This window comes from Xenopus laevis, chromosome 2L (genome assembly GCF_017654675.1).
Source record: "Xenopus laevis strain J_2021 chromosome 2L, Xenopus_laevis_v10.1, whole genome shotgun sequence".
Taxonomy (NCBI): Eukaryota; Metazoa; Chordata; class Amphibia; order Anura; family Pipidae; genus Xenopus; species Xenopus laevis.
In genome coordinates, this window is record NC_054373.1 from 83,708,737 (window position 1) to 83,852,915 (window position 144,179).

The 144,179-nt window shown below is 38.3% G+C and overlaps 4 protein-coding genes across 7 annotated transcripts; 2 read left to right on the forward strand and 2 right to left on the reverse strand.

Annotated features, from left to right (window-relative positions):
- The first annotated feature begins 12,396 nt into the window (after positions 1-12,396).
- On the forward strand, positions 12,397-24,671 carry ccdc181.L (coiled-coil domain containing 181 L homeolog). 3 transcript variants are annotated; one of them, XM_018246675.2, is made up of 6 exons: positions 12,397-12,514; positions 16,545-16,673; positions 17,635-18,456; positions 19,366-19,512; positions 22,167-22,318; positions 23,185-24,671. In XM_018246675.2, exons 2-6 carry the CDS (start codon positions 16,569-16,571, stop codon positions 23,345-23,347), a joined length of 1,389 nt encoding a protein of 462 aa, XP_018102164.1. In that variant the 5' UTR covers positions 12,397-12,514; positions 16,545-16,568; the 3' UTR covers positions 23,348-24,671. The 3 variants fall into 3 exon arrangements, with proteins under 3 accessions (XP_018102164.1, XP_018102162.1, XP_041438053.1); XM_018246673.2 differs by lacking the exon at positions 12,397-12,514 and adding an exon at positions 12,569-12,692; XM_041582119.1 differs by lacking the exon at positions 12,397-12,514 and adding an exon at positions 13,461-13,483.
- Positions 24,672-25,249: 578 nt separating this feature from the next.
- Positions 25,250-35,366, reverse strand: blzf1.L (basic leucine zipper nuclear factor 1 L homeolog). Its single transcript, NM_001094879.1, is given in 7 exon segments — positions 25,250-25,816; positions 26,565-26,784; positions 28,947-29,075; positions 31,194-31,393; positions 32,758-33,182; positions 33,689-33,743; positions 35,352-35,366. Coding segments are annotated over 6 exon segments (1,182 nt in total). The 5' UTR covers positions 33,717-33,743; positions 35,352-35,366; the 3' UTR covers positions 25,250-25,636.
- A 91-nt stretch (positions 35,367-35,457) lies between these two features.
- On the forward strand, positions 35,458-98,680 carry nme7.L (NME/NM23 family member 7 L homeolog). Of its 2 annotated transcripts, none has more exons than XM_018246677.2 (12): positions 35,458-35,593; positions 56,439-56,546; positions 59,752-59,918; positions 60,371-60,481; positions 61,357-61,407; positions 67,363-67,570; positions 76,188-76,293; positions 84,985-85,049; positions 86,196-86,264; positions 86,802-86,903; positions 96,768-96,875; positions 97,855-98,680. In XM_018246677.2, the coding sequence occupies exons 1-12, from the start codon at positions 35,591-35,593 to the stop codon at positions 97,885-97,887; spliced, it is 1,131 nt and encodes a 376-aa protein (XP_018102166.1). In that variant the 5' UTR covers positions 35,458-35,590; the 3' UTR covers positions 97,888-98,680. The 2 variants fall into 2 exon arrangements, with proteins under 2 accessions (XP_018102166.1, XP_018102167.1); XM_018246678.2 differs by lacking the exon at positions 35,458-35,593 and adding an exon at positions 58,989-59,067.
- On the reverse strand, positions 97,919-111,210 carry atp1b1.L (ATPase Na+/K+ transporting subunit beta 1 L homeolog). The gene is made up of 6 exons (XM_018246679.2): positions 110,846-111,210; positions 108,162-108,290; positions 104,105-104,257; positions 101,455-101,639; positions 100,563-100,643; positions 97,919-99,318 (listed from the first exon to the last, which is right to left on the reverse strand). Exons 1-6 carry the CDS (start codon positions 110,943-110,945, stop codon positions 99,052-99,054), a joined length of 915 nt encoding a protein of 304 aa, XP_018102168.1. The 5' UTR covers positions 110,946-111,210; the 3' UTR covers positions 97,919-99,051.
- Positions 111,211-144,179: the final 32,969 nt, after the last annotated feature.

Here is a 144,179-nt window from a genome sequence, read left to right on the forward strand (position 1 = left end):
ATAACACAAGTAAACACAAAATGCAGTTTTTAAATGAGGGTTTTTATTATTTAGGGAGAAAAGAAATCCAAACCTGTGTGAAAAAGTAATTGCCCCCTGAACCTAATAACTGGTTGGGCCACCCTTAGCAGCAATAACTGCAATCAAGCGTTTGCGATAACTTACTACGAGTCTTTTACAGCGCTCTGGAGGAATTTTGGCCCACTCATCTTTGCAGAATTGTTGTAATTCAGCTTTATTTGAGAGTTTTCTAGCATGAACCGCCTTTTTAAGGTCATGCCACAACATCTCAATAGGATTCAGGTCAGGACTTTGACTAGGCCACTCCAAAGTCTTCATTTTGTTTTTCTTCAGCCATTCAGAGGTGGTATGCTGGTGTGTTTTGTGTCATTGTCCTGCTGCAGCACCCAAGATCGCTTCAGCTTGAGTTGACTAACAGATGGCCGGACATTCTCCTTCAGGATTTTTTGGTAGACCGTAGAATTCATGGTTCCATCTATCACAGCAAGTCTTCCAGGTCCTGAAGCAGCAAAACAACCCCAGACCATCACACTACCACCACCATATTTTACTGTTGGTATGATGTTCTTTTTCTGAAATGCTGTGTTACTTTTACGCCAGATGTAACGGGACGCGCACCTTCCAAAAAGTTCAACTTTTGTCTCGTCCGTCCACAAGGTATTTTCCCAAAAGTCTTGGCAATCATTGAGATGTTTTTTAGCAAAATTGAGACGAGCCTTAATGTTCTTTTTGCTTAAAAGTGGTTTGCGCCTTGGAAGTCTGCCATGCAGGCCGTTTTTGCCCAGTCTCTTTCTTATGGTGGAGTCGTGAACACTGACCTTAATTGAGGCAAGTGAGGCCTGCAGTTCTTTAGATGTTGTCCTGGGGTCTTTTGTGGCCTCTCGGATGAGTTGTCTCTGTGCTCTTGGGGTAATTTTGGTCGGCCGGCCACTCCTGGGAAGGTTCACCACTGTTCCATGTTTTTGCCATTTGTGGATAATGGCTCTCACTGTGGTTCGCTGGAGTCCCAAAGCTTTAGAAATGGCTTTATAACCTTTGAAATTGAACTCAGGTGTGATAAACCACAGTTAAGTTATTTTTTAACAAGGGGGGCAATCACTTTTTCACACAGGTCCATGTAGATTTGGAGTTTTTTTTCTACCTTAACGTAAACCTTCATTTAAAAACTGCATTTTGTGTTCAATTATGTTATCTTTGACTAATAGTTAACGGTTTTTGATGAGCAGAAACATTTAAGTGTGACAAACATGCAAAAGAATAAGAAATCAGGAAGGGGGCAAATAGTTTTTCACACCACTGTATCTGTCTGCATTTGATTCTTAGCTTCATACTGAGGATCAATTGCAAACTCACTGAACAGTTATGTCCCATGTGCCCCCCCCCTTCAAGTCGCTAACTTAACTTGGTTAGAGAGCTGAAAAGCAGGAAGTTGTGTTCTGTTATATTTGACACATAGTCACTCCAGCCTTTATACATTACATATTTGGCTAACTATATTAGAAACATTTTTTATTTTGCACAGCCTATTTGTCCAATTTTTATTTTTACACTGAACCGTTCGTTTAATTCCTTGTATATTAAATATACTGACTAAATTGCACATGCCTTACAGTTAATCTGTGGCATTAAAAGCAAATTAACATCTGGATCTGTAATACAAATGTGGTGTTTTTTTTCTTGGAGAACTTTTAAAGCTTGGTTATTTTGCTACCTGCAAAAAGTTGATTAAAGTAGGGACTTGCATTTTAGGGAAACATACCCAACCCCTATATTGTGACACCTATGCAGATCATTAGGTAGAAGCATGTTTGAGGTTGGGGTAGGACATAAGCAGGACAGAGCTCTGTATTTAAAAAATGTGTCCATACGATTTGGGCTGATATGGTCCAATAAGGTCTCTCTTGTATACATATTGCAATGCGGGGATACATCTATAAATAAATTGTTTCTTAGTAATATAGCATAGTTGATATCTATTGTGTAAACTGTATATGTTTGTACATTAGCTTTTAATGGTCTTAAAAAATAAGGTACTACTTCATTATGGCTTCTGAACAAGCCTTTATTTTTAAATATACAATGATACATTTTTTCATTATTCCACAGACAAATGGCTTTAATTCAAATATATTTTTTACTTCTGTGTTGTGTCAATTTGAAAACGCCAGTAGGTGTAACCCTCATGTTGTACACTGTACATCCAAGTATTCATCTCTGTTGAAATGTATATCCTATTTGGAAATCATGTTCTCATATTCATTTCAAAAGCACTGAAAATATTTTAATATTCATAGAGCAACACTTCAGTAGTAACTACTTTACGTATTTTGGGGTAAGTACATACCAGCTGTGTGTACTGTTTGGGAGTGATTTTGGCCTATTGTTCTTGGCAGATACTGTCCCTGGGATGGAAACAAGGGCCATCATAGAACATCCACCTGTTTTGAGGCACACCATCATTCTTTGTGTTTGCGATAATTGTCTTGCTGCAAGAAACTCTTTCCCAAGATCGGTTTTGTAGCACTTTTAGGTTATTTTGCCATATTGTCTACACCTGTTTAATTAGATGCTAAGGCCCTGCTCATGAAAAGCAGCCCACAGCATGATCCTACCACACCTTACTTGTATGGGACAACCCTATCAACCCTTTGCATTGGCCTGTAACATATTGTGGCCCAAAAGAAGCAATTCCTGAAAAGAACCAGATAACATGACATCTGGAGTTTGCAAAAAAATAAAAAAAAACTTGAGAAAGACCTAGGTGCACAGTTTTGTTTTCAGATAAAATGAATACAAAGCTTCTTGGACAAAGTTCAAAGCAATATGGGTGGCAGATACCGATCACTGCACACATTCCTAAAAAAGCACATGATGCTTAAGACACTGTTGCACAGTACAAAACCAAAACCTGTAGAATTTCTAAACAAGTGAATTATATTAGTGCACACCGCCACACACCACGGGTGAAAGTGATTTCAAATATGTAAAGGTGATATTTGCCTCTCTGGGGACATTGCCTACTCACCAGATATATTAGTGCAAGACACGATGTAAAAAAAACTTCAAAACCAATCAATACAGAAAGGAAGTATGTCTTTTAATGCTGAATAAAAAAAAATCCAAATTGGGTATACTACCAAGCATAACAAACATAACAACAATGTGTTGTAGAAATAATTACTCGACGTTCAATTCAGATTAAGACTTCCTCTATGCATTTCATGTGGTCCACCATGCTTTCTCAGGAGGATACTACCCTTAGGGTGGTGGCAGACAAGGCTACTGGGTGCCATCATGCCGGCAATTTACATTCTAGCCAGCAGGAAGGCATTTAGGGGAGATTAATTGCCCGAAGAAGAGACTATTTGTCAATGGGCGACTAATCTCCCTCTGTAGCTTTGTCTGCCACCACCCTAAATTGGAGGGCTTAAACTTTGCTGTAAAGATCAGTACCTGTTTGGCCAATCTGCCAGTGGAACAGGGTGTTCTGGTTAATGAACAAACTCTGTAAGTTGATTTTACTTTTGTTACTCTGTTACAAGTGACCTCTCTTGAAAACTCTGTCAATAAAACAGACAGGTTTATTTTTAACTTACCTGGATGTTGCTGCCTTTTTGCTAGTTATTGCTAAGGTTAAAGGGATTCTGTCATGATTTTTATGGTGTCGTTTTTACTTCTAAAATACTGTTTTTACACTGCAAATAATTCACTTTATCATATACCGTTTTATTCCTGAACCAACAAGTGTAGAGTCCCAGTGTAACTCACTGCTATTCTCGTATCGACCAGCTTGTTACATTTCCATTTTTCTGCTGATAGGCCGCTGCTGGGGGGGGGGGGGGGGGGGCAGAGGGAGCAGGCAATATAGCAGTAAAGAGTGACATTTATCAGAGCACAGGGCACCTGGGAAACTTGACACCATGTCAGATTTCAAAATTAAATCTAAAGTAATCTGATTTTTTTTTTCTTTTGTTTGAAAAATGAATTTCGGTACAGAAATCTGCTACAGCAAAACTACTAACTTTTAAAAAAAAAAAAAATTTTTACTATGACAGAATTCCTTTAACTTAATAAGTGTAAGGTCAATTTAAAGGCAAACTTCCTATTAAAAACTTCTAAAGTGATCCATAAAAGTGAAAGTGTGAATTGAAATCCTAACAATTCGTTATATTCGTCACAACATAATGGAATTAAAAATAAACAAATGCAGGTGCACATTAAAGGAGGCCTATTGTGTAAAAACAAAAAAATGTGCCAGTAAATTATACTTTTAACTACAGACGTAATGTGCGTATAGAGTTGTGTTTTAGGCTAATTTATTGAAAAATTTCTCCAAAAACTTAGGCCTGCCCATGTGTTTGTGCTGCCTCCTTTACTTGGCTGTGCAGGGGAGCCAGCAGCACTCCGTGCTCTGCACTGTAGGATAGAACCAATCGGCAGCTAGGCTGACCTGATAGAGTCTGAAGCTTGTGTGACTGCAGGACTGTGTTTGGCTATCCCGCACCTACTAAAAATTTTAGTCAAATTCTGTGCTGGTTAAAGAAGTAGAGATAGAATGTAACAACTTATATTTTATGTAGTAAACATAGAGTAATTACATAGCTACCGACTACAGTGGTAAATCTGTGCACCTAAAGTCAAAACACAAAGGGGTAGATTGATCTGGTAATTGTTAGCCATTTAAACCAGTAACATAACTGGTGCAGCCGGGCCCCCCTCCGTACGCGATTCTCCTATTGGAAACAGTGGTGCACAATACATTTTCTTAGTGACGTTATTAAGTGTGGCGTGGCCCACAAAGTGGGACTGAACCCAAAAAGTCTGAAAGCCTATAATTTTTTTTTTTTAAATTCGGGTAGTTTATTGAGTAGAAAACATAAGTAGTGTACAAAACAAAATCAAAATAAGGAAGAACAGTACATCACAAGTTACATGTCTTAGACAAAACATAGTGCAGAAAGAATAACATGCAGCCAGTACTGCGTCATAGGCACAACAGTTCACAACATTATAATCACACATTTCACCTTCCCTGAACCCTGTCAGTCTAAACTGCTAGAAGTCGTCTTGGATGTTGGGGGTAAAGGTCGGCCCAGGGCCCCCAAATTTTATGAAATTTGGTGGGGACTCCCCTTTTCAGGTACATTAGGTATTCAGTGTTACAGGTATCCTGCATTATTGCTTCCCAGGAAGAGAAGGTAGGAGGAGCCACCGATCTCCAATTCTGAGTGATTAACCTCTTGGCTAGTAGCAAGGCCTCAAGAAGGAAAAATGACTGGTGATGGTTCAGCTTCAAATCTTGGATTATGGCCAGGATGCACACCTTTGGCGACCTGGTAATAGTCACCTGGAGCACCGCATCTAAGGTGTCTTTCCTCCAGTATGCAGAGAGCTTAGTACAGCTCCACAGCATGTGTATCAGAGTACCCTTGTCCAAAGCACATCTGGTGCAAACATCCGGGGTGCTGGCATTAATATAATGAAGTCTGACAGGGGTGTAATAAGCCCTATGGAGAATATACAGTTGAATTAGCCGTAATCTATGGTTGGGGGATACTAACTGAGGGGATTCCTGCGCTTTCTGCCATTCCTCATCCAGAATTGTGCCCACATCTACCTCCCATTTTGACCGTAGCCCATCTAGGTTGTTTTTGTGCACCTCCTGTAGCAACTTAGCATAAAGCATAGTGACCAGACCTTTCGTATGACCTCTCTTAATATATAGCAAGAGGGGATGCGTGGACAGTGATAAGTCATGGCTCTTGTGTGTGGCAGTGAGAGCACGGCTGAGCTTGTGAAAGGTCAGCCATTGGGTATGTGGGACTTGGAATTGGTCCTTTAATTGCGCGCTGAAAGCCTATAATTTACTTACAGGTTAGTTTTTTTTTTTAATCTTAGAACTGTTCTGCTTAATATAAAAAATAGTAATTCTTATTTAAAGGGGAAGGAAACCTAGTCGGCGCAAACCCCCACCCCCCCTCCCGTTTGTTGCCCATCCTCCCCCCTGGCCTACCCGTCCCGCTGGGCAAATGCCCCTAACTTGTTACTTACGCTTCTGCGCAGGTCCAGTCCAGGGAGTTCACCGAAGACATCTTCTTCCACGCGATCTTCCTGCTGTGCATGGCGCATGCGCAGTAGGATCATTTTGCCGGTACGATCTACTGCGCATGTGCGTAACTTTTGGCACATGCGCAGTAGATCCGTACCGGCGAAATGATCCTACTGCGCATGCGCCAAAACGCCGTTCACAGCAGGATGAAGATCGTGTGGAAGAAGATGTCGTCGGTGAACTCCCTGGACTGGACCTGCGCAGAAGGGTAAGTAACAAGTTAGGGGCATTTGCCCAGCGGGACGGGTAGGCCAGGGGGGAGGAGGGAGGGTGGCCAACAAATGGCAGGAGCGGTGGGGGGTTTGCGCCGACTAGGTTTCCTTCCCCTTTAAGGCGGCTGGACTACTGATGTGCCTAATTTCTTGACAGAGCAGGCAGCATAAGGGTAGGACTACACGGACATTTCCAGCGCAATCCAACGCACTGCGACAAATCGCATGCAACGGAAAAAAGGTAAGAGACAGAAATGTCGGATGAAGTCACATGGGTTGATCAACCCAGATGCATACACACAATGCTGTACTCACGCAGACGCACTCACACAGACGCATGTATGCGCGGAAAGCAGGTGAAATGCAACATGCTGCGTCCCAACCTGCATTTGGTGCTTACATGCATCTGTGTGAGTACAGCCCCCTTAAAAATAATTGATCAATACTCCTGCACGCCCCTACGGCTGAACGGAAGAAAGCGTAACACAGGGGAGCGCAAGTAAAAATGGCCATGTGTAAGAGCCCTTAGGCTTGTGCATAAAATTCAATAAAATATGGAATTTTAACCAAATCATTTTTAGGGTTTAGCACTTATTTATGACCAGAAACGGTCAACCCCAGGTGTATTGAATAGATCTTCTGTAGGGATGTGCGAATTTGACCAAAAATTCGTCGCCAAAATGTCGCCGATGTCCATTAAAGTCTATGGGCGTAAAAAAAATTTTTTTTTACGCGCGTCTTTTTATTTTGACGCACAACGCCATACAAGTCTGTGGGCGTCATTTTTTCGGCGAAAAAATTGGCCCATGCCTAATCTTCTGTCTACTAAAGTCTAGCACTTGTTAATTAGGCAGAGAGATGTTAACCATAAGCTGCTAATCAAACTAATTCATCCACCCACTATCGTGTCCATTGTTAACAGGTATGTGTTTTTACTAATGCACAAGAACCCACGCAGTCACACTGTATATATTGCTTTCTCACCAAATGTCTGTGTACTCATGTGTTCTTAAATTATGCAGCAATGTATCTACTTTCGCTGACTGTATAAGGCCTCATAAACAAAATGGAAAAAAAAATCAAAGTAACAATTACATTAAAAAGTAAACACCCCATGAAATCTAGACATGCTACGGCAATATACAATTACACTTGTGTTTTCTATCTGCATACAATTATCGGTCCCTGCACATTTTCTTGCTCCATGCTATGCAATGAACAAATATTGAAGTAAATTAATGTATGTGCTCTATACATGTTCAGCTTGTGTTAAAAGGAACTGACATCATTTTTTCACATAACGCCACTCTCTGTGGTGATATAAATTGTAAACAAATGTGTCTTTATTTGGCACAATTCTGGAACTAGTTTTTGTTAGATCTTGCAAAATTGCTTGTGTGAATGCGACAATCTGTATGTGAACAACTCTGCAACTACACTTTAATAGATCTGCTGTGGTTAGGGTTGCTACCTGGCCGGTATTTTACTTGCCTGGCCGGTAAAAATTATGGTTGATCCCAATGTTATTAATAAGGAAAAAAGATAAATATATAGGAAGGCCGGTATTTTTTTCCAGAAAAGGCGGCAACCAAAGCTGTGGTTCAAGTTATTATTGTCTATTGACTTCAAAAAATCTCCAAAGCGTGCTAATAAATTTAAAAAAGTACAAATTTATTACATCAAATAAACCCCTCATGGTGCCTAATGCATTTCATGCTTACCTAGCACTTAGTCATAGGCAATCCATAACAATTCAGTTAGTTTCTGATCATTAAATACTAGCTCTCATAGACCCTACCCACAATAAAACCAATCACAATATTCCACATGTGTTATATATATATCATCCATTAGTTCCAGGGCTATTGGCTCAGTTCTTTTAGTTAACCCTAGATAATCTAAATTTGAAATCCATGTTTCAGGGTATTCCAGATAAGTACAGTTTACACAATAAAAAAGTTAATAAATATAATATGTATAGTATAATAAATATAATTATGTATAGCAAGTTACATCAAAAGTAGTTGTGTCCCAGAAGGAATCTTATAGCCAAAAGAAGAAATTCTTTTAGTTCCTCAGTGTGATCACTATATTTGTCCAAATGATATTTGATGGCTTCCACGCCTCTATCGTGTGGGATAGATGAGTAGAGCAAGGCCACATCCAGTGTGGCCCAGCTATATTCCTCATGCCACACGATATGTTCCAGTCTACCTAGTACATCTGTAGTGTCCCTTACATAACTGTCGAGTCATAGTACTAGTGGTTGTAAGTGTGCGTCTACCCATTCAGACAAATGTTCGTTCAGTGAACCTATTCCAGAAATAATTGGCCTTCCAATAGGTGGTCTATGTGCTTTATGTACTTTTGGTAAGTGGTAAAAAGTAGGGGTAACTGGAAATTTAGGTATAAGGTAATTTTTTACTATATCATTAATAAGTTCTTTTGAGTAAGCTAAATCAACCAATGTCTCTAGTTTCTCCAAATAGTGGGATTTCTTTCCAATAGTAAGTAAGCTTCCCTGTCATTAAGTTGTCTAAGGGCTTCATCTTTGTACATTTTAGAATCTAGTACTACTACTAATCCGCCCTTATTTGCATTTTTTATTACAATAGAATTGTCATCCTGTAGTTCTTTTAGAGCAGTTCTTTCTTCTCCCACCAGAGAGGACCCCTGGGTTTTGTTACTTTCAGAGTATAAGTGCCAAAGTGCTTCTTCTACCTTCAGCTGATACATACTGTATCTGCCAGGGGTCCTCTAAGCTGAGTGGGATAAAATTCACTACGATTTTTGAATTTAGAGGTATCGATTATTTCCGGATTTCTTTCCTTTTGTGCAAAGTATTTTTTAAGTACATATATCAAAATTTCTGCTAGGAGAGAATGATAGACCTTTTGCTAATACTTTTAAATGAATAGGTGACAAATTCTTTGATGAAAGATTCAGTACTTTCTTGGTGTCTTCTTCCTCAGTGCATAGCTTTCTCGACCCTTCTCCCTTGGTATTTCTTGTTCTTTTATAGAGTTCTTGGTTTTTCAAATTGATCTGTTTGTCTTTTTCTGTGCCCATTGTCTGTTTTCTGTTCCCGATATGTCCCCTGTTCCTAACAAATCTCTTTGGGCCTTTTCAGTCCTATTAACCTGTGAAGAGACAGGAAAAGAGCCAGCAAAAGAGCCTTCTGAAAGGTCATCTCCCTCCACACTCAAAAAACAGACTTTTTTTGGGGGTACTAGTATGTTTCAAAATTGATCTTTGAGTGTGGCTATTCCCTTGTGTATATCTTGTTTCTCTCCTTCTCTGTGCCCAAGTGTAAACCTGGTCTCTACCATAATCTGTTGTATGCCTATTGAATTTTTTCTTTTTATTTTCCATAATCTCCAGTTCTATTCTATTAACTTTTTTCTTAGTAATGTCATGGATCTCTGCATACTGTGTATGTTCCTTGTAGGTCTCCAGTTCTTTTCCATTCTCTTCAAGTCTAATTTTAACTGTTCATGTGCTTTTCTCTTATATTCAATCATCAGCTCCCATTAATTTAAGTGAACAATCTGACCATATTTTGTTCCAGTTTGTAACAAATACCTCATCTTTTTCTACATAAGAGGGAAATTTTTTGATTTGTAAGCCTCGTGGGATCATTTGCCACCCCTCCTCCTGCTCCACTCTTCTAACTTCCAGCGTTGGAGCGGGTGGAGGAGGGGCCACATCGCTAGTGCAGTGAGCGCTATTTCAAATATAAAATAAGTCAAAAAATATAAGTGATGACAAAAATAAAGTAAGAATATATATTTTTTTTTTATGTGTAAGTTATATAAATTAAATGTGGGTACAAAACCAGTGTTTCATTAAGGAAAAGCTCAATGAGCATTTTACACTGCGTGAATAATACGTGTTCAAATATACACCCCAGGAGCCCACTCTCTAGGGCTAGTGATAACTATATAAACTTTGAACAAACCTCTAGTGGGTGTGCATTAAACTGATTTTGTTACAAGGTATACATACACATATAAATCCAGCTCAGAAGAATATATGTAGTAAATAGTATGGCACAGATATATCCAGCTCAAAAGGGATATACTGTATGTGGTTTGTAATAAAGCACAGGGTATATACACTCCTCTTCTAAACATGTCTGCAATTAGTAGTATGACATATAGTGTATATATCTTATGCTTTAACACAGGGAATATATATATATATATATATATATATATAATTCCACATATAACGGCACTCACCATATAAAGTATCACAGCTGGGTGCTAACCGTGATTCACATAAGCCCAATATGAAAGCACTCACAGCAGTTTTCATCAGTGTATAAAGAGGTTTATTCACCGCTCACATCTACGCGTTTCAACCCTCAATGGGTCGTCATTGATCCTATCCTGATGACGACCCATTGAGGGTTGAAACGCGTAGATGTGAGCGGTGAATAAACCTCTTTATACACTGATGAAATCTGCTGTGAGTGCTTTCATATTGGGCTTATATATATATATATATATATATATATATATATATATATATATATATATATATATATATATATATTTGACTTTTTTAGGAAAAATGGACCACAATATATTAGCAATGCACATCTTTCTTAACAATGCTCTCTTCACAACACATATTTTAGCAATTAGCACTAGCTTTATAATTGGGGGGCTTGGCTCACCCAATAATTGTAGCGTCCAGGTGCTAAATTAGCCCCGGACGTGGCACTTGGTGTGGGACATGCCCTCAAGGTTTAATGAATTAAATGCGGCGTACAGGTTACTACTAGTTGTGCTCACCGTGAACAGGTGGCGCCCGGGTGCTGTTAAGCCCCAGATGTTCCGCTTAGGGAGGGTATGTGCCCAAACTAATATCTGCTGGTGATTATTAGAAAAATGAAGAGGCAGTTCATGCTCACCGTGGAGGCTGGTGCGCCTAAGTGCTCTCGGCCTCAGGCGTTTTGCTTAGGGGAAAGGCTTCCACTGTCCAGGAAACCAGTCCTGGGAGGCTTCTAGCCCTTGTGCGTTGTGCTGCTCTGATGGCCATTCGTTACCCGCCACTAACCAGATAGCGGAGGTTGTCCCCTCCTTGTGGCGTCTGTGTGCAGTGTGAATAAAAATGGCTGCTACAGTGCGCCTCTGGTACATGGATGACGTTGTCTCTTCCCCCCTTTAGCTTTTAGTTATAGGAGCATCCACCCCATATGACACAGGCTGTTTCCGTCTAGTTTCACCTCCTATGCGTGTCACCATGTGTACCAATGGATGATATATATATATATATATATATATATATATATGTAACATGTGGAATATTGGGATTGGTTTTATTGTGGGGAGGGTCTGTGAGAGCTAGTATTTAAGGATCAGAAAAGAACTGATGTGTTAGAGATTGCCTATGACTAAGTGCTAGGTAAGCATGAAACTCGATAGGTGCCAAGAGGGGTTTATTTGATGTTTTATAATAATAAATTTGTACTTTTTTACATTTATTAGCATGCTTTGGAGATTTTCCAGTTTTGAATTATTGTCTATTGCACTTTGGTAAAAAGACACTGAGGCTCATTTATAAACAGTGGGCAAATTTGCACATGGGCAGTAGCCCATGGCAACCAATCAAATGATTGCTTTCAGTGCTCAAACTGCAACTGTTTTAAAAAAGCTAATCACTGATTGGTTGCTATGGGTTACTGCCCAGGTGCAAATTTGCCCACTGTTTATAAATGAGCCCCACTGTAGTAAGCACCTATTGAAGGTATAAGAGACCCAGCTGGTCATCAAATTCTAAGCAGAGTCAATATAAAATAATGAAATATCTTATTTTTCCCCATTGGATGTCCAACATCTATCCTAGGACTCAAGTATAAAAAGAAGCCCATCAGTCATACACATAAAAGCTACACACCAACAACTACAAGCTGCTACAATGGAACCATGAGCAAAGTGCATTAAGCTACTGCTGTCAATGTATTCAATCATTCACATAGAACCTAAGATAGCCCAGATCCCAGATATCGCGAGAGATTAGCGTCACCGTCTCCATAGTAACCACGGAGCTTTCCAGTGACCTGGATACCGGGTATTTACGGTAGGAAACTGGAGGCTAAGGCGGCTGGTGGAAGATAAATGAGCGCAAGGGTTGATGTGTGAGATCCTTCTCTTGGGTCTTAGCGGTAAGAAGAGAACAAGGTGTCTAACAGGGATCGTGAGGCGCATAAAGCATGGGCAATATAAAAGGGGCGGGGCAAGCGAAAGCAGCTTGGGCTGTTGCTATGGGAACTGTGATTACAGTAAGCTGAATACTGGAGGTGACAGGGCTTGAGGGGCTCGTACTGTAGGACAGGTTATGTGGTATGTATACTGTTCTAAATTGGTCTCTCTAATCATCCATTGTGGTGCTCCATATACTGTTCATGTCAGAGTTCCATGAGAAAACATTAACAATGATCTGTCCTTCACACTATCGACTGAATCAACGTGTTATTTCCACTGCAATAAGGGCTTGGATTGGATTGTAGAGAATTTTAATATACTGATATTTTCAGTCTTATTTTTGTTACCTGAAACGGTGGTTTTCTTTTATTTGCTTATTGTAATAGTGTGGCCAGACCAAGCCTCTTCTATTGTCTGTTATGTGCCATGTATATATCAGTATGTATTCGTATGGAATAATATTCTTCTGCAATGATTTTATATATCCCACTCTTCACTGTCGGAGCTCACAGATGTCCTCAATGCTTATCTCATTATTATTAATAATAATAATAATAATAATAATAATTATGACAAAATAAAGAAAAAAATTAACGAAAAGAACGAAAATGAAAAAAGTAGCAACTCCTTTTTGTTCTAATACATTTTTTCTTTATTTTGTCATAATCCCTGTGAGTCCTCGCCTTTTTTATGGATATCTACTTTTGATGCTGATAGCACCCAGGCACAGTATACCTGCTACACGAGAAGTGCTGGCCTCTAATGGACTTTTATATATATATAGATAGATATCTATCTCTATCTCTATATAAATATATATATTTGTAGCTCCCACCCTTCCCAGCTATAGTCAGGTGATCCCACTGGTGTCTAATAAAAGGGCAGCCAAGTTTGGGAGTTTTACTTTGAAAGCAGCAAGTAAGTTGCAGGTAAAACTTAGTCCCTTTGTAAATGTATAATTAAGCAATAGAATTCTTAATGAATCAGATGAAAATTAAGCGTAGAACTGGCCAGATATGGGATGACTTTGACGTAGTTGGCCAGCTTAAATATATTGCAATATATGGACAAACAATCCCTGTTTTGTTTAAAGGGTAAGGCATTTTTTAGTAGCAGTATGCACAAAATGTCTCTGTCTTAAATATATTGATAATGGGTTGAGTGCAGAGGAATCTTGTATTTGTCTATATATATATATATATATATATATATATAAATATAATATATATAATAAATAAATAAATATATATATATATATATATAAATGTTCAGAAAGTACCTGCACTCAATCCCTTCTGGTTCGTGGTGGGTGCTGGGTCAAGTTTATTACATATAATCTTCAAAAGCTTCAATTTTATATTCCCTGATTTTAAGTTTTTACTCATTTTTCACTGTTTTTATGTGGTCCCACCAATATATATGCCTAATACATTTCACAGATTTTACCTTTTTCCCTGATTTTACCACATTTATTTCTGGTCCTCTGAAAACTGTAAAACGGGGGTTTTGAGTTAATATTTTATGGCATTTTCTAAACAAGAAACCACAGCACATGCTATTCCCTCAGTTAAATATTGCCTAATTAATTATGCAAAAACTATGCAAAATAACACAAATGATTTTCACAAAACTCTCTTTTATCACTTAGGCTGGGTAATGGCATACAGAGGATTTTAATACAGGAGACAACATGTCCATAATCAGCCACTCCATTAATTTAGATACTAATCACATGAAGTGCAGAGATCACTTGCAGAGAGAACCAGGTGGTTCAGCCAGTTGCCTTTCAAATGAATTTTGAGCTTTTATCCATCACCCACTTGCAATAAAATGCTCAAAATTGCTCTTTGTTCTCATTTAAGAGAATGCTAATGAGGAAAGTTACAATGCCCACCTTGCTGGGCTGCATACTGTGTTTCAATCCATTATGAAGAGGAACTTACAGCACCAGCAAGGAGGCTGCAACAGGGCTAATATTATATGAATGTTATTGCGCAGTAGTTTAAAGGGACAGTAACATCAAAAAATTAAATTGTTTTAAAAGTAATACAAATATAATGCAGTGTTGACCTAAACTGGTAAAACTGCTGTGTTTGCTTCAGAAAAACAACTATTGTTTATATAAATAAGCTGCATAGCATGAGGGCAGCAATTCAAAGGCGAAAAGGCTCAAGTTAAACAGCAGATAGCAGATAAGCTCAGTAGAGCATAATGTTATGTGTTACCCACTATTTAACTTGTGCCATATAGCCTTTTTTTCAACTTCCGCCATTGCTATTCAGCAGCTTGTTGATATGAACTATAGTAGTGTTTCTGAAGCAAACACATCAGTTTTACCAGTGCGGGGCAACACCACATGATATTTTTATTACTTTAAAACACTCCTTTTTTTGGTGTTACTGTTCCTTTAATTTGGCATTGAGCAGACTTAATTGAAAAGGAAAGGTCCAATCCATGGGAGGGGGGCAAATGTTAGGGCAACCCCCAAGGATTGTCTTTACTTACCTGATACTCCAGGCTGGTGCTCCTGTTAGCAAAATATTGCACCAGCTTGGGATACTTGCAAGCCATCCTCTACCTTTCATCTTCTTCCTTCCAAACCCCATGGCCAACGCATGAGCAGTACAGTGAAAAGGTCAGCTTTTGTTTTTTAAGTTTGGCTTTTTACTCTACTGCTCATGCACACCCATGCAAATTATGAAGAAGCAGGAAGAGGATTGCTTTCTCACATATACCCTGCAGTTTTCTGCTAACCAGAGCACTGGTAAGGTGAATTATTACAATCCTTGGGGAGTGTCCTAATATCTGGCACCCCCCATTGACCATGGACCATTCCTTCTCCTTTAATAAAGTTGGGTGATAGGGTGTCCTTTTTAAAGAGATTCTGTCATGAGAAAACATGTTTTTTTCAAAATGCATCAGTTAATAATGCTTCTACACTGAAATCCATTTTCAAAAGAGCAAAGAGATTTTTATATATATTTAATTTTGAAATCTGATATGGGGATAGACATGTCAGTTTCTCAGGTGCCCTCAGTAATGTGACTTCTGCTGATAAACTTCATTCACTCTACTGCTGCATTGGAAGTTGGAGTGATGCCCCCCCTCAGCATAACAGTGGGAATGTAACAAGATAATAGCTCCATAGTATATATGAGAATAGCACTCTGTAGTAAAAATCCAAGTCCCACTGCGACTAATTCAGTTATATTGAGTTGAAGAAACAATAGCTTACCTGAATGCAGTTCCATCATGAAGTGCTGGCTGTTTCTGCACACGATGGCTGCCTACACACGAATATTACAGTGAAAAAAATACACTTGGTTCAGGAACAGAATTTTATATGGTAGAGTGAATTATTTGCAGTGTAAACAGTGTCATTTAGAAAAAAACTACACCCTAAAAATCCTGACAGAATCCCTTTAAGGAGGGTTCTACTTAGTTGGCCACCACCCTATGGGCCACATCAGCCAGAGTGCCAATAACCCAGACCCCCCTTAGCCACCCTGGCAAGTATTATGGAGCCCCATGACTGGTGGTAGTTCTTCCCCCATGGGACTAACTCTTTCTGTAAATATTCTTCTGATAGACTGGATACATGGCATTTGAACAGTGCAGTGTCAGAGTTAGGCCAGAGCTACAGGCAATGCAATATAATGCACCCAATACTCTGCTAAGCCTGACATCATGGAGAATTCAATGAAGAGAAACATTTAGGTAAATTATAGCTAACTTCTTATGTTAAAAATTTCCTAACCTTGGGATAATGTTATGCCAGTAGTATCATTAGTTCAGACATGTCAAGAGTTACTTTATGCTATAGAGTACAAACCCACTATCTGTGACACTGTTGCTATACATACCTATTGAACACCAAACTCATGTATTTTTGGGTATGTACTCTTACTACTTTTAGAAGATCATTATAGTCCATTATCCTTAAAATATGGTTTGGAATGTGTTATGCTAATTATGCATATTTGTTTATAGAAAACAGAAAAGTTCATCTTAAAAATGAGTGAAAAAAGAGAGGATACTGATTACGACTATGAAGATGATTTTGAGAAAGATCTTGACTGGTTAATAAATGAGGATGCACAGTCCAATGCAGATGTACAGGTATGAGTTCCATTCAGGATACAATCATGGTAACTCTGCAATGGCATAACCTAGAAAGTTTTTTTTTCATTTTATAAAAATTCTGCCTTTTGATTTATTACTGAGACATTATATATTTAATGTCCTTAAATATATATTTTTATTGTGGTGTTGCACAATTTAATTAAAATCAGACCGGTATATTCAAACAGACTATTTGGGTACAGATATGAGTCCTAGATGTTAAAGCTATTCCTTATTATGTCTGCATCACTAATCACACACTATGGGGCCCATTTATTAAATCTCGATTTTTTTTGTGGTTGAGGTTTTTAGGGGGAAAACTCTAATTTTTTGTTGAAAAATCTGATAAAGTCTGGGTATTTCTGGAAAGTCCAGATTTCACATTGACAATTTGATAAAATCTTCATTTTAGAGCATTTGTTCGAGAAAAATTATTGATAAATGAGTTTAATTCGTGGGAGTTTTAAAAAAAAATGTGATTAATTCAAGTGGTAGTAAATAGGCCCATATATATGTTAACAAATACCAGCTTATAAATGAATCCTAGGATCATGAAGGCATAATGCAGTCATGGACCTTTAGCAAGGTAAACATTATCTGTAATTTTTGGCACATCACAAACTTTTGTGTATCTCTAAAAAAGTATTAAATTAGAAACAAATAAAGAAAGAAAATGTTATTATTCTAATCCTAATGCTATTATTAAAGCCCATTGGGTCTCAAACTGTTTTAATGGTCTAATCCAAGCATATGCTGCAAAAGGGAGCCAAAACCTAAATCCTTAACAGCAAAACCGTTTAGTATGACCTCTCATCTGCAGAAAGCAGTGATGTCAATGGATATGATCTTTATATCAGAAAAATATCAGTTCAAAATGGTTTACAGGGTTATTTTTATATTTAAACTTTATGCTGTTCATTTTTAGAATTCTAATTTTGTCAAATTTATTGACTTTTAGAAAGAAATAAAGCAAGAAGAAAATGGGGATGAGCATTCAGAAAAGGAAAACATTGCTCCTATACCAGAGGTGGATACTGCTAATCCAAGATATGAATTGACTGCTAAAGATGAAGGAGAAGCTGAATATGAAGCGAATGACACTGAAGATGAAGAAGCAAGACGATACATTGCAGAGAAGATTGAAGAGGCCAACAAACTACTAGAGACAGAAATTATTGATGAAAACCGAGAGAGGAAACTTAAATTTAAAGATAATTTGGTAGATCTGGAAGTTCCCCCAGTGGAATATCATGAGAATGGAAGAAATGAAAGTGGTGATGAAAATATTGTTGATGGTTTGTCACAGCTACATCTTTCCAATACTGCATTGACAAATGAGCACCGTGATGACAATGGTCACGCCAGAGAACAGAAGGATGGAAAAATTCTCATAGAGAAAGATGGAAAGTTTGAGCTTGTCACTTTAAGCGATATTGAAAGTCAGAGTTTTCTTCCACCAATAAATAATTCATCTAGTGAGAAAGATATGCAAAAATCCCTACTTAATGCCCAGCAGCCAAGTACACTTGGTAAGGAAGGAACTGTTGGACAGAAGGGAATTGATGGTTATAATGATGTTTACCTACCTCAGCCACCTTCTACACCAAAGGCTCGCCCAAGTTCTGCTGCTCATTTAATGAAGTTCAGCCACAGAATGAATTCTCCCCGTAGAGTGCAATCTGCAGGACTACCAAGTAGGAACACAACATTTTGCCTTTCACCTGAGCAAAAAGAGCTTCAAAAAAGGACCCATGAAAGGCAGATGAAGCAGAAAAAAGAGGTACGTTTGCATAATTTTAATATAGGTTTGGACATGGAGGGTATTTCTCTTTGTGTAACCACCTCATCTCCTGATCTAACTGTAAAACTGTAGGAGTTATGTATAGTGTAGAATTTGGAATTCATTTGTGTCTCCTACCGTTATCCAGAATGCTCGGGACCTGGGGTTTTCCGGATAATGGATCTTTCCATAATTTGGATCTTCATACCTTAGGTCTACTAGAAATCCTGTAAACATAACCCAATAGGATGATTTTGGCTCCAATAAATATAAATCATATCTTAGTTGGGATCACGCACAAGGAATTGCTTTATTATTACAGTGAAAAAAATGTGGATAAAATGGAGTCTATGGGAGACAGACTTTCTGTAATTCAGATCTTTCTGGAAAACTGATCCCATATCTGTACTTGGATTTGTGCATTAATAATAGATAAACACAACTTAAACTAATATTACAACAACAATGTACCAGTACTGAACACATTGTTTAAATATTCACAGTCTAGGTTGGAAAGAGATATGTGAACCTCTAGCCTAATGACTTATCCAGATGCTTTTTGGAGTCAGGTGTTGTAATGAGTGAGAAGGGATTGGAGGTGTAGGTTTGAGATGCCCAGCTCTAGTAGAGATGCATAATGCTACAAAATAATTTCTATGGACCTGGGCATTCATTTATCTACAGAAAGACAAATAAGAGCTCAATGAAGAGCGGTATAAATTTTTTCTTAGTTAATTTGCAAGTCTGATTGGCAGAAAGGTTTTGGTGGTTATATGGAAAAGGTCAAGTACCAAGTATTTCAGATACTAGATAACAACCCTGTAGTTTATACCACTAAAATAATACCACCTAAAATTCATAGACTTTAAAACTTTGATCATGGCAATAATTATGGCTCTCTGCAAAAAGGAAGAAGAGCATAAGAAGGAAGAAGAAGAACAAAAAAGGAAAGAAAATGAAATTGCCTTCAAAGTCTGGATACACAAAAAAAAAGACCAATTTGCAGAGGAAAGGAGAATTCAGCAGGCCAAGCTGTTGGAAGTCATGTCTGTCACAGTAAGTAAAACCGGGGGAAGTTCACCTAAAAAAATATCTTTGGCATACTGTATGCTAGGGCTGTCAAACTGGTACCGCATTTGCAGTATCTGGCCACAAGCCAGTCCCATGTGATTTTTTGACTGTAAATTGTCAAGATAATCCCTTGCTTCTTTTCTTTTATTCGCTGTTTGCACTCATAGAATAGAGCAGGGGCCCCCAACCTCTTTAACCCATGAGCCACATTAAAATGTAAAAACAAGTTGGAGAGCAACACAAGCATGCAAAAAGTTCCAGGGGGTGCCAAATATGGGCTGTATTTGACTGATGGAAGCCCATATGTGGACTAGCAAATGAAAGGAGGATCTGTTTGGCAGTGCACCTGGTTTTTATGCAAAAACTTCCTTCCAAGCCTGGAATTCAAAAATAAGCACCTGCTTTGAGGCCACTGGGAGCAACATCCAAGGGGTTGAAGAGAAACATGTTGCTCACGAGCCACTGGTTGGAGATCACTGGAACAGAGTATGAAAAGTGTAATATTACTGATAATTTGTTATTCTATCTATAATACCTTACACCGATTTGTGCTTTAACCTTAACATCAGTTAAATTATTTTTCTATGGAGAAATTTCTGGTCTGTTGTTTTTCTGTGGAGCACACAAATGGCAAACGGTGAATATAACCTAAGTGAAATATAATATATTTTTAAAGGTGAAGTGGCCGTTGCTAGCGAAAATTTGCCAAAATCCAACCCGCAGGGACATCGCCAATTTATAACAGGTGCACAGGACAATTCTCTAGGGAAATAGACCATCGCTAGCGCAGTTTCATGCCCAATCGCCAGGCAAATTTTTGCTCAGGTGAACGAATGTTACTCCGCAAATTCACTAAAGTGCAAATTTTACAGAACATTACTTCTTTCACCAGAGTTTCCTTCGCCACCTTAGACCAGGCGAACTGATAAAATGAAATTTTCTTCTCAATCTTATGTCAGTGACATCATATCCTGGATGTCGGAAAGCCATAAAAGTTCTAACAAACGCTGGTGTTTTTTCATATTTTAAAGCAGGATTGCCTTCAAAAGTTGTAACTATTAAAGATTTTTGTGTTAACAATTTTTTTCCAACCATTTGAGGGACATCCCACATTTGTTTTAGGGTGGGCTCATGTCTAAGACATTAGAGGATCTCTTTTGCCTTTATTTTGCTTCCTTGGACATTTAATAAGTGGTCACTTCAAGCATTCGCAACAACATCTCTAATTAAGATGTCTATACAACCTACATGTACCCACCCTATGCAAATTGACCTAAACATAAGAGTACTAACGAAGTTTTGCTAGGCAGAATTGAATGCTAGCAAAAGTTTGCTATAAAATGCTCACTCTGACTAATTAACTATAGCGAAACTTCGACAGCATTTGGCTGCTGAGATGCAACTTCGCATTTTAGTGAATTATTTTAGTGAACATTTCATCTGACGAAATGGTACAAAGTGTGGCAGATAGTTCGCTGGCAAAAAGTCACCCTTTAGTAAATTTGCCCCATAGAGTATCTTCAATCTCTCTGCCTGCCCTGTTTAACGCAAGTCATAACAATATCCAAAGATTGTTTTGTTGTTAAAGGAAAACTATACCCCCCGAACAATGCAGGTCTCTAAAAATATATTAAATAAAACAGCTCTTATGTAAAACCCTGCTTAATGTAAATAAACCATTTTTCAAATAATACACTTTTTAGTAGTATGTGCCATTGGGTAATCTGAAATAGAAAACTGCCATTTTAAGAAAAAAGGGCCGTTTGTCTTTTGCTTCCACACTTCTTCCTGATACTGTTGGAGCTGTAGTATTCCAGGTCAGGTGATCTCTGAGGCAGCACACAGACTATCACAAAATGGTGGTTCAAGGCAAGAGATGTAAGGGCAATATTTACTTAAATATATATACCATTCTTTAATATGTCACTTAATTTGATATAAACTGTTGTTTAAATATTAATTTTGGGGGTAAAGTTTTCCTTTAAACAATAGGCAAAAGTAGGATCAGCACAATAGTGATGTGCGGGCCGATATCCGCGGGTTTGGTCGACCTCGCACTGCTCCTGCACCTTCAAATGCCGGCTTCCGACTTCTGGGTTCCAGTTTTATAGTCTTGCGTCTGCTCGCCCCATTGTTACGTCATCGGCGGGTCGGCACGGGTCTATAAAAGGACCCCGGAAGCGCGGCTGCGGGCGGGGGCTGGAGCAGGGCGGGTTAGGGTCGGGTGCTGGTCAGGAAAACCCTGACCTGCACATCATTACAGCACAAGGCTGGATAATGTCTCTTAACTGTCAGTATAAGATTAAGTATCCATTTGTTAAAGGGGTTATTCACCTTTTAATGTACTTTATTATGTAAAGAGTGATTTTCTAAAAATAAATTCCATTTGGTTTTCATTTTTTATTATTTGTGGCTTTTGAGTTATTTAGCATTTTATTCAGCAGCTAGTTGTTCAGTTTTTAGTTTCAGAAATTTGGTTGCTAGGATCCAAATTGCCCTAGCAACCATGCATTGATTTGAATAAGAGACTGAAATATGAATAGGAGAGGACCTGAATAGAAAGAGGAGTAATAGAAAAGTAACAATACATTTGTAGCCTTAAAGAGCACGGTAATATTGTTTAAAATATTTTACTGTAGGAAGAAGAAAGAGATCCACAGAAGGCCTTTAACCTCTGGCTCAAGAGAAAGCATAAAGAAAGGCTGAGAGAACAAAAGATAGATGACCTGAAAAAACAAGAAGCTATTGCCTACCTACAGGAAAGAGGAGAGGGTGAAAAAGCGTTCAAAAGGTAAGAAAAGTATTACTGGGTGACAGTGAACTGGGCCAAGACAAATCTCAATATGTATGTATGTGTGTGTAAATTATATATACTGTATATATCTATAGAGAGAGAGAGAGGGAGGTTTTTTTGGGGGGGGGAGAGGTAACCTTGAGAAACATCTTAATTCTAGACTGAGATGCTGTTATATATTAAAAGTCTGGAAGTACACTGGGTAATGTTTTTAATAAATGATCAAGGTTTCCGATTGTATCTGAGAACACTTCTAAATGTTGCTTTTCAAAAGAATGGAAACATATGCAGGATTTCTTACAGGCAAGCACAAAATCAATCAATTCCATTTTCCCCAACTTTTAGGGGGGGGGATTTATTTATCAGAATGTTAAAATCTCGAAAAATTCGTTTTTTTCACTACAAAACTTTCTAGAGGAAAAAATAACATTATTTTTCGAGATTTATTATACTGTGATGCTGCAAAAAGCCCAAATCTAAAAATCTGCCATCTCAGACCTATCGAGGTCCTGTTTAAGTCAATGGAAGAGAGCACCAATCTCAATTTACAGTTATAATAATAGCTGCATGTTTTTCTATGAAGAGCGGCTGCTCAAGGTTACATTTTTCCAGGCTTTCTTAGCATGAGATAACCAAAGCTGTTTAACTCCTTCTAAGATTATAACTAGGGTGAATATGTTTATATTTTTTATAAAACCACCACACCTTGCCAGCTCTACTACAGTTTACCAAACATAATACTTTGTTGAAACCAGCACCTCTCTAGGGACAACAGCTGACTTAAACTAGCTACTACATTGTACTTAAACTGGAATTATAACTCATTGAGATATTCTGATACATTCACAAATATGTTCATTTAGGTGGTTAAAAGAGAAGAGAATACAAAAACGAACAGAACAGCAAGCAGCACTGGAAAGATCAAGAAGACTTTTACTGGACGCCAGAAGAAAAAAGCAAATACAGACATTGCTGTACAGCATATCCGACTCTAGATCATTTCGTTATGTGGATAATTACACATAAATCTTCTCTCAGCATTCTTGATAAAAGTGCTCAATGTGCTGTTTACAAGATGGAAATCATTTCCCTTTGTTATTCATGTTGCGTGGTATTATGTGTTACGGATACTTGCCATATATACAGTATATATATATATATATTTTGGGGTTTCAAATCTAAGACTCTGGGCCAGATTTAATTCTTGTTTTCCACCCATTTGTTTTGATTATCCATCTGGCTATAAAATCTGTGTTTAACTATAAATCAAATTAGAAGCCTGTATAGGGCATACAAAATTATTGGGTGCAAAAAATTCTATTTTTATAAGCCTGTTTTGGGGCATCCAAAATCATCAGGTTCAAAAAATAGTCATGAGTCATATTTTTATATGTGAAAATAAGGACATGAATAAAAAGTATGGGGAGAAATTATAGGGAGAAGGGACACAATTTTAAATCCATCTGACTGGATATAAATGGATAGCCAAATAACATTGATCCACTGGTTTGGCTGATGGCTCAAGCAATGGGATTCGAACAGAAATTAGATTTAGATAAAATGGCAGGACAGTCCTTTGAGACGTTTAATGCAGAGTAGTTCGCTGTCTAGTGTAGTCTCTAGAGTGGGGGTCCCCAACCTTTTTTATCCCTAAGCCACATTCAAACATAAAAAGAGAGAGTTAGGGAGCAACACAAGCATCCTAAATGTTCATGGGGGTACCAAATAAGGGCTATTTGGTAGCCCCTATGCTGTCTGGTAGCCTACAGGAGGTTCTGTTTGGCATTACAAGGTTTTCATGCAACTAAAACTTCAGCCAGGAATTAAAAAATAAGCACCACTGAGATTAACATCCAAGGAGTTTGTGAGCAGCATGTTGCCCAGGGGCCACTGGCTGGGGATCACTGCACTAGACCATTCACTGGCCAACCCTTCAGTGTATACGATCAACTTTTCTACAGGCTGAATAGATGGATACTATACCACTGACCTGGCAGGTACTAAAGAGGCCTTGTTACTCCTTTCAATGGATGCCCTAAAACTGTTCCTGGGTCTGTCAGGAAGTTATAAGGAGCTGTGACTCCTCACACGTCCTCTTGTGCCAGTGCATCATACATCTGCTGAAATGGTACATTAAAAGTTAACATTTTCAGGAACAATATTTCTTTGCTGCCCTTTTGCAGATCGGTCTACAAAATTTCTGAGACAGATAGGAGCTGTAAAAGAGGGGCCAGGTTGAAATCATATTAGCCTAAAACTGCACTACTCATACATGCTCCTCTCTCAACTGCATTTGTTTTTAAATCTGGTTGTTTACTGAAAAATTCAATAAAGTTTTCTTCAAAATAAATAAAACTGCTTTACCAAAAAAAGTTTATGAGTAGTTATGATCAGTTTCTTAATCCAAACATCTACCATCCCTCCCCCACATGTAAGAATGGAACTGACCCCTTCAGGCTACAGATTTTTGTACTCATGAGGGGCCCCTGCCAGTTTTGTATTGAAGCCCTGAACCACCAAAGCAACAAGTTTGTGACTGAAAGGCTGAAGCATCTCTTACAATAATTAACCAAATAACTGCCTTACTGTCAGGCATAAAGGTCCATTTGTCAGTAAACTAGCTGTTCAGTTTTACATATTGAGATATATAGGGTTATGTAATAAAAAGGCATTCATTTGCCACATATAGTAACCAATCATTCACTGGTCACCTGTCTAAAAACAGGATTACTGCACCCGGGCAAACTTAGTGCCTTTTATTATATATAGAAGCAAGTCTTTTTTTTTTCTTTTTTTCCCAAGTAGTGATTGCAGACAACCACATTTAAATTAATTGGATGCACTTCTTAATCACCTACCAGGAATCCATTTGGTATTGCCCTTAAAGTTAGATTTACACCTACTGAACAATAAACAGTGCAGCACATGTATGTTTGTATGTGTTTTATTTTTTGAACATGTCATCGTAACAGAATCCAAAGTTAAGCTTAACCAAGCTTAGTAATTAACACTGTAACATGCTCCAGTATAGAAAAACACTCTCAGAGAATAAATAAACCTGCCCAAAGTTGACTATTGCACTGTTTGTAAACCTTTTATGGTTTATGTTATACCAGGATCATTATCAAATAATTTATTATAAAACATTATAGGATAGATCTCCGCTCTAAAATACATTTTCTTTTAATTATTCATTGAGGTCAAGTCTTTGGATTAAAAAATATTGCTCTGCTATGCATCTTAAGAATGGCATGTATAAGCCCACAGCATTCGGAATACTGCATTTGCAAATAGGGAGAGTAAGTACAAATGTTGTTATACAGCGATCAGTTCTCCTCTGCATTGATTACAGCAGTTGAATGTTATATTTTCGTATCTGGTGTACGGGTGAAACCTGCCAATATTTTTCTTTGCTAATAGAAAGGGTGAAGAATCTGATAATGAGATGTCTGATGAATTATCAGTGCAGGAAACTGGGTCCAAAGCTTTCAACACCTAAGGAGGAAAAAAAGAAAAAAAAAGCATTAATAGGCTTTTGGATGATTTGTGGTGAGGTGAGGAGCGGCATTTTAGCTTGTTTCATTTTAAAAAAAACTAGATTTTTTGGGGAGGTGGCTCTCTCCTTAAGTGCTCGCTCTCCCAACCGATGTTTTAGTAGACTTCAGGTATGGTGATCAAAATTACAGACAGATCCCTTATCTGGAAAACCCCAGGTCCCGAGCATTCTGGATAATAGGTCCTGTAACTGTATCCATCCAACATTGTTCCACAAAGAGACTATTGATTAGCTCTTGTACACTACAATTTCCTTCCACACTCTAGTTTAATCATTGAAACTGACACTTAAGTGAAGGAAGAGCTTCTAGCAGTAATCTCAGACTGCAAGGTGTTTGTTGAGGTAGTGGATAACACACTGCCTAAATACACTCATTACAGTGTAAGTGCTTTTTGAAATGTAACCGAGGGCAGTGCTGGAATGCAGCATGATTATTTTGCCAGGGGGATGTACAGGGAAACAGGAGTGCTGGAGAAATGCTGGTCTGACCCTTCAACAGAATGAAGGAAACCCGGGGGACAGAATCCTCTATAGGAAATGATGCCCTGGTTAGCCAATCTAGCATACAAGAAAGAAAAAGTAATCAACAAATGTTCTTACAACAGAACGTTACACTTATTTACTGTTTTAAATAAAGGTTTATATGCTCTTTAAATAGAAAAAAAAAATATCCAACACTGAATTTACCGTTTCAGCCATATTTTCTGCAGGAGTGCTGCAATACTCTATCGGCTTTGCGGCTGGTTTTTGGTGGTCGGATCCAGTATTTCCAATAAGGTGGGACTGTATAGATTTTGCCAGTTTGAGGTTTGCTGCAATAAGTTCTGTAGTTGTGTGAGGTTGAGGAATCGGTGCGTATGTTTTTTGTCTTCCCCACTGCAGAGAGACCAACAGCGCTTCCAAGGTTCTGAAAGAAATAAAAGTTTGTAGCTCCCTTTGTGGTTCGACAAAATGCATTACTTGCAAATACATTTCTGTAACGAAGACCTTTACTTCCACCACTACTACAAAAAACGATATCATCAAACATTATCGGGGGAATGTAATAAAAATCGCTAACGGAAAAACTATTCGCAATGCGAAAAGTTATGCCTTTGCGCGAACAAATTTTGCTTTGTGCGAATTTAATATAGCTTTTGCGAGCCCGGAAACTGTTTAGCGACCACTTCCGACAGTGAAAGACCATTTGCGAATTTTATAGTTTGCGCCAATGCGCAGTCAATGTAATAAAACTTCTTACTGAAAAAGTCGTTATGTTTGCTCCAAAAGATTACGACACCTTCAAGCACTTCTTATGAGTGCGCAATTAAAATTCGCAATGCGCAATTAAAATTCGCAATGCAATAACAGTTTAAGGAACAATATTACATTGCAAGATGTGGATTTTTAGTCTTATTGGTGCGAATTGTTTTGCTCTTTGCGACTTTTATTACATTCCCCTGTATATTAATTGTAATACTAAAAATGTGATCTATCTTCTTACCTGCGAAAAATGTAAAAAACAATACGTGGGTCAAACGAGTCGACAATTAAAAGAGAGAATTAGAGGACACATTCTTAATATTAACAACAAGGAATCTCGAACACCAGTTGCCAGACATTTTGAGGAGTGTAACAATAGGACTTCCTCGTACTTGAGTGTTACAGGTATAGATAGAGTAGTTCCTAATATAAGGGGTGGAAACATCTATTCTGAGTTATTGAAAATAGAGACCAAATTGATTTTTTATTTAGGTACGAGGCAGCCTCTAGGTCTAAACTTCAATTTTGACGTCTCCTGCTATGTATAATAGTCAGTCCTTTTTTCCTTTTCTCTTTTTCCCTATTTTTGACATAGTTACTTTGTACTTTATACTCTGTATTTCCTAATTAAGTTAACCGGTGTATTGTTTTGGACTATGATTTGAATGTTCTCTCCTGAGTGATACATCTGGTAGCACTGCCTACTTGGTTCCCATTGGCTATCTTTCTTTTAAATATCCTGTATGTAATGTTCAATGTTCAGCCTATGACTACGTGTCCCTGGTAGACACGAAACGCGTCAGGCCCTGGTTCTTAATTATGCAGAATAAAATGTATGCTTTTTTAACCTTTTACCATCTGACTCCGGTTTCACTACTTCATGGGTCCAGGCCTGTGCCAGACTCTTTTGAAGTTTCCTGGTATTTGCTCCCCTTGCTGAAAGTCTGGGACATGTGCACCCGGGCCCACCATGTATAGCGGTAAGCTCACTCAACAAATCTAAACACTGCACATACTGGTTTGTTTAGTTTGTACTTCTTCAAGAAACCCTGCTCATGAGTGCTATGCCCCCTTGTGAGAGGGAACTCCTTTTGTGAGCAACCATGTTGGGACACATGCATAAAGAGCAAGTTCCTAAGCCTGCTAACTATGCACATACATGAAATACAACAGCGCACTGACTTTTTTATAAACTAATTTCACAACTGCTTGTTCCACATATGGGAACAAAACATTAGCTGAAAAGTTATAGGTTTGTTTTTACTAAGACACCCAAGTACTGTGCATCCCGAAGACTCAGTGCTTTTATACAGGTCATGAAGCTCTGAGGTGACTTCTCATATCCTCTTATAGTACTACAGGGGGTTGCATAGTGTATTATAATACACAAGCTTCAGTGTGTCATGTGAGAAATGACATCACTAATTATAATGGATTACCTCAAAACGCACTGTTTGTAAGGATATGATTTAAGGATGTTCGTGACTGTGGAATTATAATATTATACGCAATTATAGAAAATATATATTTTACCAAATAAATTATATAGAGAATAAGGTACCAACTATTGTAAAAGCTGAAGGCAGGGTGCTTTTATAAAGTTCATGGAAAGCTGAGGAGACTTCTAATATTCTCATTTTACAGCAGGGGGTACTTTATTTATAAAAATACACAAGTTTAAGTGAGTCATGAGACAGAAATGACATCACTAAGCACCAATTATAATGGATGACATCACAAAGCACCGTTTGTAAGGTTATAATTTACAGCATATTCATGGCTCTTGTGTATTATATATAATTAGTACTCTTATCTGAAAAGACTTACTTTTGTGTTTCAGACATTTCATGGCGGAACTGTTCCCTTTCACTCAGCAAATCCTGGAGGGCACTTTGGGCATCTCTGTTTTGTCGCTGCAGATTTGTCCTTATGTTGGTTAGTTCATCCGCCATTACTCTGTAAAGACACAGACCCATCTAGTTTTAACATGCCGAATTTGAATACTATACACATTGACAGAAAATAAAAGGCAGTTTTAGCATCACAAGAAACAAGTGCATTTCTAATACATCAATGCAAAGCCCTTTAGCTGTCCTAATGTATTTTCAGTTTGGTTGTCATTAGTTCTGCCATATTAAATTCTAGTCCCATAAAATTGTGTGACACTGGCAGTATAGGTGGCATTTTAGCCTTCAGCTCACAATAATATTGTCTTAGAAATAGGACACTAATGTCCAGAATCAGGATTTCATATTTGTTTCTTTTTACAGATGTCATAACACACAGGGGCACATTTACTAATGGTCGAATATCGAGGGTTAATTAACCCTCGATATTCGATCGTCTAAGTAAAATCCTTCGAATATCGAAGTCGAAGGATTTACCGCATTTCCTACGATCGAAGGAAAAATCGTTCGATCAAACGATTAAATCCTTCGAATCGAACGATTCGAAGGATTTTAATCCATCGATCGAACGATTTTCCTTAGATCACAAATTTGTTAGGAAGCCTATGGGGACCTTCCCCACAGGCTAACATTGATGTTCGGTAGGTTTTAGGTGGCGAAGTAGTTTGTCGAAGTTTTTTTTAAAGAGACAGTACTTTGACTATCGAATTGTCGAATAGTCGAACGATTTTTAGTTCGAATCGTTCGATTCAAAGTCGAAGGTCGAAGTAGCCAATTCGATGGACAAAGTAGCCATAAAAAAACATTCGAAATTCAAAGTATTTTTTCTTCTATTCCTTAACTCAAGCTAAGTAAATGTGCCCCACAGTGTATTCCCAAATAAGTGAAACATATAAGAAAGCGCCATACAGTTAGCTGTATTTGTAAATGTTCCCCCCTAACAACAAGCTATAGTTGGGCACATTCATGCTAAATCAGGATAATTGCACTGCACTGATTCACAGGGTGGCCATTAAAGGGGTGGTTCACCTTTAAGGAAACTTTTATTATGTTATAGAATGGCCAATTCTAAGCAACTTTTCAATTGGTTTTCAATATTTATTTTTTTATAGTTGTATAGTTATTTGCCTTTTTCTTCTGACTTTTTGCAGCTTTCAAATGGGCGTCGCCGACTCCCTTCTAAAAAAAACAAATGTTCTGTAAGGCTACAAATGTATTGTTACTTTTTATTACTGATCCTTCTATTCAGGCCCTCTCCTATTCCAGTCTCTTATTCAAATCAATTCATGGTTGCTAGGGTAATTTGGACCCTAGTTACCAGATTGCTTAAGATGCAAATTGAAGAGCATTTAAGAGCTGCTGAATTGAAAGCTAAATAACTCAAAAACCACAAATAATAAAAAATGAAAACCAACTGCAAATTGTCTTAGAATGTCACCCTCTACGTTATACTAAAAGTTATCTCAAAGATGAACAACCCCTTTAAAGAAATCTTTAATCTCTGCTCTATATAGCATATTGTTTGATGGATTAATTTGATATGCAATTAGTATTATTTGCCAAGACCTGGAAGGATTCATATTTATTAACACAATGTTGCAGTCAAGTGACATCATTTTGAAATCCCCACTAAGTTATCCTTTCCTTGTCTTTTTATGCACCTTCTGGTCCAAGATAAAATCCTATCTGAATGTGTGTATGTTTTGTAGAAGAATTTAAGCAGAGACAGGCATCCTGAGAAACTCGATTACTGACAGAGTTCAAACTGGATGAAGATAAAGAACAATACAATCTTTAAATGTTTATATTTCAAAGAATATCGACTATTTATACTGCTAAATGATGCCCCGAAATACACTCTGTTTTCAAGCTAATACACACCAAATGGGTTTAATAAAGATCAATGGCAAACAATGTGTATTGATCCTGTAGCCCTCTCGGTACAAACTGCAGAGTCAGGGGCATAACTATGGTCCCCCTGCAAACCACACCTGTGGCCTCCATGCCCTCACGGAGATCAATAGATTCCAACTAGACTCACTCAAGACAGAGGTCAAGAGTCCCTTAAATGCTAGAAGTGGTTTCCTATTCTATTATGGTGCTTGGCACATAACTTAATGCTGCAGAAATACCTTTCCCACCCAAAGAAAAAAAAATGCTGACGTACCGACTTGCAAGGAACTTGCTGCGCCACACGTCACACTGTATAGACATGCGTTCAAGCTGCTCTGAGAGTTGAGCAGTATTCTGGCTCAAAACCTCATTTTCTAAGATAAGCTGGTTCTTCTCGCGAGCCATACGCTCAAAGTGATACTGCAGATCATCTCCTACAGAGGCCACAAGCAATTTTTTCAATTCCCGATTTACCTAAAAATCATAAACGAATAAAAACAGAAAAAGCATATTTAGTAAAATGTCTACATAATATACCAGTTAACAAAAGAATAACAGTACTAATGATTACACTAAGAGAATATCAGTTTAAGTTGTTAAAGGAAAAGGAAAGGTTGAAATTAAGTTTATTTAATGTTTTTTAACTGCATCTTCATAAAGTTTTCGTAGAATTTACTGCTTCTCCTATCAGTGTTTTCCTTCCCTCTATATGCTGCTCCATTCAAAACCTGCCGGCAGCACTAGGGCGACGTCACCAAATTCTTTGCATTCCATCCTAACACTGCCCGAGGCAGCAGACCTACGGCTTTTTCCATTCTAAAACTACGCACAGGTGCATTCCACTTATGAGCGCTGCTTTGCTTCCTTGATTGACGTCGCTCTAAGGAGTCACGGTTGGAAGAATTTTCCTGCATGCGCAACAGGTTACCCTGATGTCAGCCTTATGATAAATAGAACTGAGACATTTAGAAGTGTAGATTTTAACTCTGCAAATGGGTTTAATTAAGTTAATTCTGCCTGTAACACAGAATTAACTTAGCAATTCAGTACAATATGTTGTGAGCTTTTATTCCTGCAAAGAATATGGGGTAAGCTTTCATTCTCCTTAAACTACTAACCCTTTGCCAGCAGTTAAAATATATGAATGGCCAAGAATGCTTGTTTGTTTGTTTCTTGGCCAATCATAGAAGGCAAATCAGTGGCGGCTAGAGCTGTTGTTGAAGCTCATTCTACTTGCACAGGGGTGTCTACAGAATAAACAATCATTCCTGGGACATATTCATTTGACTCTTTCCCTTTAGCCCTTTGAACCGTCCCTAATATTTTGAACTGTGAAGACTCTGCATTGTGATCCTCCACTTGCCAGCAACCCTTCAGGTAACAACAAACACGTACATACAGCTATGCAAACTACACTTCCTTTTATACTATGGAGACAGTTTGGCCCAAGGAATTATACATTCAATGATAAAAAAAAAAGAGAGACCTGTGGCAGCATTATAGTTAAGACGGAGGGGGAAGAGGCATGTTGGAAACCTCATAGCCCCATAACTTGCATGTCATTCAGACAGCATAGGCCACAACAGGGTCTGTGCTTCCCTCGTGCTTTATAGAAAGGCAGACTCACTTGCACCCTATGACACTACATACCTCAAAGCAATTCCTCCAAGCAGAAGTGCATGAGCACTCTTGGGTGTTAGCCTAATGTTACTCAGATATTTTTAGCCTTGAAGCCTCATTTTCAAAAAAATCAAACTTAGCTTAAAGTACTGAACTTTAAAATGTCGCAAGATGTTTCCATAAAATAACAACTGTAAAAGAAAAAGTGTGAAGTATACCTCAGTCTGCACTTTTAGCTGGTTGGCAAGACCTTCTTTGTCTTGCAATAATCTCCTCTCTGAATTCTTTAACTTTTCTAGGGTGCTTTTAAGTTCAGACAGTTGTTTCCATGGATCAGTGACGCTCTCTGCTAGTTCTGTTGAGCTGTGTCCATTTGATTCTAGGTGTTTAGAATTCTTGGTCGTTGCTGTATGTGTAATAGCTGCTTTTGGTATTAGAATCCGAATAGCTTCGATTTCAACAGCTTTGTCGCTTTGCATTTTTCCCAGCTGAAGCACCCCTGGGCTTAGTGATGGTGAAACCGTGCTTTTCTTTCTTGGGCTCTGAGTTGCCTTAGTGTGAGGTGAATTAACCTCAGATTTCAAAGGTGCTTCTGTTTCCATCCCATCACCTGTTCCTCGTAAAGGAGTAGAGGTCGCCAAAGCTGAAATGAAAAATAATAGGGGCCTGTTATTGAAGAGCCGTTCATTTATAGTAGAGAGAGAGTAGAGCATTTTCTAAATGCTTATATTTGGAGGAAAATGCAGGACAACACTGGTTCAAGATAGCCAAGAAAAGACCTGAAACATGTTAACTCTTTTCTTTCTAGACAGAGTCATAGATTTTTGTAGACAATAAAATCTCAAATAAGACTTATAGCTGTGCAGACTCCCAGAGGATGTAACACATTCTGTTATATTGTATGACAATGGTTCTAAAGTGATAGTTAATAGAAATACTTGATGATATGAAAGAATAACATGATTTTATTGTATGCAACCAGTCTTTGTGGCCCTTTAACACAAATAATCCCTGCAAATTGATATGCTATTAACAATATGTGTTATTTTATCTGTATTACAATTACAAATGAACAAGTGTTTCATATAATATATCCATCTAAATGTATAGAGGAAGCAATAGTCTGCATAAAAGTATAGATATACTTACTTTTCAAGGTCTCCATGGTGGCTGCCATTACTGAGCTGTGGTATTTTGATAGTAGCTGTGGCGGTAGATGGACATAAAGAAATAGATTTAGGAAATCATATGCAGAGCCTGAGAACTACTTACAATATATTGGTGTCACCTATGCACAAAAATGTAAAAAGCATATGCTGGCAACCATCCTACATACATTTAATGAGAAAATAAATCCCCAAGGGTATTTTGTTGCTGGCACCATACAGGAATCACATTAAGTGGACATCTATCTACCCTAAATATAGGGGAATGCCATTCAAAAACAGTTTTTGCAAAATGGAAAAAAAATGTTTAAATTAAACAATATATAATTAATATACATTAAATCAAACCACGCAATGGTTCTTTAGTGATTTATAAATGTAATTGTCTGCTTGTGTACTCAGCACTGCTTATTCCATCTCCTGAAACAATGTGGCAGAAGCCGGGATACGGTCATGGGAAAACATGTTTCATGTCAGTCTTGAGTGATATCACCCCCCCTCCCGCAGCAGCCTAACAACAGAACAATGGGAAGGTAACCAGATAGCAGCTCCCTAACACAAGATAACAGCTGCCTGGTAGATCTAAGAACAGCACTCAACAGTAAAATCCAGGTCCCACTGTGACACCTTCAGTTACATTGAGTAGGAGAAACAACAGCCTGCCAGAAAGCAGTTCCACAAGTGCTGGCTCTTTCTGAAAGCACATGACCAGGCAAAATTATCTGAGATGGCTGCCTACACACCAATATTACAACTGAAAAAAAATACACTTGTTGGGTCAGGAATTAAATGTTATGGTAGAGTAAATTATCTGTAGTGTAAACAGTGTAATTTAGAAATAAAAACCAAACCACAAAAATCATGACAGAATCCCTTTAAGGAGACATAGGATAAACGAAAAAAACATAATTTTGTAGGCAATTATGAATATACGGTGTTGCTTTTACATGGTGCTACAAACTAATATTATCTTTAAAAATAGCCCCTTTATTGGAGCTCCCTATAGATGTTCTCTGGTCCCTGCCCCTGTTTCAAATAAGGGGTGGGAGTGTCCTAACGGTCCCTGCCAGAAGAACAGTAGGAAGGGGACAGCCAATCACAGCCCTGCAGTCACACAAGCACAGACCGGCTTCAGTTCCCTATCAGGTCTTGCTAGCTGCTGATTGGTTCCTGTCCTACAGTGCAGTGAGCTGAGAGCCACGGCCCCCTGCACAGCCTGGGAATTCAGGCAGCAATAAATGGAAGAGAAGGGAGGGATTATTAGGGGTTTTGCAGAAATATTTAATAAATCAGCCTGAAACACTACTTTTTAAGCACAATTCTTCTATAACTAAATGAGTGTAACGCACTGGTACATTCTTGTTTTTACACAAAATGTCTCCTTTAAAGAAGAAGGAAAGCTTAAAGCACTGGGGGTGCCAAATGTTAGGCTTCTCTCACTCACGGCAGTAAAGCACAGAGCTATAAAGTGCCAAATCCCACTAAGCCACTTGTTTTCATGGAAATTGCCTTTGTTCAGATTCCCGTATTATAACAGTACACTGCAACGACAACATGGTATACTTCTAGTTTAAAATCTAAAGCCACAAAACTGTGGGCTGAGAATCGTGTAGCGTTCAAAAATAATTGCTCTCCGTGATACTCACCTCCTCTGCACCCACCATAGGCAACTATTTAAAACCGGAAGTAAAACAAGAGGAAACGCTTGAGACTGTCGAAAGGGAACTGGAAGACGCGAACTCCGTGCGTCACTTCCGTACACTATTGCGTAGAGAAGCGAAAGCTTCCGCTTCTATCCTGTTGCCTGGGAGACAACAGAGAGGGACGCTTAGGAGAGAAGCAGGGTTATTGACAACACCGTAGGGGCTCAGGCAGTTGTTATATAATGGTGAGTAGCCCTTATGGGATTCTTTTCTAGCTATTTTTCAGTAATGCATGATCTCTGCAAATGCCTGCTGGCTGGGAAATGTTGTTGCTAAAATCCACGTGTAAAGCTGCTCCTGAACTTGTGCTTCTAATTAAGACGAAGAGGAGAGACTTTTAAAGGAAAAGGAAAGGGTTAATATCTGGGAACCCCCAGTTACTATAATCACTTACCTCAGATTTCAGGCTGGTGCTCCTCTTTGCTGAAAAACTCTCCTGCCAAGGGTATTATACTAGTAAGGACCACGACGCCATCTTTTTTCCTGTTCCCATGATAATTACTGTAGAGAGTATAGCCCATTGGCTGTGCACGTCTTATAACGTATTTATGCTACTGTACACAGACCAGATCAGCACAGGATCCCTGGAACAGAAGATGGTGGTGTGCCTCTCACTAGAAAAGTAACCCTGGCCTGGCTCTGTTTTCAAAAAGCACTGGAGATGCTATAAAAGAAGAAGACCCCATGGTAGTGGGGCAGACTGGGGGCTGGTACTATGCGGCAATTTCCTCTATAGTTATAGGAATCCCTTTCCCAAGGTGCTCTCCTACCTGAAATGGTGGTAGTGGGCTGCAGTGTGCACCAACCTCCTAAGAATTTTTTTTTTGGCATTGTGCATGGTAGGTCCACATTATTATAATCAGCAATTGCCCTGCTGGGTAATGTAGTGTTGGCTGATTCTGTTAATATAGTCTTTCGTTTGTAGGAAGAAAACCAGCGCTATAAGCTCAGGTATAGACAGAGTTAAACCTCTTTGTGCAATTACTAGGGGGCGTGTTATTTTTCTTCCACCAGAGGGTTTAGTTGCCCTTTAACTTTGTGGTTTTTTTTTGTTGTTTTTTTTATAGAAATATATGTGACCACCTCCTATGTGTAAGTAATGGATACTCACAAATGTTTAATTGCATCACTAGCATAAAAGTGCAGTTGCTCCTCCAATGTAATGCATCACTCGGTTTCTAAAAAATGATGTGCTAAAATCGTGTAAAAACTTCTTTGATAAATACTTAATAAAATACAAATTGCACTCACATATGTGTGCTTAAACTCTACAAAAACTTCCAATGGGAACCAGAAATGATATTGGCAACCTTGGATGTTAAATCTTTATATACATCTATAAGACATAACCAAGGAATAGAGATGTCGCGAACTGTTCGCCGGCGAACTTGTTCGCGCGAACATCGGGTGTTCGCGCTCGCCGGAAGTTCGCGAACGTCGCGCGACGTTCGCCATTTTGGGTTCGCCATTGTTGGCGCTTTTTTTGCCCTCTCACCCCAGACCAGCAGGTACATGGCAGCCAATCAGGAAGCTCTCCCCTGGACCACTCCCCTTCCCTATAAAAACCGAAGCCCTGCAGCGTTTTTTCACTCTGCCTGTGTGTGCTGAAGAGATAGTGTAGGGAGAGAGCTGCTGCCTGTTAGTGATTTCAGGGACAGTTGAAAGTTTGCTGGCTAGTAATCGTTTTGATACTGCTCTGTTATTGGAGGGACAGAAGTCTGCAGGGGTTTGAGGGACATTTTAGCTTAGGTAGCTTTGCTGGCTAGTAATCTACCTTCTACTGCAGTGCTCTGTATGTAGCTGCAGTGGGCAGCTGTCCTGCTTCTGATCTCATCTGCTGACTGCTGCAATAACAGTAGTCCTTGTAAGGACTGCTTTTATTTATTTTTTTGTTGTTTTACTACTACTACTACTACTACTACTATAAGAGCCCAGTGCTATTAGTCTAGCAGTGTTGGGGAGTGGGACTGGTGTGCTAATCTGCTGCTCCTAGTAGTTCAGCAGCACCAACTTTAATTTTTTTTTTTTAATATTCATTTTTTTTTATTTTACTTTTTTTTATTTTACTACCGCTGTAGTAGTGTATAAGTTGACCTTTTAGGCATTATTTGCCCTGTAGGCATTATTTGCACACTGTTTTCTTCAACCCGCCATCGAGCTGTGTGACCTTGTTCCCATTCTGTCTAAATATCCATAATATTACCGTCTCCAGAAAAAACACCGGAGTCACTTTTTTCAAGCAGCATTCATATATTTTACGTAATCCGTATCCACCGCTGTAGTAGTGTATACGTTGACCTTGTAGGCATTGTTTGCCCAGTTTTTTTGGCCACAGCCACTGAAGCACAGAGGCCAGAAAAAATATGCCATATAAATGCTGAAAATAGTCATTTTTTGCCATACGTTGACTCAACGTATATGGCAAAAAATGACTATTTTCAGCATTTATGTGGCATATTTTTTCTGGCAACTGTGCTTCAGTGGCTGCAACCAAAAAAACTGGGCAAACAATGTCTACAAGGTCAACGTATGGCGAAAAATTACTATTTTCAGCATTTATATGGCATATTTTTTCTGGCAACTGTGCTTCAGTGGCTGCGTCCAAAAAAACTGGGCAAACAATGTCTACAAGGTCAACGTATGGCGAAAAATGACTATTTTCAGCATTTATATGGCATATTTTTTCTGGCAACTGTGCTTCAGTGGCTGCGTCCAAAAAAACTGGGCAAACAATGCCTACAAGGTCAACGTATGGCAGTTGTTTAAAGAGAACAGTAGATTACTAGCCAGCAAAGCTACCTAAGCTAAAATGTCCCTCAAATCCCTGCAGACTTCTGTCCCTCCAATACAGAGCAGTATCAAGCAGATTACTAGCCAGCAAACTTACTATCATCTGTCCCTGAAATCACTAACAGCTCTCCCCCTACACTATCTCTTCCAAGCACACACAGGCAGATTTTTCAGATACATTTTTGCCCTTGATCCCCCTCTGGCATGCCACTGTCCAGGTCGTTGCACCCTTTAAACAACTTTAAAATCATTTTTCTGGCCAGAAATGTCTTTTCTAGATGTTAAAGTTCGCCTTCCCATTGAAGTCTATGGGGTTCGCGAACCGTTCGCGAACCGCTCGCATTTTTGCGCAAGTTCGCGAATATGTTCGCGAACTTTTTTTCCGACGTTCGCTACATCCCTACCAAGGAATGAAAGCTACAGCACATTTTTTAGAAGGTGATAAATCAATACCTGATATTCAGAAAGAATTTATCCTTAAGGGAAGTGAATTTATATTAGGACACAATTTCTTTTGGTTCCAGGATAAATATTACCTTCAAACTTGCGGGACAGCCATGGTAACGAGGTTCGCCCCCAGGTATGCCAATATACACCTGGGGTATTGGGAAGAGCAACATATTACCCCTCATATAGGGCAGGGTGCGAACCAGTTCCTATGGCGCCGCTATATAGACGATATTATCCTAATTTGGAAAGGTTCTGAGGAAACCTAAGTAGAATTCATATGTCTATCCCTGAGCTTATAGCGCTGGTTTTCTTCCTACAAACGAAAGACTATATTGCGATTCATCTGAAGGAGAACAGATTTTAATACCGCCGGCAAAGGTATTAAAGAGTCTCTGGACTTTATTTTGCGCAACTGATTCTGTTAATGCCTGTAAAATGGGCTTGGATGATATTTTGGACAAACATAATATAATAGGCTATTTTGATACTAAAATCTACAATAAGTATAGATATTGGTATATAACGCACAAAAGCCATGATTATCTTGTAAATTATATCTTTATAAACGGTGAGTACTGATGTCATTTGTCACAAGACTTACTGAAACTTGTGTATTATAATAAATAAATTACCAACTATTGCAAAATATGAAGATATGATAAGTTACCTTCGGCCTAGTGCTTTTATATGGTCATGAAACTCCTCGGTAACTTATCATATCCTTATAATTTACAAGCGGGGCTACATTATTTACTAAAACTTTAACTGTATAACCACTTTGGGGGATCATTGGTTCATGTCTATTCTAGTTTAAAGTCATTATAAACCATAGTACAGGTAGTATAGTTGCAACATGGCACAAAATGCACTGTACAAAGCAGCTCTAAAATATTGCTTATTTTTATTAGCCATAACCTGTTTGCTATCTGTCTAGATAATAGAAAATCTATAAAGTCGTTAGGCTCACTGCCCTCAGCAACAAAACAACAGACTGACTACAAAGCTTCATTTTTATGTTATTGCTTTTTTTTTTGTTCAGGCTCTTTCCTGTTATCATAATTTCTCTTATCATAAATAATCTTTATTACTATAATCCTTTATTTTTGGTGTGGTCAGTATTTTATAGATTTCTATTGCATCTGTGCTATTGATCCATTACTGGATCTGGCTAATGTTTAAACATGTTCCCCTCCAGTTATATTTTACCAAAATTACAACTAGGTGGCACTATTGCACTTGACATAACCTCCTAATTAAGTTATTTGCAAACAACCTATTAAATATGTGATCAGAGTTTTTTTCACATTTATAGTAGGGGGGTGTATTTATCAAAGTAATTTGTGTCTGTTTTCTGTTTTTTCCCAGCTCTAATTATGGTTTCCTTGTCTTATGGCAAAAATAAAAACAAAATTCTCAAATTGATGCATATTGTTAAAAGGGGGGCTTCATAAAAACAAAAGGGTAATTTACAACTACAAGACTTTATTCTTGAGGGCTCGGGAGTCACATATAGGTGTTCCTCTTTCCACCCCATCCCGTCCCTTAACTTGCAAGTCATGCAGACATGCAAGCAAGGTTGCTACAGAAGACACTGGCCACAACAGGGCCCTGTCAAGGTCATGCCTGGCCTACACCCTCTGATGTTGACTCTGTGCACCTCAAGCTGTGGGCAAAAGTGCTGCCTAAATAAGTCCTCTTGCACATCTGCCCAGGGGAGGAGTAAATCTAAAAAAATTCACAATTCTTCAAACATTTTATAAACAGCCCTAGTACTTGCTATAGTAGCAATACTGTGTATTAAAATTTGTATATGTGCTTTATATAATGTATAATTATATACAACAGTTACCTTGTAGTGCTTGAGTCCTGCATTTGATTCCAGCCATGACACATTGCAAGTTTCTCTCTGTGAATCTGGTTTCCTCCCACACTCCAAAACCAATAAGGCAGGTTAGTTAGGTTCTAAAATTTGACCATAGTGAAATATGTAAACTGTAAAAATAAAATAATAATAATAATGATGCTGCTTAAAGGAAAAGTAAAGGTAAAGTCACTGGGGGGGAGGTTGGTAGCTAATTGGTTAGGCTTCTTATGGGGATGAGTAATCTGTTCAAGGTTAGGCTTGGCACATGTGCAGACTGGAACCTTTCCAAAGATTACATACATGAACTCATAATGTAGAAAAGTGCTGTCCAACAGGCAGCCTACGGACTGCATCCAGCCTGCGACCAGGGGTGCTCCACCAATGAGGCGAGTTGATCCACTCGCCTCAGGCGGCAGTGCCCCCCTGGTTGCCAGGGGCGGCAAAAATGCCGCTCCTGGTAACTAAGAGGTGAATTTCCGGTTTTCAACCCGGAAATTCGGCTCTTCTAGTGCAGAGAGCACTATTGCGCTCTCTGCACTAAGCCACGTGGATCGCCCCTACCCTCTCTGGCACTGTAAAGGTGAGTGCCATGGGGGCGATAAAAGTAGGCTGCCTCAGGCGGCATAATGGCAAGAATCGCCTCTGCCTGTGACCCCCCCCCCCCTTGTGTGTGCCCTACATGAAAGTCTGCCTGCTGTCACTGCTTACCTTGTGTAAGCTTTAAAAAGTATCCATTCTGACTGGCCTCTGAATAGTTTACACCTAAAAGACAGCAAGCTCCTGCATTGTTCACATCTTCAACCTCCCCTGCATTATTCACACATGTGACAGCTCTATTGTTCACACTCCCAAAGCTGTGTACTATTCACAGCTCAGAAACAGACTGAGAGTGCCCACATTGTTCTCCTGATCACACTTCAGACAAACTGCTGAAGGGGCTCCAGCATTGTGTCACTGTATGTAGCACAGTATGAAATGTTCATCTTAGTGGTTCTGATAAGTTTCCCTCCTGCTGTATTCTGCCTTCCCTATGCTCTATGTGTGCGCCATACTCTGCCTGCCCTATGCTCCCCCTATGTTCCATACTCTGCCTTCCATATGATCCCTGTGTGCCATACTCTGCATGCCCTATGCTCCTTGTGTGTGCCATACTCTACCTACCCTATACTCCTGCCTTGTGTGAGCCATACTCTGCCTGCCCTATGCTCCCTGTGTGTGCCATACTCTGCCTTCCATATGATCCCTGTGTGCCATACTCTGCCTTCCATATGATCCCTGTGTGCCATACTCTGCCTTCCATATGATCCCTGTTTGCCATACTCTGCCTGCCCTTTGCTCCCTGTGTGAGCCATACTGTACCTGACCCTATGCTCTCTGTGTTCCATACTCTGTCTGCCTTATGCTCCTTGTGTGTGCCATACTCTGCCTACCCTATACTCCTGCCTTGTGTGAGCAATACTCTGCCTGCCCTATGCTTTTTGTGTGAACCATACTCTGCCTGCCCTATGCTGCCTGTGTGTGACATACTCTGCCTGCCCTATGCTCCTTGTGTCTGCCATAGTCTGCCTGTCCCATGCTCTGAAGCAAATTGCTATGTCCCAGTGACTTTATCTCTCCATGTCCTTTAAATGTGAGAGTTTACTAAGGATTTGGCTACATTATTTTCATTAACGTAAGGTGCCTGCACTTCATTACTAAAGTGATTATACATGGGCCAATATAAATTGCTGGCTTAGCCCCTTCATACCGAATCAGCAGCTTATTGGTCTGTTTATGGATCTAGTTAGATGTCCTGCTTGACCAATACCTGGCCAGAAACCAGCCAGATATACATTGGGAAGCTTAAAAGTGAGATCCACATCTACTATAGATGCAGTTATCTATCCACATACCTTAGTAGGTTTGCATTATGATTTAGTTCAGATTTCCCTCTTTGGCTCTCCTAGGCTGCATGCTCCTGCCCAAACGCCTTCTCACAAGCACCAAAAGCCCACGCGAGCACCAGAGCACTAGGGAGCTGCATGTTCCCTGTGCTCCTTATAATGCTGCTGGCAGGCATGCTGTCCTAGGTCCCAGGCCTTTGTGGCCTAGCCACAAACCCGAGTCTGCTGATTAGGACCAGTACATAGGTGGTCTTTTTGAGCAAAGGTCTTCACTTGTATAACCAGCTTTACTTGCTACCAAGTAACCTTTGGTTACATAAGGGAGTTCACATTTTATTCCTCCCTTAGGGCAAAGAACATCTAGAGGCTTGTGAGATAATGGGTCACAGAACTGAGACAAACTGAGATTCCACAAGATATAGTAAATAATTAATAAGGTTCTTCTCCTTCAACTTTGTGCTTGTTCATTCTTCACTTCTTTGCTAGGTTCATATTGAAACCTTCATATTATTGTCCTCCTCTTTTTCATTGTCTCTTCTTATTTCATATGGTATATTTGTAGGGATGCACCGAATCTCAGATTTAGCCACATTCAAGAGCCTGGCTGAACTGTGAATTTCCGACGCTGGTGTGGATACTGATTCAATTTGGTATTTGGCAGAATCCATTCCCAAGGATTTCGGGGGTTCAGCCTAACCCCAGACTACAGGGTTTGCAGCATTCCTAATTTTTGTAAACAAGGACATTGACCAGCAATTTAGACCATTATTTTGCTTAAGAAGAATGCACGTTTTTATATCATGCTGTACATATTAGGGGAAATGTAATTTTTTTTAATATAGATTTAACAGACAATAAAATATTTATTTAGGTTTGATAACCCCGTTAAAAAACATACACGCTATGGACAATAAATCTGTGGTATAGCTTACCAAAGCCTGTCGTAGCTGCAGTGTTATTGGAGCATACTTGAGAATCTTGGTGTATGATTACCAATCAGTAACTACTTTTAGTGTTTAGTACAGTGTGAGCAAGAGAAAGCAAATCTTCCATTATTTGCCATAAACTACATGGGGCAATTTTTGCTACTTTTAACTGCAAAATCACATGTTGTGTGGCACTTATTACATTTTGTAGTATGGCTCAGTGTCTAACTGAAATCACAGTTTCACTGAGATGGCATGTGTATTTAAATGGGGCAAAGTGAGCTGTTGTATTGCTGTTGTATTGCTTAGGATATGACAGGCACATAAAATTGCTCCAGAGGTTGCTTTGGACACAAAGAAAATGAAACAACTAAGTACACAGGTAACTTGAAGGTATAGTTGCCTCAAGAATTTTCGCTTTACCACAAAATATAGTCTTTAGGAGTGATCCCTCTTGTAATGTTGGAGGCAGGTGTTTTAGACATATATTTCTCAGGTACAGACAATAGAATGGGCATCAGGGGTTTTAAAAAATAAACAATAATGTCTATTGGGATTGTACACAAGTCTCTTGAGAAATAGGTACAGATAATACAACAGTTGTTCCATATATATTCACACCTACAACTCGAACTTTCAGAAGTCCTTTACCTTTCAGGGGACAGCAATCAATCACCATCGAAATGCCCAACCACAGCTTTCAAGCCCTCCAAGTGGGACCTAGGCAGGACAGCATCTACTCCTAAGACTGTACACATGAATACCACACTATTCTGGCATGGTAAACCCAAGAATCCAATCCTTCTGCTTTCCTCATACGAGCATCAGGCTGCTCTTTAAAGCAATTCTGTCATGATTTTTATGGTTTACCTTTTATTTCTAAATGTATTACTGCAATGAAAATTGCAAATAATTCACTCTACTATTTAAAATATTATTCTTGAACCAACAATTTTTTTTAGCTGTAATATTGACATGGAGGCAGCCACAGGCCCGAACTGGCAATCTGTCAGTTCGGGCAAATGCCAGAGGGGCCGTTATATATGTAGTTAAAGTGGGCCCCTCCCTGCATAATTAAGAGTGCTGTAGCTGTGAGAAATGATCCCTTCACCGAGCCCTGGAGCACCTGCAGCGCCACAACACTGATTATAGTTCTACGGTGCAGTCACTGCGCGCATTGTATTTGCTTCCGCCATGCTGTGATAGCGATGCGTGACATAATTCCGGCTAGTTTTGCCAGTACTTCCGCATGGCCAGTGAGCAGCTCACGGTTTCCCAGGTGAGAGGGGCAGTGTCTGCACTTTATGAAGGTTTCTCACTCAACCGGCCATGTCTCGTTCTCACGTATGAGATTTCTCCTCAGTCAGGAGTGCGTTCTACACTTTAACAAGTGTAATGTACTGCTCATCCTGGACGCACTGCCGTCTGAGGCCTCTCATTGCTGTTGCCCGGGTAACCAGTGAGGTGCTGCTGCTTGAGTAATTAGCGGTAAGTGCTGTTGTGTAACTGTCAGCTGATGACGTGTCTCCTCTGTGGTTGGATTGTGCCCATCAGTTAGTGCAGGACTTCCTATGGGAGGGATAAGGGGTTTCCACCCCCTGATCTGAGGTACAATTTTATGCACTGCCTACAGCTGCCCCTCAGCAACAGGTAGCGTATATATGTGCCAATCTCTGCCCATAGCACTGCCAGTCTCTCTACCCTCCTTAGTCTCTCTCTACCCACCCTAGTCTCTCTATCCTCCCTAGTCTCTCCAAGACCATTGTTGAAGGGCTTTGCAATTACAAATATATAAAGTCAATTATTTTAATTTATCATACAGCAAGAAAATAATATATTTATTGAATGATGCATTCTTTACTGCCCTGATAAAAATCAATTCTCATGCACACTACAATCACTATACTCTGTCTACTGGCACTTTACCCTCTGCATACCATCCACACTGTTTATTAACTCACTCAGAGGGGAGAGCTTTCATGCTGAGATACTACTGCAGCTTACACTAGTTCTAATCACTGCAATATACAGCATTACTGATCCCTATAGAGGACACTTACTTTTACTGAGGAGATGTCAGCGGGAGGTTCTGTGACCATATAAAGGCTATCACTCATGTATTATAAGGGAAAATGTACCCCCTACTGTAAATGATAAGGATATTAGAAGTCACTGAGGGGTTGTTCTGTGACCATATAAAGGTACAAGGCTGCAGGCTGAGTTATACAGGAAACTTTGACTATCACTCATGTATTATAAGGGATAATGTACCCTCCTACTGTAAATGATAAGGATATTAGAAGTCACTGAGGGGTTGTTCTGTGACCATTTAAAGGCACAAGGCTGCAGGCTGAGTTATACAGGGAACTCTGAGTACTACTCATGTATTATAAGAGATAATGTACCCCCTACTGTAAATGATAAGGATATTAGAAGTCACTAAGGGGTTCTGTGACCATATAAAGGCTCAGGCTGCAGAACCTTAAACATATTTTACATTAATTACACAAGTGAGAAAGGCAGCTGTTTATTCCCCTTCCTTTTTTACAGTTTTACCCCAATATATGAGTGGATGAGTACAAGACCATTGCTTGTTTACATGTGGGCTGTTTTGATATTTTTGCCTGGGCTGCTTTTTACTCCCAGTCCGGCCCTGGGCATCCATCTCTGTACTTTGTGCCTGATCCTAAGCATTGAGAAGGAGCCAACACTTCAAGATGGAACTGCTTTAAAACAGCTATTGTTTCTCTCCTTCCCACTGTAATATACCACGACATGGGTCCTTCTGCCCCCACCTAGTGGTAGATGTGAGAATAGCACCAAAGCAGGAAAAAAGCAGTGTTTTTTTTTTAGCAATGCAAACAAATCATTATGATAACACAATTGTAGGGCGCGCACTTTCAGTGGTCCAGTGATCTAAAGTCATGTGATAAAGTGTTCACAGTCAGTTAGGCAAAATCCTTTAAAAGGGCTCAGATGTAAATTAATTCTGAACTTATTCCATGATTTGGTACATCCGTATTTCATATAAATCGAATTTGTAATTTATTAATATATAATTCTGTATTGGACTTATCATCCAGAACGATTGGGACCTGGGGCTTTCCGATAATGGATATTCATACCTAAGCCTACTATAAAATGATGTAAACATTAAATAAACCTAATAGACTGGTTTTGCTTCTAGGGATTAATTATATTTTAATTAAATCAAGTACAAGGCACTGTTTTATTATTACACAGTACATTTTGGATTATTTGGATAAAATGGAGCCAATAGGAGATGTGGAGGAATTATTTAGAAACAAATGTTACAATAGCTCATGTGTGCACTAGACTTTTGTCCAGCAGTCTAAATATAAGAACTTAATTCTTATGGATAATTTGGTAATAGTTGGCATGTCCAGGACACAGCCACTGTGCTGCATTTTGTAATATTCTGTTGTATCCTGTGCATAGCTACAGCCATATCCTGGTTAAAGCTGCTCCTAGCTGTTTAGTCCATTACATGGTCTGTCAAATAACTTATGTTAGTGACTTACCAGCAGGATTCAAAAGAAATAATACCTGATGCTGTAGGGTTTAGTCTTTGCCCCAACATCCAAAAGACTGAGCTATCCCAGAGGGAGAAAACATTTATTTCCAAAAACAAGATTGTCATGTAGTTGGTGATACATGGTACTTTTTGCAACGTAAATGTCGTCAAGTAAGTTTCCCATTCTACAATGGCTAAAGTTCCCTTTTTTTCAGGATCAGAATGATAATCAATAATCCCTTTCAAAAAGAACATTTTAAGTTTGAAGACACGGCCAGGGTTAACATTGCATGTTTTTTCCTTTTACCTAAAGAAGGATGAAAAAGATGACCTTGCAACTGGCATGCCATTCTTATTTCCTTGCTTCAGTACCCCTGTTGTTAAAGCAATAAATCAGTATAGTTATGCAAGTACAGGTCAGCTCTGCGTTTCATGTTGCACTGCAAGTTATTAGTTCTATTAGTAGTTATCTTCCTTTATGTATTGTTACATAGTAGTTTAGGTTGACAAATTGCAAGTCAATCGAGTTCAGCATTGTACCATAAATTACTTAGAATTGTACTCTGCAGTCTGGGTTGTGAATCAGAAGTTTTTATTGCCTCCAGGCCTCCATATCAGTTAGCTCTGACATCATAATTTTAACATTATCTGTGAATATTGTTAAAGTTATAGGGACACTTTTTAAAAACACATTAGTATGTCATTCATAGGACCTGATTTCCTGACAAATAAAAATCAGGAAAAATCTCAGTGGGCACCTCTGGACGTCTGTGGTGTTGGGTGGCTGGGTTGGCAGCAGATGCAGAACTGTACCTTGGCACCTCATGCTTAGGCACCCCTCCTTCTCCTACAGGTGCCTGCCAGATGGTACTATGGGTGAAAAGAGAATAAGTTGGTTGGTGAGAGAATGAGACATGCTTTTGAGGAAAAACAAAAGGGAAGCAACAGCCAAGGGAAAAAGTACGAAAGTAGGATAAAAGAGGAAGGCTTAAGGCATAGAGAGAAAGAATGTTAATCATAATGAAAAGTATCAGAGAAGGATTATAGAAATGTGAAAATTAAAAAATGACAAGAAAAGCAGAAGAAAGGATTTTCAGCTTTTAACATGATAAAACCATATTAGAAAACGTGTGTGTGTGTGTTGCAGCTTTGCCTATGTGCCAGAACAGCTAACGTGAAGCCACACCCCCTCCAGTGACATCCAAGATTGGGTGGGTATTTGCATCAGAACAGTGGCTGTGTCAGGTTGGTTAAGATCACTCATGAAATAACAAATTTAGTGTGCACTGTGGGTCACCCACAATTTCATGTAAAGGGTGGCCAAATAACTTTTTTTTTTGTCCAAGTTATGTGGCTGACCCTTCTGCACTTACGTGGGAAGAGACTACAGGATGTGTATGGTGTCCCGGACAGCAATGGTTCTTCAAAAAAGTTCACATCAATCAAAACACTATAAGCAGGCAGGAGAGACCCAACAGACAACAGATGTGTTTGCCTTGGGCTAGTAAGGAAACCCAAAACATTTACAAACACAGTGCAGTGTGCAGTTTTCATATGCAAATCTCCATGTTTTTACCCACAGAATTGCAGCATCATTTCAGCATTATGGAAAGTGGTTCCTAGTCACAACAACAGGGAACGGGTAGGAAACAGTTGGACGTAGATATAAACATATTTAAAAAATATCTCCAATGAACTGAAAAACTCAATCCATTAACCATTAACAAAACATTATATTTGATAAGCAAAGCTAAGGAATATCACACATTTAACTTGAATCATAGATAAAGGAAGATCAAATTCCACTGCTTTTTCTAGAAGTTAACCAATAAGTGCTATGCCTGTATCTCAATCAATTTTAATCAGAAGAATACATAAAACATGTAAATGTGCAAATAGAACATTAGTAGAGTAAAGCAGAAGTGGATTGCATTACTATTTCTTCGCCATCTTAAAAGGTATACTGCTGTCAGAATCAAAAAAAGATTATTTGCAATGTAAAGCGTAATAACATGCAAAATGGTGTCATTTTGGGTGTGGGGGGGAAGATATTTGTTTTCATTGTTCCATTAAAACATTAAAAAGCACAAGATATATGGGAGGCATGTGTTTAACACTAGCCATTGACCAGGATGTAAGAACATTCAGCTTATGCATATCTAAGTGTGTAACAGAATGGCTATGCCTTGCATGTGTGATATTTAAAATAACACGGACCGAACTCGTATGGCATTTGTAAACAGCTTTATGTGGTGCAAGAACAACTTTAATGCAGTTCAACCAACATGGTAATGGGCACACGTACATCAAGTTCAACTTTTTATGTCACTATACATAACCTGCATATTTGCTACTTGATCCAGAGGAAGGCATTATAATAAGAGATTATTATATGACCCATTTATATATTTAAACATAGTTATCAATCACCCCTCTAAGTGCCTCTTTTCCAGTGTAACCAAAACCAACTTGGCTAGTCTTTCTTCATAACTGAGACTTTCCCTACCATTTTAGTTTTAAATCCAATAAGGAACTATGAGGGACCCCAACTTACTCCAGGTAGAGAATGTACCATTAACAACCACCAAGATGAAAGAGAGTCTGTTACACAGGAATGTATGAAATACATGCTCCATTGTGGGGGGGGGGGTGGAGTAAATTGCACAGTCATTTTGCAATTTGCCTGATTAGTAAATGAGACCCTAGAATGGAGGCTGAAAAAAATCTTTGAATTCCAAACGCCTAAATTACAGGTTTCAGACCTTTTGGGTAAATGTCAACTTCATGTTTCAGCACTTGGACAGACGCTGCTGATGGTACACTCCAAATGTGAGAGAAACATGTGTAGACAATTTTAGCAAATTCTTGTATTTACTGGCCCTCAAATCTGCATATTGGCTGGCAACAGTTGTTTACTGTGATTTCTTCTCTATACAAATACATCACTTTTAAATTGAAACAGTATATACCAGAGAGCATTATTTAATACATAAAAAACACTTAAGCAGTCCAGACAAATTATTTATGAAAAGTGTTTGTAGGAAGGAAAGAAAAAAGGAATATCTGTAATACATAAAGAGTTATCCACAAATAAAGTAGTTTCACATCCAAATTGCTTTATCATATTACAACAAACTACCTAAGCACACAAGATACCCAAGCTCTGGTGTTACTCTTGGGCAGCTTCTTCTTTAAATAATGCTAATATTATATATAAAAGGATGTATTCATGCATTTCCATAATTTTTTTGAAAACTGACCAGCTCTTCTTCTTTGTGGAAGCCTTTCAGGTAGCATACCTTTGGTATATTTATCTTTACAGTTGGAAGGTTCAACACATAATTACATAGCATAATGCCTTTACCTGCGTCAGACAGAAGCAGACAAAAGAAAGCTGTTTTCTCAGGTACTCAATCAAATGTAGTTAAGTTGAAGTATCTGCTGCACATTTAATGCATAAAAAAATGCAGCACAGCTTACAAAATTTCTTACAAAGTATGAAAAAGTTTCAGCATCCTCTTGTGCTTATATAGACACACTTTTGCTTCTGTGTGTCCAGCAGTTGTAGCAGGGCCTGTTTCCTCTATAGTTACACTGCTGAATAGTTACACTGCTGAATAGTTACACTGCTAGTATTCAGTATGATTGGTGGGTTTGTATCACAGTAAACTGTAGTTGTGAAAAAAAAAAAAATACATCCAACAAGTTCAACATTTTGTCCTAACAAAACCTACCTACTGCTTGTTGATCATTAGATTAGAAAACACAAGGGAGTGACCAAAAATATTGGTACTGCATGCTTGTGGTCATGGGGGGCCCCATATAAATAACTTGCACAGAGCCCCAAAGTTTCTGATGGCAGCCCTGTGGATTACACATGGAACATTGGCACCTCTTCCATTTGATGTGCTCTGCATCTTGCTCAGGTAAAGAATCTGACCAAAAGGAGCCCTGTACTCATCTGTTGCTATAAGGAGGCACTCTATATCTGTGCTTTGAGTTCCTCATTGTTTTCCTACATTACGTGTGCTGGTTCCAGTGATTATCATGTAGGGCTGCCCACCTCTCTTGTATTGCTGCCATACTCAACGTAATTTTTGTTTTAACATGCCTTTAGAACATTAAACAATGCATATGAAAACATCATCTATTAAAGTGAAACTATGCCCCCAAACATTGCCAGGCTCTATAAAAAATATGTTGCATGCAAAAACCCAGATTCTTTCTGGTACAGTTAGAGCTTCATAATTTCCCGTCTGTGAGGGCGCACACAGACCATCACTAAATGGTGGATTACAGTAACATGTAAAAAAAGGGCTACATTTACTAACTAGCCATTCACCAACTTGTTAAAGGGGTGGTTACAGTAACAGTAACATCAAAAAATGAAAGTGTTTTAAAATAATAAAAATATAATGCACTGGTAAAACTGCAGTGTTGGCTTCAGAAACTTACTATTGTTTATATAAATAAGCTGCTGTGTAGCAATGGGGGCAGCCATTCAAATGAAAAAATGCTCAGGTTACACAGCAGACAAGCTCTGTAGAACATAATAGTGTTATGTTATCCACTATTTAACCTGTGCCATATAGCTTTTTTTCAGTATCTGCCAATGCTACACAGCAGTTTGTTTATATGAACTATAGTAGTATTTCTGAAGAAAACAGATCAGTTTTACCAGTGCAGGGCAACAGTACATGATATTTTCATTAACTAGTGTGTTATAGAATGGCTAATTCTAGTTTTAGCTGACCCCCATCTCAAAAATAAATGCTCGGTTAAGGCTACAAATGTACTGTTACTTGTAATTTTCATTACTTATCTTTCTGTTCAGACCCTCTCATACTCATATTCCACTCTATTATTCAAATCAATGCATGGTTGCTAGGGTGATTTGGACCCTGGCCACCAGGTTGCTGAAACTGGAGAGCTGCTGAATAAAAAGCTAAATAACCCAAAACCACAAATAATAAAAATGAAAAACAGTTGCAGATTGTCTTAGAATATCACTTTCTATATTATACTACTGTAGAACCCCCATTTTACATTTTTCAGGGGACCAGGTAAAAATTATGTAAAATACAGGGAAAATGTAAAATCAGGGAAATGTGTTAAAGTAACTTTCTCTTCAAGTACTGAAAGGATATAAGCACAGGAGTCCATATTACTTTAAGATACAATATTTACTGTGTTAATAACAAGGGTTAAGATGGCCATATACATAGAGATCCGCTCGTTTGGCGATGTGCCCACATTAATGTTGGTTATATTGGGCTGATCCAATCGTGGTCCCTAGGGCCCAACAATCGGATCATAATGCATCCAATATGGGTGGTCAGATCGCGGGACTGCATAAAGGCACAGATATAGATTTTTAAACCTGCCCGACCTGACAGGATTTTTTAACCTGCCCGATCGAGATCTGGCTAACTTTTGTCCAGATATCTATAGGAGAAGCTCATCGGATAGCCCACACACAGGCCAATAAGCTGCCGGCTCGGCAGCTTTTATCGCCCCGTTTATGGGGGCCTTTAAGCATTGAAGCATTAATGTTACACTATGGGGGGCATGTGCAAGACTCTCTGTCAGTCACATACACAACCTAATACAATACATGATTGGTGCAGGACTGTATAAGGGACAGACTCATTGGAATTGACCATTTACAGGCAGAACCATGGCAAAATATACATCTGGTTAGTATTTTAAACCTCTTTATTTCACAAATAAAATTCGTAGTGGAAAAAAGCAGTTTTTGGGTACATCAGGACAAAATTTTGATATAAAATCTGGCAAACATTACTTAAAATCAGGGAAATGCACCCATTGAAATGCATTATAAATTGGTGGGACCACAAATAAAAATCGAGGTTTCACTGTAAAATATAACTCAAAGATAAACAACCTCTTTTAAGTATTTCCCTGTTTTATTCAGCTACCAATCCAATCTTCTTGAATTTACAGTGAGTCAAGAGGTATCACGGATGTCAGCATATTGTGGTGCTCCACTATAAAGCCATTGTTTCCTATCCCTTGACAGGGTCCTATAACTAGGCAGATGGCAATTCCAGTGTTCCCCATGAGGGTAGCAAATGGTACACCCTCTCATACCACCCAGCAGTATAAACGTCAATGCACGATGAGAGAGGCAGTACTGTGTTAGCAGCCAAGCTACTAATGTAGAGTTTAAAGCTTAGTTCTTAAATTACCCTAAGGATGGCGTCACTGATCATTGTTCATTTTAGTTTCAACCAGTATTGCATTAAAAAATAACTTTTAGTCGGTTTAAATCCCACATAATGTTAAAAACTCATGAAGTAGTAAGTAACCTTCAGCCGGTTGATACCGGGAAGCATCAGACCTAAGTAGCTTGCATAAATGTTCCAAAGTGCACAGAACTCATTTTCCACTTACTGCTCGTTGTGAGCCCATAATGAACTTCATAATTTATTATCTTTTCTACTTCAGTATAAAGGTTGCCACTTGTGTTACAATCAGAAAAATAAAGCACACAGTTGTAAATGTTAGTAACATTTCTAGATTTTTTAAGATCAGAATGTGCCAGACTGAACAGATTTGCTCCAAGAACTTGTTAAACATTAACAAAAGATTAAGCAGACATTCTTGGGATAACTAGTTCTACTGTATAATTTGCAGGCAGGACTCTAGTCAAGGCGGTTGAGACCGCACAGTGATGCTACTTTAGAAAGTTCCCCATGGCCTGTGTTTCCAAATTGAAGCACTGTAATATGGGGGGGAAAAGCAATGATTTAATTCATTGGTGCGTGTCTAACATTTGGACAACCCCTAGTAAATTAGGGTTTCCTTATCCTTTAAAGACGGTTACATCCATATGTGTATGGCAAATCTCCAGATGGATTAACCAAAGGACATATAAAACTTGTCTGGTACATGTATGGGACCAATTTATGCAGAATTCTTGGGGCCTTCAGGATAAGAGATCTTTCTGTAATTTGGATCTGTATGTGATGTATGTCTACTAAAATATAATTTAAACAGTAAACACACCCAATTGTATGATTTTGCCTACATAAGGATTAAAGGGGTGGTTTACCTACTGTATAAGTTAATGTTTACTATTTTATAGAATGGCTAATTGTAAGCAACTTTTCAATTGGTCTTCATAATTTATATTTATAGATTTTTAATAATTTGCCATCTTCTTCTGACTCTGACTTCTTATGGGGGTTACTGACCCCATCTTAAAAACAAATGCTCTGTAAGGCTTCACATTTACTGTTATTGTCACTTTGCATTCCTCATCTTTCTATTCAGGCCCTCCGCTATACATATTCCAGTCTCTTATGCAAGTCAATACATGGTTGCTAGGGTAATTTGGACCCTAGCAACCAGATTGCTGAAACTGCAAACTGAGAGAAATGCTGAAAAAAAGCTAAATAACTGAAAAACCACAAATAATAATAAAACCAATTGCAAATTGTCTCAGAATTTCACCTCTTCATACTAAAAGTTAGCTCAAAGGTGAACAACCCCCTTAATTATATCTTATCTATATTCACTTCTGTTTATAAAACTAAAATCACGGAGGGGACTTAAGCAACGTGATTAGTTCTTTTACATAAAAGCAGATCTGTGGGGGGGGGGGGCACTTTCCTAGTGCAGAGAATGCAGGTTCTCGCCTTGCCTTAAAGCAGGAGTAGTCATGCTCCCCAGTAATTCTAGTTAATTACCCACAACCCCAGCCAAAACTGGGCCGCCCACCCCAGTAATCCTAGCTGATTCACAGCAATAGACTGCAGTAATGCTGTTGAAAAGGTAATCAGTTGTGCCTCTAGCCAATGCAGACTTCATTGTATGCATGCCTGGCTATGCCTTATATATTAAAACTAAAAAATGAATAGCGCTTAAAATCACATGTAAACACTTTAACACTTACCCCTGTAAAAGTGGTAATTGAGCCCCTATAAGCAGCAAATAAGTGCATACTGCTGAATAGAAAAAAACACTGCAGACTCTTTAGAGAAGACGAAACATGTTGGAAAACGCTGCAGTGTATTAACAGTAATTACACTAGCTTACCTTGTCACATGAATAGGATTAAGAATAAATTAAGCATGCTCCTGAAACATGCAAATTAAAAAAGGACTTATTCCCTACAATTACAAAGCATCACTTCTGAATATGTGCCCCTTTTTGTTCTTGGGTAGCTAAGCAACTTTTAAGCAACTATATTTTGACACAGTATAAATAACGCCTAGGAAAGTGACTGAGGTTTGGTTACAATCTTGCTGCTTTAATATTATGTAGTGTGTATAGGGGTCTATCCTAGTTTGATTTACCTGCCAGTGCCATACCTACACAGTTGGAGTAATTTTGCCACAAAGGATGTTGAGATTGTTTTGCATTTGATTGTTGTTGTCTAGTGATCTCATATAAGGTAGATGGACTAAAATACGAACGTGACAAAATATCATATACATTGATCTCCCATAGACTGCAATGTGCTCATTCTAGCTGAGAGTACAAAGCCAAGGATCCAAGAATAATCTGAATTACTCCCTCAAGTGGAATAAAATTGAACACAAATTTGCTGGTTGTTTCATATATTTCCAACATCATGCATGGATTTCCAAATGTTTAAACTGTAGATAAAAGCAGCATAAAAACATGTGGCATTTCAGGACTCCAGTCCCTTTATTGTGTGTGTGTGTGTGTGTATATATTAGGGATGCACCGAATCCACTATTTTGGATTTGGCCAAACCCCCGAATCCTTTGCGAAAGATTCAGCCGAATACCGAACCGAATCCACATTTGCATATGCAAATTAGAGGTGGGAAAACATTTTTTACTTCCTTGTTTTGTGACAAAAAGTCACGCAATTTCCCTCCCTGCCCCTAATTTGCATATCTAATTTAGTATTTTTTTTTTTACAATATGATACGATAGAGTTGTCTGGTTATTAATGCATTGTTAAAGAACTGTGATCATTAAGACACCTGTTTCTGTCTGTAGCTGTTTTCTGTTTATTTTAATGGGAAAGGCACTATGCTATAGTGCTATTTTGTATCTTCCAGGGCATTTCATATTTAACAAAATTAGAAGTGGTTGCTGACCCTATCCTGCACAGAGCATGGGGTCCCTAAGGTCCACAGGAGTACTTGATCTTCAAGACCCTCCAACCTGGCCTGCCACAGCTCACTGCAAACCCGTGGTCACCAACAATCAGTGCAGAAACTAGTGGGCTGGGAACAGTTAGAGAGGCCTGTAGGGGCAGTTGGTCAGCCCAAACTCGTCCGACCCATGGGCCTACCACAGCGTTAGTAGTGTTTTCATTCCATGGTTCTCCCTGAGAACACCGCAAATGCCATAGTGCTAATGAAACCATATTTTATGGTTTTAGATGTGTCTGTGTGCACTGAAAGAACAGTGTTTTAGTGTGACATATTTCTTTGCACATATGATTTTATATTTGCTTAGGTTTTTGTCCAGAAAGCCAATTCCAATTGGAGGCCATAAGATCTGAACTGAAAATTCAGATCTTTCTTAATGTTTCCTGTTTTCTGCAGTGATTAATGTTTATATCTCCATTACAATTTAGAGTGAAGAGGACAGATACGCATTTATTGCTGAATGGTATGATCCAAATGCAGCGATACAAAGACAATACCAGCTCAACTATTACACTAAGGATGGATCTGTTGAAATGGTAAGATATAGATGTGCACAAGAGAAGTTTATTATTTAACTAATGCTTCTCTTTAGTACTAATACACAACTACTTTGAAAAAAAAAAAGAACACATACGAGGGGCTATTTACTAATACAAGTGCAAAGTACACAAAATTTGATAAAGCTTGATATTTTTGTCAGTATACAGTCCACCATACCTTTGCCTTGCATCAAAATGCTGATTGCTTTTACTTCGAAATGACATCATTGATTTAACCAAAACATTGACGCTGGCATTGTCATATCTACTGATTTCCTGTCTAGAGCGACCATTTTTATTTTATTTTTAAACAAGGCCTAACAGATTTATCATAGTCCGATTGAAAGGTTTACCCATTTGAATCATCCCTTCTAAAATAACAAATATAGTTAATTGTGTGGTCTCCTTGGCATTTTAGCAAATATAGAAATACAAGTAAAAGAACACCAATCACAGTAATTATAGAATTAGACAGGAGAAGGCACAACATTTGTCCAGGTACAGTAAACAATAGAAAACAATGTCATTTCCTTGTTGCTTGCTGTTGCTTAAAGAGCATTTGTTTCCTTTTCATGTTCCATCTCTCTAAACTCCGTAATATTTTACATTAAAACGAAAATGCCTACATTGCCTCTGCAAAAATAATAAAGAAATAACCAGTTTTTAATGCAGCTTTGGCTCCATGAGCAAGTAGCAGCAACTCCTGCTAGTAGCTTCCCAGCCTGTTATGCATTCTGTAGAAATGAGTGCCTTTAGCAAAGCAAGAAATGTGACTTATCCAGTTCCTATGCAAAAGAGTAAAATAAACAATTATGCAAATAAATAATGCACACACGTCCTGATATGATTGTATTTCACAGAGCAGTTACCGGTAACTCTGTTCAGCGGCATTTCCCTCTATATATTTTACACTAGATACAATAAGCTTATTATTTGTTAATTAGCATAGGAAACATTCCTTCTCGCTCTGCATGTATACCTCTAGTGGGATATTTTGGTTGCCCAGGTAGCAAAATATCTGAAAATTCTTTTTAGGCAACCACAAGAATAGGATCATCTATTTATAACTTTTAGTGACAATGTTTCTTTGGTTTCCTGTGGAGAATTTTGAAGCTTGGATGTTCAGTTTCATAAAACTGAATAAACCTGTGTTATGGTTATAATAAGCAAGATTTCTAAGTATTCTAAATGTTATAGTAAATTATTATTTAAATAATTATATTAAATTATATAATAAACAATAATTTTCTCTCCAAATTCTGCATTTCAGGCTTTGCTCCATGTAGCAACACTCAGGCCAATGCTGTGCTGAGTGCTGAGCAGGTCTGCTTCTCTTTGCCTGCATACTAAATTCTGGTGGAGAGAAGTGGGTCATATGCCCTTGGTGCCCTCAGCCTTAATGTAGTAAATAAATAAATAATTTGGTAAACATATACAGGGTTATGTAAAGGGGGGATTATTTATCAAAATCTGAAAATTTCTGGTAATTTTCGGTAAAATAGTCAGACCAAATCTGCACAGGAATTTTTACCCTTATTTATCAATACATTTTTCCAAAAATTTCCTTTGCGGGGAAAATACTCAAATCATGAAAAAATTTGAATCATACAAGTTTTCGGATTTGATGCCAGAATACCACTAAATCTTCAGATTATTGCAGAAAACTCAGTGCAGTTCAGGATATTTTCAGGACTTCTCCCATTTACTTCTACACGAACTCTGCAGATCTGAGTAAGAATACTTTTTTATTCGGACCTTTAACGCTCTCTGGGTTTAATAAATTCCGAAAAATTCAAATTTTTTTTCCCAATAAAAATTTGGATTTTCTAGTAAAAAAACTCGGATTTTTTGAGTTTTTGGCATACGGACTTTAATAAATATCCCCCTTAAGTTTGCCCAAGTGCTGTAACCTATAGCACACAATCAGCTGGCAGCATTTATTGGTCACCTGTTTAAAAGCAAAAATCTCATTTACAAACTTACTGTAGTTCATTTTATTACATATGGGGGCTTAAGTCTAACTGCATACTGCTGCTATGTAATGTGATTTACCCTGCTTGGTAACCCAGTACAAAAAATAGAGAAAAGATCATATCTGGTTGATTATCAGCTGGTTGCTGTTAAATAGAATTGTGGGTGGCACCTAAATTGCAGATAGAGTTTGTGATTAGTGTTGTTGTCCAGATTAGCGATTTACCACAAAAATGATGGCCATAGACTCCAGTGGGTGAAAAAATTGTCGTGCGACAAAAATAGTTTGTCGCGTTGCCTCACACAACAAAAAAAATTGTGGCTGATAAATGGGTCAGATTCGTCCATCACTAGTCCAGATTAGTAAAGCATCAAACCATAGTAAGTTATAAGTTATCTTTATTTTACAAATGTAACATACTGTAACTTTTTGCTAATAATAATCTTTTACTCTATTTCTTATTTAAGTAACATGCACCAATCCCGAGAAAACTGTGCCAGAGCAGGACCGAGGGTGAAAGATGTAGGGCCTACCTAGATAAGAAAGGTGTGAGCTTTGGGAAAAGTTCTAGATGCATCTTCTTGATCTTTTACACAGTCCCTCATTATTTATGTATTTTCCTTAAACAAATATGTTTTCTTTAAATGTTATAATAATTTCACCTTCATAGAAAAGATCTTTATAAATGTAACTTTTCCCTACCATCTTTAACCACATTGTTAAAAAGTTGATAGCTTGTACAGGTATGGGATTCGGCATCCTGTTATCCAGAATGCTCTGAATTACAGAAAGTCCATCTCCCATAGACTCCATTTTATCCAAATAATCAAACATTTTCTAAATTATTTCTTTTTTCTCTGTAATAATAAAACATTACCTTGTACTTGATCCAAACTAGGATATAATCTATTCTTATTGGAAGCAAAATCCGCCTATTTGGGTTTATTTAATATTTACACAATTTTCTCATTATGGAAAAATCGGTTATCCAGAAAACCCCAGGTCCCGAGCATTCTGGAGAACAGGCCCATACTTGTACAAAATTACCTGTATATTAATCTTTTTTTATAAATAAGTGCATCTTAGAAAATTCATCATGAAAAAGAAAAACACTCCTAATCCTCAACAGACGCTGCAATGGTTTCTGTTTAAAATAATGTTTGTTAAATGACAACAAAAATTTCATTTTCTGTGTTAATGATTTGGCTATGTCCATTTCTCCCTTTCCAGTATGACATAAAAAACCATAGAGTGTTTTTAAGACGAACAAAATATGATGAAATTCATAAAGAAGATTTATTTGTGGGCAACAAAATGAATGTGTTTTCAAGGCACCTTCACTTAATTGACTATGCAGATCAGTATACCTCTCGTAAGGTTGGCAGTAAAAAGGAAAAGTAAGTGGAACTTGTATGTATAATTTGCTGTGAATATACTATGCAAATTGTTTTCCAGTCAGTCCTAGCACGTCATATGATGCACGATAGTAGGGAAAAAGATAAATATATAGGTGGCAACCCTACATAGGAGGAATACCTATGCTGGCTCAAATATATAGTATCTTTTAATACAGCTAGAGAGAGTTGTCCCTGTTATAGAGAGCTCTGATGCCATATTACCTTTCTCCAAGACCATGCTCCTTGCTTCTTGTAAATGGATAGTAATACAATGGATGCCAGTAAATGGGAAAGGAAAGCTTGTGACCTGCTACCCAGAGAGGCAGTGGCTTATTTGGCAAGGCAGCCGATTCAGTAATACTTTTCCAAAAACCTGTAGAAAAAATTCAAAATAGAAAATACCAGTGCATTGTTTTACCTAAAGCAAATAATTCATATATTTTTCATTGCAGAACATTAGCTTTGATAAAACCAGATGCTGTAACAAAAATGGGTTCAATTATTGAAGCCATACTGGATTCAGGATTCGTAATCTCAAAGGCTAAAATGATGTTACTCTCCAGGTAAATATATTTTTAGAAAATGTAAACAATTGTGTTTTAACTTATTTTGATACTTTGAAGGTAATATGTGGGCACTTTTATTTAAATACAGTATAACAATAAGAAGAAGATGCAACAATAAGGAGCTGATAAATCTAAAATGCTAAGGCAACTGAGATGCACAAGTGGGGATTAGTTAAAAGGGGACCAGATTTGGGTAAAATGTAGAAGTTGATTGCTAAAAATGTCCATATTTTCATAAATTTTTCCTCTGAAGTTCAAGATAATAACACAGGGGGCAATGTCCTGGACAGTGTATTTACACTGGTGGAAAAAGACCTAAATCTGGACAGCATGGAAATTTTAAGTAAGAAACCAGTATATAGTGAATTAACCTATGCACTGTGGACTCTACATATTTTAAATTATATTTTCTTACATTATTATAAGGACTTTTATTTACAAGAACATTTCATATAATAGTCAAAGATTCTCAAATTAGAACATTATAAATTTCGGAATATTTTTTTTTTTTACAACTTTATTCTTGGAAAAATAATTACAGCCACAATGTTACCAACCAGTGTTTGTTTTTTCCACCTTAATCAGCATTTCTACCTCTCTTTGATGTGCTTTACTTTAATGGTGTCATTAAGCTCTGGTAAATTATATTAGCTTGCGGTTATTTCTCAGTGTGGTTCATATCAATTCTGCAAATCCACCCCCATTATATTAGCTGCCTAGAACTGGAAAATGGCTGAAAGAGGCTGTCAAAAGCACACAACTCTGGGGTGGACAAAGTGAAGAAACTGTGCGGATGACTTTAATGTTTATATGATCATGATAAATATTATGAAAGGAAAGGCAACTATAACATTTTTTTTTTTTTATTACAGAACTGAGGCAATGGACTTTTATAATGAACATCATTCAAAATCATTTTTTAGGTAAGGTATAAAGTAGTTATTTAACAGAAGTGAATTAAAGGGGGATTACAATTCACTAGCAGTACACTGTGCACTGCCACTGAACTGCCACATTTTTTTACCCACAAGAACAGAGTAATTGCGGCAGAGAACAGCATTGCAACTGCAATAGCCTCTGATACAACACAATTGAAGCAGTTGCACACATGTTCGTTAACTGCCTGAATGTTGTAGCTAATATTTTCATAATGGGAATGCATCACTTAAAATTATTGGCATTAATGCCAATGTGTTGCACCTATTGCAGCTTGCTATGGGAACCCTGGAATCACTGCAACGCACAGGCTGGCTGAAGTTCCAGTGTTCCCTTGTGTGGGTAGGCTCAACTGTGCATGATGTTGTAACAAAACAAATGTTCTTAGCCATCTAACTGTGAAAGAATGAAAAATCAGGTTTTTTATTTTGACTGGTTTTATTCAAGGATGTGAGGACACAATTTTATTCTTTATTTTACTTAATATTAGAAAATTATATTTTCTTTGACATAGTTTTAGGGCATGTAAAAATTTATTAAAACTTGTAATGTATTTATGTACAAAGAGAGGGAGCCTTATATTAACACATAGTCATAGACTCTTGATCTTTCCACTCCCTCGGGTACAGTGCAAATCCAACTTTGGCACACTATTGGTTGTTGCCCAATATATCCTAATAAATATTTTGTATTTTTTTACTTGCTGGCTTATTATTTTTTGGAGGAACTCACATCTATTGGTATGACACTATTTGGACATGCTACATCTAAACATGACTGAAGATGATTTGCTGCTGCTATATTATGACAACTCTTCTGAATACACTTTCCTCCCTCCATTCTTCCTTTCCTCACTCACTTCTTCCTTCCCTCACACACTTCTTTCTTCACTTTTTAAACCTTCATACACACATACTACTTTCTCATATTCTCCAAAATCCCTGAAATGATCCCATTTCAAGCTCTATGTAGCTTATAACAGCTACTTCATTTTGCCTGCACTTGTATGCACTTCCAGGTACACTCCATTCTTTACCATCTGCAGTATTGCTTCCAAAATGCTTAACTTAAACTGCTACTGAGTTTGTGACTTCCCTTCTTTAAGCAAAATCTTAAAAGAGATGTAAATACCAACAATAAAAAGTTACCAAGTGGAATTCATTGTAATTCTAAGCAACTTTCCAATATACATTAATTATACATTTTTAGTTGTTTAACTGCTATTGAATCTCCTCTGGTAGTCCACTGTAGCAGAAGTCAGTCAAATAAGCATACTGTCACGTTCGGCACCCTATATCCAGAACCCAATCTAAGTTCCCTGGTTTCGGCTCTCACTTCTGCCTATAACCGCCACCTTTCACCTCAGGAGGAGCCCTTGGCTAATTGGATGCCGCCAGGTCTTAACAGAGAGAGGAGCAAAGCTAACGGTTCTGGTCTAGCAAAGGGGCACGATCGTCTCACCAGGATACTGGAAGGAAGAACACCAGGCCAGGCCAGCACAAGCAGTTAGAATAGTCAGACAGGCCAGAATCAGGATTAGAGATCGTAGAATAGTCGGAGGACAGACAAAGGTTCAGGATAGGAGAGATCAGCGTAGTCACAGACAGGCAAGGTCAGGATTGGAGAGGTCAGAGTAGTAAGCAGGCAGGCAAGGGTCAAACACAGTAGAATCAGTCAGGAATCGCTCAGGATAACACCCAGAAACTTGCTAATAGAACCTAACAACGGGCAGTGTGCTGAAATCTAAATTCCCCTTTTAAACTATTTTAATTTGGCCATTATGCGCTGATGTCACACATCACACGCACTGCGCCTTTAAAAGACGGACGTGCACGCGGCGCGCGCCTTAGAGGAAGCCGTCACAGGAGAGAAGGGAGCAGCGCTGCGGGCGTCCACGGCGAGGACACGGTGGTGGACCCCGCTGCCCATTAGACCACCAGGGTGAGGCTTCCTTACACATACAAAAGTTGACTTCTGCTACAATACTTTAAAGTGACAAAACCAGCACTGTGCAAAGGTAAAGAAAAATAAATAAAAATTTGGAATTTTTATTTAATTAAGAAAAATTCTGTTTTTGAATTTACATCCCCTATAACAAAAACTATGTAAATAAATATAATTATAATAATGACAGGTAGGCTATTGGAAGGAATAAGGTTTCAAATAACATTTTATGATAAAAGCTAAAGTGAAGCTAAATTCACTGCCTAATTTTATTTTGTTTTAATTTGAGCCTATTTGTCCAGTATTTATTTGAGTATGCTTGAAATAATCAACAACTATACCCGTTTTAAGAAATATTTGCCAAAAGGACAGATCATTATACACTTTCTTTTGAAACATTGTAACCAGTATAACACATTTCAATGCAAAAATAGCTTTCACCTTTGAGTTAACTTTTAGTATGTTATAAAATGGCCATTTCTAAATAACTTCTAAGTTGGTATTTATTTATTTTTTTATCATCTTTTTAATTATTTGCCTTTTTTTCTTTTTCCTTCTCTCAAATGGGGTTCACTGAACTCATCTAAAAATAAATGCTTTGTAAGGCTTCAAATGTATTGTTGTTGCTTTTTATTACTAATCTTTATATTCGGGCCCTTTCCTGTTCACATTCCACATACATTTTTAATGTAATTAAAATTGTCAGCAAATCTTTTTGCCAAAGTTTAGAATCAATCGCTGGTGAATATTACATCTCTAACTATCACTAAGCAAGAGTTGTGTTAACACCAGCTCTGGAGTTTCACTTAATAATGTGTCGGGAAAAAAATATTTGCGGTTCAAAATTTTTATTACAATATGCATGTTTGCAAAAACAGTCGTTGAGGTCTAAAAACAGTCAAAATGGATGCAAACAATGAAATCTTGCTTGCTAACATTCACAGTGGTCTTTGAGAACGTTTTTTTTTTTGCGCTAACAAATCATATTACATTCCCCCTCTTATATTTGTCTACTTCTTGTGAGTATAATCTTGTAATCACTAACAAATAGCCAAAGTAAGCAATTGAGTCCATCTGCATTTGCCCTAAGGATAATCAATGAGTTGGATTTCGGACTGCGGAGAAACACAGTCCGAAAATCTACTCCGCTGCTGCCCTTTTACCTATCGGCCACCCAGATTTTTGGCTCATGTTTCTTTGCAGGCCAAGATCTGACTCATCTGGCTGTAGCTTAACATTTACATTGAAATAAATATATATAAAAGGAAATAATCTACTTTTATGACGATTACAGAAAAGCTGCAAACGTTATCTAAGCAGGGTATAGCACACTGAAAGCAAATATTGTATTTGTTCTTTCAACAAAGTACATATCTCTATACTGCATCAAATAATCTAGAGTCAATTTTAACATGATAAACTTTGTGATCAAATACTGCTAGCTTGTATTTTTTATCTGGGATCAAGAACTAAAACTATACATGCACACATTCTTTTTTTTTTTGTGGTGCATCAAAGTCAGGGCTAGATTCTTATTAGGAAGCTGGAATTGTTTAATTTATTGCCAAGGGATTTTAGTTGCTGTATTAAGCTGTAAAATCCATAAAAGTGCATCAGTCACAGACTAAAGACAAAAGGACCTATTTATCATGCTGTGAAAAATTATTTACCCTGGAAAAAAACCTTAGCAAACAATAACAAATTGCTTTTTATATGTTATATTTATGGTGTAAACCACTCAAAGTCAATTGACAAGATTTAAACAGCAAGTAAAAAAACGGGGGTTTCCACTGGAGGATTGTTGTTTTTTTACACAGCATTTTCAAGTAGCTGTTGATTTTGACACTGGAATTTTATGATGAATATTTATACACAGATTGATTAATATGATGTGTTTTACACAGTGATCAGATGGTGATGTTAGGTGTATTTAGACACTTGGGGGGTTATTTATAAGAGGTGGAATTTATAAGAGGTTTTTTTTATGCCTCGAATGAACTCAACTCAAATGGAAAAAACTTGAATCAGTCAATTCAAGGTGAACAACCGGAAATCTTGAGTTCCACAGGAAAAAAAATCAAATCACTCAAATTCGAATTTTCGAGCGAAACCCATCGGAAAAAAATAGAACATCGTGAAGGCTATTAACATCTTCAAATGGTTCAAGTCATTGACTTTTACATGACCTCGACAGGTTTTAGCTGAAGTATATTCGGATTCAAGCTATTTCCAGCTTCAGGCTAATTGAAAAATGTGAGTGTTTTTTTTAACCCTGAAAAAATAAATCAAGTTTTTTTTTTACTGAAAAATACCCTCAAAAAATAGGCTTCATAGATGCATTTTTACGGCACTATTTGTCTTTTTGTGGATTTTGTTGACCTTATAACATAAATAGACTTTTTCATATACTGTTTAAGTATGCTTTACATTAACTTAATATTAAACATAATATTAAACATATTGGCATATGCCATTTAGAAAATCCTACTGGTCAGTTATAGTATGACAAGGTAACCATATCCCAAAAGTTTATACATAGTAGTCTCTTTGGGAAAAGTTTTAGAAAAATGGTGGAATGCATGCTAGCTTATGCAAAGTGATTATTTGTAAAGAAATCATTTCAGACATGGGTCAGCAAGAAAAGCCCTGAAAAACATGCATTACATGTTAAGTTAATCTTTAACTGGCCAGTATTGTATGATTTATTTTGAGCTAAATCAACTAGTATGTCTTTGGGTATGATTAAGGGAAGTGTCCAGTACAGTACACTAGAATAGTGGTGTTTTAGCTTGTTAATCCTCATTGGAGACAAATCAATACTTTTAGATTTAATTAATGTTTACCGGTACATGATTTTTCTGGTATACTGAAAGCATGGTAGTCCAATTTAGGGAAAACCCCCCTTATCCGGAAAACCCCAGTTCCCGTGCATTTTGGATTAAAGGTCCCCTACCTGTAACTAAGTTATCGATGTTGTATTATCAAAGAAATAAAAACAAATCCGTAAATATAAACTGGGGTGATTGTAGAAACTATGTGGTATCGCTGTGTAGTACACCCAGATAAAATGATCAGCAGGTATTTTCTTATTTTATTAAAATCGTTCTTTTTGCTACCCATCCTTCACACCTTGCTTTTCCTTGGCCTTTAGGGGAACTTAAAATGTTTCTGGCAAATTTTAAGTATTATTTAAGATCTAAGATGATTTGATGATCCCAGTGTCTCATTCCTTTTCTACTCCCAAACCCTTCTGTCAATTGTTAAAATCTAATAACCTTATTGCTAATTAGCTTTGCCTACTGATCAGGGTTATATAGAAACCCTCAAATATTTCCTAGGTTTGTTCATATCCTACTAGTAATGAGATTTTATTAAACCATGTTTTAAAGAAGTATCTGTATGTGCTGTTAAAGGAGTGCTAAAGATTAACAAAGAAGTTGGCTAGACATTCTGTACATGTTTTTTCTGTCCTGTTACAGCCCAAGTCGACAACAGCTCTTTCTCTATAAAGATCTGTGAATCCGAAGATGCCCCAAGTAGTTGTATAACTTACCTGAGCTTAGGGACCTACTCACAATATACGGCATATACAGACTATAAAAATCACAATACAAGGCTGATTCGTAATTAATTCAGATTCTCATTACATGGCAACTCTGAAACCAGTGTAATTCGCAATCAGCCTTGTAGCATGAGCAAATATGACAGGCAAACATATTCTTCTGCTTATAGTTTGTGACAACCTCTGTAAACTTAGCCTCCCAACAGCTGCCCAAACCACATTGAGTATGAGTCACTGACTCTCCCAAAAATTCAAAAAAAAAACAAATAGATTCTGAAACTTTAGGCTGCAGTAAGTTCACTATATAAATACAACTTTTATAGCCATATTTGTTTTTTAGGATTTAGTTCTCCTTTAAGCAAAATGTAAATATTCAATTCTATAAATACACCTTTTTTATGTGCAAGTAAACTGTACAATAAAATGTTTTTTTCAGCGATCTTGTCAGTTTTATGACAAGTGGGCCCATTGTAGCAATGGAAGTAGTTGGAGACGAAGCTGTGTCTTCATGGAGAAAATTATTAGGACCAACAAATTCCAGCATTGCAAGGAGTGAACTTCCTCAGAGTATAAGGGCAAGGTTTGGAACTGATGGCACAAAAAATGCAGCTCATGGTTCAGATTCTATTTCATCAGCCGCTCGTGTAAGTATGGAAGACCTATACATTTTAATTAAAATGGAAATATTTTATCAGTCAGGATTTTTAGTCAACGCTATATCACATCTGAATTGTAGCAAGAAAGTAGCAGTTTCTGAAAGCAATAAGTGAAGTAATAATAAATAATACGTGAAGTAATAATAATAAGTGAACATTTCCTACTTGTTCTTTAATGAATGCCTCATGCATAGCTGTAAAGGAATTGTTCAGTGTAAAAATAAAAACTGGGTAAATAGGCTGTGCAAAATAAAAAATGTTTCTAATATAGTTAGTTAGCCAAAAATGTAATGTATAAAGGCTGGAGTGATTTGATGCATAACAAGTCAGTCAGGACACTACTTCCTGCTTTTCAGCTCTCTTGTTTTACACTGACTGGTTACCAGGCAGTAACCAATCAGAGACTTGAGGGGGGGGGGCACATGGGTCATATCTGCTGCTTTTGAATCTGAGCTGAATGCTGAGGGTCAATTGCAAACTCACTGAACAGAAATGTACCATGTACATACCCTTCAAGTTTTATTAGACATCTGTTCACTCCAGCCTTTATATATAAAATGTTTGGCCAACTTACTATATTAGAGACATTTTTTATTTTGCACGGCCTATCTATTTACCCAGTTTTTATTTTCACACTGAACTATTTCTTTAATCCTGCCTCTGAGAATGATTTTACCACAGATTTTTGTGACCCAGAATGCACATGCTTTTGGAGCACAACAGGCCAAAAATAAAAGGTCACTGGTTTATCCAAAATGTCTCTGGGCATCAGAGGAGGGGATCTGGATTCGTCTCTTTTGGCTAAGGAAAGTGAATGGATTTTCAATATGGATGCTATGGGTCCTGATGGCCTGAATGAAAGTATCACTATGAATATTTTCATTTGAAACATCCATAATCCATACATAATCACTAGAATATAGCCTGAATGGACCATGTATTTTTGGCAGCAGTATAACTTACAGCAGCCTGACTTGAATGTTAACAAATGAGGCATATACTCTGTTACTATATTTAGATCATCTGATACTTTTTCAGGTCAACTTAAGGAGCATGTCTAATAAGTTACAATGTCACCAATTTAATTTTTCCCAAGCAGTATCGTTGTCACAGCTACATATTTAGTATTGGTACCAATACAGTAGCTGCGAGTAATGGGACACTTGATGACACGCCTTCGCTCCTCCCCGCATACTGTCAGATGTTTGCGCATTGGCTAAGTGGGTTGACACGCATTTGTTCCTCCCCACATGATGTTAGACGTTTGCGCATTGGTTCAGGAGCCTCAGACGCCTGCACATTGGCGCATTCAAATAATAACGGCTATTCCTCATCTATATATAGACGCACTGTTCTATGCGCCACAGATTGCCTTTGACAAAGCTCGCTGAGCGAGCGAAACGCGCGTCAGGCGCATCTTTCTAACTTTTAAACTCGCAATAGGCAGGGAGCTCATTTGCTGTAATTTTGAATACACTTCACCGCCGACCACACAGTCCCACGGGGGGTGTGTCAAGGGTGGGATGGGCGTTTGGCAACATAGTAGCTAATAACGAAAATATGCTATGCCGTGAATAGAATCGCTACTGACAGGCCTTTGAAACTCATGATTACCTGTCACATTAGGGTATTTTCGGCAATAGCTGTGGGTTAACACGAGGGATACCTACGGCTTATCCTCAATCGACCTACTACGTGTATATATAGATTTTAAATCGTTTGGCACTCATAAGCAGTTTAACCCTTTGGGGAATTGAGTGCCAGCACTATTGCCATTTCGCTATAATTCTAGGAACTGCATCTAGATTAACCCCACGGTTATGCTTCTGATATGATCTTACTAAGCTGGTATACGATCAATTATCAAGCATTTGGGGCAAACTATTTAACTCAGCAAAATATGAGTTCCCCCTTATTGTAATTTTAAATCACTTTTTGATTTTTCACCCTTGGTCTATTTTTAGTACATACCAATAAAGGTTAAGTTTTACTTTCCTGGTTCATGGGATTCATGATGTAATGAATGGGGTGGTGCAAATCTTTTTGGGTCATTCTTTACTCTCTACTTAATATTTGCCTTTAATCCTTGACCCTGCACACCATTTATGTGTTCTTGATCGGTGGAAGGTGCTTTATACTCCTCTCTTTTGATATTACTATATGATATTTTTCTCCTCTATTGGAGTATTTCGGAGTAGCACACACCGTTTCACTTGATCTTTTGTTATGGCTAACCCAATTCCCACACTACAATCTCGCTTTGATAAATGGTCATCACAGCTTTCTGATGTATTTTCAAGCCACAAGACAGCCTCTACTGGTAATTCAGGGAAGGAGGGTAATTGGAAGGGGCTGTTGAGAAATTATCAACAGCAACAGGTTAAACTGTCTAAAGCCTGGTGGACAGTGTCTACATATAATAAATATATTGAGAACAACATTATCCCCAGGGGTCTGCGGATCAAAATCCTTCCAACTTTTGTTGTTGACGATGAGCGATTTAAAAAGAGGTGGGAGGAGGTATTACATAAATGTTCCATGCAACTTTTATCTTTAGCTTGCGAATACGAGAACCGCAATGTTAAGGACTTGACAGGCAAGATCAATGAACTTGAACAACAGATTTCAGAATTTTCCCAGAATGAACAATTTATTTTACGTATGTCCAGGGTTAATTCAGAGATTGATAGAGCAGTGCAAGAAACTATTGATAAAAAGAAACAAAAGTACATGAGGGATATGACTGATTACTCCATAGGTACAATCTATAAATGGAGTCGCAAAAATACGAATACCAGACAAACCTCGCAGAGTGATCTTTCAGCCTCTGAAAAATCAGCTGATGATCAAACCAACCCCACCAATAGTAATAGAATTGACGAACCTTTTTTAGGGTTGGGCAACAGAAGAGAATCAGGAGAGGGGGGCAGAGAACTAAGGAATCGAGACAGATGGGCTTATCCGAGACAGAACCACTGGGAAAGGGGACAGAACAGGAGGTACAGGGCTCAGAGACACTGAATGTCATTAATCTGAGCGACCATGTTCTTACGGCTACCCAAAATATGATTCTCAGTAAGGGTCTATCTTTCTCGCCAAGTCTCGATATTAGTCCCTTCTCTCTATATAAGGATCTCTTTCTCTTCTGCCGCAAACTCTTATTGAAAAAGTACTTTAATAAAGATGCTAATGCAAAAAATAATATTGTACTCAATCCACTATCTCTTAATTCGGATCCTATGAACCCACATGATTTGACTAGCCCATCTCCTCACTCGGCCAGTGCTAATGAATTATTTGACTTGGCAGTTCTTGATTTGGAAGATCTAATTTCTGAACAAACTGAACCAGTACAGATCATGAAACCTAAAAGCCGATTCATGCCACCGAGAAATATTTGCCCAGCGATAAATATCTTTGGTGAATTGGTTATGAGAGACTTCATGAATCTGCCCAAGTCTTGCCAGGACAATTTGACACAAGCTGAACGTTCAGCTATAAAACAAATCAGGGAGTGGGATGATGTTATAATCAAACCTTCTGATAAGGGGGGGAATGTGGTCATCTGGCCAAGAGTTATGTATCTGACAGAGGCATTGAAACAGCTAAACGACACTCAATGTTATCACAAACTACATCGTGACCCGACCATCACATTCAGAGCACTGTACAATACTCTTATCACTGATAGCTATCAGACAGGTCTAATTAGCAAAAGTGAACATAAAGCTTTGCTTAATGCATCCTCCACCACCCCCACATTCTACATGCTACCAAAAGTGCATAAAAATATCTCAAAACCACCAGGCCGCCCGATTGTATCGGGCAATGGGAATATGTGTGAGAAGGCTAGCCAATACATAGATTCCAAAATGAGGAGATTTGTTGTGAATCTCCCCTCCTATATTCAAGATACAGGGGAAATCCCCTGTATCTTGAATATAGACTTCAATATGTCAAGGCAGAGCCAGGCACTCTCTTGGTTAGCTGTGATGTAGAGTCACTATATTCTTCCATCTCACACAAAAACGGTCTTCGTGCAGCAAGATTTTTCATGGAAACTGAAAGTGATTGGGACAGCCAATATATTGACTTTATATCTGACTTGATAGAATTCTGCCTCAATCACAACTTTTTTGTCTTTCATGAGAGATTCTATCTGCAAGTAAGAGGGGTTGCGATGGGGGCTGCATTTGCAACCACCTATGCGAACCTTTTTATGGGTTGGTGGGAGGCCTTCTGGGTTTTTGGCGATACGATGTCCCGCTTTACACCATTTATTTCATCTTGGTATCGCTACATTGATGATTTGGTGTTTTTATGGACGGGTGACCATGAATTGCTTAATGAATTCCTGCGAGCACTGAATGACAACAATCTTAATGTCAGATTAACACATACCATCAGCAGTCGCAGTATAGATTTCTTGGACATTACCCTCACTCTCAATGATGATGGTACCATCTCTACCGATTTATTTCGGAAAACCACGGCCACGAATTCCATTTTACACTTTCAAAGTCATCATTCAGTGTCTACTAAAAGGGGTATTCCCATTGGTGAATTTATCCGTCTGAGACGTAACTGTTCGGATGTGACCACTTTCAAAAAACGGTCCAATGAACTGACTACACGTCTCACTTCAAGGGGTTACTCCCAAACGTTGATTCGGAAAGCCTATTCTAGGGCCCTCAGGACCCCAAGGGATAGTCTATTCAATAAATCTAAGGTGCCGACAAATCAAGACTCACAGTCAGTACGCTTTATAAGCACTTACTGCAAACAATGGCCACATATTAATTCCATACTTAAGAAGCATTGGCATATCTTATTGACAGATCCAGCCCTATCTAGTATACTTGGACCCCGACCACTGACCTGTTGCCGCAGAGCACCTAACCTACGGGATCGATTGGTCAAGAGCCATTTTTGTAGACAAAACAAAAGAACTACAAGGGCTGGCACATTTCCATGTGGTAAATGTAGAGCTTGCCGTTATATGCATAACAAACCCATGGTCGTTGATAGATTTGGCAAACGACATGATATCACTTATGGCTTTACATGTAACACTGATTGTGTAGTCTACATGCTGACCTGTCCCTGTGGGAAAATATATATCGGCAAAACGAATCGGGCCCTAAAGAAAAGGGTATTAGAACACGTGTCAAGTATCGATAATGCACCTGAATGGATCAGATTGGAGAGGAAATTGCCTCCAGTTAGTAGACATTTTTTGGAATACCACAATCACACCAGTACAGGTCTCTTGGTCACTGGTTTATCCAAAATGTCTCTGGGCATCAGAGGAGGGGATCTGGATTCGTCTCTTTTGGCTAAGGAAAGTGAATGGATTTTCAATATGGATGCTATGGGTCCTGATGGCCTGAATGAAAGTATCACTATGAATATTTTCATTTGAAACATCCATAATCCATACATAATCACTAGAATATAGCCTGAATGGACCATGTATTTTTGGCAGCAGTATAACTTACAGCAGCCTGACTTGAATGTTAACAAATGAGGCATATACTCTGTTACTATATTTAGATCATCTGATACTTTTTCAGGTCAACTTAAGGAGCATGTCTAATAAGTTACAATGTCACCAATTGAATTTTTCCCAAGCAGTATCGTTGTCACAGCTACATATTTAGTATTGGTACCAATACAGTAGCTGCGAGTAATGGGACACTTGATGACACGCCTTCGCTCCTCCCCGCATACTGTCAGATGTTTGCGCATTGGCTAAGTGGGTTGACACGCATTTGTTCCTCCCCACATGATGTTAGACGTTTGCGCATTGGTTCAGGAGCCTCAGACGCCTGCACATTGGCGCATTCAAATAATAACGGCTATTCCTCATCTATATATAGACGCACTGTTCTATGCGCCACAGATTGCCTTTGACAAAGCTCGCTGAGCGAGCGAAACGCGCGTCAGGCGCATCTTTCTAACTTTTAAACTCGCAATAGGCAGGGAGCTCATTTGCTGTAATTTTGAATACACTTCACCGCCGACCACACAGTCCCACGGGGGTGTGTCAAGGGTGGGATGGGCGTTTGGCAACATAGTAGCTAATAACGAAAATATGCTATGCCGTGAATAGAATCGCTACTGACAGGCCTTTGAAACTCATGATTACCTGTCACATTAGGGTATTTTCGGCAATAGCTGTGGGTTAACACGAGGGATACCTACGGCTTATCCTCAATCGACCTACTACGTGTATATATAGATTTTAAATCGTTTGGCACTCATAAGCAGTTTAACCCTTTGGGGAATTGAGTGCCAGCACTATTGCCATTTCGCTATAATTCTAGGAACTGCATCTAGATTAACCCCACGGTTATGCTTCTGATATGATCTTACTAAGCTGGTATACGATCAATTATCAAGCATTTGGGGCAAACTATTTAACTCAGCAAAATATGAGTTCCCCCTTATTGTAATTTTAAATCACTTTTTGATTTTTCACCCTTGGTCTATTTTTAGTACATACCAATAAAGGTTAAGTTTTACTTTCCTGGTTCATGGGATTCATGATGTAATGAATGGGGTGGTGCAAATCTTTTTGGGTCATTCTTTACTCTCTACTTAATATTTGCCAAAAATAAAAGGTGAATAACTAGCTAGTGTTGTCTAGGTATAGGTAAATTAAATATGGTCCTGCACAAGCACGATACATGTAGATGTGAAACATTACCAGTAATGTTGCTTATAGCAACCAATCAGCTATTAGATTTCAACAGTTAGAAAAGAAAAGCAAAGAATCTGTTACTATGAGCAACATCACTGGTAATATTTCACTCCACTTTTACACAGCATGATAAATAAGCCCATTAGTGTGGTCTTATTCCATTTTGAGTTGGCAGATGACTGCTAATATTGGGTAGGTAGGGTCATCAGCCAGGGTGATTTTTTGTATTGTCATTTAATATGCTGTTCAAGTTTCCCTTTACAAGGACTTAAGGAGTCATTTACAAGCAAGAATGCAATGTGCAAAGTACAACAACTGGTGCAGGTATGGGACCTGTTATCCAGAATGGTTGGGACCTGGGGTATTCCAGACAACGGATCTTTTTGTGATTTGGATCTTCATACCTACATTTTACTAGAAAATCATGTAAACATTAAATAAACCCAATAGGCTGGTTTTTGCTTCCAATAAGGATTAGTTATATCTTAGTTGGGATCAAGCACAAGGTACTGTTTCATTATTACAGAGAAAAAGGAAATCATTTCAAAATTTGGATTATTTGGATAAAATGGAGTCTATGTTATACTTTCCATAATTTTGAGCTTTTGGGATAATGGATCCAATACAAATCTTTTTTTTTGCACTTTGCACACTGCCATCCTGCATTGTATTAATGAGGGGATGGTACAAACGGCCTTTGTTTTCTACACTAGCTTTTAATACAATGCAGACTGCAACCAGACCTGGGGAAGTGCTCTCAGCACTCTTGTGCCCCTTAGCAACAAAGCACTTCTTTCCCAAATAGAATAAACTACCCCTTTAGCGGGTGTGCAACAGTTACAGTATGATAGGTGATCATTTGTCTCCATTTTCTGTTTTCTCTGTTTCTGTTGCCGATAATAGACTCTTCATGATCCTCCTTAATCAGCTGGCTGGTTACTTAAAAGAACTGTGTTTAACTCCTAATACTGCACACATTCTTTACCAGCTTATTTCTGTCTGCCTGACCTAAGCACTGATTGGCTCTGTTAAAACATATCTGCATAAATCCTTGGCACACATTATGAAGCCCCTTTCTGGTATTTATTAAACCTGCTAACCCATTGTGAATCAAATGAAACACAAACCCAGGCAGAATATAGAAAAAACGTACAAGAACTGACCTTATTTGAGTGCCGATTCACTCTGGAAAGGGTTTTAATGCAGATTATAAGGATTGAGTCTGAACTGGAGGAGGGTTTATTATTGTTATAGAATGCTTGTTATTTATAAGCAATAGAGTTTTGTTTCCATCTCTTCACATAGCCTAACTTGAACAAGAGTTCTGGCACACCATCTCAGACAAAAAAAATGGTATGATAACCTGGAAGAAACTACATGTTTTTTTGTGCCTAGCTTTTAAGATTTGCACACCCTAATTATTTCTCTGCATGGCTTATCTGTGTTGTAGTTCTGTATATTAGCAAGGATATACCAATAGTTTCCAGACCAGCACTTGCTTTAGTGAAAAAATTTAATTTTTATTGTTGCATAATATCAGTTTCCAATGTTTCGGTCCCCATTGGGACCTTTTTCAAGGATGATACCATCCTTGAAAAGAAGGAAGGATATATATATATATATATATATATATATATATATATATATATATATATATATATATATATGTATATATATATATGTATGTATGTGGCTATTGATAGACAAGCTTCCAAACTCCTGCAACTGCTACTAGAACTCCTAATATCATTAGTAGAGGGATATTGGGAGTTTTAATTGTACTGCAGACCATGCTGTCCCTTTGCCAAACGTGTTACACATGTTATTTCTTGTAAAAGGTATGCTAGCCTTGTGAGTCTTAACAAAATGTAAATGCTTTTTTTTTTTCTAACTTGTTACTAGGAATTAGAATTTTTCTTTCCATCAAGTGGAGGACGTGCTCCAAAAAATACTGCAAAGTTTACAGACTGTACTTGCTGTATTATTAAGCCCCATGCTGTTTCTGAAGGTGGGTATAACATGGTACTTTTCTATTGTTCACATATATTAAAGAAAATAAAAAACTGTGACATTTTCACAGGAGGGGCTGTTAAAAGGCATACAATAACATATACTGCAAAAGAAAAAGTCCTTTTATAGAACTACGGCTTGATAAGCCCACTGTATTCTTGTTCATCTCCTTCATGTACAGAACAAATGGATATACTGTAGCAAACAGATCCTATTATATAATGCATGATGATGCAGAATGCGGTTTATCATGTTCTGCAAAACTACCCTCAAACTGGGAAAACCTGATGGATTCCTAGCGGTTTCATAACAAATTTGGCAGATTTATTTTTAAACATTTTCTGTTTATATAAATATGTCAGTTTCACAGAATATGTTAGACTTCATTGAGCATTTAAACTCCATTCTTTGCTGCTATGGGATATTGAAGCTCCGTGCACCCTACTGAATTGTTATGCTCCTGGAAATTAACAAGAATTGCATTATAATTATCTTATTGCAAACAAATCGAAGGCTTACTATTTTAGAAAAAACGCTCTTTCCTGCACGGTTACAAATTATTAAAGCATTGAAAAGCACTTTGTAATTTAAATTGTCGGTGTATATATAACAACTCAGCCCCTATGTAGTGGCTGTTTTGGAGAAAGGAAATACTGCAGGAAAAGTCCTTTGTTTACTATATCGCTGTTCTCCACAAAAAAACCCCAAAAAACAAAGAACATTTATACATTTATTAGCCTTAAATCAATATGGTGTGTCCTATGTACATACTAAATGAAATTGCAGTAATTGCAATTCTATATACAGTCCTTGTCTGTTTCACACAGTATTTGCAGTCCAATATCTTTCTTAACCATTTAGCCTCATATGTGGGCAAGCACATAAATGCTCAAGTGAAGCCTTTCCCAGCACCTTGATAATTGATCCTTACCATGGAATCACCAGTAATATTATGGAGGCTTGTTTTGCAGACTGATACTTCCATATTCTTAAGGTTGCTCTTATCAGGCTGTGTTATTGGTGTAGCAGGTTGAACTCGATGGATGTCTTTTTTCAAAATGTTACTTTGGTGTACCCAAAAGACCTAAAATGGAGTAACTGTTCCATTATTGGTTAAAGTACACAATACGCATTATTGCAATACACAAATTTATGTAGTTCAGTATTATAATCGTAGAAACCTATTGTATACACTTTGATACTTGGGCTATCCAGCCAATTAGCCATTGGGCTAACTGCTTTATATATGCAAAATGGTACTAATTTAAACCTGATTGGGCGGGTTTGACACATGTCTGATGTTCCATGTGGGAGAAGGCTGTTCGCTGAACAAGCTTGTAGTCTCATTAAAAACAAACTATACTAGTACAAACTACCCTCAAGCCCTATTTGGGACTGATATAGAAAAGTGGCACATCCCTGTGGACACATTATTGCAATAGAATGAAACTATATCTAGTATTTATGTCTGTAATGAGCCGCTGCCTTTATGTCAAGAAGAGTTCAAATTTGTTTTCAGAAGTTGGGAGCTCTGTGTGGTTTTTATCCTTGTACCTTCTCCAGTAAATAAAGCAACTGGTATTATGGACTAAGTTAATATTTTTACTAATATCTTTGGTATGTTTATTCACAATATTGATTTACATAATCCCAGGCTTCTTCAATATTGTTATGTTCTTCCATTATATTTTTACTGTGTGCTGCCAAGTTCAGGATTGTTTTAGCTTTATTTGAAGATGTACAGTATGTATTATTTTATCCAGCAGCTCTACAAAATAAACTGCATGTTTTGGTTCAAGCAATAGACTTTTAACATTGTGTGCTTACTTCTGTTAAAGTAGGATAGAGCACTTTTTACATAAAGTTAGTACAGGTATGGGATCCATTATCTGGAAACCTGTTATCCAGAAAGCTCAGATATTACCGGTATGGGTAGGCCATCTCTTATAGACTCAATTTTAATCAAGTAATTCCAAACTGTAAAAAAATTATTTTGTTTTTCTCTACAATAATAAAACAATAACTTGTACTTAATCCCTTCTAAAATATACTTAATCCTTATTGGCGGCAGAGCAATCCTATTGGATTTATTTAATGTGTAAATAATTTTTTACTAGACTTAAGGTATGGAGATCCAAATAATGGAAAGATCCCTTTTCCAGAAAACCCCAGGTCCCAAGCATTCTGGATAATAGATACCTGTACTGCAATTTAGTCTATGTATGTAATATTTATCAGTATATGGGAAAATGATCTTTTGCATTTTCTTTATACTATGGATCCTAAATATACCCTTTCTCCAAAGGAACATGAAAGAGTTTGTGTGTAAATGTAGGAAATGTATTTACATTTAAGCATTAAAAAACACAATTTAGCTACTGTTGTTGGGCTGATTGCATGGTATGCAGGTATTGTTCCCACGAGGCCTGAATTTTAACATTCAGTACCCTTAGCAACCCTGTTTACGCTGCTTTATGGGCATTCTTGATTATAAGTAGTTGTTATCAAGACCCTTCACTTATTGTCTTTTACACTACAATGTTAATTCATATTTAAGCCTCCTGGTGTACTGTATATAATAATAGTAATGCAGGAATAGTAATGCAGTCATAATGTCCAGTCGTTGTATGAATAAAGGATGATACACTTCATGATTTTGTGTTCTGTTTTAGATGTCACAGGGGGAAAAGTAATTACATTTTCATGCCAATGTGCCTTCAATTTTATAAAATCATGTGTAATTTCTTTAACTGATTTATGTATTAATGAAAGCCATTCTTTATTTATTACCTAGGTGCAAGTTGAAACACATGTTTAACACAGCTGTGCTTATGCTATTCTGAAATCCAATTGGTAATACAAACATATGTTTATAGACAATTTTGAGAATTATTTTTTAAAAAAAAGTGGGGAAAGCATAAATTACTGTTATAGGGCATTTCTCAACACAGGTATGGGACCGATTATCCAGAATGCTTGGGACATGGGGTTTTCTGGATAAAGGATCTTTCCGTAAAAACATTTAATCCAATAGGAGTGCTTTGCCTACAGTAAGGAGTAATGATATCTAAGCTAAGACCAAATACAAAACACTGTTTTAATCATTTTAAAAAATTTTAATTATTTGAATAAAATGGAGTCTGTGGGAGATGGCCTTCCTGTAATTCTGAGTTTTCTAGATAACGGGTTCTTGGATAATGGATCCCATACCTGTACAGGGCAACTAAAAAGTTCTGGTTGCTTTAAACTAGGGATGCACCAAATCCACTATTTTATGATTCGGCTGAATCCCGAATACTTTGTGAAAGATTCGGCCGAATACCGATTCCAAACCCTAATTTGCATATGTAAATTAAAAAAACGAGGGTGAAAGATAGTAAAAAAAAAAGTCTAAAAAATGTTTGAATTCCATATTTGTGTGATGATGGCCAAATCTGAAACCTGCTGAAAACGGCAGAATCTTGGCCAAATCCTGAACCGAATCCTGGATTCGATGCGTCCCTGCTTTAAAAAAAGATAGGTACGGTAGCATGTACAGATCTATAAAACTGATCTGTCATTTTCTTCCTTCCTTCTTAGTACAGGTATGGGATCTGTTATCCAGAAACTCGTTATCCAGAATTACGCAAAGGCCGTCTCCCATAGACTCCATTTTAGCCAAATAATCCAAATTTTTAAAAAAAGTATTTCCTTTTTCTCTGTAATAATAACACAGTAACTTGTACTTGATTCAAACTAAGATATAATTAATCCTAGTTGGAAGCAAAACCAGCCTATTGTTTTATATATTTACATGATTTTCTAGTACACTTAAGGTATAAAGATCCAAATTAAGGAATGATCAGTTATCCGGAAAACCCCAGGTTTCAAGCATTCTGGATAATGGGTCCCATACCTGTACAGGTGTAGTTTTTGTTGTCCAGAAATCTCCAAATTACAGAAAGGCCATCTCCCATAGACTCAATTTTATCCAAATAATCCTGATTTTTAAAATGGATTTCCTTTTTCTCTTGAATAATAAAATATTACCTTGTACTTAAACCAAACTAAGATATAATTAATCCTTATTGGAAGCAAAAACAGCCTATTGGGTTTATTTAATATTTACATGATTTTCTAGTAGACTTAAGGTATGAAGATCCAAGTTATGGAGAGACCAATTATCTGGAAAGCCCCACGTCCCTAGCATTCTGGATAACAGATCTCATACCTGGGTATTTGTTTTCATCTCTCCGTTATTCTACATGGCTCATTTAGTGGTAAATATAGAGTGCCACTACTTTTAACTATCCCAGTTAAAAGAGCTCCATTGCTAACTCCAGTCCCCATATATATACTATATGGGGACTGGAGACAGAACTTAAACTAGAAAGACAAGATAGATCAGTGTTTGCATTTTTAAGGATATATAAGACCCATGGGTTGTGAGCAAACAAGAAATGAAGAGCCAGAGCTAGAATTGAGTGTTGAGGAAAAGAGAAGTATGGTGACTGCTGACTCGGTTACAGGAGAAAAGGTATCGCATAAAGATGATGGCTAGGAGGACACGAAAGTAACAAAAAAGGAAGGGGCATGTTTGAATGAACTCTATCTTGTGTAATAAATACTGAGTGCGTGTAACAAAATAGGAAGTGGCCCAATAGTTTAACATTACTACCGCTAAGTTTACACTATATACACCAATTTGTATAGTGAAGCCTTCAGAATGAATGGAAACAATATGACATGCACATGTTTATAACGGAGAGTCATGTGCTAAGCATAAAGATTCATTCTATTCAGAAAAAGTTGGTAGTGTAATAATTTTAACTTAAAAGAAATGAAGCTTCAAAATTATTTTGGATAAGGGTGTCCCCTATTAAAACACTAGCCCCCATATATAATAAAAGGCACTAAGTTTACCCAGGAGCAGTAACCAATAGCAACCAATAAGATGTTTGCTTTTAAACAGGTAACCAGTAAATGCTGCCTGCTGATTGGTTGCTATGGGTTACTGCACCTGGGCAAACTTCATGCTTTTTATAACGTTACCACAAAATTGTGCTCATTAGTGTATAATTCACATAGTGGACCAGCTGGATACTATCAAAGGCCCCACACAAGGCAGTAAGACAAAACTCCCACTGTGCCCTCATTCCATAGTGTTTTGTAATGAATAGCACTCTAAGAATGCACCTACATGTAGATGCCCATGAGCTGTTAACCTTATATAGTGGACACAAGTATAGCAGGCTTCTGCACTGCAATGAGATGTTTAGGTTGATAGAGAATATTTTGGAATTACAGCCAAAAATCATGTTATAGAAGTGAAATGACAAACAGGTTTAGAACATATAGGTTGTTCTGAAAAAAAACCCCAATACTTATGGCTTATTTACAAAGTCTAAGTCAGGATATATAGTGCAAAAAACTTTGTATGGGCATACATATCCTTTTTACATCACGTTTTGAAAGGCGTAGGTACTGGCATAAACACACACACACAAGAGTCGCACTAAGACAATCTTGTGTGTTTTTCAGCCAGATGTTTTTATTTCCCCACAATGCAATTCACATTTCGCCTGTCATATTCCCGTCTCCCATAATACCCACCAAGGGAAGACCCTAGCATGCGTCATTACATACAGACATCATCACGTAGTATAATAATGACGCCACTCCACTGTCATGTAAACAAGATGCCACTCGAGTTTTGACACCATAGTTTAAAAATGCAGCGTATTTCAGCCTAGTGTACTTGTTACCCAGTGGTTCATAGTATGTTTTATGGGTAAGGAATTTTAATGGCGTATTGGCGCTAGGCCAAAAAGTGCAATTGAAGGCATTTGCTGGCGGACATTGCCCTGTAATGCATGCATTATGGGAAATAATGTCTTGGATGGATGAAAGCTGACTACTCTAAAACTCGTTTGGTGTAGTCAGGACCAGTACTGAAAAGAACGGCAAGGGACAGACAGACATACCTCCCAACTGTCCCTTTTTTGGAGGGACAGTCCCTCTTTTGACAGCTCAACTCGCTGTCCCTCATTTGTACTGGAAAGTCCCTCTTTTCTCTGCATTGAACAGCCAGAAAAAGAAACTCAACAGCCAGAAAAAGAAAAAGTTTCTTACTTAATTGGCTTTTAGCAGAGAGCCCAGAACAGCCACAGGTGCAAATAAGATACTTTGTAACAATTTTGAGACACAAAAACACAGTTTAGATAAGGAGAAATATTTTCAAACTTTCATAACCTGCCAAATTTTGCAAAACAAACATGGTAATTAGGGGGTGTGGCCACAGAAAGGGGTGTGGTCAAAAAATTGCTGCGCTACATGCGGAAAAAAAATTTTTGTCCCTCTTTTTACTTCCAAAATGTTGGGAGGTATGAGACAGATGCTGATTTTAATAACAATTATGTTTACAGCAAGTAGCTTTGATCAATTTTATTTTTTGCCTTGAACACTTTACATGCCACATATGATATGAATTAGGGATGCACCAAATCCAGTATTTGGGATTCATCTGAATCCTTTGTGAAAGATTCAGCCGAATGCATATGCATATGCATATGCAAATTAGCCCAAATCCGTGTGCCTGGGCAACCGTAATCCAAATTAGGGGCAGGAAAGGAAAAAGTGGAAAAACGTTTTTACTTCCTTGTTTTAGGATGAAAAGTCATGTGATTTACCCTCCTGCCCCTAATTTACTTATGCAAATTAGGATTTTGTTCTCCAGGCACAAGGATTCGCCGAATCAATATCTTACTGAAAAAGACAGAATCCTGGATTCGGTGCATCCCTAATACAAATCTGCCATGCTGATAAGAAAGTACCAGGGTGCCAGCACCTGTCTACACAGAAGTCTACATGTCTGTGTTTCTTTCTGATTTATATAATGTTTACTAGCAACAAGTCGAGCAGCCCCAGCATAGAAAGGGTTAACCTTACATTGTGTGTTTGGGAATTGATTGTCTAGTTGAGACCTAGACATACTGTACAAGTGTCTGGGATAGAAGAAGTAAGCTTGCTTTCTGAAAGCTGCTACTAGAACAATTGTATAGGTCTTGCTGGAACAAGGAGTGATCCAGCAGGCACTGAACTCACACATAGCTATTAACCTAGCCATGTTCTTTTACTGCTAGAGGGCCCTTCAGTGAGAGAAAAAATATGCTGTACTAAGCAAAGCATTTATAATCATTGCTGCAGTATTATTGCTTTGGGTTGACCCTTATGCTTGATTGTAACTTCCTATAGTCATTCAATATCTAATCACAATAATCAAACATTTTATCATTGAAACCAATTTAGGTCAGTGAGTTTACTATCATAAAGAAAATGGATAATGTATTCTACTCATTTGTATTTTGCACATGACCCTATTGCTTTTAAAAGGAAAACATGCACTCCATGCAAATGCTACAAAAACAGCTATCCTACCCGTATATTTTTTTTGGACTGGAGGAAGAAAACAGAGCACCTGAAGGAAACCAATAAAAACCCAGGAAGGACTTACAAACTCATTGCCTGTAGTGCCCTGGTCAGGATCACATCCTAGACCCTAGAACTTGCAGTTAGGAGCTGTCATATTGGTTTCCTTAGCTATGACAATATTGATTAAGTGATTACATAAAAAACCCTTAAAAACCAAAAATTATATTGCATGGTTTCCAAGAAGCCTTCGTACAAATGCATTAGTTTAGCTTAAAGATTGTTGTATACTATTAGCACTTTAAAGAGCCACTCTTTTTGACATGAGCTCATTCAGGTTGGCTTTTGTAGAAAAGGTGCATAAAAGAGGTACATATTATATATCAACATATAGGTAACACAGGTGATAAATACTGTACCAATGTTATATTGCCGAACTTAAAATTTCATTTTATCTTTCTCTATTGTGCTATTGTAAATTATCTGAGCAGGGAGAAATATGTTTAAATTTACACTATTTTCTTTAATCTTCTCTATATTTTGCAAGTTTTTATTAAGCATGTCCATTATTTGTCAGATTTGATCTGATTTGTTTTTACACAGACATATCTAATTCCACAGAGTGACATGAAACCATGATCGCCTATCTCTGTTTCCACACATATGCGCCTTCCTCCTCATAAGCTTACCATGTAATGGAACCGATTCTTCACCTTGTTCCATTGTGATGTGATAGATTCGGGGACTTCAAATATATAAACTTTCCAGAGAACTTGCGCACAACGAACCATGGAAGGCAGAGGGACCAAAATCGATCATTTTACAATGTTATACAGTGAGATAGGAGTTGCGTTACACCGTGAACCTCCCCTACCTGGCAATATTGATTCCTATTTATATTAGGGATGCACCGAATCCACTATTTTGGATTTGGCCGAACCCCTGAATCCTTTGCGGAAGATTCGGCCAAATACCGAACTAAATCCGAATCCTAATTTGCATATGCAAATTAGGATTCGGTTAGGCTGAGCAGAAGGATTCAGCCAATCCTGCTGAAAAAGGCTGAAATCCTGGCCGAACCCCAAACCGAATCCTGGATTCGGTGCATCCCTTATTTATATGAATGAGAAGAGCCAGTGACCATGAACTTGCCAGACAAAGATTCAGTCTGACTTTGGCTGCCACTACAGGTGGTTCCTGCAGGTTGTTTGGAACCATACAGTTATTTGAATACCTTAATATACAAATATATTTTCAATGTGCTTTATTTTCTCTTACTCAGGTTTAACAGGAAAAATCCTTAATGCAATATTGGATGCAGGCTTTGAGATCTCAGCAATGCAAATGGTAATTTAGGATCTAAAAGGGAAAGTATACTTTGTAAATTTATATGCAACAAAATCATTCTGAATCTAGCATGTTCCCGTTATATGCTCTTCATGATTATATCTAAGATATTTCTCTGTAGAACAAAATAAGTGTTACTGGTCATTTCCCGTCCTTGAATTTGGAATTCACTTTTGTAACATATCAAGAAAACCACACAGAATGGGGCATATAACAGAGTCAGCCTTTAGTAGAAAGGTATACAAACAAAGACAAGAGGTCCTGTGCACACAACTCGTTATCAATATATTAAGGATACTGAAACATTTTAGGGTTATGTAATAAAAGGCACTGTGTTTGCCCAGTAGCCATAGTAACCAATCAGCAAGCAGAATTTGCTGGTCACCTGTTATAAAGAAAACACATTATTGGTTGATATGGGTTACTGCTCCTGGGCAAACTTTTTTTATATAACCCCCATAGGGTATTTGCCTTAAGCAACTAAAAATTCCCTTTCCCTTTAAGCAAAACAGGGATTGTTTGTCCATATACAAGAAGTCCACTGCTTTTAGCCAATTATCAGTATATACAGGACATTAATACATTTTGTGCATTAAACTACTAAAAATTTTTGTCCATATAGTACAATATATTTAAGCTGGCCAACTATATCAAAATCATCCCTGATCTGTTCAGTCCTACACTCACTTTCATCTGATTCATTAAGAATTCTACTACTTCATTATACATTTTACACAGGGACAACGTTTTACCTGCAACTTGCTTGTTTTCAAGGTTAAAACTCTTGAATGGTTGCTCTTTTATTGGCCATCACTGGGATCATGTGACTGTAGCTGCAGCTGTAACATTGAAAGCGAGCAAGCAAGTTGTAGATAAAACTTAGTCCCTATATTTGTAATTTGTAAAAGCTTTGAATAATGAAGAGGAGGAATAGATTTAAAGGAAATAAGCAATTTTTATGGGGCCATTTCTGATCATTCCAGCACCATTGCTAAAACAATAGCAACCAATGAATAAAAATTGTAGCAATGACATTTTGGCGTAAATCAGACAGAATTGTGCTGAAAATGTGAAAGTTGTCATAATTATTTACACAGTGCAAGGCAGTTTATATATGTTTTAATATTTTGTTTGTTGGTGTTTTAGTTTTCCATCGAGAGAGCCAACGCTGAGGAGTTCTATGAGATATACAAAGGTGTGGTAGCTGAATTCAGTGTAAGTACAAGTCACAAGTCAATTGCCGCACTCACTGAAATATGACTATGAGGGCACTGTACTTTCATTGGAAAATTTGCTGAATCAAACAATGCTTTGCCTTAGTACTGTGAGCTCAGTTGAAGTGATGGAGAAAGTGCGTGCGTGTATGAGTAATTACACATTTATCTTTGCTATCAGTAGCACTTATTGTATAAAATCAGAATTTAATGACAGCAGCATTGTTACTTTTTCCATAGAACTAAGGGTAAAAGCTCAAGGAAAATTTCATTTTTTCCACAGTTTTTTGCCTTTGCTAAAAAAAACACGGCAGGTAAACCAGCTGAAATTGCTCTCTGCATGTAGCAGGGATTTAATATGTCTGTATGAACAGACATATGGATACTTGTAGAGACATATATACTGTGCATTTGCTGGCACATGCATACTTCCAAGTACTTATGTTGTGGGCCAAAAGCATTTCTTTTTCTTATTCATGACCAAAACCTGTTGAAGATAATTCATTTAAATTACCGGTTGTGAAATCTTGTTTTATAGGATATGATTGTGGAATTGTGTTCTGGTCCATGTATTGCTTTAGAGATACGGAATGCCGAAGCTCCAAAACGTTTCAGAGACTTCTGTGGTCCTGCTGATCCTGTAAGTGTATTTAATTTTATAACACGTTTTGTACCCCTGTATATTAGTTCTTCATGGGTGCATCTGATACCAGTGGGTTGGGTGGCTTCAGGTTACAAAGGGCATTTCTGGATTTCAGATAACTAAAATTCTGTATAGGCTTGAAAGAAGCCTATACTCTATTTGCCACTATTTGTAGGAAATAGTGGCAAATAGAGACCACACTCTGGTTTGAGGAAACTATACTATCTGAGCCACAGAAAATACTTCAAACTCCAGTTTGGGGGGAAACAATACTATTTTACCCAAGAAAATGTTCATCATAAAGGAGCTTTCTGTGTGGGCAGCCATGTTTGCTGACACACACATATGTATACTGAGGGAGTTCTTTGGCTTGTTCATAATGAGTATGTATGTGATAAGTAAGGGCTGAGACTGGATGAGAGAATGAGTTTGGGCTTTGTCTACATTGGGAGCTCCCTTCCGGTACAGGCATTTTTTGGTAAAATAGTACTATTTCCCTTTTAGCCTCCACTTCTGACAGGGGAAACAATTTCCCTAGCATATATGCCCTTTGCAATTTTAGTTGACCAAGGCTTTCTGAAATGCATTCTGTTGATAAAACAGCGTCCCTAGTTTTCAGAGATTTGGTTTAAGCTTTCAGCTTCAATAGATAAGCTTGTATTTATTATATACGTTACCAAGTATATAATATGGATGTTATATGCTATGTTATAATTATATTATAGTGCAGTTAAAGTGGCCATACATTCCAATAAGAGGAACTTGAGTTAGTGGCTTATTCACCCAGATATGGAAACTGTCGGGACTGCCTGACCAATATCTGGCTGAAAATCAGGCAGATATCTATTTGGCAGTTTTGAACATTCTGTTGGACAGGGAACACAGAGCATTAATGTGGTCCTCCATAGGCCCCGGTGTATGATCTGATTGCTGCTTCAATTGGATAAGCCCATTTGGCACTGCATGTGGGTGGCCAACTGAAGTCCAGATCTGCTCTTTTGGAAATCTCTCCAGTTAAATAGTAGTTTGAGTCATAAAAGTAATCATGAACGACATTAACCATTTGTTGCTTGGAGAGATTACCCAGAGGACCCATTATTAGAGGTGGAGTAATATGCATGAATACATTTATGAAATGTATTCATTACATATTTATTAAATTCAGACTAGATTAAATGTGTCTGATTTTAATTTCATTTCTGTATCAGCCAACTGTGACAAGTCTTCACTTCTTATTTTCCCTTTGTGGCCTGTCAAGCACAATACTTATTTGAGCTGGAGTGTTAAGACCTAAGTTACTATCGCTGAAACTGCCAATAAGAAAGTATTTGAGTTAATACTCCAAGAATAAAAATACAATCACTTGATACATTTGATAATTTCATACTTTCAGCAGAATAGTGTTTACATACATTTAATATTGTATAAGGTGGAGAAAATAGTTTCCTTTAATCCTTGCTGTTATACCAATTTCTAATTATTTCCTTACTGTTTAAATACAGCAGTCATGTATTGTTTTCTGGAAACAGCAGTAGATACTCATCATAAGAGATAGGCAGCATAATGGCACAGTGGGTAGCGATTCTGCTTTGCGATGCTGGCCTCCTTAGTTCAATCCCACTACGGGCAATGTTTGTATGTTCTCCTTGTGTCTGTTTGGGTTTTCTCTCACACTACAAAAAAAAATCTGGTTGAAAAGAAGACAAAGTCCATCAAGTTCAACCCCTCCAAATGAAAACCCAGCATCCATACACACACCCTGTCACATAAATTAGATATACCCATGTCTATATTAACTATAGAGTTTAGTATCACAATAGCCTTTGATATTATGTCTGTCCAAGAAATCATCCAAGCCACTCTTAAAGGCATTAACAGATTCAGCCATCACAACATCACCCGGCAGTGCATTCCACAACTTCACTGTCCTCACTGTGAAGAACCACCTATGTTGCTTCAAATGAAAGTTCTTTTCTTCTAGTCTAAAGGGGTGGCCTCTGGTACCGTGATCCTCTTTATTGGTAAAAAAAGTCCCCTGCTATTTGTCTATAATGTGTCCAGAGAAAACAACCCCAACCGTGACAGTCTACCCTCATTATTTAAAGGGGAAGGAAACCTAGTCGGCGCAAACCGCCCACCCCTCCACCCGTTTGTTGCCCACCCTCCCTCCTCCCCCCTGGCCTACCCATCCCGCTGGGCAAATGCCCCTAACTTGTTACTTACCAGTCCAGGGAGTTCACCAACGACATCTTCTTCCACGAGATCTTCTTCCTGCTGTGAACGGCCCATGCGCAGTAGGATCATTTCGCCGATACGATCTACTGCGCATGCGCGTGACTTTTGGCGCATGCGCAGTTGATCCGTACCAGCAAAATGATCCTACTGCGCATGCGCCAAAACGCCGTTCACAGCAGGAAGAAGATCGCGTGGAAGAAGATGTCTTCGGTGAACTCCCTGGACTGGACCTGCGCAGAAGGGTAAGTAACAAGTTAGGGGCATTTGCCCAGCGGGACGGGTAGACCAGGGGGGAGGAGGGAGGGCAACAAACGGGAGGGGGGGTGGGGGGTTTGCGCCGACTAGGTTTCCTTCCCCTTTAAGTCTTCCATCCCTCTAACCAGTTTAATTGCACGTATCTGCACTCTCTCCAGCTCATTTATATCCCTCTTAAGGACTGGAGTCCAAAACTGCACTGCATACTCCAGATACCAGGGGCCTATAAAGAGGCATAATTAGGTTTTAATCCCTTGAGTTAATGCCCTTTTTTATGCAAGACAGAACTTTATTTGCTTTAGTAGCCACAGAATGACACTGCCCAGAATTAAACAACTTGTTATCTACAAAAACCCATAGATCCTTCTCATTTAAGGAAACTCCCAACACATTGCCATTTAGTGTATAACTTGCATTTATATTATTTTTGCCAAAGTGCATAACCTTGCATTTATCAACATTGAACTTAGATTCTGGGGCAGGGACTGATGTGAATGATGTATAATCTCTGTAAAGCACTGCAGAAATGTGTTGGCGCTATATAAATTGGAGGACTGATCCAGGGAAAAAAACTGATTAAGTCATGGGGGGGGGGGGTTAATACATGGGGCATCCTTGTCCTTTAAACTGGAGCACAATCCAACAATTTCAGCATGCTGTTCTTTGTGACCCTGCAAAAAAGGTTTCACTGTGAAAGCCTTATGCAGGATTAGTGATTAGTGCAAGATACAGGAGTGAAAACTTTTGTCCTAAAGCAGGGGTCTCCAAGCCTGGAATCGAACAATAAGCAGCTGCTTTGAGGCCACCGGGAGCCACATCCAAGGGGTTAGTGAACATTATGTTGCTCACGAGCCACTCAGTATCCTATACTGATGTTGCACTCGCAGTGCTCGTTTTGTAGTGAATGAAGAGCTGCAGAGTTTAAACAGCAGTATGAGGCAACAGGTTTGATGTCACCTTGCCCCACAAAATCCACCACTTATGATCATGCTTCTGAGGCAGATGCCTCCTCTTCCTGCCCCTAATTACAACTTTGGATTGTAGGATTTCTCAATTTCCACAGTCCATTTGATGCAGTCTCTCTAACTGTGATCTATTTATATGGATTGCATGAGAACTTAGCAGGTTGTGTGCGTAACTATTAGTGCCAAGGGGCAGAGGGTGGTTGTGAGAGTTCAGAGGGTAACATTGTAAGATCTTACATGAATGGTTTACTATAAGATAATGAAACTTTGCGGCCCTATAACTGATTTCTAAGTACACATGCAAGCTTGATAAAAGAATATGCACTGTACCTCATGACTTCCTTTGTAAATTATTTATTTTGCTGAACAAAAGTCTTAAGTCTCCTGATTAATCCAGACCTTCTCAAAGGTGTACCGCCTCATTATAATGGCAACCTTTCATTGCATCAAAATTTTGAAACTTAGGGTAATATCAACAAGCAGAGACAATATCAGATTTAAACAAACTAAGGAGTTTCTGCTGCTGATCACCCATCAAACAGGGCTTTGGCTCAAGGGCTTCTTTAATATACTGTGGTTTGTCAAGTTATTACTTGCACAGGAACCTTTGGGATGCTTATATTGGTCGAATGCGGTCAGCTTGTAGTCAGTAGGCAGCAACCTACTTAGATTTCCTGTATTTTGATTACCACTAGAAAGCAAATCTAACAAAAAAAGCCTTAAAGGAGAAGGAAAGCTACCGAAGCAGTGTATTGCCAATAGATTAGCCACAAATAGTGCAAGCTATAACACTATATTTATTCTTTAGAATGCTTTTCCATACCTGAGTAAATTGCTCTAGACACTGTCCCTGTTTATTTAGAATAGCAGCTGCCATATTAGCTTGGTGTGACATCACTTCCTGCCTAAATCTCTCCCTGCTCACTCATAGCTCTGAGCTCAGATTACAGCAGGGAGCGGGAGAGAGGAGCAAACTGAGCATGCTCAAGCCCTCGTCCTGGAGTTTTATGCTGAAAGAAGGAAGTCTGATACAGAAGAATGTATGTACACAATACAAGGAAAGAAATGCAGTGTTTCTTTTGATGGAGGACTCAGAGCAGCATTACTTTGAAGGTTTACTGGTGTATTTATATAGACCTTTCTGATCAAGGTTACTTAATTTTAAAGGCTTTCCTTCTCATTTAAAGTTTCATTACAATCACGTAATTATTTCATGTCTGTTAAGACATACAGGGGCTCATTTATCAACACTGGGCAAATTTGCCCGTGGGCAGTTATCTATAGCAACCAATCAGTGAGTTTTTTTCAAACAACTCAAGTTTTTCCTTTTAACCCAAAAATATGATTTTTCGAAAACCTCAAAAACTCGAATTTTCATGGAAAACACAATTCGAAGCTTACTAAATAACCCCCTAGATGTAGTTCATTATCCATTGCTTTACTACCATTGCAACAGCTAAAATATAATAATGTGAATGTAGAGAGGGGCAGCAGCCATTAGTTCTTTACCACCATTATTGTGATATTTCTGGTACAGCAGTGTTTTCATATACTGTAGACATGTTTTATAAAGGGAGCCCTGACAAATATTAAGCCTCTAAAGAAGGTCTTGTGAAAAGAGCTTGTGCTTCAACTGTAGTACACAGGTCACATAACAAATAAAATATATCTAGGGTTTATTTTCTGTCTGCAATAGACTGTAAAGAATGAGGACCAAAGAACTTACCTTTGACTATTTTAGTTATGAATAAATAAATGCTTCTTGACTTAGCAGAGGCATGTTATTATTGATATCATCTATTTATATATATAGCATCAGCATGTCCTTTTATTTATATATAGCACTGACATGTTTATGTAGAGAGTTCTCATCATTCACATCAGTCACTGCCCCAGTGGAGCTTGCAATCTACGGTCCCTATGGCATTCACACAATGGGTAGTTTCATCAGGGGCCAATTAATTTTCTTGCTTGTTTATAGGAAACAATATAGTAGCAGGATTTGGTTATGGCTATTAGATGGTGGTGTTATATTGAGCCTACTAAAAATACTTCAGGCAAGGCAAGGGCTATACCTTTCTCTCATATAAGCTGAAATAGGATGTTCTTTGCATTTAAGAGAAGCATTCACGGTTTACTATGATTATAAATGAAAATATTGTCTCATTAATTATATGAGGTTCACCTTTAAGGGGACGTTTAGTATGTTATAGAATGTCTAATTCTAATTTACTTTTCAATTGGTCTTCATTTTTTCCTTTTTACAGTTTTTGAATATTTGCCTTCTTCTTTTGACTCTTTCCAGTTTTCAAATGGGGAGTCACTGACCCCATCTAAAAAACAAATGCTCTGTATGGTTACAAATGTCTTGTTATTGCTACATCATAGTGAATATGGAACGTAAAAGGAAACGTTCCAACAAGTCATTCAATTTATATTATTGGTTCATTTGGTAGACAAATTATTTTGCAAAACAGAATCAAACATTAGACACCATATGTATTCCATAATCACGAGAACAGAAATGCAGAATGCAAAGCCTTGCATAAATGAATATGTGGTTTTAACAATCCATACGGCTTTAAACCTAGTTAATGAATCAGAGATTAACTCAGTGGAATGTTGAAAACATTGAATGAAAAATCCTGTGCCAAGAATCAGTGCATGCTGTAGAATTTCTGCTCAGTATGTTAGCAAACCCACAGGGACCTTTGTCGTTAGTCAAACTGTTTGACTCCAGGTGAAGGGGACCTAAATGTTAAGCAAAATAAATCTTTAAATTCAGAAAATCCTGTGAGTGCCATTCTTCTGCATTGGTTATGTTGTTTGTCAGCTTGGGCACCCAGGTAAGGGAACTGTTTACAGTGTGCACTATACATCTCGCTCTCGGGCGCCATCTTCTTCTCTTCGGTAATCTTCGGGAAGAGATCGGCATGTTGGCGCAATCTGCCGGTCCCGAACAACTGCGCATGCGCTGAAAGCCACAGAAATTGGCGAAGCACCAAAAAAGACCTGGATATTACATAAGAGAACAACATGGCGCCCGTGAACTCCGATGCCCTGAATCTGAAATGAGGGGGTAAGTAAAGAGTTAGGGGCATTTACCCAGGGTAACACCTAGGCTGGGGGAGAGCAGGAATGGGGGTCTATGTAGGGTAGGGGATTTTAATAAAAAGGAGTTAGTTTTCCTTTAAGGGATACTGTCGCGGGAAAACATGTTTTTTTTTTTTAAATCGCACCAGTTAATTGTGCTGCTCCAGCAGAATTCTGCACTGAAATTCTTTATTTAAAGGCAAGCAAATTTTATATATTTGATTTTGAAATTTGGCATGGGGCTAGACATATTGTAAGTTTCCCAGGAGCCCTCAGGTCATGTGACTTGTGGTCTGATAAACTTCAGTCATTCATTACTGCTGTACTGTAAGTTGGAGTGATATCATCCCTCTTCCCTCCACAGCAGCCTAACAATGTGCAGATAGCAGCTTCCTGACACCTCTGCTGAACGATTTGTTTGCATTGCTAAAATTTCACCTGGTGGTAGCCATGAGAATAGCACCAAAACAGGAAAACCCCTGCTTATTCCTGCATGAAAAGCATTGCAAACATAACCAATTTTGTGATAAAATACAATGGGAAGGAGAGAAACAATAGCTGTCTCAAAGCAGTTCCATTCTTAATGTGCTGGCTCCTTATCAAAACTCAGAATCAGGCACAATACACTGAGATGGCTGCCACCACACCAATATTACAGCTAAAAAAATACAGTTGTTGGTTCAAGAATAACATTTTACATAGTAGAGTGAATTATTTACAATGTAAACAGTGTAATTTAGAAATAAAAAGTATAACATCATGATAAAAATCATGGCAGAATTCCTTTAACTCTGGGCTCTAAATCTCTGTGAGTTAATTTAATCCCATTCTGCCTCCCGGCCCATTGACTACTGTAAGATTAGCTCCTCACCACTGCTATGCCTGAAGAATATGGAAAACACAATTCATTTATACATCAAAAGGCAATTGAGGGTGGGAAAAAGTCATCATTGATCTCCTTCAGTTATTCTACAAAGTCTTTTGGAATGGGGTATTAGATTAACAGATGATTTTAATAATATTCCTGTTACAGATTCTATTAACTCTGTTTATGGATGCTTTATGTTCATTTACCCATTCAATGTCACATTGTTTCTTGTTTTGCTGGTTTAGCTTGATCATATGCAAGTTGCACTAAATGAGTGAATGGCTTGCTGATCCCCCATAGTGACTCTGGATGCTGTGCAAGCTGTACAAATGTAAAGGAGGGACACACACAGAGAGACGCTTTTAGGGAGACTAACTGGTGGCACAGGAAGGGCGCGATGGATTGGGAGCCTGGGGTTTCATTCTTCAGCTCCAGAAATTTACACCATTATTTGTACCACCTCAAACTTGGAAAAAAAAAAACGATTTTGAAAGTTTGTGCAAAAAGTATTCAACTTTTCACTTCATTTTACAGCTTCACATTCATTACACTGCTTTGTAAATGCAACAATTCATTTTAATAGCTTTTCTTTTGTAAACGGAGCTGTCAGATGAAACAACCCTAAACTTTTGGCATCTGCACGTCCCATTTTGTAGAATCGCTGGGGGTGCCAAGTTGTTAGCCCACCCTGCAATGCTAATCACCCGCTTTCCTCTTACAGCTTGGCTCCTCCTCAGCTCGTCTACCTTTCACTCTCTATCAAGTTGCTTTGTCCATGTTCATACAACATTTATTGTAGCCTGCAGCTTTGCATACTGAAGCAGGGATGGCTTGAACCAGCATATTTGAAAATTTGCTAGCTGAAATGTCTTTGCTGAACTCCAGTATGGGCAGCTACAAACAGTCTGAGTGTTCCTGTATATGAAGCCATTCTTAAAGGGGTGATTCACATTTAAGTTAATTTTTAGTATGTTACAGAATGGATAATTCCAAGCAACTTTTCAATTGATCTCCATTATTATTTTTTTTAAAAAATTGGCTTCTTCAGCTTTTCAAATGAGTGTCACTGACCCCATCTAAAAACAAATGCTCTATAAAGCTATGTTATTGTTATTGCTACTTTGTATTACTCATCTTTCTATTCAGGCCCTCTCCTATTCATATTGTAGTGTTTTTTTTTATTAAAATCAGTGCATGGCTACCAGGATCATTTGGACCCTAGCAACCAAGTTGTTGAAATTGCAAACTGGATTTTATACTGAACTGTTCCTTTAAGATTATTCTTCCAAAACAAAATTTGTTAAAGAGGCCCACATAACACAGAAACCCCTAATATACCCATCACAGTTACCTTTTTCTTCCAAAAGTATGAATAAATGCCATTTTATATGCTGAAATACAGCTGTTTAACAGTTCTCTTTCTTCATCATTTGAAACCCTGACAGGGAAGGAGGGACTAAACACTGATGTTACACATTGTAACAACTTCTCCACAGCTTACAGACAGCATGCAGGAACTACATAACCCACAATGCATTGCACTTTGATGTTCTATTCCTTATTGAAATCACATGTGCAGGGAATTGTGTGGCTTGGAGGATGCAGGCTAAGGACAGCCGGCTGCTGATACAAAGGGGTCCGTTTACTAAAGCGCAGTAAAAAAAATGCGCACAAAATATATACAAATTTGTCGCCAAATATGTTTTCGCCAGTTTACTAACCTGCGGTAAATATAAATTTGTGATTTTTCTTGCGCAAAAACATGTTTTCGCCAGTTATCGCATTTACTGAAAATAAAGCTACGTACAAATTAACGCCTGGTTTACTAAACTGTGAAATGTGCAAAAGACAAAATTTACGCAAGAATATTCGCAAAATGTTACCGCCACCTATTTAGTGGCATTAAAGTATTTTTTCGCCAGAACATTCTCAAGGGGCAGAAAATATCCCATAATACTTTTTTTTTACCCATCATTCTTTGCTGACAGAAGTGAGATCTGTAGCTATTGCTGACAGGATGTTTTGGCTTCTGCTTCTATCTGTTGCAACAGCAGCAGCTTCAGCTCAGAGGCGAATTATTGGCAGCGGGCATCACAGTCAAAGGATTCGTCAGCCTCTACGCTTTTTTGGTTTCATTGTGATTGGCTACATTAAACTGTGCATTTGTATGAAGCAAAGAGATTGACTGGTATGATTTCTTGTTCATATGATTCTATTGGCAGAAGGGTTTATATGATGCATACATGTTTGATTGGTGTTACTCTAGTAATATTGTTGGATGGTATAATCATCAGTCAATAAAGTTTTGAAGATGCATTTTTGGCCATAAATGTCACAGTAAAAATTGCCATAATAACCGCCATAAGTCATGACTTCTGCTTAGGCTGAGTGATATAAAAACAATAAATGATGAAATTCAAGTCTTCCCTTTTTAAATCTTAATAGGAAATAGCTCGCCATTTGCGTCCTAGAACTCTTCGTGCTCGTTTTGGAAAAAACAAAATTAAGAATGCTGTTCATTGCACTGACTTACCAGAAGATGCTATTCTAGAGGTAAGATGTAGAATACTGTTTTTTTATGTAAACTAGAGGCTCATGTCTAAATTAAACAGGAAAGGTTGGAAGGTATGCCACGCTATAGGCTGAAGTTGGCAAGACAACTCCCCAGTCCATCCAGCCGTGTCTATGATGCAACTCTTGGTTCACAGAGTGGGGCAGCTCTACTAAGAATGAACAGTTAAAGGAGAAATAAAGCTTAACTAAAGAAGCAGGCTAGTAATGTTTCTGCTGATTCACTGCACATGCTCTGTGCTGCTGTCACTTACTGAGCTTAGGGACCAACTCACAATATTCAGTACATATAGAATATAAATGTCACAATATACGGCTGATTAGTAATTAATACAGATAATTACTACATGGCAGATCATGGCAACTAGCATAAGAATTTAATAATCAGCCCTGTAGCATCAGCTTATATTACAGGCCAACCTCATGTTCTGCTTGACAGCTGCTCAGAGCCCACTGAGCATGTGAGTGTCGCAGACACTTTCCAAGATGGTGACCCCCTGTGATAAGTTTGAAGTCCTGGATCATTATTGCTGCTGAAACTTTAGGCTGGTGCAATAAGTTCAATATATAAAGTATGGCATTTTTAGCCATATTCATTTTTTAGGGTTTAGTTCTCCTTTAAGAGGATAAGGCTTGAGGCATTTAAAGCTGTCAGGTTCTAAGGGACAGGTGCTAGAGGTGTTTAGTAATAGGGTAGACATTCAAAACTAAAGCTGCCCAATCCTGTACCAATAATATTGTATAAAACAACGTACATTTATTGATATGTGCATAATGACCTGCTGATCCTAACTGTTATCCATGTTTGGGAATTAGATATCTTTGAAACTTTTATCTGATGATTTCCCATGTTGCCACCAGTAGAAGTTAATATTTTTCCTTTTCATGAATTAAATAATTCTTTAGCCTAAATGGTTTTTACTTGATTTAATCCTATAACAAAGCAATCCTTTACTCATAGGTACAATATTTCTTCAAAATTCTGGACAGCTGAATCAAAACACAAAAAACTCAAAACACCGGACTTGGTTTATTTGTTTTATTGTCTCATGTTTAACTTGACTGAAGTTCCAACAAGAGCACAGGACTCCTGGCAATTATTACAGATGTATGAACAATGTGTGCACAGTAGACATTTAAATACATCCTATGGGATACTGCATTGCCATTGACGTTGTTTTAAAATAAAGATTTATTTTTCAACAGGTAACTTTGGTTTTATTTCATACATTTCTTTTTCTTGAAGAAAAATAAAAATTGTACAACTACATAAATATAAAATTCTTCCACCATGAAAATGGTTAAAACATTTGTAAAGACACAGCACCAAACTGTGATGCTTCCAGAAAAAAACAAAACAAAAAAAAAAACAAAAAAAAATATTTATATATATATATAACTCAAAAACCATTAGCCCTATTCCTGACAAAAAGTGACAGTCGGACTCGGGCCTCACACACCTTCATAACGGGCTTAAGCGTTTTAAGGGAAATGTTTCTATAAAAAGCATTAAATAAAAAGCACCGCACAACCCATCACCTCTTGCATTTCAGTGAAACTAAGAAGAGAAAGACAAAAGCAAAAGCTCTTTTACAGATAAAACGAATCAATGCCTTATTTAAAAGGACTTTGTGGAGTGCTATTAAATATCATTGGTTGGCCACCACTTCTGTTAAAATTAAAAAAAACAAAAAAACAGTAGCAACAAAATTACCATGCCAGTTTTATCCCCATTACAGACTATTTACACCTTGGACTACAAACTTGCTCACAAAGCAGAAACAAAACAAAGAACATGGCTTGGCCTAGACCGAAGAATCTGCGCTTAGTCCTACTGTACAAATACACTAAAAATATAAAAAGAAAAGCAGCGATAGTTTGTGGCCAGAAACACTGCTTTTACTACATTTTGATGATGGAATAACAATTTACAGCAATATGGGCATTTCCCAAGGTTCAAGTCATTGAATTGGATCATTTACCATAGAATAAATACTTCTTTCTATTGCTACACCTTGATTTTACATTCTAACCTAGTAGAAGCGGAAAGCTAGTGTAAAGCATATATATTTAGTGTAGGTCCCATACATGACAGTTTGTTCAAGACTAGAAGTTTATTTTGGGGGGAGGGGGAGATTTATGGGGGTTGTGCTCGAGATCAGCTACTTTTTATATCAAATTTGACATCAAAGCGTCCCTGAAAGCGGTCTTTATCGTGGTAATCTATATTTTCACCATAGGCCTTGCACTCTATACGGATTTCTGTATCAAGCGTGAGATTGGTAAACTGCACTGCAATAAGAGGTTGGAGATATTCAGGCTGCAACAGTTTTCCATAGTAAGGATAGTATGTCAGTGGGAATCCTGCAAATCCACCCATTCCGTAATATTTCACCTCCCGGATTTTAGGTATGTCTTCTTCTTTCTGAAATTAAAAAAAATAAAAAAAAGATATATATATATATATATATATATATATATATATATATATATATAATACGTATTCTATATTTATATAATAAAATATGTATAATATATATATATATATAGATAGATAGATAGATAGATAGATAGATAGATAGATAGATAGATAGATAGATAGATAGATAGATAGATAGATAGATATATATATATATATATATATATAGATAGATATATATTTGACTGTGAATTACTAAATAGGGCCAGGGTAAATACAAATTGGTGTTGGATGCCCATTGTATTAGGTTAAGTAGGTCCTAGGGTGAATGTTGGCTTTTGCCTTACCAGAACTGCCTCACAATTTATATAACTGTTTGTTTATCTAATATGGCTATGATTTTAGATCTTCGAATATATTTAAAATTAGAAACTTGGGAATTGAGGTCTCTGCGTCAATTCCCAAGTACCTTTATTCTAATTAGATCTCACTTACTCATGTACTTAACTGACTGCCTAGTGACTAGCACCCATTCATATCCAGATTGGAACATGCACGCCCACCATATGCAAGAGATTGGGATCATAACTCTTATGTATAGGGCCATTGTATCTTGGAACCAGTAAGGGCTCTTACTCATGAGCGTTTTTACCTGCGCTCCCCAGCGTTCCGTTTTTCGGCGTTCAGCCGCAGGGGATCGCAGGAATAGACGCATTTCATTATTTCAAATGGGGCTGTACTCACACAGGCGCGTGTAGGCGCCGAATGCAGGAAAAATGCAGCATGTTGCGTCTCAACCTGCGTTCGGCGCCCACACGCGCCTGTGTGAGTACAGCCCCATTTGAAATAATGAAATGCGTCTATTCCTGCGCTCCCTTGCGGCTGAACGCTGAAAAACGGAACGCAGGGGAGCGCAGGTAAAAACGCTCATGAGTAAGAGCCCTAAAGGAGATGCTTTGCACAAGGACATGCAGCTCCATGAACATACAGAATGTCACTGCCTAATTGTAAAGGCAGCCATTCCTACTGCAGTATGGCTCTAGGCCCTTCATTTGCATAGTTCATATGTCATTAAAATGGTCGGCACTGTATTTTATAATCGCAAAACCTGAATCACACCAGTTTGAGTTGCTTCTCGTATTATAAGTTTGCTTTGTTTTCATACAAGCTAGGAGAAACTGCAGGCCTTGGGAACTTGTTTAGTGTAGCTTGTGTAAAAGCAAGTTTTTTAAAACAAGGAATTGTCTTACCTTGCCCTGGCAGTGGATAGGGATGACGTATGGGTTGTAGTTCATGGTCATTTCAGGTGGAAGACTGTTATTCTGTGGAGGCTACACAATAAAACCAAAGTGTTAATGGCAGAAAAGTGCTGTTTATATCAATCACTGCTGTGCTTTCATATACAGAGACATGATCTATAATTCGCATATATATTCCACATTGTATTTATATTGCTAAGACTGCATTACTTGTTAGCAACAATCGTAAAGCTAAAAATGTTTGTTGCATAAGTAAAGAAACAATATTAAAACCTCTCTCAAATTGACTCCACTGAACACAGTAGTTTTTCCAACTATTTGGCCTCTACATCTGCCTTTTTACTAGGGCTAGATAGATTGAAATAAACATGAAAGTCATCTGTACTAATGGGCTTGTATAGCAGCATGGCATGAAAAAGACAGCAGCACAAAAAGCACCTTCTCAAAGCAGATCTAGAGATTCCCAAATAAATAGGAGAATAGACCACGTAGAACTTGCTCAAATGAGTACAGAAATTATGGACAGGATTTATTTTACTTTTTTTTTTTTTTTATAAAAAAATGCTTTGTCAGGCTGCAGGCAAGACCCACTTTATTCATGTATTTAGCACTTGAAGCAACAGCAGAGTACATTCAGCCCTGCAATAGCAGCTGTTCTAGGTGCACCCATGTCTGAAACTGCTTCCATTTGTATATTATTTGTATAAATTGAAATTCAGGCTTAGCATTTAAAGTTTAATTTGGATCCTAAATCAGGGGCATTAGACGTGTGGTCATCAGCCTGCCAACAATTGGCTTTAAGTTCTAATTGACAGTTGTCAGGTTCCCATTTAAATCTATAACCTCTAAATGAGATCTAATTAATTAATGTAACATTACTAACCACTGGCTTAAATAACACAATTCGGTTAAGCTTCACAATGACACACGGCTTGCCCTCTGCGAATCCATAGGTAGGGTCATTTAGCCCAGAGCAGTTCTGCAACCATTCACGTCTGAAGATACAGGATTTCTTCTTTCCTTCATCATTGTTGAGAGCCCCCCTCTCGTGGTATGGCCCAGGGGTAGCTGAAATAGATTAAGGTAATAGTCAGCAAAGTTGCACAAGTAAAACACATGGATAAAACTTATCTCTATAGGCAGTCATGTGCTTTAACTGACTCATTATACAACAGTCTTAACATTGTAATAACATTATGGGGGTTATTTACTAAACCTCAAATTTATCTGGGTGGGCTTTTTAGGGCAAAAATGCTAATTTTTCATGGGGAGTTTTTTTGTGATCCCATTTATTCTAGTTATTTTATTAAAGTGGTGGTTCGCCTTTAAGTTAACTTTTATTATATTATAGAATGACCAATTCTAAAAAACTTTTCAATTGGTTTTCATTATTTTTTTTTTATAGTTTTGTAATTATATGGCTTTTTTTTCTTGACTCTTTGCAGCTTTCAAATGGGCGTCGCTGACCCCTTTTAAAAAACAAATGCTCTGTAAGGCTAAGCATGTATTGTTAATGCTACTTTTTATCACTCATCTCTCTATTCAGGCCCTTTCCTATTCATATTCCAGTCTTTTATTCAAATCAATGCATGGTTGCTAGGGGAATTTGGATCCTAGCTACTGGATTGCTTAAAATGCAAATTGAAGAGCTGGTGAATAAAAAGCTAAATAACTCAAACTCCTTAAATAATAAAAAATGAAAACCAATTGTAAATGGTCTTAGAATATCACTCTCTCCATCATACTAAAAGTTATCTCAAAGGCGAACAACCCCTTTAATAAATAAGGCAAAATCGGCAATGGGAGTTTGGTCAAGCTTTATTTTAATTATGAGATAAATTTCGATTTTAGTAAATAACCCCCTAAGTCTTATGGAGAATGTTATGTTTAAAATATATTATTGGATTTTAGAAATTCAGAAATGCTCTAGAGGCTTCTATTCTCATGGAATACCCTATAGGCTTAAGCTCAGACACTGCCCTTAGGCTCATAAGTGTTGGGTACATTCCTGATCAACATATATAGAGCCAGGGAAGTAAATTAAGCCTATAGGGTATTCCATGAAAATTACAGTTTCTGGAATAAAAATATTTGTTTCCTTCCCAGGATTCCACCTGCTTAACAAGCTACTTTAGTAATATTTACAGTACAGCATTCTTGTGTATTATATAAATACTTTCAGCTCCTGCCCAGTGTGTATTCTTTTCCACACATTGCCAAACTTGTTTCCCTTTTGACACTTTAACTTTGTTATGTATAATGTTGGACACCCTCCATTCTGCGTAATCTTCTGTTAAAGCAAAAGCTTTTAGAATTCACTGTTTTACATGTGATTTTTGCTTTTTATTTATTTCCTTGCTTACACTTTTCTTGTGTAAACACATAATACTGCAGGGTTGTTAAATAAACACACCAGTGGGTATTCAACACACCGGCTCATTTCTGGATGTGAATGAATAAGGATCACATGACAGAAAGAAAGCTGAAAACCCCAGATGTATTAATATACTTGATTTACCTTTCATTGCTATTTATTTTTCTCATTGCATTTGAGTAATGGAAATTGCAAGCTGGACATAAGCTCCCCTAGCACCCTCTTTAGCCCTTCTTTTATGTTATAAACTCCTTACAAGAAGCATGAAGTGTATAACGATTCTAAGCAACTTTTAAATTGAATTTTTTTAATTTATTTTTTTTAATAGTTTTTGAATAATTTGCCTTCTTCTTCTGACTCTTTCCAGCTTTCAAATGGGGGTCACTGACCCCATCTAAAAATCAAATGATATGCAAGGCTCATTCAGGCCCTCTTTTATTCATATCACAGACTCTTAATCAAATTAGTGCATCGTTGCCAAGGTAATTAGGACCCTAGCAGCCAGATTCATTAAATTGCAAACTGGAGAGCTGCTGAAAATAAGTTAAATAACTCAAAAACCACAAATAATAAAAATTAAAAACGATTGCAAATTGTCTTAGATTAACACTCTCTACATCATACTAAAAGTTAATTAAAAGGAGGACTCACTTGTTAAAGGGTTGTTCATCTTTATATTAAAAATTTCATATGATGTAGACAGTGGTTGATTTACAGCTGGTCTTTGTATTTTTGAAATTCTACTTTTTATGCGGCAGCTCTACAGTTTGGTATTTAGCTGCTATGGTCCCTGATTCTCTAGTAACCAGAAGTTTTTTTAAAACTTGAAAAATATATAGATGAGGGACTAAACAAAGATAAATGAAAAAAAAAACCTCTGGTCTTGACTTAATCTTCTTTGCGGTTTCTAAGGTTAGTTAGCATGGCCACCATAACTATTTACATTCCAGACTAGAAAAGCAAAAATAAAGGCTTATGGTTCAAAAACCACAAACAAGTGTTCAAATGTAGACCAGCTGCAAACTGACCGAGAATAAAATGTATATAATATATACATTCTCTGTGTTAAATAAATATGTAACACAGAGAAATATGACCTACACAAACCATCAACAAACATTCTATGCAAAATAAAAGGACACATGAAGAGGAAACTTACTGCCACATTCTTCGAACATGTCTGATGTTTGCTCCGCATTGCTGTACTTCAAAAGAAACTTATCCATGCTGTCCAAATACTCCTTATAGCTTGTAGGGTCGCTCAGAGAAAATGAGATTTCAGTTTTTAAGGCTCTGGGTACTTGGGTCAGTCCTTAATGAATGTAAAGAACATGTAAAAAGGTTAGTAGGTTTGGGGTCATACAGCTTGTACATTTTACTCTTCAAACCAAACATTTTAAATGATAGGACAGTATAAATTTGCAGTTTCTTGAGACATGTAACTCTGTAACTATGAGTAACTGCACTGGTGCATTTAAGCACCTATGTTAGTAAACAAGTCCCGTAAGTATAAAAAGCTATGTCAACAATGGTCCAATGGCAGATATCTAAGGCCTATACCGATCTGCCTCCCCAAACTCTTCCAGTTCAGCTAGTGTGATATGCAACATGCAAGATTTGTGAGGCCTCACATCTTGCCCCGGACAACTTAAAAGGGCCACTTATACTTTATGTAAAGACTAGCACATAACAAAAAAAATTCAATTCAAAGCCCATGCAAGTATCTCAATTAGATTTGAATTGTAAGCCCCTCCATTGATATCTACTTCTTTGCACGTGACCCACAGAACATGGTGGGTTTGTCTAATAGTGAATAATGCATGGAAGTTATATGAAAATATTCTTGCCATTGACAAGTAAAATCTAGCAGTGTACACTATCTGGGTGCATACAAAAATTTCAGTATGATCCAGAAAGTCAGTGCAGGCAGTAGACACAAGCTTCCTTGTTTGCAGCTAAGGGGCCACAATGCCCTTGGGTTGCCAATGGTATATAACGGAGCTAAGTCAGTTTGTATCAATGCATTACAGTTGCAATATGTATGTATTAGGGATATATTAAGGCTGAATCCTGGCTAAATACCTAGCCAATCCTGGATTCAGTGCATTCCTAGTATGTATACCTGCATGAAAATGTATCCAAAACACTGTTATTGGATTATCTGTGAATATGGGTGTGTCGGTTTTTGAAGGAAGAAAATTAGCAATAGATGGTATTACGGACGGTGCTTAACAAGCCGAATGTACAAGCCAATTCCCAGTAGCATTTTATCCTATTGATTGGCTGCCATTTGCACACTCTACATCTCATTAGTCATTGACATTTTTACTTGAACACAAGCAGACAGGGTCACTGGAGTTAACTGATGGCAATATATATGGAATTCACCTAAACGGAGAATGGTTTGACAAATAAAACTAAAAGCATAAATTATAAGGGTAGCATCATGAGTGGCTATACTATTGCTGCTAAGGGATGTATGTCCATCACTGCCAAACTCTGTCATAGCAAAATGTTTATATTATTGAATGAGAAGCAGTGACAGACATGGAGGGCATTTTGACTGCCATATTCACTTCTGTGAGCACAGGGTTAGTCAAAACATCACGGGGTCCATATAAGAATGCTATGGGGAAAAAAACAGCTCAGGTGATTTTCTCTCAGTTCTTTGCTGAAATGTGCAAGGTTGCATTTTCAGGCGATAAGTCACAAGACAATTGCATATGCTGGCACTTTCATGGGATTCTTTCTCATTTGGGACACTGGAAGACAGCTGACTCTGTATATTAAAGAAGTAAAAATGGCTGTTGGCAAAATTCCCAAAATTGGCCTGGGGGCTGTTGTTCTGATGAAGTAAATCATTGACACTAGCTCTGTGGCACTCAAGTGAAGCTCGGCTAGTGCAGCAACATTCTTTGAGCTCTCCTGCCAGGACAAGACCCCAATAATATGGCTGCTAGTATTTATCACACCTAACCCACACCATGGCAGGCACTAGAGGTGATGTTCTGACCTCCATGTCATTTCTTCAAGAGTTAATCAGTCCAGTCATTGGTAGAATGCTGGGCAGGTTGAGAGATCAACTTTGTACATCCCCTACATGTCACAAGCACCACTTCTGCTGCTGTGTGACATTCTGTACTATTGCTATCCTGTTGCCAATAATTACACTTTTAAATCATTTACAATCACATCTAGAAATTAAAAAGGAAATATGGAACACAGATAATGCCCTAAGAAATAAGTGCAGTGGCAAAAGCCTATAGATTGTATCATTAAAACTTGTCATTATAGATGAGGCCCAAAAATGTGGGAGTGAACCTGTGGTAGTGTGAATAGTAAGACTATCTCCTTTGAGGGCGAAAAAAGGACAATAGGGGGTAACTCACCATGTTATCATGGGTTAAGGGTTAAATGCTTGTCATGGATACTCCTAAAACCACACTGGGCTGGCTGTTACCAGTCTGCATACAATTGTCAATTTGGGTGGGTGGTGAGCAAATACCAAAATGCTAATATGGATATAATTAAATTAAAATAACAAATTTAATTTTTAAACACAGCTAGCTTCCGCCAACACACACAGCATGCTTAATGATATTAACAGTCTCCATTGAAATCATAACTTAAATGACAGATGTGGGCGTAATCCTTTCCTGTACTTCCTCTTCATCATGCTCATGCACCTGCCTATACACCAATTTCCCTTTCTGACTTTTATGTATAAGAAAACAGAAAAGAGAAGGCTTTCTTTTAGATATAGACTCACTACCACCTGGAAAATGTCAATAAACTGCAGGCAAGTGCTGCTTTTGCATATAATTTTCTTATTAACCTATGACTACACAGAAGACCTGCTTTGTCATGTGCCTTAACGAAACCAAAAGGAAACAGTTTGGCCGTATAACAGGGTAGAACATGGTATGTATCATGTATTTACTTAGTTACTGGGGAAGGAGTTCAAACTGGAGAACAATCATGTGAAATTCAACAACATATTCATTTATTTTAATGTTCATTATCCCAAATAAATAATTGGATTCAAACTATTCAAATACCTACTGGTTTTATCATTTGTAATGATGCTTTTTCACAAAATACTATGAATCTGTTAGAACACCAATAAAATTACATGTTCTGCAGATAATCTCTATGCTCTTAATAGCAATGCAAGCTAAAACATGAAATGGAAATCGCAAGACTCTAGCTTTTAACGTGGGATTATTCAGTAATTGGCTTAACAACATGAAGTATGGGTAAACCAATTATTATGATATAAAAAGCTGCTTAAATGGTCATGGGAATGATTGTAACTGTAATCGCCAGACCTCTGTAATTAAAGCGTGCATGGTTAAATGTGCCCAGAATTAAACTAGAATATTGCCTTAACAGTTAATTATTAGCAATGCCAGGAATCCAAGGTCACCCAGTATAGTGGGGGAAGTAGAGGAGATAATTCCTCACACTGTGTTTGTCAGCAGCGGGAACACATGGTGGCGGGGGAAAAAAATTACACACTATGCAAAAAACACCCATACTTCCTTTTTTGGTATCCGAGCCTCAGCTGTGTGTTACGTTCAGATAAGAGGTAAATGCTTAAACCACAGCAACAGAATGGAGTACAATGCTAGAAGGCAGTGAAAGATAGAACCTATCAGAGCCTTCTATTTAAAGCTTTCAGAATTGTGCAGACTAGATAGCAGAGATGTGCACTCAGCAGAGATAGTACTGGGTTTATTGTAAATGAACTAATAAAGACATTAAAGTGAACAAATATGAGCTTTCACAGTCTGTACTGTAACTGATTTGTCAATTCAGTTCACACCCACGAGGCTGGAATTTTCCACTAGGTTGTAACAAGTGTTAAAGATACAGCAGACAAGTACGGTACTTTATTATCGTTATGTAGAACTTGCATGGGTTAGTAACTTCACCTTTGGGCTACTGAACAGGCCACGCCAAAAAAACAAACAAAAACTAAGCAAGGGTGCGATATTGTACCATTGCAGTCATTCATAGCAACCTAGAAAATCACAATTCATTTTTAAACTTTCAGCCAACACAACTAAATGGGGAGTTGAGACTTGCAGTTCAACAACTGCTGGAGCTTCAAAGACTGGACATCCTTTACTTGCATATTGCCCCCCCCTCCCCTGTAAATTGGGGCCCCAGCTTACATTATAACTCGGGCCACAACTCATAACAAACAGCAGTACCTGGAGGTGCAACACGATCTTGATACTTTGGTTCATAGTCACTGATGGTTAACAGGAGTACTTGAATGGTCCCAATAAATATACCAGCAAGGCACCCATAGAAGATGAGATAGAACAGCAAAATTTTAACTGAAAAAAAAAACCACAATATATACACATCACAGTCAGAAATATACACTTTAACTTTAGTGCCATAAAGATATATACATAATGCATGTATTGCCATAATCATCTAGAACAGGAATGAGTGTTGCTAGGATTAAAATCCTGAACTGCATAGAGAAATGTCATTATCCAGCAGCAAGGTATTTACCATAATCCCTATTTTAGCTGTTTTTTTGGCACTAGTCACTGGACATGAGCCTAACGATTATGTGTGAGAGGGGAACAAGGCATGCTGATAGTTAATGTTGGTATCTAGGCAGCGTTAGGAAAGTGTCTGTGACGTCAGGGAGATTTGGAAATTTTTTCCACAGCTCCACCATAGGAGAAGAAAGGCAGCGCTGCTCTTAAGCAAACATGTGCCTCACTTATCCCTAGGCTGTACAGCAAATTCCAGCCCATCGTGGAACAGGTTGTCTGGCTACCCAGGCGCTATTTGTTAATCATGCCGAGATCTATAGTTTTATCTGAGCACTTGTGAGAGGCAGGTAAGCCACCAGACCTCCGTTTTGCTGCACTACTGTGACAATGCTACATTTTTTAAAGGGTTGCAGCCAGGCAACATAACTAGGGTCCTGTGGTTAAGAAGTAATGTGTTAGACAGGACCCTATGGCTGTAAGTGGGTTTAGTGTCAGGCAGAATTTTTTTTATATATTTTATTTATATTATATATATATAAAAGACATGTAGAAAACATATAGCAAATGAAAGTTACTGCATATAATTGAATAAAGGAGACAGCAGTATGTTCTGAGACAAATCGTAATTAGTGTTTCTATAACAACACATACATTATACATAGAGAGTGAATCGGAGACTGTGGCAGACTGTGGATCACATGATCTGTAGTGTGTCCTTTTGAGGCCTAACTCAAGTTACAAATGGTTGCTAGGATACGACCTTCCCAGGATCTGCTCAGTCCGGACTTTCCCTTCCCTCCTGCCATGCACTTACAGTATGTCCTATAGATTATTAAGCAAGTATGGAGTAATGTGTATTTCCATAGCTAGCTCATGTATGTGAATTCCCTCACAGATCAGTAAACGCACAGCCCATGTCAGGAAGAAGTCACCTTGCCTAACCTTGAGCAGTGATGCAGTTTTAACTCCTTTATCTCCCCATACCTTCATCCTGAACCCCAATTTTACATCTCCTTGGCTAGTCTGGGCTTGTAACAGATTCACATTTTGTCCCCAATGAACCTAGAACAGTGCCATCAACAGGACCTCCATAGGCAAGTGTCTAGGGTTAGCCCTTTAGAACAAAACAGTGATGGAAGTATGTTCTGTTACTTAGAGAAATTGTGTAGTTCATTAGGTCATGAAACCTGACCTTAATGTATTTATTTTATGTTTATATCAGCCTTCACATGTACGGCCTGAACATGAAGTTAGCTCCGTCACCTGATCCCTTCAGCATTGAGAGGAGAATGTGTGCCCTTGCTATGTATGTGCTGCCATAGAGATGCATTCCTCACCATGTTATTACAGTTTACAAGTGATGGCACTGCCACACGGATCACTACAAGGGCTACTAAAAGTTCTCCAAAACTGTGTTTTTTAATAAAGTTATAAGTGAGCCCTGTACCAGTGACAGAGAGAAATCACCCCATCCCTCCCTTCCCCCCATGTACTAGAAGTCTTGTGCGTATTTTTCCATTGCCAGAGAACAACTGCATTGGGCCACCCCCTCTCCCCTATTAGTGGTGTACAGGGTGACGATGACACAGACACAGGGCTTTCCCCTCCCTCTCCCCTCAGCTCTTATAGATTGGCTACATCAGTGTCCTTCAAAATGACCTTTTTCCCAGAGAAAAGAGCAAATTACGCAGAACGAGGAAAATGATGTAACCGGAGCCAGGTTTTAGAAAAGGATACAAAAGTACCTACTTATAGTAACAGTGTCACCCGAGACAGGCATTCATTAGCGCCATTTCACTCAAGTTGCCGTTCTGCCAATCTCTAACTAGGGGCTTGCCAACCTGCACCCACTCCAGTGACTAATGACTACAACTCCCATCATCCCCTGGTAGCCAAACAGAATTACAGTTTCACGTAGAGAGCATGACTGTTAGTGACAGCCCAAACGGCATCTCACTGACAGGGACCACGTCCATTTAACCTTGTCCATCACTTCCAACTACGCTCCCTGCCTGGGAAGCAGCCATATCCTCAGCAACATCATATTAACATAGGTACCTAGCCACATCCCACCTGTAACATAGCAAAACTAGCAACTAAGCACACACTAAATACAAACCAACTCCGCCCTTCTATCATACCCCTCTATCCATACCCACATGCCCCTCTATCATTCATGCCCCTCTATCCACACCCTCATGCCCCGCTATCATGTCCCTCTATCCATACCCACATGCCCCTCTATCATGTCCCTTTTCCATACCCACATGCCCCTCTATCATGTCCCTCTATCCACACCCACACGTTCCTGTTCAGCCACAAGCACAGCACCAGCCTCCATCATCAGCCCAGCGAGCAGCGGGTACATGTCAGATACTCACACCAGCTGCCACCTGTTCTGCCTAGAAATTCCTTCTTATCGGGATTCCAAATAAATTTCCTCCAGCCGCCATCATTTTCTTTAGCTTTGTCCCTGGCCATGTTTGTCCTTCTTCCGTTAAAGGTTCTGTGTTCTTTTGCGGAGATGTCACGGGGCGCAGAAGGGAAGCGTGACTGTGTTTCGCAGCTTTTTTTTCCTACAGATTTCCTGTTAGCTAACAATGGGGCAGGCGGGCCAGTGTCCTGCTGGTTACTATAAGGGAATACAGGGAAGCCGATCGGCAGCGGGTTCGGATGTTCTTAATGAACCAGCGCTCCCGGTGAGATCGCGGCAGAAACTTAAACCGGCGAGGTCCAACCTATAGGCTACCTCTGTATTTATCTACCTCCTTTCCTGACTTGGCCCCTCCCCAGGCGGGTGCAGCCAATGACAGGTTAAGAACATGTAACTAGGGGAAAGGAGGGAGGAGCGAGCTGTGCAGGAAAGCGCTAGTTTCAAGGACAAGCTGGTTCCGCACTGAATTGTACTTCGCATCCATGAATCGCCCCGCCCCTCAGGCAAGGTACAGTACTATAGTGTAGCCTTCAGCTAATGTGGGGCCAAGGTACAGCTCCATCGACAACAGGGCGCATCCATATCTGCTTTATGTGAGGGCACCTTGGCCTCTTCTCAATCTGTATTCTTCCAAACGCAGCTAGTTAAAAAAGAAATGTTACATTTCAGAACCCTTCCTAGATTGTGGTAGTCAGAGCAGAAAAGGTGTTTTCTTTCAGCTCACAAATTCATCCTTTAAAGGTCATTGCTTGTCTTTTTCTTCCCAATTTGCTAGTGAACAGCAGCACAGTGGTTTTGTTTATTTGGCACTGATAGAGCAATCTGTGTGGTACTTCCTTTACATATTCACTCCTTTTCATGCCCTTTTCACTCAGAAGTGAAAGGATATAATATTGAGTATATTTGGGTCTCTCAGCAATGTCTGCATATTCGACAGTAATGGCTTTTTGACTTATTATAGGTTGAAACCCACCAGGCCCGGACTGACAATATGTGGGTTCTGTCAAATGCCAGAGGGGCTGCTATAAGGTCCCATAGAAATAGGGTTGCCACCTGCAGTGGCGTAACTACCAGGGGAGCAGGGGGTGCGATTGGGCGATGCTAGGGCCATTAATTGACAGATAGCAATCATACAAAAGTTATGTCCAACAAATAGTAGTGACATTCTCCCAATGATATTGTCAGATAGGCAATACATGCAGAGATCTTATTGTTGGCCCATATAAATCTTTTAAGCAGTCCGATCGACTGAACGACTGAACGACCGATCGACGTGGTGCGAGAAATGTCAGGACACTACACACACTATCTGAAAATCATGCATACCTTTGTTTCATACGATGGTATCTTTGCGTGTATGGCCAGCTTACATGTTTCTCAATAGTTGGGCTTTCAGACTTTTTATCTAGGAGAGCAAAGCATGTGACCAGGTATTAACCCAAGTGGCCAATGTTGTGGGGCCTTTGTAAGGGTACCAGTGCTTCTGTTTAGGAACCACTGCCATCAGTACATTTTTCAAATGTAAAAGGGAATGATGGAGGTTATATAACAAATGCTGACTGTGAGAAATAGCTGTGTGTTCACAATCCTGTACAAGGAGAGTGGCAGTGACAAAGCTAGTGACAGATGGTCACACTTCCTTATAGTGTATGGTTCTATAAGAAGTTCTGAGCATTGAGGTGAATGATTTGGTTAGAACCATGAAACTAAGGTCTGTGCACCTGCAGTAGTCAATGAAAATGAAGAGACCTCCACTGCTGAGTTTTGTTTTCTTCCTCAACAACTGCTGGAACTGCCATACTGGCATATTAGCTGGCACAAAGTATTTAATCCTAGCAGAAGGGTTGCCCATCCCCTCACTTTATTGTTTTTGTAATGCAAGCATCTTTAGCAATCAAGGTAGATGAATCACAAGCACATCAGTGTTGCATAAACATTTAAGTTCATTTTTCAGTGCAATGTACGAAATGGATGTCAGGCATCTAACCAAATAAAGATAACCACACTATTAAATTCAGGGCACCACAACATAAATCCAAACAAGCCCTATAATTCTTTGGGAGATTGAAGACAATCATGCATGTGCTGAGAATACTTTGTATACTAAACACATACTGTACAGCAGAGAAAAGGCAGACAGGCTACTGAGTACACTCAGGTACATTTCCTCTGACAACGCCCAAAGTGCCAACAACTGATTAGCCTGGAGCAAATACTGTGCAAGCTTTCTATTTCATAATTCCAAAGATAATCTCCCACAGGTGCATGGTGCTGCTGCACTGACAATAGCAATCCACAATGCCCCGATCCAAAAAAAATAAATAAATAAAAGCCAAATATTTCAGAGAGTACAAGAAATGACTAAGATTGGAAATGCTGGTGGCTTTGTTGCAGGCTGCAGCTGGCCACAGTTTGATTTCTTCACGCATTTGCCCTTCAAGGACTTTTGAAGCATTTCCCTCCCTTCCTGTGCACGCACCATGTGACCTCGGGAGGGTATTGAAGCGTTAAACTTTAATGCAAAGATCCGCCCATATTATCGTGCTTGGTATTCTAAGCAACCTTTTATTCTAAGGGTGCCTCACTGAAGGGTTAAACTGCTGGCACAAGTTAGAGGCTAGTGGCTTCTTTATCAAAAGGCAAATAATTATAGAAGGCATTGGGAGAAAAGCTATGAGAATGCCTCCGTGAAGTACAGGCAGCACAGGAGTCCACACAAGTGCATTTGCACTATTAGAGAATTTAAAGTAGACCTGTAAAACACGGATTGCAGCTCGGCCCGATAAAAGCATATGTATCAAACATAGCTCTGACACATCCCAGCTTCCCAAGAGTTTCTGCAGCAGTCTTTGCCCTCAGCTAGGGAAATTCTGGCCCATAACAAAGATTCATTTTCAGTCCTCCCTCCCTACTTGTTCCCTGAATCCTCTGGCAATGGTCTCCAGTTTGAAGCAGGTTGTAGAATATGGGAGGGGAAAAGAAAGGAGAATTTATCATTAACCACTTATACAAGGTCACTACTATATTCATCCAGGTTCAAAGACATTCCTTCTCTTGCCCTAGGTGGTTTATTTATTGCTAAGTAAGGGGTTCAGTTTCTTGCAGCTGTAATAAAAATACAGATTGTTCTGGTTCACTGCATAGAAAGACAGTAAGTGTTCTCATAGGAAACTCCAGTGAAAGAGGAGACCGTGGTGTGTGTTGGTCCTACAGTGATGCTTTTATCCAAGCAGAGAACTCCCCAAAGCTAAATTTGGCAACACAGACAAAACTGAATGACACTTCATTTGTGTAGTACTGCTCAAGTACAATGTCTCTAGCCAAACGCGTTCCCAAAGTACAAACTGTTCTAATAATTGTATCTGAAGGTCATCCTACAAGGTTTAATGAAATTTAACCCTTACTGATATAATAAGAAAAGCAATTGTTGGTTATGTTATAAAATAGCCAATAAAGCCAATAAAACCAATAAAGCCAATAAAACTATATATACCGGTATATATTTGTATGATTGTGGCCACAAAAATTAAAATGCATAAAGCTACAGTTTAAAAGAAATGTACGTTATCACCCCCCCTGAAGTTCAGTTTGGTTCCTGAAATGTAGCTAGACAATAACTCCCAGCATTCCTCAACATATAATCAAGGGTAAGTACATGATGGGAGTATAGTGCTGTAATCTCTTCAGGCCGATGTTATTATCATGCTTCCGGAAATATACCTCTGGCAGGAGTTAGCGCAAGGCTTCATTGTGGCCGTTTTATCAGACATTGGGCTCCCACTGGGGTGGAGAATGCAAGCTTCAGCCCAGGATCATAATTGTTGCAACTGCTTCTGAGCATTGGGCCATAAGGTTGTCTTATTCGAGGCTAAAGTCAGTATTGTCATAAGATGCAAAGATACTCTTTTACAGTGGTCTTGACTAGTTTAGTCATTGTATGATGTGGAAATTAGGAGCTTCCGGTGAAAGAAGTGACTTTGGGTCAAAGTTGTCCTTCATGGTTGCTAAAGAGCAACTGATGAGTGCAGTTCATACTTTTGGAGCACATGATGCCAATCTCAAGTAATAAGGTGTAATTAGCTACTAGATGTTACAGTTATTCACCAGGTGGGTCATAGGGCCTAGCAACCAGGCCATTGATTGATAGTATGGAAATTGAATTAGGAGGGGTCCTCATTAGAAAGATACATCATGAAAACAAACAAAAAATTTCTAGAGCAGCAATTGAAATGCCATGATTGAGCCATTTTTAAATTTGGTGAAGTTGCTTAGATTTTGTTTGGCTTACAAAAAACTAGAATATGATTGTTTATGATTAAGTACTACTTGATAACTTGATTATTAATTCTGATGCTGATTGTTCTGGTTTCTGAGTTGATATGCAAATTATAATCTGAATTATTTACTAATGTGCCATTTTTTGTGACATTTATATTATATACAGTGTATTGTGTGTCAGTCCCTAAGCTCAGTAACTGACAGCAGCACAGAGCATGTGTGTCATGTTCCGCACCCTATATCCAGAACCCAAGCTAAGCTCCCTGGTCTCGGCTCTCACTTCTGCCTCTAACCCGCCGCCTTTCACCTCGGGAGGCGCCCTCGGCTAATCGGATGCCGCCAGGTCTTAATTGAGAGAGGAGCAAAGCTAACGGTTCTGGACGAGACGAGACCCAGAAAGACCCTACTGCTGACTGAAAAACATAAGAACACCTGCCTGGAGATCACCAAAACACATCTGAACAAGCCAGAAGACTTTTGGGAGCATGTACTGTGGACAGATGAGACATATTCTCTCTTTCTGTACAGTAAAAAAATGAAGCATTCAAAGAAAAGAACAGTCTCCTTACAGTCAAACATGGAGAAGAGTTTGCTGATATTTTATGGATATGCTGCCTCCCCTGAAACTAGGTGCCTTGGGTTTGTGCATAGCATCACGAAATCAGGAGATTATCAAGGCATTTTGAAGCCCAATACTGAAATAAGGGGCAGATTTATAAAAGGTTGAGTTTTAGAGGTTTGTAAAGTTTTTTATACTTCAAATTAACTTTTTCTAAGAAAAAACTAGAATGGTAAAAACTCTAATAAGTGAATTTGGGGTTAAAAACTCAAATTAATCAAGATTTCCATCGGAAAAAACTCGATTTGCTTGAATCAATCTAGTTTTCTAGCAAAACCCCCAAACAACCCGAACATCATGAAGGCTATTAACATCTTCAAATGGTTAAAGGGACCTCTGCCATTGACTATTACATGACCTTGACAGGTTTTAGCTGGGGAATTTTCTGATTCAAGCTATTTCCAGCATCAGGGTATAATAAAAAATTTTTTTTACAAAAACCCGGAAAATTCAATCTTTTTTTTTTTTTTTAGAACCCTGAAAAATGTTTGTGTTTTTTGTAACCCAAAAATGTTTTTGACTGAAAACTACTATCGAAAAACACAACTTGACCTTTGATAAATCTGCACCTAAATTTTAGTAAACTGGGTCTCCAGTGCAGATGACCAGTCTTTCAGCAGAACAGTGACCTAAGGCACACTTCAAAAAGCACCCGTAAATAGTTAAAGACAAAGCACTGGACCGTGGCTATGAGTGCAGATCTAAATCCCATTGCAAATTATGGAGAGATCTGAAAACTAGAGTTATGAGAAGGCATCCCTAAATTCTACCTGTATCTGACGATTCACCAGTAAACACTGGCCTGGTGCCTTCATAGGTCTTTTGCCAATATTGGTCAGCTCGTCTCCTGCCATACTCTCACCAAATAATGTACGATTATCTCTGTGCGTGTATGGCCATGGGGGTTCATCATTTTATGTATGCATCTCAATACCTATGTTTCAAGCAAGATCAGGATATTTGAACTGCCAGCAGTATATAGATGGTTAGATACCAACTGGTCCATGCTTGGTACCAGCCCATATAGGAACAAAGGACAGTCTTAATAACCTTCATTAGAAGCAAGTGCAACTTGTGAAACTGGCACATCTGATTTTTTTATACCTACAAAACAGAGATATATCCCAGAATTCCTGCAAAATTTCTGACTTTAGGAAAATATTGTACGTTGCCCATGATTTACCAATATGCACCCAAATTGTGAAGCTGCCAAGCAGGGGAGCAGGCACTAAATCAGTATCTTCAAACAAGAATTTTTTAAATGTATTCAGGAAAGATATTAAAACAACAATAGTTAGTTGTTATTTTATGATAATTACCCTTACGTTTTCTGCTTGCTTGGAAATGTAGGTATTCACATGAACTAAGTGCAACTGTTGTATGATACTTTTAGTAACAAAATTTTCAAAATTTTAATTAACTATTCGACTGCCCAGTAATGAAGGAGTTAGTTTTTTTTTGATTCCTTGGAAGCCTTGCATTAATGACAGTATTCTTAGACAGTGGTGAGATGGAAACAACAGCTGAACTGTCCTTTTTCAGCCCTTTAATAGAAGTGGTCTGTACTGAATTATTGGATTATGAATGATCTGTCGCTGGTAGTCTGGAGTAAAGAAAGCAGGTGAACATGTGCAACATGTCAGCATCGCATTCGAAAGGGATTGGAGGGAGGGCATATCACAAAAAATGGAGTAGTACAGGTTTGGCACATAGTAGTCTAACCTCATAGTGCTAAAGTGACTGCTAGCACTTATTAAACAGAAGTGTGTTTTACACTGTGTGTTCTTAAAAAGCATATTACATATGCCTTGTACAAAAAATAAACGTTTTTCAGTCCAAGGTATGCTGGGGCTTCAGCCAGGTTGAAGGTTTGGGTGGTCCATTAGTTACGTTGGTATATATATATATATAAATATATATATAGAGAGAGAGAGTGTTTGTATATAATAAAATAAAAATCAAGTAAACCTTTTCCTTTCTTGTGATAAAAGTGAGCATTAGTTTTGGTAGTTTCACATAAATCTTCTTACTTACAGGCTTTAAATAAACAAAGGAACCGGTTGACCTGAAATGTAGTCCATTTTAGAGCTTATTTCACTAGTGTACAATACCAACACCCTAAGTACACCTGAAATGTGCTAAAACAAATCTGAAGAATGTCAATTCTCTGCATTTTTGTTACATGCAACATTTGTCATAACTGAGAATGTTAAACCTTTTGAAATGCTTTTCTTAGTTTATTTTGCAGTCGTAGCATTTTGTGTAAATGTAATGTAATTGTATGTTTTCTGTATGCAGCTGATTGGGGGGACTTCTGCAGGTCACGTGGACAGCACAGTATAAATACCCTGACGTATACATGATCTGTTGTGGTGCAAAATCCAAATCTTTAAAACCCATTGGACCCATGGTGGTGGCCAGTTTATACTGTCACAACCAGTGGAGCCACTTGTAGTGCAGAAGCACAGGATGGTTCAACTAAAAGTAGCCACTTAAAAGCACAGCAAGTCAAGGCAGGGTGAAAGTTCAAGGCTCAGCACCAGTAGCGTAACTATTAAGGAAGCAGACCCCACAGTCGCAGGGGGGCCCTGGGATATCGGTGGCCCAGACTGCAGGGTCTGCTTTGTCTATAGCCAACAAGAAGACCCCCTCCCTTCCCAAGCCGCTGTCTTACCTGCGGCAGGGAAGCAAAATGCATCAGCATGGGGGGTCCAAAATGCATCAGCATGAGGGGGGGTCTGGCTGGGGTCGGCGGAGTCAGGACTTTGGGAGTGGGCGAGGTCTGGGTGGGAAGTGGGCAGAGTGGGAAGTGGGCAGATAGGGTTGCCACCCGGCCGTTATTTTACCGGCCTAGCCGGTAAAACACCTGCCAGGTCCGGTATTACAAATTTACCGGCAATGTAGCTGGTAATTTGTAATACCCTTTACAAAAGCCCTTGCCCTCCAGTAAAAACTTACATTGCCTCTGGCTTCTGCGATGTGGCCCGGCCCTTTTGCTGCGCTACCCTGTGACTCCGCCCCTTTTTACGTCGCTGCCCGCCGGCTCTGCCCCCTTTTGCGTCCCGGCCCGCCCCTTTATTATCCGCCCCCACCACTGGCTGGTATTTTTTTTTTTTTTAAAAGGTGGCAACCCTACCCGGGGATCAAAGTGCACTTGGCCCCTCTGAAGTTTTTTTTGCAGGGGGGCCTAGCGCACTCTAGTTACGCTACTGCTCAGTACAGCAAGGGTTAATACATTGCAAGTCCCTTCTTTAGGCTGGGGTCAATACATAATAAAATCAGCAAGGAGCATCTACCGCAGGTATAGTAGTGACCAGCGGAGAAAGGGACTAAAGAACAGTGGTGGTTTTTAAAGGCGCCAGTTTTAGCTACCTGCACACTGGCCCAAATTAGATATGATACAATTACTGCCTAGAGCCTCCGTGGGCCTAGGAAGGCCATTCAGGTGATGATCACATAAATATGCAGATGCAGGTCCCTCCTGATAGATTTTTTTAAACCTTCCTGGTAGGTATCTGAATGATTTTAAGTCATATATTTGTTGGGCAGCCCTTTAGGAGCCAATAACTTGCATACTTGGTGTGAAGGGACAGACCTTCAGGCTTGGCTTTCAGGAGTATTTAAGAAAGTAAATAAATATTCTCCCCATATCCCTCCTTTGTTGTGCCATTAACATCTCATGTCAAGCATTGTATTCTGGAACATCATTGGCAGCATTAATATTTGCAAAAGAACAGTCAAAACAAATTTCTGACTGTTTGCCTCGAGTGACTTAAATGCTGTAAAGCTACCCTTTTGTATTTATTTTTCCTCTTTGGCCCATGGCACACAGTGTTTTATTGTCCAGAGCCAACTTAAGTGCTTAACAATTTGGAGTGAATTTTGAGTTTAGCTGCTGGGTACCTAGGGTGCTTGTTATTCAACTGAATGAGAAGTTAACTTGGGCAAGTATCTGCGTTTTGATTGGGGCCATGAGTAGCAGCAAACAAAATTCTGCATGTGCTAGCCCTTACTATGGATTTAATTTACTAACACAGGGCTCCACCAGCATTACTAATAGCTACAACAAATTCCCTTAGCAGTGAGTAAAACATACAGTTCTCATATGAAATACTTTATATGAGAACTGTATGTTTTATTCTTATCCTTTTATAGGTTGAAATGCAGTGTCAGTGTGACTGATCCTCTTGATTTGGGTCCTGCACAATTAATGTTCACCCATAAGCTGCCTGGTGCTCACTGGCTTTTGTTCTCATGTTACTGAGATGTTTGCTTGGGGCTTAAACTAATGAATGTGCATGGGCCATGTGATCACATATTATGCAAATACTTAACCCCTTGTGACAAACGATGATGGGTGTGAATCAAATCATTCTGAGACATAGACAAAGAAGGGAACATGAATCCAATGATCTTATACTTGTAAGATTTATTATTGGAATAATAACCTTTAAGTTAACTCTTAGTATATTATATAATGGTCAATTCTAAGCAACTTCCCAATTAGTCTTTATTTTGTATAGTTTTTGAATTATTTGCCTTCTGATTCTTTTCAACTTTCAAATAGGTGTCACTGACCCCATCTAATTAACAAATGCTCTGCAAGGCTACACATTTACTGTTGCTGCTACTTTTGATTACTCATCTTTCTTTTTCATCGCCTCTCTATTCATATTCCAGTCTCTTATTCAAAACAGATGGTTGCTAGGGTAATTTGGGCCCTAGCAACCAGATTGCTGACATTGCAAACTGGAGAGCTGCTGAATAACAATATTTATTCAGAAAAAATAATTCTTGTTTAAGCATGTTTGGTTCATTGGATCAACATTGATCAAATTGGCCAATATAGGGTAGGACTACATGGATGTTCTCGGCGCGATCTGACGCACTGAGACCAAACACCTGTGACGAATCACATGCAACAGCGTCTGCATCCGACAGACGTGTCGCGTTGGATCAACGATGCAACACTATGCGACAATGCATTCACTTACCTTACTTTCGTCGCAGGCATTTTGTCACAGCACGTTGGATCACGCCGAAAACGCCCATGTAGTCCTACCCATAATCTGCCCAGACAGCCTAAAAAAAGAAATGCATACCTCCACAAATCTTAAACCTGGTAGCTGCTTTTTTTTTACATAAGCTAATGTACTGTACACAATATTATAAATTACAGGGATATTAGACGTCACTAAAGGGTTTTATGTGACCTAGTGCTTTCATATAGGTCTTACAACTTTAAGGTGTCTTCTAATATCCATAATATAATTTAACATATGGGTATGTTATACCTTTTCATTCAACATATTCAGTGACTTGTGACACATTATATAATTGATGAATTTATTAATACATGATTGTAAGCTTTGGCATCACTTAACACAGTTTATAGTGATATATTTGTGTATTGTAATACTGTAAATTTATTACGGTATATATTAGCAGTTGAGAAATTTAGGACCCTAGTTATATTTTATTGTGACTCCACCAGGGGCACAGACCCACAGTTTGATAAATGCTGGTGTAACATTTCCAATAAAAATGATTTTCGTATACAGGTATGTGCATTTTTTTTATCCTGTAATTTCTAAAACTTTTCCTTATAGATTGTGGATCCTGAAAAATGAGACGTATACTGTCGCACGCCAACATGCTGGATTATATTATTATATTGCATCTTGTATTACAGTTTCATGTTGAGTTTTAATGGTCTTTTCTTTATAATTTTTTTTAACATTGTGCTTGACATTACTTTTACGGCCACTAGCAGCAGACAGGCTTGGTGTCTTATACTTACATAGGATTGTTCATGGAAACTTATTGATTTAACATTTGCTTGTTGCTTTAAATATCACTTTGTATTCCCATCATCTATAAATCCCACCCACTGTTCCTATATATATGCATCCTAGTTTATCTTTGAGTTATGTAGAAAAAGAGAAGCTCAGCAAATTAAATGTCCTTAAATGAAGTAGTTATAATTATTTGAAGTGTATTTCCGTGTAGTTCTTTCCCTAGACCTTAGTTCCTACATTTCCATAACTGATGCAAGGTTTCATATATAGAAAAATATACACAGGACTGAGGTAGCCAAATCTAGACTTTGTATATTCTTGCATACTATTTATTATGTAGTGTAGTGGGGATATTTCTCTTTTTGATCTTATGTTAATACATTGGTTTTACATTGGATGCAGTGTGTGAGTGTGTGTGTGTGTGTGTGTGTGTGTGTGTGTGTGGGAGGGGGGGGTGATGTAGAAGGAGGCACAGTGAAACAATATCATATTTCACATGAGAGTTTGCATTGCTGATAATCACTGCTAGTGATTAAGCAGAAATAAATGCTGTGCATTGTATGTACTGAATTCTTGTCTTGTGACTTGACACAAAAGTTCCCCCATGTCCACTCTTACTGTTCCCAGGCTTGGGTTAGCAACAACCATATTTACCATATTGGCACTTGAGGGCCCGTGCCAAAGGGTCAGATTTTGGAGACGGTCCTCGTATCTGTTAAATAAAAATTTGTGGAGAAAAAAATCTTAACTAAATCAAGAGGCAAAGCTGAGGATATGGGGTGGATGCACATGTACCATTGGACTGATGGGGCAGTAACAGAACTAAATACAGCCCTGGTTAGAAATTAGTCTTCTAATAGGGGTGGGTCATGGCTTAATGGTGAATCAAGTGCTCTTCATGATTACCATGATATGAACTCCAGTCTCTCATACTTTTCTACACAATATACAAAATGGAGCTATAGACTAAAGGTCTCTGTTTTCCTCAGTTTTTAGGGGCAGATTTATTAAGGTTTGAGTGGTGTGTTCCACGAAAATTTGAGTTTTTGATTTTGTTTTTGTTCATAATTTACAATTTTGGGTTAAAAAAAACAGTTTTTTTTTCTTTTGAGATTTATTTTACCCCGGCCCTGGAAATAGCTCCAATCCGAAAATACAACCATCTAAAACCTGTCAAGGTCACGTAGGAGTCAATGGCAGATGATGGTCTGTGTGCTGCCTCAGAGATCACCTGACCAGAACTACTACCACTCTAACTGTAACAGGAAGAAGTGTGGAAGCAAAAGACAGAACTCAGTTAATTGGCTCATGTGACCTAGCAAGTATGGTTTGTTGGTATGTTTATGTGCACAGTGAATCGTACGATCCCAGGGGGTGGCCCTTATTTTTTAAAATGGCAATTTTCTATTTATGATTACCCAATGGCACATACTACTAGAAAAGTATATTATTATGAAAATGGTTTATTTACATGAAGCAGGGTTTTACAAATGAGCTGATTCAGGCAAAATCTTTTTATATAGACCTACATTGTTTGGAGGGTATAGTTTTTCTTTAATAGCCTTCATGAAGTTTTTTTCAGAGGGTTTTGCCCGAAAACTCGATCAATTTGAGTGATTTGATCTTTTTTCCAGTGGAAAACTCGATTAATTCGAGTTTTCAGGTTGTGAACCCTGTAATTGCTATAAATTCAATATAAATGTTCTGCTTTTTTGCCATGTCAGGTAATTTATTACTTTTAGACTTGGGCTAGGTGATATAGCAGGAACCCTTCAGCAGCCCAGTCCATCTTCCACATTAAACTGTATTGATCTCTATATCACATTGTGTCATCATTTTCTTGTTTCTTCTTTTAAAAATTTAGATAAATACTCCTTGAGTGTCTGGAGAGTCTGGGTATTTTAATATTTTAAGAGTTAACTCTTCTCTTCGTTAATCAAATTTTTCTTGTTTAGTGACACGTTTTTTGTCTATTACAGTCATGAAGTCAAAGGGTTGCCAGGTATTCCACCATTTCAAAGAAAATACCTTGTTAAAGATATTGTAAAAAAAGAAACTGGGGGTATATGCATTTTCTCCATCATATATTAATAATGCCATGGTGATTAGGCTTTTAAATTGCTTCTAGCTGATATTCGATGCAGACTAAATATAACTTCCTTTTATGTTTACTTTGTACTGTTTGTGCTCAAGCAAACAAACAAGATATTCCAAAATTGCCAAAGCACTCTCCAGGTTACATACACTGCTAATTTGCTCTAGTTTGCCTTTTTGGTGCTTTAAGGTAACGTCATGAATGGAAATAACTATCAGTTCTTCTGTAGATCAATGTAAAACAGTAACACATTGTATTTTTCAAATACTGCCTGTAATATTTTGCTTATGTAACTTTGCTTTGAATGTTATACATTTCATAATCATTCATAATAAAACAGACTTCTTGGTAACATTATCTGGCAATATACTACAGGTATGGGACCTGTTATCCAGAATGCTCGGGACCTGGGGTTTTCCGCATAACGGATCTTTCCGTAATTTGGGTCTTCATGCCTTAAGTCTACTAGAAATTCATTTAAACATTAAATAAACCCAATAGGCTGGTTTTGCTTCCAATAAGGATTAATTATATCTTAGTTGGGATCAAGTACAAGCTATTGTTTTATTATTACAGAGAAAAAGGAAATCATTTTTAAAAATTTGGATTATTTGGATATAATGGAGTCTATGGGAGACAGCCATTGCGTAATTCGGAGCTTTCTGGATATCGGGTTTCCAGATAAGGGATCCTATACCTGTACATGAAAACCAAATAAGTCTGCAGCGCAAATCTAATTCATAGATCATAAACTTTGCTGCATGTCACTATGAACCTAAAATGATGATATACCTAACTCAGGGTTATTATACAAAATGCATATAGTTCTACACAAGGCATACAGTAAATCATAATATAGGTAGTTACTATTATAGATCGTTGGATTCTTTTATTGACCTGGCATAAGTTTACTGATATAAACAGTAGGATTACAGAAGCCAAATGATTAGCGCAAGTACATAATATAATCATTAGTTTGAATGTAAGTTCAGGGACAGGCTTAAAAAAAAAATATTTCATACCAAATGAAAAATGTCCTTTAATAGCTTTCTGCACATTTTACACCTGGGAGCAACTGCCTTTAATTGTGTTTTTTTGTGTTTTGTTGATTTTAAGAATATTCAAGGTCTTACTGTTTTTTCATCAGTGTACTGGCCTATGCCAGTACACTGATGAAAAAACAGTAAGAGGGTGATTAAGCATAGGAGAGGAGATAACATGAGTGTCTTAGGTCACTTGACTCTTACCATTCTGCCTTAATATTAACTAATCCGTTTAAGGCCTGGTTTCTGTCTCCCCACCTCTTGGATCACTGAGGCTTTTAATAGTCCAGGCTACTGTTACATTTTATGCTGGGTGCCACTATGCCATGTAATGCTATGGGTTACAGTACTAATTTATGTGGTGACCTTGTACAGTTTTGCCATGAAGTGTTTTGCCAGAAACTGGTGCCATATAGAGGATCTGCAGCTGGTCATCTTGGTGTGGGGCCCAAATGCAGAAGCCCTGGTTGGCCCTGGACAACCCAGTCCCACACTGGACATTGTTATTATCCACCCAGTGCCTTCCACACATCAGCCAATGGGATCAGAGCCTAATTTGAAGAATTTCTGGCCTGAGCAACTCTTGCCTGTAGGTATGAAAGGCTGTTATTATTAGGAGTGATCAAAGGGAACCGGAATATTTCACTATCCCAAATTTTATATTAATCTTATGCCAAATATTTTGTTCAGATGGTCCTGCAGTTAGTCTTACTGTACCATAAACATATTGCACTCCTAGTTCACATAAATAGAAAAAACACAACCAGTACCTCTTACCCTTTGAGCCTCAAGAGGGGATGACATTCTTTCCTCATTCAATAACTGTAACAGGAAATTCTCAGTATATCAACAAGCTATTCTGGTCTAAGTTTAATTGTAACTCTAGATATAATGTTCTGTAAATTCATTTTCATTTTAAGGTACTAAGGAATATGCCAAGACAAACCTCAAACACTGCAGCTTCCAAATTATAGAATGATTTATACTATGTTCAGATTCAGGCCAAGTAGTATTAGTCTCTAAGGCAGTGCTACATGACCTGGTGTCTTGCCTGCTTGGCCCAACCTGCTTACTTACTCCACTGGACTTCAGTTTGTATCCCACCAGAGGCTGGCCCAGATGGACCCCCATACTCTCACACACGAGATGAACAGTCGCACACCCTTGGTCAGATTAGCCTGGTGCACAATATTAGAGGATGCGGCAACCTCAGAATCAGTAACAGGAGGAAGATATCGGCACTCAAGTTGCAAGGAGCACCCTGCTCATTTGGAAATGCAATGTTTCGGGGGGCACGCCCCTTTGTCAAGCTTGACAAAGGGGAGTGTCCCCGAAATGTTGCATTTCCGCACATTAAAACGAGCAGGGTGCTCCCTGCAACTTGAATGCCTGGTGTGCTGATATCTTCTTCCTGCCCCTGTTACTCTCCACTAACTTTACCTCCAGTTTTGCCCTGTACCCAAATCACATACATCTGTAGCCTATCCCCAGTTCAGACTCATGTATCTGAACTAATGTATGCATGCAAGTGCAAAGCTCTGTCAGTAGGTATTTTATGCATTCAAAGCTCACAAAGGTACTTGCACCAATATAAGCCCCTTAAATCCCCTGCCCACTACTCTATCTTGCTGGGGAAAATCCTGCATAATTGCATTTCTGTGCTTTGTCCATTGCACTTGTATTTGTAAATAAAACTTCATATCTCTGTGTCACCTTTTGCATACCTTGTGACAGTTTTGTTATTTTTTATGTATCCAACTTTCAAAAATGCACAACTAAAGCCATCCTGTAGCCACCCTGTTCACAAGACTACTCTGCTTATAACAATTTCCTTGCATGCAAATGTTGTCACCTTTGTATTACCTTTGCTTATTTCAACACTATTAACTGGTCTAAAATAAAACAGGCATAAAAAAATGTCTTTATATTATATTGTCTTTTTTTAGGGGTTGCACCAAATCCAGAATTCAGTTTGTGATTCGGCCAGGATTTGGCCTTATTCAGCAGGATTCAGATTCGGCCAAATCCTTCTGCTGACCAATCCGAATATGCAAATTAGGGGTGGTGAGGGAAATCGCGTGACTTTTTGTCACAAAACAAGGAAGTAAAAAAAAAATCCCCTTCCCACCCCTAATTTGCATATGCAAATTAGGGTTCGGATTCGGTTCAGTATTTGGTTGTATCTTTCACAAAGAATTGGGGGGTTCGGCATCCCTACTTTTTTCCCATCTCCATCCTCCTTTCCACCCTCTCTCCGTTTTTGGACAGCTGGTTGTTAGATGCTGTACACTTGTAGTTAAATGGGGTTTAGAAATGTAGAATCACAAGTCTTCATTTAACCTTGCATTAGTAGATACAAAACTGAATATAATACGCCTCAACCAAGTTATCACAGAATCTCTCCCATGTCATTCCCTTTTCCTTTCCACTCCAGTTAATTGGATTCATTCATGCAGGTCACAGCTACTTTGGCTTCTCTCTGGCACAATGTCAAATAATTTTTATGTTGCCACCCAGTTAACGGGTAAACTTTGGTATTGTACTTAATCATTGCACAATGGATTATATGACTTTAATTATAACTGTAATTAAGGATAAATTAGAAATTAAACATAATGAGAACATTAGACAGTATTGAAATAAATATACCCAGAATATTTCTCTGTACCTAGGGACATTCCACACTCTCCTTCATTCTGATATATATTGTTCTTATATGTCTATATGCCTCTTTATAATCTCTCAGCAAACACTGTCACCTTGAATTATTAAAATTATTAGTAAGCATTTCAACTTGCAGTTTTGTATTTACAAGCTGCTTAATTGAAATACATTTGAGATACAGTAGCTATCAAAATATCTGAATGTGATAAGTAATTAGAATAAATAAGAAGATCTATCTCCGTATAATTAGAATTAGCTAGTAAGAGTGACAGAGCATATCTACAAAGATTAAGCAAAGCTTCAGTTCAAGGGAAACTTGCTGGGATCACAGTGTACAAGGAAGAATCTGACATCAGAACTTTGGTCCAGAACACATTGTAATTTTAGGGTCACACATAGGGGGCACATTTACTAAGGGTCGAATATAGAGGGTTAATAAACCCTCAAATTCGACCCTCGAGGTAAAATCCTTTGAATATCGAATTCGTAAGATTTTTAGTTTGAATCGTTCGAATCGAAGTCGTAGTCAAAGGTCGTAGTAGCCTATTCAATGGTCGAAGTACCCCAAAAAAAATTCGAAGTTTTTTTTACTTCGAATCCTTCACTCGAGCTTAGTAAATGTTCCCCATAGAGTTGAACTATATGACAGATTTGATCATGAAACAAGTTGAAGTAAAAGTGTTGCCATCAAATTTTGTGATTCATAAATAGTACTCCCCTGTACTGCAAATTCCTTAAAAAATGTCGTTTTAAGAATGACAATTTAACTCCAAAGTATAGAACATTGCTTTTGTAAAAAATAAAAGTTGATTAAGGGTTTTTTTTTAACTACCACCTTTTGGGAGGTCCAGACAAGGACATGTTGATTTCTGTATAATGGGAAGTAGGCGCAAAGTCCATACACATTTTTAACTACATTTAAACAGCTTTGGCACTCATGCATTATGAAGTTAATTTATTGTTACTTGCTTTTAAAGTGCTTGTAAATTACACATATATAACAGTTTTATTTTAATAAAAAAAATTCCTGCTGTAGATGGCTGAGTATAAGCCACTCTGTATGTGGCCAAGGATCCAAACCCTGAGATTTATGGATACTTCAAGTACACAAAGTTGTATTCTGCTTCGCGCAAGTTTCACTTCTAATTCCATGTCACACTTTGTTTGAGTTGTAACTGGAACCAGGCAGCAGGGTCTAGATAACCTTAAATGGCTGAGTTTACTCATTTATAGGCTTTGTTGGAATGAATTTAAACAGAACTGCAGTTGTATATAATTCCCATGAAGTGAGAGTGCCGCTGCTGGATCTTGTTTCTAAATAAAGGGGACCCTAATTAACATGTTAAAGTCTTGATAGAATTCCTATTTTTAGTTATGTCTTGTTCTGTGTTTATCTAAAGAATGTTTTCTATCAGGACAGAAGGGGCAAGGTTTAGCCAACAATCATATAATATAAATTACATATAAAGTATACATAACCAATATTAGCAGCTAATGTATAAAACCTGTGTACCTAAAGGGGTTGCTCACCTTTTAGTTAAATTTTAGTATGTTATAGGATAACTAATTCTAAGCAAATTTTCAGTTGGCCATCATTTTTTATTTTTATAGTTTTTAGTTATTTTTCTTCTTCTTCTGAAATCTCTAAGGCGACAACTTTATTGTTACTCATCTTTCTATTCAGGCCCTATCCTATTCACAGTTCAGTCTCTTATTCATGTCAATGCATAGTTTCTATGTTAATTTGGACTGTAGCCACCAGATCAGAAATTGCAAACGTGAGAGCTGCTTGAATAAGAAGCTAAATAACTCAAAAAACACAAATAATAAAAGTGAAAAACAGCTGCAAAATGTCTCCCTACATCATACTAAAAGTTAATTTTAAGGTGAACAAAGTTAGTTACAGCCACCTTAGATCTTGTGAGCTCAAGAACCACAGGCAGAAAGGCTCATTACCCTATATGGGATACATGGTTCTTTAGTTATTGGGAGTTAAGCCCGGATTTAAAATACAGAAAATCAGAGACATATTATGCTGACAAATATTGCCACTGGGTTTGCAACATTTTTCCCCCTGAACTCCCCTCAAATCAAAGGGCAGCTAAAGAGTATCTATAGTGCTATAGAGTTTTTATAAACGCTCTAAGCCGGACATTTACATTTAATACAGTATATAAAATTGTTTTTATCATTTATGGATAATGTTTATATGTGATCACACAGGACCTTATGAATGAATAAAAGCTTATTATAATAAATGTAACAATAATCTTGGTTGCTTGACAAGGAATTCAATATTTATATTATAGATCTTTATATATTTATTATTTGTATATTTTTTATTTTTATTATATTTTTATTTTAGCTAAAGGCAGATGTAGCACAAAGGAATCCAGCTGCCTATTATTTAGAGCTTCCACACACAAAACTGTCTATACAGTTGAATATTAAGTGTACCCTTATCCGATCTCTGCATTGTCTGTCCTTAGAATACACATGCCTTAGGGCTCTTACACACAGGCCTTTTAGCACGTGTCAGTTCAAATTTAAGTTGAGCGCGTCACATTTTGGCTAGTTCATCATGCATTTTATTATGCGTTTGGAATGTGTGAAACACACGTGTGGCCACAATTCCAGTGAACTACCCTTTTCCTGTGACATATATTCTTCTCCTGGTTGTGTTTGGTGTGTGCATTTTGCATATGTAACCTTTTCAATATTTTCAACTGGGCAGTTGTAGTCGTGTTCAAAAAGCCAATTTCGTTATTCCATGATTAATGCAACATTATTTATACTTGCTCAGTGCTTTTGATGAACTTGTTTTAAAGTCCTTTGCCCTTGTTTCAAACTATAAGACATTTCCTTCCTCCCCAGAAAAGGCTGCTGAACACCTTGAGCTACTTTCAAAGTCTCTATATAGTATTTTTTTTATTTACCATTCCAGATTTTTACAGCAGTGCCTGTGTGTATTAACTGTATATATGACATACAAATTATGCTGTATAGAAATTTGCTTGACATTAGCAAGTGGTTGCTTAACTACTGGATGATAATTGGAGAACAGAGTCTGTACATTGAGTGACCACTTCAATAGGTACATAGGCTATAAGACTCATAAGCATATATGGCTAATGGGCCACACCATAATTCTTTATGGTTCCACTTACAGATGTTAGCCTTCCAAGGACATCAATGGGTGGTGGCTGATGGGGTGATTGGTCGCCCACGTATATTAATGCGCAACTGCAGACGGCAGAAATTGCTTCTCTATTGTAAATAACTGAAATTGCTGGAGGTAAAATTAACAAATAGCAAAGTCTCCAGAAGGTTCCTCCAGCGGGCGACAAATGTACCCCATCAGCCACTGCCCCAACATGCCCTCTGCTTTTTCCTAGTCACTTAAAGAAGAAGGAAAGCTACAGAGGCTGTTTATTGCCAATATATTAGCCACAATAGTGCAAGCTATAGCACTATGTTTATTCTGCAGAATGCTTTAGTATACCTGAGTAAACAGCTCTAAAAGCTCTCTCTGAATGTTTAGGATACAGCTGCCATATTAGCTTGGCGTGACATCACTTCCTGCCTGAGTCTTTCCTGCTTTCTCATAGCTCTGGGCTCAGATTACAGCAGGGAGGGGGGAAAGGGAGGGAGTGAAACAGGAGCAAACCGAGCATGCTCAGCCCTAGCCCTGGAGGTTTAAAGGAATAGTTCAGTGTAAAAATAAAAACTGGGTAAATAGATAGGCTGTGCAAAATAAATTTTTTTTCTAATATAGTTAGTTAGCCAAAAATGTAATGTATAAAGGCTGGAGTGACTGGATGTCTAACAAAATAGCCAGAACACTACTTCCTGCTTTTCAGCTCTCTTGGTTTACACTGACTGGTTACTAGGCAATAACCAATCAGAGACTTGAGGGGAGGCCACATTGGTCATATCTGTTGCTTTTGAATCTGAGCTGAATGCTGAGGATCAATACAAACTCACTGAACAGTTGTCCCATGTGGCCCCCCTTCAAGTCGCTGACTAGCTCAGAGTTATAGAGCTGAAAAGAAGGAAGTATTGTTGTGGCTTTTATGTGAGACATCCAGTCACTCCAGCCTTTATACATTACATTTTTGGCTAACTAACTATATTAGAAACATTTTTTATTTTGCACAGCCTATCTATTTACACATTTTTTATTTTCACACTGAACTGTTACTTTAAGCTGAAAACAGAAAGTCTGATACAGAAGCCCATGTATACACAATAGAAGGAAAGAAATTAGGTTTTTCATTTGACAGAGGACAGAGGAAGCATTACTTTGAGGGTTTACTGTTGTATTTATATAGACCTTTCTGATAAAGCTTACTTAATTTTAGCCTTTCCTTCTCCTTTAAAGACTGGGGACAACAAAGCAAACGCCATCAGGTTCCAACTTGCTGCAGCAACACGAATCTGTGTGGCCCTGAACATAAATAAAGTGCAACAGCATCTAGCAAATCTGCCTTCTCCTAAGAGCCCTTTACATAGGACTTACGGTTAAAGTGGAGTTAGAAAACTTCCTTTTATAAAAAATGAATAATGGCAAATATTTGAAGGTTTGTTGAGGACACCCATTTGGGGTAAATTGCTTCCTCCACCAGAGTGCTATGCCACCCACACAGGGAAGGAGCTTGCAGTGCAGGCAGTCATTCTGGGAAACAAGCAAATTTAAGCTTAGTGTCCCAGATTGATTATGTGCATGCATGTGATGTTACACACATGCACAGAATAAGTGCATCATTTAGGACTTACATTTAAGAGTATGGCTTTGACAGATCGTGACAAATAAATTTTGATGAAGTAAGTAGGAACTAAGACAGTGAGGTTGCAGACAATGTTCCCTCTAATTCTTTCTCAGCTATGTGCGCAAAAAGAAAAAAAATCTTTTGTGCACATTTTAAACTGCGCATTTTTTAAAACTGTGTGCTCAGGTTAGAATAAATGGAAATGTTGTGGTTTTTTTCCTTTTCTGCACCACAAATTGTTGTGTGCGCTGGCCTTTAAATTTATGTGCACACACGAGCGCACAGCTTAGAGAGAACATTGGTTGTAGCAGATATAATTTATTTGGATTCTACCAAAGCTCTTGATACTGGTAAGCTTATTAAACTCAGATATTTGTCTAGGTAATGCTGTTTGTACAGAAAAATAGAAAACTGACTATAGGTCTGTGAAGAGAGGGTGTTGTCTATACTTGAGTAGGGTTCTTAGTGAGGTGCTCAAGGGTTCTTAATGGGGAACACATTTATTCAGTTTTTTCATCAGTGACTTGGGGAATAGCGTTGTAAGCAATATATCTGTTGGCTGATGACACAATGAAATTTAAAATATGCAAGCCACTTATATACTTGATGGGTCTACTGTAGGCAAATCCTTGATGGAAAATGACCAGGGATACTTGTGAATAATAAACATAGCTATAGCGAGCAATGTTAGTCAGCAGCAAGATGTGCTACCAATGTTTTATATTAAAATAAGCATAGACTTATGCTAGGGCAGGGTTTACAACACACTTTGATTGTGTCTGAAATCCACCGCAATCCACAAAATCAATTAAAACATCTTGCTTTATTTTGTCTTCATAAAAGCACACACTGCCAAGGCCCGTGCAGCTTATGTAGTGCAATTTTGTAGTGCAGTTTGGGTCTCCATGGAATATTCATGAAACATAGAAAACCAAAGACCCTACTTAAGGGTATGGACATTCTCAGTTATGTGTAAATGGAGACCAGGCTGGGATTGTTAACACTGGAGAAGAGGCTCTTTAGGGGGTAAGATAACTATGTATATACAAGAAGACCATACAATAAACCCTCTGATGCTTTATTCACAAGTAGAGGACATCTGCTGAGGTTTTATTGCACAAAGGTACAATAAATAGTTTTTCCATTGATACGCGTGATTCTCTTCCTGAAGTTATTGTACTGGCAGATACATTCATTTTCAGAGAAGTTTGAATGCCTTTTAGCAAGTGAGAAAATACATTCACTAAAATTAGTACAAAGTGAATTCAGGGCAAATTCACCAAAGGGCAACTTTTCGCCTGCGAAGGCTTTGACACTCTTCACGCCACTTAACTATGGGCAAATTTGCTACCACTACACTAATTCACTAAAATGCGAAGTTGTGTCTCAGCAACTGGCGAAGTTTCTCTAACTTTAATTTGTCAGCGCATTTCTTAGCAAGCTTTTGCTAGCATTGATTTTTGCCTAGCGAAACTTCGTTAATACACTTGCTCTTAGGTCAATTTGAATAGGGCAGGTACATGTAGGTTGTATAGACGCAGGGGCGCTCCACCAATGAGGCGAGTTGAGCCACTCGCCTCAGACGGCAGCGCCCCCCCCCCTGGTTGCTATTGGCGGCAGAAATGCTGCTCCTTGTAACTAAGAGCCGAATTTCCTGTTTTCAACCCGGAAATCCGGCTCTTCTAGTGCAAAGAGCGCAATTACGCTCTCTGCACTAGCGACGTGCACCGCCCCCGACCCCCTCCGGTACTGAAAAGGTGAGCGCCGTGAGAAGGGGCGGGGGCTGCAAAGGAAGACTGCCTCAGGTGGCGAAAAGGCAAGAATCGCCACTGTATAGACGTCTTTATTAGAGATGATGCGAATGCTTGAAGTGACCACTTATTATTAAATGTCCAAGGAAGCAAAATAAAGGAAAAAGAGATCCTCTAATGTCCTAGACATGAGCCCATCCTAAAACAAATGTGGCATAACCATAATTGTAAAACATTTTTTTTTTGTTTTAAAAAGGTTTTAAACAAAAATTTGTAATAGTGTAACCCTTTAAGTGCCACAGAACGTAGAATCTACGTTCTGTGGATCAAAGGATCAAAGTGCCACAGATCATAGATTCTACGTTCTGCAGCACTTCCAGGTTTGCGAGCGGAGGAGTGGCTGTTAGAGCCACTCGCTCCGTTCCTACACGATCCCCTGCCCCGATCGCGATCGCCCAGGGGCCCCAAAGCAGCAGCAGGGACGCGTTTCCTATGCGTCCTGCTGCTGCCTGCACTTAACTTCCGCCCAGCTCCACCCCCCCGCCTGCTGACCGTTGGAGCTGGAGATGGGGCTCTTTATCATCGATCTGATGCATCTTCCCCAGGTTAGTGTAAAATTTACACACACAAAAACACATAAACACACCAACATACACTTATTACAGTAATATACACTTACAGTCACACTTACACACACTCACACATAGATTTTTGGGGATTGGGGGGGTCACACACACTCACAGCACCCATGCACATGTGCTAATAACATGCAATTGTGCACACGCATATGTACATATATGGCTTTGTGGCTTTTTTTTTCTTATCGCATCGTCTCTTTTTTGGATAAAATTTCTTTTTTATTGCTGTTGCGAATAGCATATTCGCTAACCGTACTGTGCAATACCTTTTGTATGTTATTTCGGTGATTATATTGCAATTCTGGGTATTTTGGTGCATTTTTAGCCATTTTATTGAATTTTTAGCCATTGTATTGCATTTTCAGCTCTGCATTTGTGTTGTTCACTTGTTTCTGTCCGTATAATCGATTTGGCCTAGCTAAAATATTCAAACGGTAATTCTGACGGCCGATTACACTAGTGTGAAAAAAAAGCATTGATTTTTGTGGTTTTATTAGATTTTAGTGATTTATTTGCATTTCACACTGTTCTGTGTTATTTTGTTTTGCCTATGTAAATTTTATCTACTATATATCCATTTATGGGTCTCTGTGCTCCACATAGTCTGGTAAATCTATGCATATTGGGCATCAAAGTGTTCAGTAGACCCCTGTCGTTTATATTCAGGATGTTTTATGCTGATACGTTACGAAATGTGGGGCATATAATGGGGTAAAATAAAGCTTTGTGACGATTTTCAGAAATTTGATAAAAAACGCTACGTTCAGCATAGCTTTGCAGTTTGGTAGTTTGCAGTAGAAAGATGTAATTACCTGTTTTAGATTCGTCAGAATGTGTACTTTCTAAAAAATATATGGTTTTCTAGGGTCTCCATACTGTTAGGGGGTCTTATGGTGCAAATACACATACTGGGTGCTTATATTGCAGCAGCCAGAGCGTCAGCCATAAAAATTTATAACAAACAAGGGAAAGTTGTGCTCACCACTAGTTTTTAAAATCATTAGGCGGGGGTGCAATGAGGGTGTGACCACAAAATACATATAGACAAATACAAGATTCCTCTGCACTCAACCCATTATCAATATATTTAAGACAGAGACATTTTGTGCATACTGCTACTGAAAAATGCCTTACCCTTTAAACAAAACAGGGATTGTTTGTCCATATATTGCAATATATTTAAGCTGGCCAACTACGTCAAAGTCATCCCATATCTGGCCAGTCCTATGCTCAATTTTCATCTGATTCATTAAGAATTCTATTGCTTCATTATACATTTTATAAAAGGGACGAATACGTTTTACCTGCAACTTACTAGCTGCTTTCAAAGTAAAACTCCCAAACTTGGCTGCCCTTTTATTAGACACCAGTGGGATCACCTGACTATAGTTGGAGGGGGTGGGAGCTACAACATAGAACTGGTCACTGCTCTTGTAGAACTATAACAAACAAGGGAAAGTTAAATATATTGATAATGGGTTGAGTGCAGAGGAATCTTGTATTTGTCTATATGTATTTTGTGGTCACACCCTCATTGCACCCCCGCCTAATGATTTTAAAAACTAGTGGTGAGCTCAACTTTCCCTTGTTTGTTATAGTTCTACAAGAGCAGTGACCAGCTCTATGTTGTAGCTCCCACCCCCTCCAACTATAGTCAGGTGTCTAATAAAAGGGCAGCCAAGTTTGGGAGTTTTACTTTGAAAGCAGCTAGTAAGTTGCAGGTAAAACGTATTCGTCCCTTTTATAAAATGTATAATGAAACCATAGAATTCTTAATGAATCAAATGAAAATTGAGCATAGGACTGGCCAGATATGGGATGACTTTGACGTAGTTGGCCAGCTTAAATATATTGCAATATATGGACAAACGATCCCTGTTTTGTTTAAAGGGTAAGGCATTTTTCAGTAGCAGTATGCACAAAATGTCTCTGTCTTAAATATATTGATAATGGGTTGAGTGCAGAGGAATCTTGTATTTGTCTATATGTATTTTGTGGTCACACCCTCATTGCACCCCCGCCTAATGATTTTAAAAACTAGTGGTGAGCACAACTTTCCCTTGTTTGTTATAGTTCTACAAGAGCAGTGACCAGCTCTATGTTGTAGCTCCCACCCCCTCCAACTATAGTCAGGTGATCCCACTGGTGTCTAATAAAAGGGCAGCCAAGTTTGGGAGTTTTACTTTGAAAGCAGCTAGTAAGTTGCAGGTAAAACGTATTCGTCCCTTTTATAAAATGTATAATGAAACCATAGAATTCTTAATGAATCAAATGAAAATTGAGCATAGGACTGGCCAGATATGGGATGACTTTGACGTAGTTGGCCAGCTTAAATATATTGCAATATATGGACAAACAATCCCTGTTTTGTTTAAAGGGTAAGGCATTTTTCAGTAGCAGTATGCACAAAATGTCTCTGTCTTAAATATATTGATAATGGGTTGAGTGCAGAGGAATCTTGTATTTGTCTATATGTATTTTGTGGTCACACCCTCATTGCACCCCCGCCTAATGATTTTAAAAACTAGTGGTGAGCACAACTTTCCCTTGTTTGTTATAGTTCTACAAGAGCAGTGACCAGCTCTATGTTGTAGCTCCCACCCCCTCCAACTATAGTCAGGTGATCCCACTGGTGTCTAATAAAAGGGCAGCCAAGTTTGGGAGTTTTACTTTGAAAGCAGCTAGTAAGTTGCAGGTAAAACGTATTCGTCCCTTTTATAAAATGTATAATGAAACCATAGAATTCTTAATGAATCAAATGAAAATTGAGCATAGGACTGGCCAGATATGGGATGACTTTGACGTAGTTGGCCAGCTTAAATATATTGCAATATATGGACAAACAATCCCTGTTTTGTTTAAAGGGTAAGGCATTTTTCAGAAGTAGTATGCACAAAATGTCTCTGTCTTAAATATATTGATAATGGGTTGAGTGCAGAGGAATCTTGTATTTGTCTATATAAAAATTTATATACACTACTGTCATTTGGGCGCCACTGTATGCCACATAGTTTGGTAAATCTTTGCATATTGGGCATCAAAGGGTTCAGTAGGCCCCTGCCATTCATATTTAGGATGTTCACTCTTGGTACCTTATTCTATGTGAGACATAAGATACCAGAAAGTGAAAGATTTGAGGCGATTTTCAGCTATTTCATCAAAACTGACAATTTTGGGAAGGCATTGCGACTCAGTAGTTTGGAGTAGGAATACATGGTTACCCACTTTGGATTCATCTGAATGTGTACTTTCCAAAAATATATGGTTTTGGGGGGTCAACATATTTTTTTGTGTTTTTACCCTTCAAAAACTGTAGTAAATGTGTTGCTTTTTTTTCAACTGACCTCCAGGACAATTTGTATGCGTTAACTTCATTTTGGGGCCTCTAAACACCAGATACTTTGGTAATCCTATGCACAATACACATCAAACTGTTCAGTGGAGCCGTGGCATTTATATTTAGGATGTATTTTCTTATGCTATGAGGGAGACAAGATGGTAAAAGTGAATTCTCTAGAAGCGATTTTGAGCTATTTCACCAAAACCGACAATTTTGGGAAAGCCTTGCGACTCAGTAGTTTGGAGCAGAAAGGCATGGGTACCCATTTTAGATTCGGTAGAATGTGTACTTTCCAAAAATATATGGTTTTGGGGGGTAAACCTATTTTCTGTGTTTTTACCCCACAAAAAAAGCAGTCAATGTGTTGATTTTTCAGTAGCTGAAGTGACCCACAGGACTATTTGTATGCGCTACTTCATTTTGGGGCCTCTAAATGCCAGATACTTTGGTAAACCTATGATCAGTGGGCACCAAAATGTTTGGAGGAACCCTGGCAATAATATTTAGGGTGCTTTTCCTTGGTATGTAATGATACATGGGTGATATGGTGCTGGGAAGTTGAAGCTTTGAGGCAATTTTCAGATATTTCACCAAAACTGACAATTTTGGGAAAGTCTTGCGACTCAGTAGTTTGGAGCAGAAAGGTATGGGTACCCATTTTAGATTCGGTAGAATGTGTACTTTCCAAAAATATATGGTTTTGGTGGGTAAACTTATTTGTCTGTGTTTTTACCCCACAAAAAAAGCAGTCAGTGTGTTGATTTTTCAGTAGCTGAAGTAAAGTCCTGGACAATTTGGATGTGCTAACTTCATATTTGGGTCTCTAAATGCCAGGTGCTTTGGTAAACCTATGCACAATGGGGATCAAACTGTTCAGTGGACCCCTGGCAATCATATTCAGGGTGCTTTTTCTTGGTATCTTATATAGTGTGTGATATGCGGAGAAGCAAAATAAAACATTTGAAATGATTTTTCAACATTTTGATAAATTTTTATAAAAACCGCTACGTTCAGACAAGCTTTGATCTTTGGTAGTTAGGAGTAGAGAGACATAGTTACCCATTTTGGAATCGGCAGAATGTGTACTTTCCAAAAATACAGTATATGGTTTTCTGGGGTAAACCCACTGTTTCAGGATTTTGTGGCCTTGGAATCTAAAGTATGCCATTTTCTGCCTTCAGCTTTCAAAATTCGGTAAAATACTGCTGGGAGTTTTTGCTGTACAGATGTCCTAAATCTGTGTAAAACTATACATATCTGGTATTGGCACGTTTGAGAGACATGAGGCTTTCCAAATCAGTTGGATTTACATGGGTAAAATGAAAGATTTTTCTGTTATAAGTTCATATATTGTGAAAAATAGTAATTTTTCATTTTTTTTTGTATTTAGTACTATAAATCTTTTTACAGAGGTGGAAATACATGAAAACTCAGACAGATTTAGAAAGCTCAGTTTCTCCCGAAAAAAACAATGTATAGTTTTCCTAGGTAAACTATAGGCTTCAACTCAGAAAATGCCCCTAAAGTGAGAGAGCACAAAATGTTTTAAAAACGTCTGGCATTTCGGGTAACCAAAATGGTCAATTCTGCTGGCACTTAAAGGGTTAAACTTTTAGCGACAATCCCGCCAGCGCTTTTTATCATTTTAATAACTTTTCGGCATACAGAATATGATGTCACTGACATAAGACTGAGAAGGATGTAGCTTCATCTTATCAGATGGAGAAGGAAACTCTGGCAAAGAGGTAACGTTCTGTTAAATTTGCACTTCAATGAATTTGCAGAGTAACGATTGTTCACCTAAACGAAAATTCACCTGGCGATAGGGCACAAAACTGTGCTAGCAACGGTCTTTTTCACTAGCGAATTGTTCTGTATGCTTGTTAGTAAATTGGCGATGTCCCTGCAGATGGGATTTCTGGCAAATTTTCACTAGCGACGGCCACTTCACCCTTTAGTAAATCTGCCCCTTACAGTCAGTGTGACTTGTTTTCTACCAGTGGGAGAGGCTTCAGATGGGCTTTCTTCACCACTCTCTGGATAAAATAACCGTTAGATAGGTTTCATTTAGACAAAAAGGTTGATCTGGATCGAGTACCTTTTTTGTATAACTCACCTACTTTGCTACTATGTAAGGCAGGGTAAGGTATGGAAACTATTTGGGTTTGTGGATACATAATCTTTGGGACTCACATTATTTAGATTTGTACTCACAAACATTGGTCCTGTATTGTGTAGATAATGCATTATTATACTTCTTTTATTTACCTCAGAGCCATAACTGCCGTTTTTATCCAGAAAATGTTGCAGTTGTGTTGAATGATTCACAGGAGAACAGTTGTGAGACAATAGTGTCCTTGTCAAGGCAATTGGTTGACACCATTATGAACTTTGAGCTTCTATAATACAGGGATTGCATATTTACAGCATTTTTAAAATATGCATTTTCCAACAAAACTGTAACACAAATACTAGAATTCCAGTGCTTTGAAATACCGTAATATCACAATAACGACAACTGGCCAAAGAGTTGTGGAAGCACCATTACTAAGTAAGATAGTAAAGTAAATTAAATGTAATTAGGGCAGATTTGGCCCATTTTACAACAGCCTGTTGGCCAATATGTAGGGACAAAATGATTGGGGTTCAATATAAGTTGAGGCTGAAAATCCTGTCGAGATAGTACTGCTGTAACTACAATGCTCAGCTTATGGGTCTGCATGGACCCCATGCCATCCAGCCATTGGACTGAGGGTTCAATGATTGGGTAAGCCTAATTTGACCCACCACCTGGATAGATACAGATTCACTTGTTTAACAACCTTCCCAAATGATCTTCTAGTATATGGCAAGCTCTACATTTACAAAAGATGTCTCTGGATCTAACAGCCTTAATCCATGTGTCTTCCTACAACTTGCTAAATTGTGGCTGGAATGCAGACCAAGCGAGGGTGGAGATTACATTTGGCCTGTCTAGATTGGAGAAACTTTCAGTGAGTGATTTTGCAATCAGAGTGGGAGGGCAGATACAGTGCATCTAGTACGTATTTTGCACACTGCTAGTTGAAAGCGATACATTCCTGCTGATAGCTAGTTCCTGATAGCGGCAGTAATATAATACTTGTACCTAGAGGCCAATTGAGCTCCTGGCAAACTGAGTCATGCACGCTGACTCATTCTTGTTGCCTAGTGACAGACAAAGAAGGTTCTATGTGTGCTATGGAAAAGATTTTCTCAGGGTTGAGTAATATTATATGCCACACTACTTTCCCTTTAGGCCAATTTAACACTGACTACAGGCTTTTATTCTAGTCATATTATTTATTAATTGATAGAGGCTTTACCTAAGAATCCTATACTCATACTTAAAGTCTTTCATACAATAAGGGGGTTATTTATTAAAGTCCGAATGCAAAAACCTTGTAAAAACTCGAGTTTCGAGCTTTTCGGGTTTTTTTTACAATAAAATCCAAATTTTTAGTGAATAAAAAAAACAAGAATTTTTTCCACAAGAATGGAAAAAGTCAGAACCCGAAAATCCAGCATCTCAGACCTACTGAGGTTGTATATAAGTCAATGGAAGAGGTCCCAATACTATTTGGAAATTTCTGTGGTCTGTGCTGGAATTCGCCTGAAAATCTGACTATTTCTGACTATTTGGGAAAAAGCCCAAAAACATCAAGCGATTTGGGGAAAAAACTCAGAAAATATTTTATAACAAATAAGATCCAATCGTGGATTCTAGTTTGTTCAGACTTTTTTTTTATTTTAAATTTGGATTTTGATACATTAAGTTTAATGTACATCATGCTACTGCGATCACATGCAGTCAAAACTGCTTAAAAAATAACTTTAAAATGCATATTGGGGCTCAGTACAAATAAATCAGAATCAGTTTTCATGCAATACATACATTTGATTTTTTGGGCCTGCTACTAAGTACTGGGCTGGATCCAATGAACAGTCTCATCTGATTTCCACTAAGAACAAATGTAGAGTTTTCCGTTATTTGGAAACCCATTATCCAGAAAACTCAGAATCACGGGAAGGCCATCTCCCATAGACCATTTTTAACCAAATAATTTACATTTTTAAATGATTTCCTTTTTCTCTGTAGTAATGAAACAGTAGCTTGTACATGATCCCAACTAATGTATAATCAATTCTTGATGGAGGCAAAACAATCATATTGGGTTTAATTAATATTTAAAAAAATTTAGGAGCCTTAAGGTACAGTGATCCTAATTACAGAAAGATCCCTTATCCAGAAAACGCCAGGTCCAGAGTATTCTGGATTATACCTATACAAATTTTCTCATGATGAGTTCAAACAACTGACGGGCTCATTTTAATATACTTTGTAGCAAGAGAAAGCTTACTGCACACATTTACTTAGACCCACATAGAACTGCAGAAGCACTATGGGTGCAAACGTGCACTTCTGTCTTGCTGCATTTTGCACCTCATAGAGGATAAAAAAAAATCTAGTATCAGTTGCAGAATGAAGTGAGGGCAGGCACAAGGAAGGCAGGTGCTAAGTACAGGGCTATTCGGTGCCTGCACCCTCTTACTTGCACCTAGGGTTGCCACCTGACCGGTAAAAATGATGGTTGATCCCAATGTTATTAATAGGGAAAATTGATAAATATATATGAAGGCCGGTATTTTATTCCGGAAAAGTTGGCCACCCTACTTGCACCTCTGAATGATGTGTAGGCATACCTGCTCTGTGCTCTGTTTAGAGTGCAGAGATCCAGCGACTTCTGTGAAAGGCAGGGAGCAAAGTGCAAAAACATGGAATATTGTGCTTGTTCTTATGCACTTTTCACCCTGCCTTGAATGTAGTAAATTACTCCAATGGTATTTTTTTTGCCCACACTCTGTTTCTCACAAACTGTGGTGGGAAATTGTTTTGTTAACCATAGGCCTTAGGTTGCTGGAGACAAGACCAAAAAAATTACAGAAGTAAGCTATGGGTGATGAAGGGGAATCATTCGCATGTCCTTGCTCTTATCACGGTAGGAGTGGAAAAAAATAGGAGGTCCTGTGTTTCTACACGACACCCAATTATGAGTTGCATGCAAAGGCAATTTCTAGAGCTATTTTATCCAAAATACAGCATAATTCCAGTGTCATTGTGGCTTCAATTACACACACCTCTTCTTACAGATTTTTTTAGCATTTGGATGATATTTCTCAGTAAGGGGGGAAAGAAGGTTAGCCTGTAGCTGAGGTTGTCTTGTAATTCCTGGAACATATGTCAGGCTATTACTATACAGGTATCTACCTCTGACCAGCATAGATAGCACTCATATCAGTGTTCTTTGTAGAAGGTGAGGTGGAAGGTTGCAGATTTCTTGTCTAAAGGTGGCCATACACGGGCCGATAAAAGCTGCCGACAGACCGTGTCGGCAGCTTATTGGCCCGTGTATGGGGGCCCCCGACGGGCTTCCCCGATCGAGATCTGGCCGAAAGTCGGCCAGATCTCGATCGGATGGGATTAAAAATCCCGTCGGATCGCGGCCGCATCTGTTCGTTGATGCGGTCCCGCGATCCGACCGCCCGTTTGGTGAACGCTAGGATCCGATCGTTGGGCCCTAGGGCCCACGATCGGATCAGCCCGATATTGCCCACCTCAAGGTGGGCATATCGGAGGGAGATCCGCTCGTTTGGCGACCGCCAAACGAGCGGATCTATCCGTGTATGGCCACCTTAAGGGTATATTGTATCTATTTAACTTTGGCTTATTAGGATCTTAGACCTGCCTCCCATTTTAACTGCTTGTGTGCTGCAGATCACAGACTCAACAGGCTCTCGCCTACCTTCCTGCAAGTGCTGTACAGTCAGAGAGCAAATATGTTAACATTCAAAGGATTACATTTTTCTTAAATTTGCTTGTCAGCTGATTCCTGTCTGAACACACTACAGATCACTTTCAAGACCTTGTCATTAACTGTATTCAAAGAGTTGGACGGAACACCCACGATTGGCCCCATTGCCCTCTGTGAATTACCTGAAATACATAATTCACTTGATTATTAGGTGATTGTTGACTTTTCATGGACAGGAGGGATCATTTATCAAGCTTAGGGCAACATGAAAAGTGCCAACACAATGTACAATACACCCAGTTCCGTAGGTAGGAAGCGTGGGAGAGAGCTGGCATAGTAGGCCAAGATTGAAAAAGTAAAACGTTGTATCGGTGCTTATCCAAACCAATTATAAGTTAGAAATGACCAAACTGTATGAATTTGTATGTACTGTATGTATGTGTGTCCATGTATTG

Bases quoted from the DNA above. Each gene is read 5' to 3' on its own strand.
- ccdc181.L (XM_018246675.2), top strand. From the start codon at position 16,569: ATGAGTGAAAAAAGAGAGGATACTGATTACGACTATGAAGATGATTTT. The intron at 18,457-19,365 runs GTACGTTTGCAT...CTCTGCAAAAAG, and splicing joins AGATGAAGCAGAAAAAAGAG to GAAGAAGAGCATAAGAAGGA. The intron at 19,513-22,166 runs GTAAGTAAAACC...ATTTTACTGTAG, and splicing joins TGGAAGTCATGTCTGTCACA to GAAGAAGAAAGAGATCCACA.
- nme7.L (XM_018246677.2), top strand. The intron at 59,919-60,370 runs GTAAGTGGAACT...TTTTCATTGCAG, and splicing joins GTTGGCAGTAAAAAGGAAAA to AACATTAGCTTTGATAAAAC. The intron at 67,571-76,187 runs GTAAGTATGGAA...ACTTGTTACTAG, and splicing joins CTATTTCATCAGCCGCTCGT to GAATTAGAATTTTTCTTTCC.
- atp1b1.L (XM_018246679.2), bottom strand. From the start codon at position 110,945: ATGGCCAGGGACAAAGCTAAAGAAAATGATGGCGGCTGGAGGAAATTT. The intron at 104,258-108,161 runs GTACTGCTGTTT...ACATTCATTAAG, and splicing joins AGATCGTGTTGCACCTCCAG to GACTGACCCAAGTACCCAGA. The intron at 100,644-101,454 runs GTTAGTAATGTT...TTTATTGTGTAG, and splicing joins TTGTGTTATTTAAGCCAGTG to CCTCCACAGAATAACAGTCT.